This window comes from Vigna unguiculata, chromosome 10 (genome assembly GCF_037176805.1).
Source record: "Vigna unguiculata cultivar grain cowpea cultivar isolate G323 ecotype 2 chromosome 10, ASM3717680v1, whole genome shotgun sequence".
Taxonomy (NCBI): domain Eukaryota; kingdom Viridiplantae; phylum Streptophyta; class Magnoliopsida; order Fabales; family Fabaceae; genus Vigna; species Vigna unguiculata.
In genome coordinates this window covers 10,927,361-11,071,539 of record NC_140801.1, presented here as the reverse complement: position 1 = coordinate 11,071,539, position 144,179 = coordinate 10,927,361, and the positions used below count along the sequence as shown (strand labels likewise).

At 35.4% G+C, this 144,179-nt stretch overlaps 4 protein-coding genes, 1 long non-coding RNA gene and 3 pseudogenes across 6 annotated transcripts; 3 read left to right on the top strand and 5 right to left on the bottom strand.

The window, feature by feature from the left end:
* Nucleotides 1-31,187: 31,187 nt before the first annotated feature.
* On the bottom strand, nucleotides 31,188-32,208 carry LOC146882136 (uncharacterized). Its single transcript, XR_014985122.1, has 2 exons — nucleotides 31,989-32,208; nucleotides 31,188-31,490 (listed from the first exon to the last, which is right to left on the bottom strand). It is a non-coding gene; the product is annotated as an uncharacterized LOC146882136 (long non-coding RNA).
* Nucleotides 32,209-53,383: 21,175 nt separating this feature from the next.
* Nucleotides 53,384-55,446, top strand: LOC114167358 (glyoxal oxidase-related protein). The gene has a single exon (XM_028052432.2). The coding sequence runs from the start codon at nucleotides 53,560-53,562 to the stop codon at nucleotides 55,165-55,167; it is 1,608 nt and encodes a 535-aa protein (XP_027908233.1). The 5' UTR covers nucleotides 53,384-53,559; the 3' UTR covers nucleotides 55,168-55,446.
* Nucleotides 55,447-67,690: 12,244 nt separating this feature from the next.
* Nucleotides 67,691-99,390, top strand: LOC146882135 (CBL-interacting protein kinase 2-like; annotated as a pseudogene).
* A 1,711-nt stretch (nucleotides 99,391-101,101) lies between these two features.
* LOC146882134 (octanoyltransferase LIP2p, chloroplastic-like) lies at nucleotides 101,102-102,961 on the top strand (annotated as a pseudogene). Its single transcript, XR_014984973.1, has 4 exons — nucleotides 101,102-101,457; nucleotides 101,544-101,807; nucleotides 101,900-102,050; nucleotides 102,473-102,961. The product of XR_014984973.1 is annotated as an octanoyltransferase LIP2p, chloroplastic-like (transcript).
* Nucleotides 102,962-110,188: 7,227 nt separating this feature from the next.
* LOC146882133 (uncharacterized) lies at nucleotides 110,189-116,423 on the bottom strand (annotated as a pseudogene).
* Nucleotides 116,424-122,951: 6,528 nt separating this feature from the next.
* Nucleotides 122,952-125,139, bottom strand: LOC146882132 (uncharacterized). Its single transcript, XM_085667291.1, has 2 exons — nucleotides 123,240-125,139; nucleotides 122,952-122,986 (listed from the first exon to the last, which is right to left on the bottom strand). The coding sequence occupies exons 1-2, from the start codon at nucleotides 125,137-125,139 to the stop codon at nucleotides 122,952-122,954; spliced, it is 1,935 nt and encodes a 644-aa protein (XP_085523417.1).
* A 7,523-nt stretch (nucleotides 125,140-132,662) lies between these two features.
* Nucleotides 132,663-133,774, bottom strand: LOC114165234 (uncharacterized). Its single transcript, XM_028049893.1, has 3 exons — nucleotides 133,700-133,774; nucleotides 133,159-133,615; nucleotides 132,663-132,724 (listed from the first exon to the last, which is right to left on the bottom strand). The coding sequence occupies exons 1-3, from the start codon at nucleotides 133,772-133,774 to the stop codon at nucleotides 132,663-132,665; spliced, it is 594 nt and encodes a 197-aa protein (XP_027905694.1).
* A 2,413-nt stretch (nucleotides 133,775-136,187) lies between these two features.
* Nucleotides 136,188-137,486, bottom strand: LOC114165233 (uncharacterized). Its single transcript, XM_028049891.1, has one exon. The coding sequence runs from the start codon at nucleotides 137,484-137,486 to the stop codon at nucleotides 136,188-136,190; it is 1,299 nt and encodes a 432-aa protein (XP_027905692.1).
* Nucleotides 137,487-144,179: the final 6,693 nt, after the last annotated feature.

The following is a 144,179-nucleotide window of genomic DNA, read 5'->3' as shown; positions in this document are numbered from 1 at the left end:
GTGGTAATGAGAGAAAGAGAAAGTGTATAGAATGTTTTTCTTTCTTCCTCCTTCAATATGTTTTTTTTAAAGAGAGATAAAAAAAGAGGTGTGTATGTGGGAGTGGTGATGGGAAAGAAGTAGAGAAGTGTAGAGAATTTTTTTTTACTTTTTTTTTATGACAAAGTGCATATTTATACTCGCATCTTGCAATATCAATACAATCTCAACCTTAATTGTAATGAACAATATACGAAAGGAATTGGTCATGATAGCATCACATTATGGGATCAAATCATAGCAAATCAGAGCACAAAATCAACCAAGATCAGTAAATCAGAGCACAAAAACAAATCCCAATTAGTAATATTGATTCTTACCATTTGAAAGAGATATTACTTCTAATTATTAGAATCATATCACTAAATTCTTTATCAGGAACAAAGGGTACGTTGGGCTATTGGGCTTATGAAAAAGTATGTGATAATTAAAAACAAATTGGGTTCTTCCTTCTTTTTTCCTTTTTTTTTCTTTTTTCCATCTTTTTTTTTTCTAAAATTAAAGTTTGAAAATCTTTTGAAGAAAATTATTTCACCTTTTACCATTAACTAAGAACATTTTTTATTTATTTTTATTTTTATTTTTTTGAAAATAAATTTATTCACCTGGACGAAATTGGGTGTTGACAATGAGATAATGAAATCAAGGGCCAGAGAAGAAAACGTGAAGAATAACCATCATTTGCAAGTGATCAAACTCTAACAATTTTTTTAGGCTTAAATATGTTTTTAGTTCTTAAATTTGGAGGCAAAATTGGAATTTGTTTTTGTTCCAAACTTTGATACATTTTGGTTCCTAAACTTTAAAAATTAATGAATTTATTCCATTTAAGCTAACAACATTAACTTTTTTCAGCATATTAAACGGTCTTTCAGACTAACATTAGAGCTAAAACTTGTCTAAACGATGTAAACAACACAAATGTCATCCTGAAATGCATTTAAATTGTCAAAAACATTTAACCTAGTTTGGTTAGAAGGACAATATTAATTCATTTTTAAAGTTTAGGGACCAAACTATGTCAATATTCGGTAGGAGTGGCATAATGGCTAGCCTCGCCCGTTTTGGCCTCACCCATTTTTGGCTTGTTGAAAACAGGTTGGGTCGGGCCATCCCGTTAACATAACATGGGTTAGAAAATGTAACATGTCTCGTCCCTAGATTGGTTGACGAGCCAAACCATCCTTTTTTTTTGGAAAGTATGTCTCACAAAGGAGCTTTTATTAACTTCTTCTCCTTCATCAACCATCACTCGCATCCTCCTCCTCATAAAATTACGCTCATGCCTTTTCCCAACTTCTTCATCATCTCCATCTTCAACTCACTTCTCCTTCTTCTATCAATCTCTAATTCCAGCAAGTGGTGGGTCTCAATCACTAGTTGTGATAACAAGAGGTGTCGCACGTCTACACACTAGTTATCCTTCATCTATTGCGACCACAAACATCAACTGCCATACCCTTGTCGTATTGGGTATTTGTCGTTCGAGCCTCCACCCAAACCGTCATTGAACTAGTCTCGACAACGACAGTCACTGCACATTTTGTCGTAACCTACAAGCCCTTCATAATAGCTTTTTCGATTTCCAACAAGTAGCGAGCAAAGAGCATGGGTGGTTGCATTCTTCCTCTTGAGTTGGTTTGCGTATTTTTCTTAAGCTTTCTATGTTGCTTATTGTGTGTGAGTGTGATTATTGAAGTGAAACATACAAACAAAACAATTATATAGGCCACATAAGGCAGCCCATTTATACTAATGTTCAACTTCACTTTCCCATGGTGAAATGCATTACGATCCAGCCTGCAGCCAACCCATTTTGCAATCCAACAGGCTGACAGGCCAAATGAACTGGATTGGTACAATTTGACAAGTCGACATGTTTTGCCACCCCTAAAGTTTGGGATATGGATGAATTACAATTTTACCTCAAAGTTTAGAGATTAAAAGCATATTTAACCCATTTTTTCATATGCCCAAAAGCTTTGTAAGAACATCATTTTTGTGCATTTAGCAAAATAGTAGATAATACTTAACCTTGTAAACATTAAGGGATAATACCCCTTTCTAGTGAGGGAAAACTGTAATTTATTGATCACAAAGACATTTAATTTGTCTTAAACAAGGAGCGACTTCTTATTTAAAGAATACATGTATTGAGTCAGGAGTGACTTATTGTTGAAAGAATACTTGATGGGGTTAGATAGGAATGGCTATAATCCAAAAGAATACTTGAAATTTTAAGTCAAAAATGATTAACTATCAAAAAATCCATGACAAAGTTATCCAAGATTAGTTATGACCCAAATAATACTCACACAAGATTAGTCAAGAGTGATTACAATACAAAAAAAAGTAACACTTATTTGTACTTCGCAACAGTAGTATGCACTGTTGCGAAGTACAACATTGAAAACATGTTCTGTGACTATTCTATAGTAATGAAGAGCAAGTGCACCAGATGATTTTGGCAGGAGTATCATATATTTTTACTAAAAATATATTTAAAACTATGAAATTAGTTTTGATTTTCATTTTAAACAAAGTTGAGGTCAAGAGGAATAAAAGGGATATATGCACTGTAGTTCTTTTTCTACACCCAATAATGCGGAACTATTGGTTTTTGCGCCTCAAAACAAATCCTGACATCCAACCATCCAAGGCTCACATCCAAAATACAAAATACATGTTCATATATTTCAACATGACTCGAAATTGCACTACCACACCTCAAATGCATTAATCATATATATACACATTCATTCACCAATCAAGACCATGTTGTAACATCCCGACCGGATATTACAGATTTAAATAATAAAATAAAGAAATAATAACTAAACTTCCTTTATTGAAATCTCATTTCCCAAAAACGCGGGAAATTTGAATCTTTATAACATTATAAAGTATCGCAAAACCTCTATTATAAACTCAATTATAAAATCCATGTTCAATAATCCAAGATTACAAGTCTGTAAATTTCATAAAATAAAATTCTGTATAAAGTTTCCTAGATAGCCCCGCGTTCCGGCTCTATGTCTCACCAGATCCACTTGCAACATCATCTGCTCCCGTGTACAGCTATCAACACTCAATGTCGTCCGGATACAAAATAATTTTGTTTTCAAAAAATAATTAGGAAGAGGATGAAATAAAAGGAAATAAAAAAAACAAAAGAGCAATGAACATTGATTTGAGTATGGATATATTCCTACTTTATTTTCATCTCATTTTAAATTTATTTTAATCTTGTTTTATTTTATTTAATCTTGGTTTCTTTATCTTGTTTATTTTATTTTATTTTTAATTTTTGTTTTATTTTAATTTTTAATTTTGATTTTAATTATATTTTGTTTACTTTTTTATTTTATTTTGTTTTATTCCTTTTTTCAAAAAATATGTATATAAAAAAATGAAATGAAAAAAAGAAGAAGAACAAGAGGTTAACGTAAGGCCTCTGATAGTTAGGGGTGGTAGCTAGCTGGCCATGATCATGATGGCTGAAGAAGGAAGGAGCAGGAAGCAACATCTGCTTTCAGCCTTATCCCATGTCTCGAGGTGGGAAAGGAACAGAGCATAGGCACAACAAATATCATCAGAGTCCATTCATTGAAAGATCCTTCACCTTCTTCACTCATGGGGGCTTTTTCTCATTTTGTTCTCTGAAAAACAAAAAACAATACCTTCATCCTCACCATTCAAATTAAAACACCAGAACCCATTGTTCACCTCCTCCCAATCCCTCCATTATCACTTTAATCTTGAACCTACATAAAACCAACATAACATATTCATATCGTCATCCTTCACCCTCCATTCTGTTCACCATCATCTTCACTATCATTCGCCACTTCTAACAGTTGCCACAATCACACGCGTTCAACACATAACAGTAAAGCAGAGGAGAACGAAAAATTACCAGCAGCGAGTCAGAGTTCGAAAGGGCTAAGTGATGTCGACTTCAATCATAGTTGGGGGCACGACGGTAAGGTTCGGTGGCGTAGCTTCTGAATCTAGTGTGGCTCGCGTGAGAAGAGGTTCGAGAAGCTTGGAGCACCACGAAGGCCGGTGACGCTTTTGGTAGCGATTAGTGTCGTCGCTGGCGGCTTTGACGAACCGGGAAGCAGGCGACGTCATGACCTGGAGGCTACAGTGGTGGCTCGCGCATTGGGGAAGAAGGAAGGACTATAAGTGTTGTCGCCGATGAAACCTCTGATGGTGATCATTATCGTTGTCGGCGTCCCTGGCTCACCGGAATAGGTGCAACGTTGATGATGGTTGGTGTTGTTTTGGTTTGTTCCGCTCATGAAAAGAGAAGAGAGAAGGGTCTACAGTAGATGAAGCGAAGAAGAAGCTGCCAGAAAAAGGGAGTTTTAGTTTTAATTAGGGTTTTAAAAAATTTGGATCTGTTTTCTTCGTGCACCCCCATCTTAATCTATGCATCCCTATTTTCACTTCATACACCTCCACATTTTGATAACTCGCACCCCCTATATCTTTGTTTTTCATTTTTGGGCCTGTGTTTTATGTTTACTTCATGCACCTCACACATTACTCATGCACCCTACTATTGTTTTTTTTTTTTCACTTTTATCCTTTTTTTTGTTATTAATTTTTTTTCTAAAAAGAAGAGAAAACAAAAATATTTTAAGTTATAAAAAATAAAAAAAATAAAAAAATCTAAAAAACAAAAAAATATTCTCTTTTGCTTTATTGTGTTTGTCCGGTTGCTCGCACTGTGTGACACTCATTTTCAGAAAACCAAAAATAATTTTCTTTCTGTTTTAGAGTCTGTTCGATCGCTCGCGTCATATGACACATATTTTTAAGTAATTCAAAAACACCAAAAAAATACAAAATTTTTCAAAATATAAAATATCAACATTTTCAAACAAAGAGTCTTTGTTAAGAACTACGTGATCCTTGATTCTTCACCGTGAGATACGTAGAAGCAAGGTCAGTCCTTGTCAGGTTCACCTCTAAAAAAATCAAATCATTTTCTCAATTGTTTTTCAAATATCTTTTAAAGAACTACGTAACCCTGATTTCTCATTTTTAATGAGAATATTTTTAATCAGAATACGTAGGACCAAGGTCAATCCTTGTCGAGCCCAAAAAATTAAAAAAAAATATTTTTCTTTCTTTTTTAGCATTTTTGTCTTATTATTTTTGGGGGAAATTAACACTTTGAAAACCACATTGACTTTGCATTTTTAATTAAAGGTACCGCCCTCGGGCGAGCGCTGTAGGGTGCTAACACCTTCCCTACGCGTAACCGACTCCCAGATCTAAAATCTGGTTTTTTGCAGACTTGTTTTATTTTTATGGTTTTCTGTAGTTTTCCAGAAATAACTATGGTGGCGACTCCAAATCTCTTTTCAAACTCATTTTCTTTTTTTGGTTCGTCGTCTCGTCGTGATTTCGGTTGCGATAACCGCATACACGATCACCGCCAAACACAAGCAGATAGGGTGAGCTTACAATTACACAAACATATATAATTACATATATATATATATATATATATACATTAGATAAATCATACAAGTACACCAAAGGAATTCCAGCCTTTGATTTCATGTCACATGGCTACCACCATGTTACCCGTGTTCTACGTCTTCTGATGAGTACCTCAAGATGTCTTGCTGTCACACCTACCAGCCAAACCTGGTAGAGCACGTGTGGGAAACCATGCTATGAACCACACTCCGTAACGCCCGATGGAGTTCCCAATACGAATAACATTCATAACGTCCAAAGACTACCAAACTCGTCAACTTAATACTAAGGAGGGAAATCTAACTGCACCCATCTGTACGTGCCACAACACGCACACTCACACCGACAACACTCGCCAACCCGAGCCACAACGTAAGAGTTCCTCGTGTTCATCCGCCATCCCCATCCATAACTCAAAAGATGTCATTTCGAGCCACAACTCAAGGAATGCCACGTGCTTAACCCCTACCCCAAGCCACAACTCAAGGATCACCAGCAAGTCGACCTTCGAGATATCACCAAAGTTTTGTAGATCACGCATATCCAAAGCAAGCAAAAATATACCTTCTGCCTCTGCAATATCGCCTGGTGCTGCTCTTAACCCACCAGGCGAAACACGCTTCCAGACCGCCTGGCGGGGGACACGTACCGCCAGGCACCAAGCGCCTCTGTTGCCACTATTCTGTAGGTATCACCTGGCGAGACGACCCTCACCGCCAGGTGCCACGCGTCCTTGTGACCTTCTAGAAATGCTGCTTTCGCCTAGCGGTTCCAACACTACCACCAAATGCCACACCAGTACTCGAGCTGACCAGTTTTGATAATCCTGAAAGCAGTCTAAGACCCTGAAATCATTACCAACTACCACCCAAGTTACATCTCAGATTATTGGCTATATTCAATCCATGTCAACTCCTCCTGGATAGATCACAACTCCACTCACATTCCAGTATTAGCTTCATATCCAATTTCCATTAACCCCTACCTAAGTGTTTACCAACACTTCATTCATAAATCTGGACCTCCCCCACATAGCTTGCCCAAAACCATAATTTACATTATACCACACTTTAACCTAAGCAAAGTCTCAGAATAACTAATACCACATCAGATTAGGCAGCATTCATTCTCAGTCCTCATTTAACTAACCTCATATATACCTCCCTCGCATCACTTTGCTACTAAATCCAACCAATTCTAAGTTTAAGCCAACTACCTTAATTCATGCATTAGGTTCCTATCATTAACTATTCAAAGATATCACCAATTCCATTCTTCCAGTTCCATTTAGGACTGCAACAGAACCTAGACCCAGTGTTTGCCATTATAGCCACGTAGTGCAAAATCCACTACGTTGGCGCCTGGCGGAGATGCAAGCGCCGCCAGGCGGTGCATGAAAGTCTGGGAAATTTCAGTACTTCACTACACCTGCGAATGCCCAAAAAACCAAACCATCCTACATTGATCTTTTACCCAATTCCAACAGTCAATCATTGCTAGCAAAGGTACCTATTCTCCAACCAGAGTCAAATTTACAGATTATCAATGCAAATCCAGCATCAAACATTAAAAACCCTCAAATCCCCAATTTTCCAAACCCTAAAAGATACTTATATAAGTTCATCCAATTTAAATCTTCTAATCACACGAAATTCAACGATATATGGCATCTAATCATACACAAACAGATAGAACTTCCTTTTCCCCCAATCAGAATCATCCCAAAGACTCTAAAACATTAAAATCAAGCCACATTGTTCGCGTCACCTGGCGAGTGTTCATCACTGCCAGGTAGTTCATCAAGAAAAACCCAGAAGCTGGGTTATGAGATTGCGTCGCCTAGCAGCCTGATCATGCCGCCAGGCGGTTCCTATCAAGAACCCAAAATTTCACAACAAATGGCATGTGTCGCTTGGCGGCTTTGAAGACCCGCCAGGCAGTTTCTGGAAATTTTCAGAAACACAGAACATTCAATGTTGACAACAAGGAATTCAAACATAAACATGTTATACATCATACAATTAAATCCATATTATGAAATTACGAGTTCCAGCTCCCCTAACCTGGAAATCATTTCTTAAACTTAATAGTCTTTGATTCTTCCTTGCTCCCAATGGCTTGCCTTAGTTCTCTCCAATTTAGCCTCTATGCTTTAATAAAAAACACCAATTTCACTCTGAATTCTCTCTCCCTAATGTGCAGAACAATGGCAGCCTCCATCTCTCTCTTTTTCCTCTTAATTGACCAATTACTAAACCATAATGATGGATTAATGACTCAAAACGAAAATTATTTCATTGATGGTGGTAATTACCATTAAAGCACAATTATTAGATGGTTTTCCAGACCCCCTTGGTTACTAGGGTTTCTTTGCCCTTTCACATTCATGCTAAAAGAAATTTTGGCAAAAAGAAAGTTTAGTTTGGATTCACCAAGGTTCAAACCCATAACCATGACAATGTCAAATCAATGCACAACCATTCAACTAATTCATGTTTCCTGATAATTCCTATAATTCTAGGATTATATTATCACTCACCATGATTCAGCACATCATAAAAATAATAATAAATTAAATAGCACATAAATGGCATACATAAGACTTAAACCCAAGTCCTCTCAATATAACCAAGTACTTTCAACCATTTGAGCTAGTACTTTTCCACGTCACACATGTCCGTATTAAATGCCATAAAGGCTCTCACTACCCGCTTTTATTAATTAATTATTTATTTAATTAGTTAAATTTCACAGATCTTACACATGCCAACACTTGGATTTAACAAGGAACTAAACTTGCTCATAAAGAACTTAAAACCAGAAACCAAATATTGCATACAACTCATGCAAAGTCATAACTTACCTCACTAGCCCTTGCAATAATCCTTTTGCCCAATCCCTCATACCATCCCAAGTTTAACACCATCACATGGTCATGCATTCCTACCTTAGGCTCACCACAATACTAATATGCCCATTTTATCACAATACCACATGCACCAAAACAAGGTAACCTCTGACAAAGACCGATAAGTGTCAAGAATAAGTAAATTTTCCATTTAAAATTGACACTTATCATGTATCAAATGGTGCTATTTGTGTACAAAACAAACCTCCTTAGCTTAAGATACAGAATGAGATATTGAGAAATAGAGTTTTATGAAATATAATGATATTTTGTTGTTTTGCAGTAAAAATAAAAGAAAATATCAAGTATGCAGTTGAGCCATAGTACTGGAGTTGAGCCATGGAAGTAGAAAAGATAGGACAACATATTTGGACTTTCTGACTAAGCACAAGAAATGGAGTTGAGCCTTGTGAGGAAATCCTCTTTTAAGGAAACTTGGAGCTCAAATCCATAAGGCTGAGTAACCAAGAAAACCCTTCCAAGAAGGAAAGGTCACGTGCTAAGCACTAGGACAACGGGCTAAGCTAAGAAAGAAACCCATTTCCCCTTAGCACCAAAAGTTGGACTGGCCATCGCTCAAAAATTCCTATAAATAAAGAGATTGGGTCCTCATTTCAAGCATTGAGTAGAGGCTCCACAATGTAGTAGTAGGGTAGAATAGGGTTTGTGAGGCACAAGGGAGGTGCTCTTAGTGTAAATCTTATGTGTAGATGCTGCTAGAATTGTATTGTAATATTCTATGAGTAGTTGAACTCCCTCGTGTCCAAATTTGATGTAATCAATTCTAGTTGTGTGTGTGTTTTCATTGGTTTAATTTTAGTATTAAAATTTCCTATTAATATTTTTAATAGTAATGTTTATCTTTCGCTACAGCTCTAATGCCAACTGATGGTATTAGAGCTAGACAGATATTTGTTTTCGCTATACTTGACTATTATTCTACTGTTTGTCCGATCCTTAAGAAAGATATTTAGTAATTTAGAAAACAAATAGGCTATGGAGAATGTTGGTCAGGCGGGAAAGGTGTTCCAGGCAGAGGCGGACCAACGAAGGGACAGGGGGGAGCCGTGGCCCCCCCAACGTTTTTAATTTATTTTTATTTATGTTATATGATTTTTTTTTTGTTTTTAATTTTTTAAATTATGTATAAGAAATGTAATGTTTTGGAATTTTTTAAATAATAAAAGTATATATTGGGAATCGATAAGAATTAAAATAGGTATCTTTTTATTTATTTTATAAAATATAACATTTAATGCTAATAAATAATAAAGCATAATATTCAATTTAATAAAAAATAAATAAATTTATTAAGATATTTTTTATTTTCTCTCTCACTGTTTTTTTAGTTTCTCACATATTGTATCCACTTTAGACTTTTACTTGTTTTGTTTTCTTTTGTTTATGAAGAAAAAAAGAAAGTTGAACACAAATTCATTATTTTGTGCTCCCATTTTTGTATGCTTTCTTCTATTATTGAAGAGAAAAGTAATTCTTTTTTTCTTAATTGATAGTGAAATATTAGTTTAATAATTAATATTATTTTTTATCTCACGAGCATTTGGTATATTCATTTTTATAAATATCGAAGAAAAAGCAATGCACTAAGTGTTTTTTAATAACTGGTTTTTAATTGTGACTTGATTATCATATATTTTTCTTTTATTAATTACATATCACAATTTTTATTTAGATTATGATAAATTATCTTTTAGTATTTTTTTTAAAACATAAGTATATTGATGAAGAAATAAAAGAATAAATTAATTATTTAAAAGTGATAAAATGGAAGCTACTGTGAAGAAGAAAATAGAAAAAATCAATCTTTGACAAAAATAGGAAGTCAATTACATCTACTTGATTGATTTTTTAATCCGTCACGTCTTATTTTAACTCTTCTTGTTTCTACAACTATATCAGAAAGATAATTTTCTACAATGAAAATTATCAAAATAAGACTGCAAAATAAAACGAAAGATGAATTTTTTTGCTGACGATATGATTATTTACATTAAAAACAAAATATAACTAAAAATTTTAGTATTGATTCAATTATTATTAAGTTAAATAATCTTACGGATCTATAATTAAATATATAAATTAAATATATAAATTTTAAGTATATTTTGGCACCCCATAAATATCGAGTTCCAGGTTGTAAGTCCTTGAGGGTAGGCAATAATACCGTTGGCAAGCCCAGGTGGTCCTGTTTTCCTTAAACTAGAAGTTATGTCTAGATTACTATAAAAATGCTCTAAAAAGGAAAGGAGAAAATGAAAGGAGAGTTGAGTATGGAAGAAAAATAATTAATTATAATTCATCCTGAACTAAGAATCCCATAAATTAAGTCTAGGTTAAACAAATGGACTATTCCTAAATTAGAAATATCATCAATGTATAAAACCAAATTAATTGATTTCTTTAAGGGGAAATATATAATAAAAACAGTTGAAAAAGAAATAGATATTAAAAATATACAAGAATCGTTTCATTTAATATCTAGACAACTAATTACAAAACATATAGAAGAATATAAATATCTTCATATAGGTTCTAAACATGCAGAAAATCCAGCTTTACTTGCTTATCTTGTTCTAGAACCTATCCAAGAACAAGAGGAAAAGCCTCTTACTCCTTTTGAATTGACTTTAGTGAAGAAACTGGATGCTATTTACAACTATCAGAAGGAGGAAGAAGAAACTCACAATTATGTTTTGGACAAGGTTTACAACAAATTGGAAAGGATAAATAGGAAGTAAAAGAAGTTGACAAATCAAGATACAAATAGAGAATCAAGTGAAAATTTTTAAACTGCTACCTTTTTTGTTGTGTTTCCTATTTTACTTAATCTTAAAATTGTAATAATTAGAAAGTTATTAATGAAAAACGTTTTGAGATGTTTGAACGAGTGTTTGAATCCATAAAAGAAAAAATATGACATGAATGAAAAGTAGGTTACTTAATTTTAATTTGCATTGGTTTTTCTTTCTGATATAAATAAGTGGTTGGTAATTGATTATTCTAGTGTTTTACCTTTCTTAGTAGCTAATTTATGGTCCAGGATAATTGATTATAGGGTTAAATATGTGTTTGGTGCCTTAACTTTCAGTTAACTTTGAAATTAATTCATTTCAAAATTTTGGACCAATTTAGTTCTTCATCTTTCGAAATACGTGGATTTAGTCCTTTTAATCAAATTTTGTTAGGTTTATTTGATGTTTTGTACGCATTTCAGTATTGTATTTGAGTTGTTTATACTGTTTGACACATTTTCGCTTTAATGTTAAGTCAAATACTATTATGAAACACGCTTGATATGTCAAATCAACTTGACAAAATTTGATTAAAATGACTAAATTCACATAGTTAGAAGGATGGAGGACTAAATTAGTTCAAAAGTTTTGAAATGGACTAATTTCAAAATTCACTGAAAGTTAAGGGACCAAAAACATATTTAATCCTTGGTTATAAGATAAATAATCGGCTATTCTAGGAATAAATGTTTGAAAATAAAAAGTTTCTATGAATTGTTTGTATTGCTCTTAAAGATGCTCTTCTTTGACTTATTTCTCTTTTTGTAGTGCTCCAATGGGGAGAATTATGAGAATTTATAGAGATTTTGTGTATGATTAATAAAGATTATGTAATTAAGATTTCAACTCTGAGTTAAAAATATTTGTTTCTAAAACAAGGGGAGTTTTCATAGTAAGAGGAAAATTGTTGTACTACTTTGTATTTATGTGAAGATGTCAAAGAAAGCAAGAGTATCAATATTATAAAGAAAAAGTTCAGAATATTCATTAAAGAGAAGAATAGGTGTGGGACATCTGAAAAACGGGGCGATTGTTGATATTGTAGAAAGCCTCCGGTTTTTCAAGAGATAATGGGTTGATTATGTTTGAAGATTTTGACGAAGATTCGAACTTAATTTATTATACCTTTCTTTGTTTTTAGTTTAAGTCTTTCCCAAGATCATTTTGAAACTCTAGATTACACGACCTTTAAAATTGAACTAAAACAAATTAATTTTTTTTAAATCATAAAAGTAGTGAAAAACAAAATTTAGAATTTTTAATCGATTATGTAATTGGAGAAATTGTTCTTCAGATATTATAAGAATAATATAATTAATTATACGGGGAAATAACTGATTAAAATAGAGTGTTTTTCAAGATTTTATGTTTCTGTTACATAGTCGATTAAATTCTTGTTATAATCAATTAAACTGCTTTTTATAATTAGTGAGGAGCGTAAATAAAATAAAAATGATTATCTTTGATAGACGTTGCAAAATATTTTCAATTAGAATAATAAATTATCAGCTAATATAATCAATTATGTATGTTAGTATAAATTTACAAATTGCGTTTTAAAACCCATGAAATAGGAACATCGATATCTATCTTTTAGAAAACAATTTTTAGCAATCAATCAAAGGGAATATACAAGTTTTGCTAAGATCAAAATGCAATCATTAAATGCTCTTAGTTTAAAAAGATTTATCAAAGGTTGCGCTTTGTTGTGAAAGAGTTCAAAATGCTTTTATTGTTGGGAGTTCAAGTATTGTGTTGATTTGTTTGTGATAGAGTTGATAAGGCGATTGTACCGCACCTGCACCTAATCGGTTTAGACGAAAGACAGCAGACACTTATCACTCTTTACCGACATAACTATATCGACAAAGGCTGGGGGACTGGTGTACCGCACCTAGTCGGCCTAAGCCGAATAATAGCAAGCACCATGTATATGCTAAGGTACCCGGACTAAAACCACTAAGAAGTGACATTGATTTAACAAGCCGAAAACAACTATAGCGACCTAAGCCGTTAAAGGGTAACCGGCTCAGGCCGACAACTCGATACAAACAACCAAGGACTTAGTGAAAAACAGAACACTCCAATACAAGTCACCAGTCTCCAACAATTGAACAAAGGGTCTGGGCTAAGGCCCAGGCCCACCTACGGCCCAAGCAAGGGCGCAACCCATGACGTGGCCAGACATAATTAATGATCTATAAATATGCATGGACCCCATGAATTAAAGGTACGCATTCATTACTTCCTTAATCACCTGATTTGACTTTCTGAGAGCTTTCGCTGACTTGAGCTTCGAAGTCCCTTCTACAGGTAACCCCTCCCGGGTCCAAGCAGACATATGCCAACCGGGAAGAGGCCTACTAAGGAGATAGCGAACTATATGGGTAAGATGACACTTGTGCCTAACTTATCTTATTTGTTCTCTACAAGAACAATTGGCGCCCACCGCGGTTCACGAGATAGTACTTTACTACTCGCTTTCTTCGAAGATGGTTTCTACTTGCAGCAAAGCAAGAGTTAACAAGCAAGTTGAAGCTGGCCCCTCAGGACCTACTAACTTCACTCTGGATCTGGCCGCCATCCTAGACGTCAAGCCAAGATGCAACAGGAGCTGGCTGACTTGAAGAAGCGCAGCGCTAATGAGATGGAAGCATTGTGACAGGAAAACTCTCGCCTAAGGCCAAAGATCGAAGCTGATCCCACTCAAAAGGGAAAGGCCAAGGAAGCATATGAAGCTGTAGGGTCCCCGGCTTTCCAGCCCACTGAAGAGGAAAGTGAGTACAATCCTACCCCGCACACCTTCACCACCACCCAACAAACTCCCATCCTCTCAGCCCATCCTACTCACTTCCACTCCACCCTCCCAGGGCATACTGCGGCTCCCACTCCCGCCGCCACCCTCCCCACCACTCATGTCCCCTACAACATGCCCACCACCCTACATACTACTCATATCCCACCCTACAACCCTCACCACCTCCCTACTACCCACATCCCTCCTTATAACTTCACCTCCACTTTTCCCACCTTTGTCCACCATCCCATACCTCATCACCCGCTTCCATCTCACCAACCCAAACGTCGTCAACCTTTCACCGACTTCATCGCCAACACCCCCTCCCCACCCAGTGGGAACCCTTCACACTAGAGCGTTACACTCGTGAAACCGACCCCGACGAACACCTCAAAGTCTACATCACCCACGTCGCCCTTTACACTTCCCATGACGCAGTCTTTTACAAAGCCTTTTCTACCACCCTCAAAGGCCCCGCCCTTGAATGGTTCACCACCCCCCCCACTATACTCTATCGACAGCTTCGACGCCCTCTCACACATATTTACCACTCACTTCGCTGGCAGTCGCCCGCACCAAACCATTACAATATCACTCCTCGGCGTCAGGCAAGAACAACGCGAGACGCTCCGGGCATTTATCGATCGCTTCAGCAAGGCTGCCCTTCGCACCCCACACCTAAATCAAGAGATGATACTCTAATGCATGGCCCTCACCCTTCAACCCGGCCCCTTCGCCAACAACGTCTACCTCCACCCACTTACCTCTATGCACGAGTTGAAGTTGCGTGCCGCGGATTACGTCCATATGGAGGAAATGCAAACCCTCCACACAAAATTTTGCAATGATTACGCACCCTCTACCGCCAACCCCACCCCACAACCCCCCATCCTGATCCACAACCACGAGAACCCCGACAACCTCGCTTCACCAAATACGCTCCCCTAAATGTCCCCAGATCCCGCCTCCTTGATGAGGCCTTACAAGCCGACCTCATCCCACCACCACGCAAGACGACCACTCCCCCCAATGCAGACATGACCAAATATTGTCGCTATCACTGCAACCATGGCCATACTACAGAGGACTGTAAAGCACTCCAACATAAAATCGAAGAACTGGTGCGTGCTGGCCACTTTCGCCGCTTTGTACGCAGAGAAGACCACTCCTCTCGGCCCCATCATCCTCCTCGTTCCGACCATCGACGCCCTCCCCTTGACTCTCGCCACGATAAACAACCAAACCAACCCACGAACCAAGACCCCCAACCGGCTCGCACCGACGTCACCCCCGCCGACCCTCCCCTATGCGGCACTATCAACACCATCTCCAGTGGTTTCGCTAGTGGAGGCTCTACCTCTTCTGCCAGAAAGAGACACATCCGACATATCCAATCAATCAACCATATTACCCATTCCCATCATAGACGCCGCATGCCTCCCATAATCTTCACGGACGACGACTTCCACGGCCTCGACCACCAACAAGACGACCCTATGGTCATCACTGTTGAAATAGAAAATTACGCAGTCAAAAAAGTCCTCATCGACGAGGGCAATTCCGTCGACATCCTTTACTGGGCAACATACTAGAAACTTCAACTCTGAGACACCGCCATGGTCCTATACGATGAACTAATTTATGGCTTTTCTGGGGGAAAAGTTTCCACCCGCGGCTACATTGACCTACATACCATCTTCCGTGACGGAGTCCAAACCAAGACCATTCCTATCCGCTTCCTCATCGTCGACGCACCTACGTCTTATAATGTCCTCCTCGGCCACCCCTCGCTCAATACCCTTGGCGCTGTCGTCTCCACCCCTCATCTGACCATGAAGTTTCCTTCCCCATCTGGAGACATCCTCACCATTCATTGCGATCAACGCCTTGCACGCGAATGCTACATGGCCAGCCTACGCCCACAACTCCCCATCTAGCAAACCAATCACATCGAGCGGCCACCCAGCTCTGAGATCGCTTTGTCGAGTAACAATCTAGACCCCAGAGTGGGTTGAGATGTTCGCCTCGAACCTGTTGAAGACACCACCCCCCTAGAGCTCCCAAATGGCCACTTCATCAAACTTGGCACCGGGCTAGAATCTGAGGAGCGTGACATCATCACATCCATCCTAGTCGGCAACACGGACCTCTTTGCTTGGTCAGCTGCCAACTTACCTGGAGTTGACCCTCAAGTAGCATCTCACAAGTTATCTATCTACAAAGAGGCCCAGTATATCTCCCAGAAAAAATGCAAACTCGGCGAGGAGCGACGCCTAGCGGCCAAGGCCGAGGCTGATAAATTATTGAGCACAGGGTTCATCGAAGAAGCTCACTACACCACTTGGCTCTCTAACGTGGTCCTGGTTAAGAAAGCCAACGGCAAGTGGCGGATGTGTGTTGATTACACGGATCTTAATAAAGCTTGTCCCAAAGATGCCTACCCCTTACCCAATATTGACCGACTTGTTGACGGTGCAGCCGGTAACAAGGTCCATAGCTTTCTTGATGAATACTCCGGTTACAATCAAATCCCCATGGCCGCATCCAACATGAACAAAACTGCTTTAAAAACGCTTATTGCAGAAACCACAGACGACGCCAATTACTTCTACAGGGTCATGCCATTTGGCCTTAAAAACGCTGGAGCGACCTACCAACGATTGATGGACAAAGTCTTCAGTCATTTAATGGGCAAATGCGTTGAAGTATACGTTGATGACATGGTTGTCAAATCCCCAAGCCATCACCAACATGCTCAAGACCTATCAAAAGTCTTCTCCGCATTACGACAATACAACCTTCGCCTCAACCCCGACAAGTGCGTATTCGGTGTCGATCGCGATAAATTCCTTGGATTTATGCTAACCCAGCGCGGTATAGAGGTCAACCCTGAAAAATGCAATGCGATCATTGAAATGTGAAGTCCCACCAGCGTCAAAGAGGTACAACGCCTCATAGGCCGTTTCACAGCCATTTCCCGCTTCCTTCCCAAACTAGCCGAACAAACCCAACACATCATACAACTGCTCAAAAAATCCGCCAAGTTCACATGGAATGATGATTGTGAACAAATATTCCAGAAGCTTAAAACCACCCTCACCTCACCACCTATCCTTCATAAACTGGATACTCATCAACCTTTATTGGTCTATATAACCGCCACCGATCACACCGTCAACGTCGCGCTGGTCCAAGATTTCAGCAGCAACCAACATCCTATTTACTTCGTTAGCAGAACTCTGCAAGACCCCGAAATCAGATACTAGATGGTGGAAAAATTGGCCCTATCCTTGGTACATGCAGCCCGCTGCCTACGTCCATGCTTCCAAAATCATAACATAATCGTCAAAATCGACTACCCAATTCAGAAAATATTGCAGAAACCAGACCTTGCAGGGCGGATGTCATCCTAGGCCATTAAGTTATCCGAATTCAATATCCGCTACGAACCTCACAGCCCCATCAAAGCTCAATGCCTTCTAGACTTTGTCAACGACCTCCAACAAACTCCTGAAGCGGACCAATGAACACTTTATGTTGATGGTTCATCCAACCTAAAGGGAGCAGGTGTTGGCATCATACTAGAAGGCCCCAACGACATCCTCATCAAAAAATCCCTACACTTCGCCTTTAAGACCTCTAACAACCAAGTCGAATATGAAGCCATCCTCACCGACTTATCCCTGGCCCGCGAGGTTGGTATCAAGTCGCTAACATGTAAAACCAACTCTAGGCTCACTGTAGGCCATTTAAAAGACGAGTTCCAGATCAAAGACTCTACCCTCCTACAATATTACTGATGTGACCCCAACAAGCCCAAGCTCAAGTGCATCAACAAGCCCAAGCCCACATCAACGCCCAATCACTAGAAGCATGATGAGAAAGATTCACATGGGCCTCTCACAAGATGATCAAGTCAATCAGGGGCTTTTTACATTATTTACATGGGCTAAAGAAATCTCTAAAATATGAGATGATGCATGAAGGAAGTAGTCTAGATTTAAATTGGGCCATTGTTTAGGCTTTGTTTTCAATAAAAGCTAGAACACTTGTTGGGATCATTTGGGCCGAGCCTAATGTGCTACCTTTGGCCGAGAGTTACTAGAGTGGCTCTCCATTTGGATGCAAGCAAAGCATGAACTAAGCAAGGAGAATGTGATGGAACCATGATGCGTGTGACTTGGGCAAGGAGAGTGTGATACGCCACTTGGCACCATCTAGACTCATCTACTACATCACATGGTCTACAATCAAGCTTCTTCTCCAAGCTACATTTGCATTTCATCTTTGTTGCATTTTCTCTTTATTTGGCTGGCCATGTGCCTATAAATAGAGCCACTCAAATATTGTAATGGTTACTCTTGAATTGCTAATAGATGCTAGTGTTTGAGATCACTCCACACTTCTATTAATTTGAGAGCACACATGGTTAACCTTCTCCTTCATCTCCTCTAGCCACCTTCCATACCATAGCTCCACTTCTACTCTTCATCTTCACCAAATTCTCCATTTTCGAGAGCAACCTTTCTCTAATTCTCCAAATTCCGCTGCACTTCATCTTCTCCTCATCATTCTCCATGGATTTCCTTCCTCTCCTACTCCAAGGATGTCCATCAATTGGTATCTAGAGCCATCCAAGACTTTGGTGCATCCATCCTCTTGGTTTGGGTAAGGTTCTTGGTCCATACTTGTCTCCTCTTTCATTTTCCGTTTTGTCTCTGTTCTCCACTGTTTTCTTCACTTTTGCTGCTGTTTTTTTCATGTTTTTAATGTTCTCCACCGTTTGACATTGAGGCTACATGAATCTCCATTGATTCATCATGTAGTACTCCTTGCTTCATTGGTGCAAATATGTTTTTAGGTTCCATTTTCGTTTTTCCAGCACTTGTTCTTTGGTTCTTGAGTTTTCTGCATTTTTATTCGGTGAATTCAGTCCTTCTTTGCATTTTATCATTCCAGTTATGTTTAAGTCATGTTCTATGCTTTGTTTTGCTTTAATTCATCTTTTCCACCGTTTAATTGCATTGCTTACTGAATTGATTGAGTTTCTGAGCCACATCTCACAGCCAAAACACTATGATCCTTCAAGTAAGTGTGTGGATGTTTAAGGCCTGAATCCTCACTGTTTTTCATCCATTTCACCGATTGGATTGTGCTTTTGTGTGTCTAAGATGTTCTTCTATGATTCATGCTTGATTTCAGTTCATAATCAAGTTCTTTAGCTATGCTTTCCATAGAACATCTCTTACAATTTCAGAGAGCAAATCTGCTCCAGTTTTCTTCTGTTTTCTACCAAATCACTACACGCACAGTCTCTGTTTTTAATTTTTTGTGAGTAACTCAGTGCACCAAAATTCAATCTGATTTTTGCCTCATTTAGTTAACATCCAGTCGAAAAATACAAAAAAAGAATCATTCAAAAATGTTGAGTACAAAAAAAATGAAAAATCACGCAAGTTGAGGCTCATATTTCCGTTTTCTAGCACTGCAGTTTCTGAAAACTCACTGTTCCATTGTTGTTTTGTGCGTGTTTGTGTGTTTTTAGTGCTCGTTTTCACATGAATTTTGGCTTGAGTTTGTACTCTATATTGCTTCATTATTGATTTGCTTTGGAAGTAAATTCATTACTTCATTTGCTACTGTTTTGCAATGAGTACTTCAGCCATATGATTGAGCACTTTTGTTTTGCTGTTTTCATCTATTCTAGTGCCTTTCTAGGTTCCTTTTGTGGTGCTTGATTTTATTTTCCAACCTTTAATTTTTTGCTTGTCACTTTTTGAACCTCTTTCTAGTCATGTTTCATTTCAATTCTCTTTTGGTTTAGCATTTCTAATTAGCTTTTCTTGCTTTCTCCTTTGTTTAGGTTCATCTACTTGTTTCTCGATTTTGGTTGATTAATGATGCTATAGAGTTTAGAATGGTTTATATGATATGGTAGCATCTTAGGTGGTGGATATTGAAGTAGAATTTTAGCTTGTGTGTTTTCTATATGATTGCCTTCTCCTCACCTTTGAGAGTTTGGGAGTTTTGAGCCTATTCATTTGAGAAAGTGTGTGCTAACTAGTTTGCTTGCCATAGTTTGTTTTGTTTCTTTCTTTCAATCTTTTGCAGATTTGGTTGCTCTTGTTGGATGTTGTAGTAGTGTGGTGCTGCAAAGGACACTTTTCCACACTTTGGTGCTTGAATTTGGTCATATACAAAGGCTCCCAAAGCCTCTTTTGCTATCGGGATAGTCCATTTTCCAGCAGCTGTGATCTTTGGAGAGCTTGTTTTGGTGCTGTTTTGGAGTCTTTGGCTGCACATTTTGGACCTCATTTTAGCAACACCTTTTAGTTCTTTAATTGTGTATAATTTGGACACCACTTTTTGGTACAATTGAAGCATTCTAAGGCATTTTATTGGTTCTCCAAAAAGCCTTAAAATCTTGTTTTCTAGCATCCAATTTGCTCTCGGTTTGCTTCACTTTGTACCAAAACTTGCGCATCAATTTATTTTGCTTTGAACATTCCATTGTATCCATGGCCTACTTAGGTGTCTTGGGGAACCAAAGTTGTCCAATCACATCTCCTAAGTATAACCTTTTTCATATTCTAGTGCAACGTTTTAGTAAGTGAGTGTATTGAAAGTTCTAAGTGCTTTCTCACCTTGCTTTTAGGCCGCATAGTTAGACACTTAGTGGTTTAAATTTGTGAGACCAAAGTCTCTAAAATATTTGCCATTTAGGGGTCCGTTTTTAGTGTTAGTCTTTTCTTTTCTTTGAGTCTTGTTTGTGTTTGTTAGTGCTTAATGTCTCAAGTGATTCTATTTACTTAGCCTTAAACAATTGTGTGATCTTTGAAACCTTTTGCAAGTACATCTTGGCAAGGATTGGCCTTGGTACTTAAGAAGTCTTTTAGACTCACCTCGCCTAACCTGGAGGTCTACTTGTGCTTGTTTTCTTCTTTCACTATTTTGTTAAAGTTCTAAGTTCTTTCAATCACCATGAGCACTAGAAGGGCTACTCGTGCTAGTACCCAACATTAACAACATGATGAAAACAACCTCCACACAAGTGGTGATAAGGAGGTTGAGGTTGATCCTAGAGTCCTAAATAATCTCTCTCAAGAGGTTAGGGACCTTAAAATTCAAATGGCTTCCATATAAGCCAATCTTCAATTAATTGCCAATCAACTTACCCCTCCCAACCACAATACCCGTGCCTCTCCTAGGCCTTCTCGTGCCCCTTCAAGGTATGAGTATGATTTTGAAGAGGAGGAAGATGAGCGCATTAACCTTAGACAATCGCCTCGTGTAAGAAGGCAAAGGCGCATACCCCCTCACCCAAAGGAAGTCAAAATTGATTTGCCTCATTTCTATGGGAAGGATAATGTTGAGATTTTTCTTGATTGGGTTGCCAAAGTAGAACAATTGTTTGATAGTCATGTTGTGGAGGAAGAGAGGCGTGTGTCTCTAGCTACTCTTAGCTTTCAAGGGCATGCTCTTAATTGGTGGACTTCCTTAGTCCTCCAAAGAAGGAGAAAAAGGCTACATGATATTAAGTATTGGAATGATCTTAAGGAAGCCCTTCATGCTCGCCATGTTCCCTTCTACTACAAAAGAGAGCTCTTGGACAAGCTCCAAAGGCTCCAACAAAGATCTATATCTATAGAAGAGTATAGACAAAAGATGGAGCTCTACATCATGAGAGCCGGAATTGAAGAAGAAGAGGAACTTACCATTGCTAGGTTCTTAAGTGGACTCAATTACAACATAAGAGATAAAGTTGAGTTGCTCCCCTACCGCAATTTTAATGATCTTGTTCAAATGAGCATCAAGGTGGAGCAACAACTTTTGAGACGTCCTTCTCGCAAGGATTCTCCCTCTTTTTCTAAAAGTGATTTTCCAAAGAAAGATTTTTCAAAAGAAAAAGAGTCCACTCTTAAGAGTCTTACAAAGGTAAGTGATAAGGGTGAATCCTCCACCAACAAAAGAGGTAGTGACATCACCAATGAGATCACCCTCCAACATCATTCAAAAAATTTTGTGTTGCATCCCCTCACTCCTAGCCAAGTTGCTAGTGATCAAGTTCAAATGCGAGCTATAAGAGAGGAAGAGAGTTCCAAGAACTCTAATGCTTCTAAAGATTCTAAGGACAAGACAAAGGTAGAGGAATTTTCTTCTTCTAAGGATGTTGCTCATGAAGTTCTTTTAACTCATAAAACTCTTTTGCACACTCTTCATAATGAGCAACCTCCCTTCCTCTTACTTTGTCAAGCAATCCTTACTTGTCTTGAACATCCTTCTCTTAAGGATCTACCTCCTTCCATTCGTGCTCTCCTTCATGAATTTCAAGATATTTTTCCAAAGGATGGCCCTCATGGTCTCCCACCTTTTAGAGGATTGAGCACCAAATTGATTTTGTCCCAGGGTGATGAAGGATTATCTTGTTCCTTTTTAAATATTATTGAATATGGTGTGGGTTGATTAAGAAAGCTAAGTGAAATCCCCACTGGACATTAAGATAGCAAGCTATCTAGATGTGAAGGTTCCTTTCACAAAGCTCAAGAGAAGAAGATGATGGATTGATTCAAAACAAAAAGGAAATGGAAAGCACATAAACCATAGAAAACCAAGAACAATTAAAAGAAGAAGAAAACATAAAATGGAAAGGAAAGGAATGGTAAAAATGTGAGAAGCACGCCACTACAAGGCTAGGCTAGAAGCCATGGCAACCTTGAAGATGAGTGGATGTGTGCCGCCACTTGCTATGCAAGATAAGGCTTAAAAGTATTCACTCCCAAGGGAGGAAACTCTCACAAATGGTTGAGACACAAGAGTGTTTTTACTTCAAAATCTTCAACCCTTTTACATGTCTAGGAGCACCCCTTATATAGAAGAGTTTAGGGGCCTCTAAGCAAATAAAAGATACCTAAGGATGTCTCTACAAAACCCTAACCCTAGCTTCTAGAAACTAGGTCAAATAAGGTTTCAAAAATGAGAGACAAAAGAGCCAACTATGGTGTGTGCAAGGCTAATTTCGTTCTAGCACAAAAGGAGACAAAGAATGTGTCTCATATGTCTCCAAAAAGTGGCCAAAGTGTGCTAAATTCAAAGGAGACCAAAGGTACATAGGTACACTTGCTTTATGCCTTTTTTCTTTATGCTTTATGCCTTTACTTTACTCTCTCCTCCACATCATTTATGCTCCCCAATCACCATGCGCCACCTAGCATTGCTTTCTTACTCCTAATTAACCTACAAAGTAAATAAACATAGATTAGCATGTTGGCTTAAGTCAAGTCAACTATAGTCAACAAGTCAAACCTAGTCAAAGGTCAACAAGTCAACTAAAGTTTATTCAACTAAGTCAACTTAGGGAATCAAAAATAACAAACACAAATGAAAGGGATGAAGGATTAGTGAACTTCCTTTCTAAACATGCTTAGTCTTCTTAAGCATGTGCCTTCATCCTTGGTTGGGGTCAATCCTTCATCACAGGGGCAAGTCTTCCTAATAGACATGCCTATAGGACAAACCCAATTGAGACCAAGGAGATGGAAACTCAAGTGAATGAGTTGCTAGACAAGGGATGGGTTCAAAAAAGTTTAAGTCCTTGTGATGTGCCTGTGTTGTTGGTGCCCAAGAAAGATGGAAAGTGGCGTATGTGTTGTGATTGTAGGGCTATCAACAACATCACCATAAAATATAGGCATCCAATCCCAAGACTAGATGATATGTTGGATGAATTACATGGAGCACAAATATTTTCAAAAATAGACCTCAAAAGTGGTTATCACCAAATTCGTATTCAAAAAGGTGATGTTTGGAAAACTGCTTTCAAAACAAAATTTGGTCTATATGAATGGTTAGTCATGCCCTTTGGTCTAACCAATGCTCCTAGTACATTCATGCGCCTAACGAATCATGTCTTGCGAGATTGTATAAGCAAGTTTGTTGTTGTCTATTTTGATGACATCTTGGTGTATAGTACAAGCTCTAAACTTCATGTGGGTCATCTTAGAGTTGTGTTATCTCTTCTCCGAGACCACCAACTCTATGCTAACATTGACAAGTGCATTTTCTGTGTAGAGAGTGTCATCTTTTTGGGATTTGTGGTCAATAAGAGTGGGGTGCATGTTGACCCCGCAAAAATCAAGGCCATCCAAGAATGGCCTGTGCCAAAGAATGTTGGGGACATTAGAAGTTTTCATGGATTAGCAAGTTTCTATAGAAGATTTGTCCCCAACTTCTCCACCATTGCTTCACCTCTCAATGAACTTGTTAAGAAAGACATATCTTTTGAGTGGGGTGAAAGACAACAAAAGGCTTTTGATGATATCAAGACTAGGCTCACCCAAGCTCCCATTCTTGCTCTTCCAAATTTTGAGAAAACTTTTGAGCTAGAATGTTATGCTTCTGGGGTGGGAATATGTGCGGTTTTGTTACAAGAAGGCCATCCAATTGCCTATTTTAGTGAAAAACTAAATGGTCCTTCTCGTAACTATCCCACCTATGACAAAGAGCTATATGTTCTTGTGTGAGCTCTTCATACTTGGGAACATTATCTTGTAACAAAAGAGTTTATTATCCATAGTGATCATGAAACTCTCAAATATTTGAAGAGCCAACACAAATTGAATAAAAGGCATGCAAAGTGGGTTGAGTACTTGGAACAATTCCCTTATGTTATCAAGTACAAGAAAGGGAAAGCTAATGTGGTGGTTGATGCACTATCAAGGAGATATACTCTCTTAGCCAAGCTTGGATCCCAAATTCTTGGATTTGACAACATATGTGAATTGTATATTCATGATCCCTTCTTTGCTACCATTTATCATGATTGTCTCACTAAGTCCCAAGGCGGCTTTTATCTCTCAAATGAATATCTTTTCAAAGAAAGCCGCCTATGTATTCCTCTAGGTTCTCATAGAAAACTTTTGATCAAAGAAATGCATGAGGGGGGACTTATGGGTCACTTTGGGGTCGCCAAAACTTTGGCTATGCTTAAAGAGAAATTCTTTTAGCCCCATATGAAAAGGGAAATACAAAACTATTGCGCTAGTTGTTTGAATTGTTTGCATGCTAAGTCTAGCGCAATGCCTGCAGGGATGTATACTCCTTTGCCTGTTGCTTCCACCCCTTGGGAGGATATAAGTATGGATTTTGTCCTAGGGCTTCCAAGGACTTCTAGGGGTGTTGACTCTATATTTGTGGTAGTGGACCATTTTTCTAAAATGGCACATTTTATACCATGTCACAAAGTAGATGATGCTAGCAACATAGCAAGGTTATTCTTTAGAGAAGTGGTTCGCCTCCATGGTTTACCCAAAACAATTGTGTCTGATAGGGATGCTAAATTCCTAAGCCATTTTTGGAGGACCTTGTGGTCTAGGCTAGGAACAAAACTTTCTTTCTCTACCTCTTGTCACCCACAAACTGATGGGCAAACCGAGGTAGTCAATAGATCCTTTTCCACATTGCTTAGGGTTTTGCTTAAGGGGAATCATAAATCTTGGGATGAGTATCTTCCCCACATTGAATTTGCTTACAATAGAGTGGTCCATGGCACCACCAAACTCTCACCTTTGAGGTAGTTTATGGTTTTAACCCTCTCACACCATTGGACTTATTACCTCTTCCAACTTCTTTTGATTTTGTTCATAAAGAAGGGGTTTCTAAGTCCAAGTTCATAAAATATTTTCATGAGAAGGTTAAACACCAAATTCAAGCCCATGTTGAAAAGATTGCTCAGTCTAAAAACAAGGGCAAGAGAGTTCGGTCTTTTAATGAAGGAGATTTAGTTTGGTTGCACTTCAGGAAGGAAAGATTTCCTAATATAAGAAAATCCAAACTTAGTCCCCGAGGTGATGGTCCATTCCAAATCATCAAGAAGATCAATAATAATGCTTATCAATTGGATCTTCCTCCGGAATATGGTGTGCATCCTACTTTCAACATTACTGATTTGGTTCCTTTTGTAGGTATTTTAGATGAAGAGGGTGACCACCAAGATTTGAGGGCAAATCCTCTTCAAGGGGGAGGGGATGATGTGACCCCAACAAGCCCAAGCTCAAGTGCATCAACAAGTCCGAGCCCACATCAAGGCCCAATCACTAGAAGCATGATGAGAAAGATTCACATGGGCCTCTCACAAGATGATCAAGTCAATCATGGGCTTTTTACATTATTTACATGGGCTAAAGAAATCTCTAAAATATGAGATGATGCATGAAGGAAGTAGTCTAGATTTAAATTGGGCCATTGTTTAGGCTTTGCTTTCAATAAAAGCTAGAACACTTGTTGGGATCATTTGGGCCGAGCCCAATGTGCTACCTTTGGTCGAGAGTTACTAGAGTGGCTCTCCATTTGGATGCAAGCAAAGCATGAACTAAGCAAGGAGAATGTGATGGAACCATGGTGCGTGTGACTTGGGCAAGGAGAGTGTGATACGCCACTTGGCACCATCTAGACTCATCTACTACATCACATGGTCTACAATCAAGCTTCTTCTCCAAGCTACATTTGCATTTCATCTTTGTTGCATTTTCTCTTTATTTGGCCGGCCATGTGCCTATAAATAGAGCCACTCAAATATTGTAATGGTTACTCTTGAATTGCTAATAAATGCTAGTGTTTGAGATCACTCCACACTTCTATTAATTTGAGAGCACACATGGCTAACCTTCTCCTTCATCTCCTTAGCCATCTTCCATACCATAGCTCCACTTCTACTCTTCATCTTCACCAAATTCTCCATTTCCGAGAGCAACCTTTCTCTAATTCTCCAAATTCCGCTGCACTCCATCTTCTCCTCATCATTCTCCATGGATTTCCTTCCTCTCCTACTCCAAGGACGTCCATCAATTACCATCTAGTCCAGAAAGTCGTCCAGTCCGCCTTCGAACAAGTCTGCATACAACACATTCCCAGATCCGAAAACGTTAAAGCCGACATATTATCCAAACTGGCCAGCACCAAGTTAAAAAACCGGCATCGATCCCTATTACAGCAAACACTGCCCGCCCCTTCCATCACAAGTACTTGCCATAACCTAACCCAAGACCAAGCCGACAATTGGACAACCCCTTACATCCAGTATCTCAAAACCGGTAACCTTCCACCTAACGCCGACAGAGTTTGGATAACTAAAGTCGCTAGGTATACGATGATAGGCGACGATCTTTACAAACGCGGATACGACCAGCCACTTCTCAAATGCGTCACGGCAGAACAAGCTCAGTACATAATTAAAGAATTACATGAGGGCATATGCGGCTACCATTCCGGCGCATGCACCATGACTACCTGAATCCTTCGCGCCGGTTACTTCTGGCCAACCATGGAGGCCGACTGCCAAGACTTCGTCAGGAAATGCATACCGTGCCAGAAGAATGGCAACCTCATTCACCAAAAACAAGAACAGCTTCATTCTATACTATCCCCGTGACCCTTCGCTAAGTGGGGAATGGACATCCTCGGCCCCTTCTCCCCTAGCAAAGGCCAAGTAAAATTCCTGATAGTAGCCGTCGACTACTTCACCAAGTGGATAGAAGCCAAATCGCTTGCCACCATTACAACCCAACAAGTACAACAATTCGTTTGGAAGGATATCATATGCCGATATGCTGTCCCACATATCATCATCACCGACAATGGCTGGCAATTTATAGATAAAGAACTCGCTAAGTTCTACACCGGTCTGGGCATCAAACACGTAACCAGCTTTGTTGAACACCCACAGACCAACGGACAGGCCGAGGCGACAAACAAGGTTATACTAGTGGAGCTACGCAAGCGGTTAGACAACGCCAAAGGTCGATGGCCAGAAGAACTAGTAGAAGTGTTGTGGGCCTACAGGTGTACCCCTCAATCAGCAACAAACGAGTCTCCGTTCAGCCTAGTATACGGTGCAGATGCCATGATACCCGTTGAAATTGGTGAACCATCCCTAAGCCGAGAACTATATGACTCAGCCCAAAATCATCAAAACATGGCCACCCATCTTGACCTCCTACCCGAGCTAAGAGAAAAAGCTCAAATACGCAACTTAGTTGTCAAACAAAGAGTCGCTAGGAAATATAATGCCAACCTATGCTCGAGATCGTTCGCAAAAGGAGACTTAGTTTGGAGAATGGTTTTAAATAGGATTTATCCAAATAAGGTAAAATGAGCTTTGAATGAAATAGGTTAAAATTAGCTTTTAAAGTCATGTTTGATGAAAGGTTTTCTGGATAGTGGAATAGACGACATAACTAAATGAATCTAATTATAGAGTCTAGTGTTCGGAATTTCTTTAAAGGGTTAATAAATCTTTGTGTTAAGAGATTAATGATATTATATAATTATATAGATTGCTCTTTATCGTTCTAACATGTGTATTACGTAGCCGAAGTTTAATTAAGCTCATAAATTATTTATAGATGATACAATTATGTTTAAATAGGAGGTTTTCCGGGAATTAAGAAAAGCTAAGACGTTAAGCTTAATTAAACTTTAAACGAAAATAGATTATTCAAATACAAAAACAAATTTTAACGTACTCGATGACAGAATTTTGGTCATGACTAGGGATGTCAACGGGACGGTTAGGATACGAGTAGTAGCTTCCTCGTACCCTACCTGCTGGATAAATATTCGCTCTGTATTCGTATTCATATTCGTCGGGTATCCGTTATGCGGGTACCTGCCTATTTTTTTCATATTCGCGGGTATTAACGGGTACCCGCGAGTACTTACAAACATATTTAACCATAATGAGTGCTTAGATCAACAAACTCATTTTCTCCGATTGATTCCTGCAAAACAAACAAATAAAAAATCACTAACAGTAGTTTATTTTTGAATGAAATATTAAAGAAATTATTAACTTCATCAATGTCCACATCTTGCAACATTGTATAAAGTTTCATGTTGTCCAATTTTAATCTAGAAGAGTCAAAAAACATAAGAAGTTCATTAAAATTTCTAACAATCATTTAATTAAAATATCTAAGTAAAAGTGTTAATTTCATTACCTTCCATGTTAGTCCATAACCAGTCTTGGAGACACATCAATGTCTCCACGGTATCTGAAAGTAGTCTACTTTGATGTGGGGTAAGAATCCAACCACCATTACTGAATGAAGACTCAGAATGTTTTTTACTAATATATATATATATATATATATATATATATATATATATATATATATATATATATATATATATATATATATTAGCATATTTTTGTGAATTAAAGTTGAGCTGGTATGGGTATCTACGAATACGGATACTATGATATTTGTACACGTCCTATTAACATGCAGGTATCAAAAATACCCGTATCCGCGGATAGCAGGTATCCATTTTTAATATCTATTTTCTACCCATTGCGAATTTTATTCGCGGATATCCACAAGTACGAATTTTTTTGACATCATAGTCATGAGAAAAGGGAGCAACAACTGCCCATACAGTTTTTTATCTTTTTTATATAAATTCTAAAATTACATTTTCTGAAATGAAAGAAAAAAAAATTTGGTTAAAACATTCACTACTGAAAGCTGTTTTATATAATTAAAAAATTATGTCATTAGATTTTGCTGGAACAGAGGACTACAGAGTCTGGTCAACCATCAAAGTTAGGAATTATTTAACTAACTTGAAACTTATATGTATAAAACAGATTATCCAAGTGTAAAGTACTATTATATTAGTTTTTGAAACTAAAAAAATAAATGAAAAAAGTTTTAAGATATAAATAAGTGTTTAAATTTGATTGTTGTTATTTTAATATTTTAACATACTAATATTAAAATATGTTATATCTTTTTTATTTTATAACTTCAGTAAACGTTGCCAATACTAGTTAAATTCAGAACAAGAGCTTGAAGATATTAATTTCATGTAAATGTTGAATACAAACTGATAACACAATGTGTTATCAAGATAACTTTATATTTTTTTTTATAAAGGTAAATTTTATTTATATATATATATATATATATATATATATATATATATATATATTTGATATAAATTTTACGTTACACTTTTAAATAAAAAAATTTATGTATATAATAATATCACATTTTAAGTAATTGTTCATAAAATTTGGCCTACCAGTGAATATTTATTGATTTTTAGATGATTTTTTGTTTAACTTGCATTGCACAATATTTTAGTACATGATACTATACAATACAAGCAGTTTGACATATGTTAGTGTATTATTTTGGATTTAGGAGAAGACAAGTTTACAACCTATGAAGACTATTTCAACTACTTCAGTTTATTTCATGTTAGATAATTTTTGACATTAATAATAATTTTTTATGGTTATTTTGTGATATGTTAATTAATGAATGATTCTTTTTTTTTTATTATCATGTGTGCTTGAGTAGAGAAATAAAAGAAGGTAATGTTTTTTTTTAATTAGAAAAAATTATTTATATATAAAAAATATAATTTGACACTCCTAAATTTTTTGTCCAAATTCTGTCATTGAATATAGTATAATAAGATTCAAATTCAACTCGGAACTCTATTTTTATAAGAAAAATCTTTGAATAATGACTAATTTTAGTGATAAAAAATAGTTAGTCGCTATACTGAACAATTTAGATATTATTTTATAAACTAAAAATTATTGGTAATTAGAATAGTTTCAGAAATTTATAATTAGTAACTAAAATAGTTTTTATTATGAATTTATCTCTAAATTAGTTACTAACATTAGCTACTGAAGTTTTAACTACAAAACAATTAGTATCTAAATTTGTCTCTAATTAAGAAATTAATCTTTAAATATATTTTTGGTTCTTAAAATTGATGATTATTTAACGGTTTCTTATATTGTATACAATAAAGTTTATAAAAAAAATGACTAATGTTGTATCATATCAAATAATATAAAAGTTATTAAATAATTTTATTTTAACAAATTAATTTTATATTTAATATATAAAAATTTCTCTTCATCACAAATTATCATTATTCAATGTCTTTTCTTTTTTCTTTTTACTTTATTTTACTCTTGGAAGTGATTATAATGATCTCACTTGTAATTATATGTTTGTGAAAATATTTTTACAATATCTTTCTTTTTATTAAATCCAAAATTCAACGCTTATTCTTTATTCCATTATTCTTAACCAGCAGTATCATAGAACACCAGTTAACATGATACTTTATTATAATTCTATTATTAAAGAAGAAAAACAAAAATAAATTCCTATGTTCCACGACAACATTGCTTAGGACACTGATAAGAAGAATCCTTTATTATTATTATGTTATTAAAGAAGTAAAACAAAAACAAATTCCTATGCTTTGCAGCAACATAGGTTTCCTATACAGGAACCACCCCCGGGGTAGGGACGACTTAAGCAAAATTGGTTACAAGCAACGTTGTTTGGACAATTCCCCTCACCAGGCTTTTGGCAATACTTCCAACCAGTTCCATCACTTGTTGCTCCTCCTACAATAAAACGAACATATATATGTCAATTATAAATCAGTATTCTTGATTATTCTTTTCATCAAATTTTAATTTTAATCTGAGTGAACAAAATATATTAGGATAAAATTAAAAGATTAATGCATTTACAATATAAATAGATTAAATATATCTTTTGATCATTATATTTTATTAAAAAATAAACTTTAAATCTAATTTAATCCCATCTAAAATATTTTTAAAATAAAATTTGCACTTCCTTATATATTATAAATTGTATTATCTTTAGTCAATATAAAAGTTTTAATACATTCTCTCGTTATGAGGAATATATATCTCAAACATGAAACTAGACATTAATAGATAATTAATGTCTAATTATAAGAAAATTAGTGAAAAAATTTCTAATTATCGGAGAAAGTAACGATAAAAAATTGGGAATTTGAGAAAAGATCAAGGAATTAGTATGCTGAAACAATTTTGGATTTATTTTTTTGTGCTTGTTGTCAATTTTGTTACCTGAAGCACCCGAAGCCAAAATGAAAACAATGTATATTATTCCCAAAAAAAAGTTTTGATTGATCATCTTAAAAGCCATTATGCAAAGATCTTGTCTTGTTTTTGTTTTTCTCTTGTGAGATGATGGATCAGAAACTGGGCGAGGTTATTTAAAGACGAATACGAAAACTAATTGAATTTGTTGCAATAAATGTTATTGACCAATTATTTCTACGTTTCATTCTCGCTGCAATTCTAATAAATTATCCTATTTAATAAATCCATTCCATCTTATTTATTAGTTTAGGTGGATATGGCAAAACTAGTTTTGTTGAATTGCATCGTATACGGACTTATCACATAACTAAAATCATAAAAAATTAAATTACACAAAAAAATATATTTTTATTCCTTTTTACTTTTAGTGAAAATTGAGATTAATTTATCTTCAAAACTTGATTCAATTTAGTCTTTTAACTTAAATACATAAATTTAGTCATTTTGATCAAATTTTGTTAAGTTTATTATTGTTCTGAAGGCGTTTCATGATAGCATTTAAGGATTTACATCATTTGACGCATTTTCGCTTCAATGTTAGTTTATGATGACTGAGAAACACGTTCGAAATGTCAAATAAACTTAAAAAATTTGGTTAAAATAACTAAATTCACACATTTCTAGAATTGGGGACTGAATTGGGTCAAAGTTTCGAGGGGGACTAATTTCAATTTTCACTGAAAATTAAGGGATCATAAACATATTTAATCCTAAATATAAAGAACATCAAAGAATATATTTATATAAATTTTAATGTATGAATAAATTTTGTATTTTTAAGTAAAAATATATTACTATATGATAATAATTTCACATTTTTTTAAAAAAGAATATATGGTTAAAAATATATTACTATATTAAAAAAAAAATTGGTTAAAATGACTAAATTTATACATTTCTAAAATTGGGGACTGAATTGGGTCAAAGTTTCGAAGAAGACTAATTTCAATTTTCATTGAAAATTAAGGGATCATAAATATATTTAATCCTAAATATAAAGAACATCAAAGAATATATTTATATAAATTTTAATGTATTGATAAATTTTGTATTTTTAAGTAAAATATATTACTATATGATAATAATTTCACATTTTTTTAAAACAATTAAATTTTTATTAAACTTTTTTATATTTTTATTTAGTTTTTAAAAGTTGTGTAAACTTTTAAATTTTATTTTTAGAATTTATTTTATTTAAATGAGTTGATATAGTGAGTATTAATTATAATTATATTTTAGAAATGTTATATTTTTATTTTAAATTTAAAATATTGTTATAATGGGTTTTTTTTTCAATTTTTATTGTGTGCAATTCTTATATTGTATCATGATGATTACTTTAATTTATGATGATAAATATTTTTTAATTTGAATTATATGAAAATTAAAAGAACAACCTCAAATACTAAAATGGCATAATAGTTAATTGTCTGCATAAAATTATTTTAAACTTTTATCAAATATTTATATTTTGGTCAAACTAAGTTATAAACTAATCAAATCAATTAATCGTTTTCCTTAAAAGACATATTTTATAATTTAATATTATAAACACATGTACTGTGGTGCATGTATATACACAATTTAAATATATATAATATTATATTAATAAAAAATGATATTGTAATGATATTATGAGATAATTAACTTAATATACAAAATAAATATATAGTTATTAAGAGCAAAGTGAAATGAATGTAGTAAAAAAAGAGAAAATAACCACTAATAAATGGAGAAAAAATTTGTTAGGATATTTTTATAAAAAATATGTGAAAGTAACTATTATTTTTTTAAAAATAAATAAATAATTTATTATAAAAGTAAAATAAAAATAATAATTTTGGAAAAAAAAATGAAATTCTATATATAATTATAGGTATTTAATAAAAAATAATATATGAATTCAAAGCATTTAATAGAGTTGTTAGTTTCAAATTAATAGAAAGACTTTCAAATAATTACTCAAAAAAGTCACATTCAATATTGATAGAGTTGTCACACTTAAAAAATGTTTTATTAATAATTAATTTTAATGACTAAAAGTTCTTAATTATCATAGTGATCAAATTAGATATATATTAATCTATAAAATAAAAAATTATAGACTACTAAAATAGTCATTAGTATGAATAAAAAATTATAATTAGTTTCTATATTGGTTTATAAAATTTAGCTACCAAAGAAAATTGGTCACAAAAAATTAGTTATCAAAATTTTTCCTACCAAAGAATTGGTTTCTAAATTAGTCTTTAATTAATTAATGACCACTTTAGAGACCAATTATAATTTGTTATTCATAATAGTGGCTATTGTAGTAACTAATATTTTTTTATTTTATAAATTGGTATATAAATTAGTCACTCTAATAACTAACAACGTTTGGTCACTCAATTTTGTTCTTAATGAGACATGTTCTTGTAGTGTATTTACTTAAATATCTATTTACAAACATAATTATTTTTAAAATTAACAATTTAGAAGACTAATTATTTTAAGAAATAATTATTTAGTAGAAAAATATATTTTTTAGACAAATAAATATTTAGACAAGTAATTCTTTAGTTTTTATGTTGAATTAAAATATGTAATATTAATATTGATTTATTTTTAGTTTAAAGACAAAAAATGGCGAAAATTTAGGGATAAATAAAATAAGTAATTAAAGTGTTTAAAATGTAAATAATATTTTAAAAAATAATTAATATAGAAATTGTACCTCATAAATTGATGAAAAATGGATTAAATAATAAAGTTGATTTCTTTTTGTGTATTTTGTAATTATATTCGTAAAATATAGAAATATGGGTAAATAAACTTTGTGTTTAATAAATATGAAGGAATTGTAATATGCTGAAAGTCTTGCAAATGTAAAATATTTAACAATGAAGTTTATTTAATTTGATGTTCAATTAAAATTAATAATATACGTAATGATTTTAATATGATTAAATAAAAATGAAGAAGTAAAAACGATAAATTTGAATTTGAATTAAAATCATTTGCATAAGGAAATGATTTATTGATTTTGTTTTATGTCATTGACATATTAGAAAAATACAACGGGAAAAGTTAAATATGCGAAAAATAGCAAATAAAATAAGGGAATGTTTAATTGTGTTGGTCTAAGTATGTATCGTCAATATATATATATATATATATATATATATATATATATATATATATATATATATATATATATATTATATGATATATCACAAACTTTCATAAGCTAGTTTTAACTTTTCCTCCTTTAGTTAGATAGGTTATATCATGAAATATAAAATATTAGGAAAATATAAGATACTCATTAATTTTATAATGGTTTGTCTCATCTTATAGACTATGTTTAGTTAATGACCAATTAGTTAAGTTTCATTAAGTTGACTAATGTCGTGAAAGTACAATCAATTATTATTTTGACTCTCAAACACTTTTGACGAACTTCGTTCAAGTATTCTTTTACCAAGTTACTTTTGGATTAACCAAATATTTTCTTAACAAACCACTAATGTTTTAACATGAGTATTCTTTTGGCTCCCAATTAGTCTTGACTGACCTCATTCAAGTCATTTTTTTCACAAGTCACTTCTTGTTTAGCTAAGTATTCTTTTAATAAGTCAATCCTAACTCAAGACAAATATAATGTCCGAGTGATCAAAAGATCATAGTTTTTTCTCACTAGAGAGGGTATCATCTTTTGACGTATACAATTATTAAGCTCTCTACTAGTTTTCTATAAGCACAACAATGTTATTTCTCACAACTACAAGGCTATGAAGATATATTTTAAATTAATAATTTATTCTTTTATCTTTTGATTAAGCCAACTAGTATGCAAGTTTGAATTAATTAAACAAGTGTAAATTAATTCACCTAGTTTCATAAGTGTTGTAATTTTATCTTGTATAACAAGAAAAAAAGTGTTTGTTAGAAATGGGCTTTAAGCCTAACTCAACCCATAAAGATAAGCATGTAGTCTACAAAACTAGATTTTAAGTCCGAGAGTCTATTACACATTGGGAAGATGTTAGTACCTTACAATGCCAATATGAAAACCATAAGTGTAATATTGGTATTGGTAGTTCACATGAGATGTTCTATAAAATTGTAATCTTGTAATGATTGCATTTTTTTATCGCAAGTGTAATACCTTTTTATTACTCAAAAAAGGACAATACATGTAACAATAATTTATGTCGTTGTCCCTTTCCAAACAATTGGAAATCATGTTTGTTGCAATCAGAATTGCGATAGGATGGTGAGAAAAAAATTTGATTTAAACAATAGAGGGAGTTGCCACCACAATTTGTTGTAAAAAACTAGGAAAAACCCATAAAGATAAGCATGTAGTCTACGAAACTAGATTTTAAGTCTGAGAGTCTATTACACATAGGGAAGGTGTTAGTACCTTACAATGCTAATATGAAAACCGTAACTTTAATTAAATATGAAAAAGAAATATAACTTTTCTAAATGTTTATTTTCCTTAAAAAAAGAATGTACGAAAGAAACAAAATTATTTTTTTAGAACTTTGGGTATGACAAGGATTGACCTTGTTCTTACGTATTTCCATTCACAATAGAAAATCATGGATTATTTAGCTCAAGAAAACTATTTGATTCTTTTTTTAGGTGAACCCAACGATGACAAACATCATTCTTACGCATTTTCATTCAATATGAAAAATTATAGATCACATAGATGATGCAAACGGATGGATAAACATAAAATAGAGTACTTTAAAAAAATATTTCTTATCATTTTATATTTTTCTTAAAAAAATGATGTATATATAAAATAATGGGGTGTCAAATAGTAAAATGGGAGGAGGTATGAATAGTAAAATAAGTGTTACAAAAAGTAAAATAACATAAGGCCTAGCAAAAAATTTAAATAAAAATAATGGTGCAAGTTAGTAAAGTGATGGATGCAAGGAGATAAAAACAACATAACCCAAAAAGTGAGGGGAGTTAATCAATTAGTAAACGTGGAGGTGCAAACAATAATGTTGTCTAAACAAAATAAGGTGTAGTGAGTAAAGGGCGCGTTGCATATAGTAAAGCCTAGAAAAAGAAAATAAACAAACAAAGGGGTGTAGGTAGTAAAACGTAGGGTTGCAAAGAGTATAAGCACAAAGACAATAACAAGAAAACAAAAGGGAGTGCGAGGATATTAAATAGAAGGGTGCATAAAGCAATCAAAATTAATGTTATATGGTCCTTTACATGTTGATTTGAAGGTTAAAAAAAAGGATGTGGTTTTACACTTTATGTGTTCGTTGTGTGGGAATAATGCTGGATATTTCTCTATTTTTTTTTTCAATGTTTTATTGCTATGTTTTTGTCGGAGTTGTTGAAGGAAGATTTTCAAGATTTGTACTTTTTTTGGATTTGGTTGTCCAATTTATAAAGTGTCTTTGTAATCCCTTGCTTAAAGTGATTAAAGTGACTATTATTACTGTAGTTATTTAAATGATTTATATGATGAGAAACTATAGTAGATTTCTTGCCCTAATATCTTTTAGTTATGCTATTTTTCAAATGAAGGAGTTAGTGCATATGGCTGGAAATAAATCAAAAATTGTCTTTTGTTTTTTAGTGTTAAAATTTTTCAATATTCAAACTACGGAAGGTTGGGTGGTTTCGCTTACAAACGTAATATGACAAGTTCCATATACTAATTGTATTAAGGTGAATACTAATGGTGCAACTATGGGTTCATGTGTTGATATTTTTAGAGAAAATCAAGGAGAATATGTGAGTAGTTTTTCAGCTTTTTTAAGGGTGCAAACTTGTAGTTTATGCAGAGTTTATGAGCCATTTATGCTTTGGAGTATGCTTAGAGGGAGGGATTTGGAGGCTTTGGTTGAAAAGTGATTCCACTTTGGTTTGTCAAGGTTTCTTGGATCAATGAGTGGTTCTTTAGAGTCTTAGAGGGAGATGACATTAGTGCTTGTATTTTTGTAAGCATATAAAGCTAAAAAATTCTCATGTTTTTCATGAGGGAACTCATTATGCTGATAAGTTAGCTTATTTGACTTTTATTCATTGAGAATAATATATGTTGTCTAATGTTTCACTTCTATGTATTCGGTTGTTAGCCGATGTTGAAAAAGTGGTCTAAAACTGAATAGAGAGTGTAAATACAAAATAGCTTGCCCCACAAGCCCATTGTAGAAAGGGGCGTGAAAATAAAATGGGTGGTGTAGGTGTTATAAGGGATGGGGGCTGCTCCCTGCACCTCCAACCACTTCTCTTGTACCTTAAAAAAAATTTTAAAATTCCCACTTTGCACTTGAGTTAAAAGTAACTACTTTTTTCTTCTCTCTCTCACTAATCCACCCCCAATTTTTTTTTCAACGGATGTTGACATCCAGTACCTTATTTTGTACTATGGTTGTCGATACTCGGTACTTTATTTTTTATCAACTTTTACCCGTTACAGATGTCAACATCCGGTGTTATAATTATTTTTATTTACGGATGTCGACAACCGGTATTCAATTTTGTTCTACGGATGTCGATATCTGGTATATATATTTTATTAATTGTAATTATTTTAAAATTTATTTGTATTATAATTTTTTAATTTGTTTAAATTATATTTTAAAAGTAAAATAAAATATTAATCTATATATATATATATATATATATATATATATTTAAAAGTAAATATTAACTTAGATTTATATCGTATATTAAAAAAGTAAATAATATTTAGAAATATATTAATTTAAAAAGGATATTTTTTTAATAAAAGAAATAAAATAAATTTAATAAAAGAAAAAAATTATATATATATATATATATATATATATATATTTTTTAAATTATGCTTTTTTGTGAAAAAATTAATTTTTTAATTTAATTTAATTTAAAATATTATTTATGTCATATATATTATAAAAAAATAAATTAAATATACATTTAAATTTAAATATATATTAATATTTTATTTTATTTTTAAAATATATAGTAAATAAATTAAAAGGTTAAAATAAAAGTCAATTTTAAAATGATTAACAGTAAAAATAAAAGTAAATAAAATAATAAATTAGAAAATAAAATAATAAAATTAAAGAAAAGAAAAAAATGTATATATATATATATATATATATATATATATATATATATATATATATATATATATGATTATACCGACGTCGACATCCGATAAAAAAAAATGAAGTTACGGATGTTGACATCTATAGTATAAAATTGAGTATTGGATGTCGACATCCGGTAAAGAAAAAAAAATGAAGTTACGGATATCGACATCCGTAAAATAAAATTGAATACTAGATGTCGATATTTGTAGATAAAAATAATTTTAACATCGGATGTCGACATCTATGATAGATAAAAATTGAAAGTATTAGATATCGACTTTCCTAAAATAAAATAAAGTATCGAATATCGACATCCGTTAAAAAAATTATGGGTGGATGAGGGAAAGAAAGAAAAAGTAATTACTTTAAACTGAAGCCAAAAGTGGAAATTTTAAAATTTTTGAAGTTACAGGAAAAATGGTTGAAGGTGCAAAGAGAAGCCCTTAAGGGATTGGGGTTTGGTAGCCCGTCCGAAAAATGATGCAAAAAGAAAAAACTAGGTGGTGTTAGCGTAAAAGTTGAATTGGGAGCTTGTTGACCCATTGGAGAAAGAGGTATAAAAATAAAACAGGCTGGTGTGAGTGTAAAGTTCGAAAAAGGCTTCTAAGCCCGTTCATAAAAAAGTGGAAAAAGAAAAAGAGAGAATTCAATTGGAATTATACATATAAAAACAAAATGAAACTTTTCAAATTTCTACCTTTTATATAACATATAAAATTCTTTAATTATACATAATTATTTATCTTATTAATTTGTATCTCTCAATTGAGATTGAACTTGTAAAATCCTAGAAAATAGTATTTTAGAAGTGACATTGGTTTAAAAATAGTGAGACTCGATTATTTTACTATTAAAATGTTTTAGTGTAAATATAATTGTTATAAACGAGTTTCATTATTTTAAAACACATCATCTCTCTAGAAATCACTTTTCTAGAGCTCTCTAACTTCTCTCTAAGAGTTGTGTCTTTCTGGTCGTCTAATCGAAGAATCGAGACCGTAGGATTGATCTTCTCGGTGAGCTCTGCAATTTGGGCCAATCAGTTTCTCCGTTCGCGTAAGTTAAGTTTTCGCTCTCTTTTTTTGTCTTTTCTATTTTTTGTTGCATGTAAGCTCTCTTCCGCTTGCATGCGTCATTTTATTTATCAGTATGAGTCTCCGCGGATCAGTGATCATAATGGTATGTTCTGATCGTTCTTGTGATGTTTCTATGTGTAGATAGAGTATCCTGTGGAGTTATGGACGTTTGATGTTTATAGAGTTGTTTAAGCAGGATATCAGGTAAGGGAGGCTAATTTCTTTGTCTTAATTCATAAACTTGTTAAGAATGCATATTGTATGTTTAATTTGTGAATGATTGATGTATTTGATATGCGATATTTCTTGTGATGTTAAAAACTATGGAGATGTGTGTTTTTCTTGTTAATTGCGAATAACTGGTGGTTTAAATGTGTTTTGCATTCAATTGGTACGAATAATTAGATAGAATTGATATTTGGTAATTGAATATCTCTGCACTAGTTTTGGAGTGGTATAAACTGGTTGAAGATGCATAAAACATGTTAGATCAATTTTTGTATAATTATGTAGTGTTGCACACTCGCTAAACGAGTGAGCTGATGTGCAGAATTATGCAGAACATTGATCTGTAGAGTTATGTAGATTCGCTAACTCGCTAGGCGAGTAATTCTCACTGAGCAAATTCCCAAGTCAGGAACTTCCAGACTTGGGCTAGTGGCTGGGCGAGTGCTACTCGTTGGGCAAGCATGGGTCAATGGTTAGGCGAGTGCTACTCGCTGGACGAGCATAGGCCAGTGGTTGGGCGAGTGCTACTTGTTGGGTGAGTAAGTCAGAACTTGAAACTTGCATTCTTGAGTGATTTGAATGGTAGTTTTGTGGTTATAAAAGTTAATTGGGACAATGATTGATTTAAATATAATTAATATATGCAATGTAATATGAGATTGTTTATATGAGACTAAGAGGTGTTAAAACTAATACAAGGAGAATTAGTTATGAATTGTGGTAATGTATGCATTGAGGTAGGGATTGTCTTGGCAGTTATCCTAACACTCTAATAATCATTCAAATTCTCAACTAGAGAGGAATGAGAGGAGTAGAAGATCCTAGCCTATGGGTTTTTCCTTGACCATAGGTGTTAACGGACTGATCTTGTATGTGGTAGAGTTTTCACTCTTAATATGTCGCTTTGTAGAGCATGAGATGCCACTACAAGTGTAGAACTGACTGGATCTGACCTCAATGCATGTATCCAGATTATTTGAATCGTAGTTTATAAATATATGTATGTGAATATCTGCTTGTATGTAGTTGTTACATATATCAATATTATATGGTTTGAGAAAATTATTTAAAAGTCATTAGCTTACCTTTCTTCTATGTTTTTGTTTTGTGTTATTTGTTTTCCTTTTGAGATGATTATCTATTCGGTGGGAGTATTGGTGGTTGCAGTTTCAGAGGCACTTCTAGAGGTTGATGAATCATCTTTTAGGTCGAAAGAAGGTCTCAGTGAGAAACTGTTGTAAGTGTTTAACTTGTGTTTAAAGTTAGAAATGTTTGATATGTATAATTGATATATTTATATAGTCTGATCATTTGTAAATTGTATTAATATAATTTATATATTTGTTTATTTGTTTTGAACACTAAAGTGAAACATTCTATTTTATTAGTTTTAAGATGATAAAATTAAGATGTTACGTAACTAGTCAGAGAGAATGAAGAATGAATGTATAAATGTGAAAGAAGAACAAATATGAACAATTTTCAAATTTTGACCTTTTAAGTAAAATTTAAAATTATTTAATTGCAAATAATTACACCGATCTTATAAATTTCTATGTCTCAATTGAGCTTGAAGTATTAGGAGAAAATTAAAAGTAAATATATAAATGTGAAAGATGAAAAGATATGAAAACTTTCAAATTTATACCTTTTAATTAAAATTTAAAATTCTTTAATTATAAATAATTAACTTAATCTCTTACGTTTCTAAACTTTTAGAAATATTTTAATATTTTATTCAAACAACATATTCTATACTAAAACATTTTAAATTTTCATTAAAAATAATTTGCATTCTACAATCTAAAGTTTTAGAAGTTTATATTCATACTTAAACCTAGTGGAAAAGAAGTATAATTTTCAGTACAGGGTGTACAAAACTGATGTTTCTTCTGTCTTTAATTTTATGTTAAATATCAATGTGGGTCACGTTACATTATTAGAGAACAAATATGATTACGTAAGCTAATGTTTCTAGTTTCTAGTGACGCATGTCTCAAGGAGAACGCAGAACCAAACATAAAATTGTGATTTTGGGTAATTTGAAAAATGTTTTAAATTTCCTTCTCAATTGTAATCCATGATTAAAAGCAGTATATCGTACGTTATCGAAAATAAGAAATTATCTTAAACAATGGCTTAAACAATATTATTGAATAATGAAAAATCCTATTCCTTTTTCAAGTATCTCATCTTTCTTGCCATAGAGAAAAAGTAAAAAGAAAAAAAAAAAGAAAAAGTAGATATTAAAAGGCGAAGGAGTGGGGAAGAATCTCATTCTTAATGGGGCTTCTTCATGCATTCCATAGTATTCTTTCTACATCTCTAAATTTTTCTAAATGTCAGAAATAGCCTTTGACTTTGACCGGGACAAATATCATATCGGTTTAATCACACGAAAGTCTTTGTTTTCGTTCAAAAATTTTAATTGGGTCTTCAAATTTTAAGTCGTCCTAATTGGATCCTATTTTTGAAAATTTGTTTCAATTTGGTCATTTCCGTTAAGACATCATTGACGACGTTAATTGTGTGCCACGTGTCAACTTGTAGTTTTTTTTTATTTTTTTAAAACTTTTTTTCTTAAAAAAACAACTGACACCTGTCAAATTAGGATTCTGCCACATGTTAACTTATGCTTTTTTATATTTTTTTTATATTTTATATTTTAATTTTAAAAAAAATTGCCACCTCTAAATTTTTAATGTGAAAAATCTAAATTTGGTTCCTATATTTGTTATTTTGCCTCAATTTAGTCATAATTTCTTTTTAAACTAGAGTAATTCCTCCCCTTCCAAATTGAGACCAAGTTTAACTTTTATATAAATATTATAATTACATTTTTATTATAATGGATATTTTTAACTAAATTAAGTTTATTTAAATTTAAATTTTGCATTCAACTTTATTTAAAATTTGTTTTAATAATTTCTACACAACTTGATAAATTAAAATGTGTTATAAAATAAAACTAATAAGAGAGAGAAAATTAGATAATAGAAGGAAGAATAGATAATGAGAGAATATAGAACAACTTTTCTGAGTGTCTTAGTACTGATAGGAAGAGTCCTATTGATACAACATGGTAACCCATAAAAGGATACAAATCAAATAGTTAATACACATATTTACATAAAGAGTAATGAATCATATGAGTATCAATCATATCAATCATATGAGTAATTGTATCAAATCAATGGACGACCATTAATTCATAACACTCTCCCTTGGGTGTCCATTGATAAAAGAATGTGCCTTGTTAAAACCTTACTAGGAAAAACCCTTTTGAAATGAAAACCTAGTGAAGGAAAAAGAGTACATCATTCTATATAATATTGTTCTTTACATCTTCTATTTCTCCCCCTCGTGTAAACTTACATCATTAAGATGACAGAGTCCAATCTTGTGAACCAATTGTTCAAGATTTCTCCTTAGCAAAGACTTTTGTAAATAAATCTGCTAGATTTTTGCATGAACGAATCTTTTGGATTTCTACATCATCCTTTCAACTGAGCAATGCACTATTGTCTTCATATATGGTTGTTGATTCCATTCTTCTCAAGGATAGACCAAAAGTTTGTCGCACATGTTGAATTATATACCTTAATTAATTTATAGCAAATGCAATATCACATCAAGTATAATTAGCAAGATACATTAATGCTCTTATAACACTAAGATATGGTAGTTGTGGACCAAGAAGATCTTCATCATTTTCTTAAGGTCTAAGAAGAGCATTTATCAACATATAACGACCTCACAACTATTATAGTGCATAATGGATGTGACTTTTCCATTAGAACATTTTACGCACCTTAATTATATAAGCCTCTTGATGCATAAAAAACCTATTTGCTTAAATACTCAATTTGTAATCCCAAACAAAAATTTTTTATTTTCAAGATCCTTCATCTCAAATTCTTTCTTTAAGCAATCAATTTCTTTTCTGAACTCATTAAGAGTTCCAACGGTGTTTATGTCATCTACATAAAAAATAATTATGGCAAATTCCTTTTTGGTTCTTTTCATATAAATACAATAACAAATATAATAATTTCTATGTGCTTCTTTTAATAAGTACTCAATAAGACGATTATGACACACACACGTCTTGATTGTTTTAATCAATAAAAGGGCTTATTCAATTTTATTGAATAACCCACTTTAGATTTTGCCTTGTTGGGCAAATAAAATCCTTCAAGGATTTTCATATAAATATTTCTCAAGAGAATCGTACCAATAGGTTGTAACATAATCCATTAGATGTAAATGCAAACCTTGTTCTGCAACTAGGATAATCAAATATTACAATGTTGTTGCATCTAATACCAAAGAATATGTCTCACAAATCAATAAATATTGCAATGTTGTTGCCTCAAATACTAGTGAATATGTCTTTTCACAAATCAATATCAGGTTTTGTGAAAAACCTTGAGCAATTAATTGTGCTTTGTATCTAACAATTTCATCATTCTTAATTTGATTTTTGCACAAAAATCCATATGTACCCAATGAGTTTCACACCTTTAGGTGTACAAAATATAGGTCCAAAAACCTTTCATTTAGCAAGCAAATCTAATTATGCTTCTTTGCATATTTTCATTTTGGCCAATCATTTATTTGTCGACAATATTTAATGATCATTAGTTATTGATTCTTATTGTCCTTCATAGCATTCATCGCTATATTATATGTAAAAGTTTGGTCAATATTGACTTAATTTTGGTTCCATATTATATGTATGATTCATGGCATAATCAAATTGAGATCTCATCATTTTCAACAATTTCAAGTACCTGAGGTTCTTCTAGAACCGAATCATTAATTATGTCAAATGAATCTTTTGGGATTTCGATCTTTTCGATTAACTCATCTTGCATTTTAGCTCAATTTCTCATTCAATAGTTTTTATTTTTGAAACCAATAGGCCTACCACGCTTCAAGCGTTTCCTTGGAACTAACAGGCCAACTACGCCTTAGGAGTGTTATGAATAATTATCAACTATCTTCGGAGCATTAGTAGCTGGTATTAGTTTCCCTTTTTCTGTCAGTAAAACATAAGGTAATTGATTGACTAATTTTGAAAATGAGTTATCCTTTGAACTTCTAGTTCACATTCTTTTGTATGAGGATCAAGACGAGATAATGATAATTCATTCCAACCAATACCTTTTTTCAATTGTTTTCTTTCTCCCCTTAATGTTGGAAAAACTTATTCATCAAAGTGATAGTCGAAAAGTCGAAGTGTAAATAAGTTTCCTATTGGTAGTTCAAGATATTTCATTATTGAGGGAGAATCATATCAAACATATATTCTCAATTGTCTTTGAGGACCCATCATAGTCCTTTATGGTGGGGAAAACATATACATCACACCAAAAAATTCTTACATGAGAATATTAGGTCATTGACAATAAACAAACTACATAATAGAGTATTTGTGATAACTTGTTGATTTGATGCAAATCAATAATGAAACATGCAAAATGGCATATCCCCAAGTAGCCATTGGAAGATTAGCTCTCATAAGTAATGGTCTTGCAACCAATTTAAGACGTTTTATCAATGATTATGCAAGTCCATTTTGAGTTTGAACATGTGCTACTGGATATTCAACTTCAACTCCAATTGACATACAATACTCATGAAAAGCATGAGATGTAATTTCACCAGTATTACCAAAACAAATTTTCTTAATCAGATAATCTAGGAATTGAGCTCTTAAATGTACTAATAACTCTGTAAATACTTGATTTTGTTGATAATAAACAAATATGTGACCATCTAGTTGATGCATAAATTAAAACCATGAAATATCTAAATGATCAACATTGTGGGTGTATTGGGTCACAAATATCACCCTATATTCATTCTGAAAATGAGATTGACTTATTTCTAATTTTTTTGGTGATGGTCTTATTATCAACTTTCCTTTGTGAATGTATAGTACATGAGAACTCATTGTTCTGAAGAAGTTTTTTTGGACTCTTAAGTGGATGTCCACATGAGTTTTAAACTATTTTTTGCATCATGATATATCTAGGATGACTCAACCAATCATGCCAAACAAGAAATTCATGTCTATTTGTAAGCTTCTGGCTTACAATGACATGCGTCTCAATCACATTAATATATTTGTAGTACAAGCCATAAAAGAAGGCTGATAATTTCTCCAATACACATTTTTTTATTCGACTCAATTCGAGTGATATAAATATATTCAATATCTCTTTCATTATTTGTCTCAATATGATATCTATTTAAACGAATACTTGAAACTTAATAAGTTTCTTTTGGACTTAGGAGAATAAAATGCATTTTTAATATGCAATCTTGTACCTCTTGGTAGAAGTACATTAGGTCGTCTAGAGCCTAGAGCCTTTAATTATATTTGTAGTACTAGAAATAGTACTAACATTGACTTCTCGAATTACCAAACAAGAGAAAAATTTATTACTCTTGACAATTGTGTGAATTATTGCACTATCATAAGACACATATCCTCATCATTAATGTCAGTGCCAACATTCATTGTTCATATAAATATAAATATCAATATGAGAAAATCTCATTTTTTTAACACTCTCATCACCAATGAGGTGATCAATGCTTCCATTTGGTTGAGCAAAGAAAATAACAATATCAAGATGAGTAGCATCCATTTGGCCATAATCAAAATCACCATCTTCATAAGCAAAGTGTGTTTCTATGTTCTTCTCATTATTTTTTAAGATGCTTTGATGTACGACAAGTATAACTCAAATGGCATTTACCATCGTAATGATAATATACACTATCATCTTATTTTCCAATATTTTCACATTTTTATTTTCCCATTTTTTCACATTACTGTGCCACTTCTGATGACAAAATGTGTCTTTGAAATTTCCTTTATAACCATGTCCATAATCAATATAACGATCATGAAAATATAAATCAAATGTTGTTGCATTCACTTTTGGGAATAGAGCAGAACCAATTGGATAGGTTTCATGATGATCTATCAAAAGCTCATTGCTTTGTTCAGCCATATAAAGACATGAGATAAATTCATAATATTTATTGCTTCATTCACTTCTAGGAATGGAACAGATTGGACGGATCTCATAATTTTTCATCAAAAACTTCATTGCATTGTTCAGCTATACAAAAACATGAAATAAATTCAAAATATTTGTGAGATCTCTTTATCATAATATTGTTGTCGCATGAGCAAATTAGTTGCTCAGATGCTTTATTTCTTTCTTTAATGATATCACCAATATCCATTGCATATAAATGTATTTCAACATTTAATATCGAATATAAGTAATTCTTCCTTGTAATATCAAGGGTCACAAATTCAAAATTTACAACATTTGATGTGTTTAGAACTAGCACATAAAATAATAATAATAATAATAATAATAATAATAATCACCATCATAATAAAGACGGAGATGAAGATTGATAAAGTCAAACCATTCTTATGACAACAATTATAATATAAGATAAAATTGTAAATGAAGAAAGGAAGAAAGAGCTTAGATTAAGACACGCAAAACATTGTCTTTAAAGAGAAAATGCTTCCACTAGCGCTCATTAATTCATAACAAAAGGTAAAATTTTCGAACAATTTTATAACAATTACAAACATTTAAATTTTACATTTGAATTTTGTAACTGGTATAAAACTATTTTAAAATTTCACATTTGAATTTATAGAGTTGTCTAGAAATTATTAAAACAAATTTTAAATAAAGTTCAATGCAAAATTTAAATTTAAATAAACTTAATTTGGTGAAAAATATCTATTGTAATGAAAATATCATTGGCTTAAATACTTATTTCTTCCTTATTTTTGCAGTATTTATTGTCGATGATCCTTATTGTTTCCAAATATTTAAAATGATCTTCATTTTTGTAATTTGTGTATAATTTGATCATTTTGTGTCACATTGTTTAAATGAGTAACAAAGCATTGTACAAGTGGCACTATTTGTATTACGTTTAATTTTGGTTTATTACGTGTATGACCTGGATAAATTAGGTTCAAACTAGGGATTTGGGAGAAAACGTTGTAGTTGGGGATTTGGGAGAAAACGTTGTAGTTGGGGATTTGGGGTGTAGATTTCGCAATCAGAGATGTTCACCATTGTTGGAGAAGTTCAAGCACTTGGGGTTTCGTGATTGTATTGTGTTTGTTTTGTTTATTTGGTTTAGGGTTTTCGTGATTTTGTTTGGGGATTTGTTCTGGTTCGAATGTTGTAATGTTGTGAACGATATTGTGTTCGAAATTTTCTACCAATATTTTTTGGATTTTTTGCCATCCTCAAAGTTGCCATCTTTCTAGAGTTACAAATGAAGGTTAAATCATTTCTCGTTGAACCATCAACATCGCAGGAAGTGCTACAACACTGTTGCCTCCAATGATTACAACCAAAGGTATAGGAAGAAAATCAGGACCATGGCATACCTAGATAATGAAGGCACCAACACGAATTGAGAATGGAGGAAGGACTACTCTAAAAATTTCTTTTGTCCACCATTTCCTTTTCATAACCTTATCTCACCTATTTATCCCAAACTCTATAATTAATCCAGCTCATTGTACACATAATAAACCAAAATGAAAGGTGTAATACAAACAGTGTCACATTTACAGTGCTCTTTTACTTATTTAAACTACACGACACAAAATGAACAAATTAAACACAAATTGAAAAAATGAGGACCATTTTAAATATTTGGAAAAAATTAGGATCATCGACAACAAACACTACAAAAATGAGGACTAAATAGGTATTTAAGCCAAATATCATTATAATATTTACATAAAAGTTAAATTTGGTCTCAATTTGGAAGGGATGAAATTACTCCAGTTTACAAAGAAAATTAGAACTAAATTGAGACAAAATAACAAATATAAGGACCAAATAGAGATTTTTTACATAAACAATTGACACGTGACAGAACCTTAATTTGACACGTGGCAATTTTTTTAAATTTAAAAGTATTAAAAAATATTAAAAAAAATCACAAGCTAACACATGGCAAAATCCTAATTTGACATGTGTCACTTGTTTTTTTAAGAAAAAAAGTTAAATTAAAAAAAATAAATAAATAAAAAATAAAAAAAAACACGAGCTGACACGTGACATACAATTAACGTTGTCAATGATGTCCTAACAAAAAGATCCAAATTGGAACAAAATTTCAAAAATATGACCCAATTGGGACGACTTAAAACCTGAGGACCCAATTGAGATTTTTGAACGAAAATGGGGACCTTCCGTGTGATTAAACCTATTCTATTTTACTCTCTCCTTACGTTGGAATCACACCTTGACCCACTCTCACACACCATGCACCTCCTCCTTGTTCGTTTCTTCTTGACCCATTCGTTCTACCATGTTCAACCTCTTCTTTCATTGTACCTCATCTCTTTTCATTTGTTCTTCATTTTAGTCATTCCACTACATCTCGTCCTTGTCTTTCTTTTTACCTCCATGTATCTCCTCTCTCAAGGTACGTTCAATTTTCTTTAGCATAATGATACTTTGATTTCGAGAATGGTGATTTGAGCGTGGGTCGGTGAAACGAATTTCGAAATCTGGTGTTGTAGTTAGTGAACTAGTTATGAAATCTAGTTAGTGTGGGTTGGTAGGTGAACCAAATTTTGAAATCTGGTGTAGTGTGTGAGATTTGGTCAGGTTGGAACCAGATTATGAAATTCGATTAAGGGGATGTATCATATTTCAAAATCTGGCTCTATACATCCATATACCGAATTATCTAAGCTATGTCTTTGTCACTAATAATGATTTTAGGAAAACCCTCAAATCTCATAAATAATCCTCTTGTTTGATTATTGTCACATTACACTAATTATTTTCTTTAAGGGTGAGGAGAATGTTTGCATGCTTCACTTGATTATTAGTCATGTCAATAAGCAATGGACATTCATTGGGTTTTAACCTACCAGCATAAAGGTGACCAACTAAAGTCTTTGACAAATCATGATTACAGTATCCATAAGTTACCTTTAATACCCACCCCTCTCCATTACCAATTGGTCTACCTCTCAATTTAAAAGGACAATAACATTTTCTTGTGCCGGTTATACTAGGTTGAACGTTAGATTTATATTTCCTGTACTTTTCACCCTCTTTCACATCCTAACAATACATATGTCTTCCTCATAGGTTGACCATTAACTTTATTAGATCTTATAATCATGACAACAAAACCAAGATGAAAAGAAGTCCCTCAAACCCTCTCAAATAATGCATCATGTGTAGGAAAAATCTCATTAGTTGTAAAATTATCAGCATAATCTCTCTCCCACATTTCACTTTCAAAAATAAAGACATCTACCATGAAGCTATGATTTACTACACGTGATTCCCTAAAACTTAAAGAATAAACTTTTATCTCACTTACCAACACTCCAACCAACTACAACAACACAACAACAAAAAATACCTTATTTCTTCAATAATAATAACTAAAGTGGAGCTAATGTTATGTATTACATGTAGAAAGCTCAACTACAACTCGAGCATCAAAAATTCAACTACAATAAGCCAATGAAGTTAACCGGATTTTAAAATTCGGTTGTTTATGTCAAATGGATTTCAAAACCCACTATTATTTAACCATCGGATTTCAAAATAAATAGTTAATGAATTGTTTTCTAAATAATTAAATAATTTCTCTTTATAAAAGTAGTTATCACATAATTTTTTAACATTATCTTTATAAAATTATATATATATATATATATTATAGATATATTATTTTAATATAATAAAATGTGAATAGTGTAACATCTCAAAATTTTTAAAAGTTGGAATCTCTTATGCCATTACGTGATAGTAAACAGATTTATAATTACAATTTGTTGAACTATTTCTATGTAGAGAAGATAATATGGACATTAAGTTATGTTCATCCTTGTAAAGACTCATTAAGATATTATAAATAAGATTGAGAGATCATATCGACACCTAACTTATGTCCATTGACAAAAAGACTCGTTAAGGTATTATAAATAAGAATACACTCAAAGGTATGAAGTGTTAAAAGATTATGTGTTTATTACTATAATTAAAATCTCCACTAACTTCAATGTTTAATTGTATTCACATACACACTTAACAAGTGGAACCAAAGTTGTGATGAGTGCATGAATACAAAATAAAAAGCTTTTTCTTTTATTGAAAGAAACCATGGAATGATTTATATCACACTCTTTGCATTAACAAAGTTATCCAAGGAATAATTAATGTTTTGCTAATAGTTTTACCCTGGAGTTTCGTCTAACATCGTTCTCCTGCTTCAATTTACAAACCTTTTCAAAGGGTATCACCTACATGTTATGTAAAAACCATTTTATCGAATTCCACGGTGGACGTAAAAATGTTTTGCAAAAATACTTTACGAGGAACTCTCTTTCAAACTCTATCTTTCTTAATTCGAAATTTGATCTTTCTTTATGGGAGTCCCCTTTATTTATAAAAGCGCTTAATGCTCCTGAACTCATACCATTTTGGTAGTTACCTATCCCATGATCAGGTCATTACAATAATTGCCCCCATATCTTGTGACACCAACATAAGGAGTGGCATATATGTGTTGGTTAGCGATACGGTGTGTATCGCCTACAACCTGATATTTTGGCTAGCAATATGGTTTAGTGTCGAGATCCCAGTTATCATGTCTTGCCCCGAGATTGACGCTTAGGACTAGTTTGCTTCATCTTAACAAGACTTTAATATCAGCTTGGAGCCACTAATTTGGCCACACGAGACTTTGGTGTTGGTCCAAAGTCGTTATGCAGACCACAACCTTCCAATCTTAAACTGTCATTAAGGATGAGAGTGAAGAGTCGAGAAAGGTGTTGTCCTTCATGTTGGTCTAGAGCCGCTATATGGACCATAATCCCCTAAACTCAAACTATCATCAAGGATGAGAATGAAGAGTTGAGAAATGCATTATCTTATACGAACCATAATCTCACAAACTCAAATTATTATCAAATATGAGAGTAAATAGTCGAGAAGTGTGTCGACCATCATGTCACCCAGAACCATTATCAAATATATACATACATATATATATATATATATATATATATATATATATATATATATATATATATATATATATATAAGTTGTTCAACTACACGATTAAACACTTTAAAATAAATAACTAAAATATCACATTAAAGTTATTTAATATGTATAATTATATCATTTAAAATAAATAGATAAGACACCACATAAAACTTATTTGGTGTATATAACTAAACCGTTTAAACTACAAGACAAAAAATATAAGGATAATGATATTTTAACCCACTTTTTTTATCCACTTTTAACTCACCACTCTTATTATCCTTAGATCATCATATCACATCACTACACTACACTACACAAAACTAAAATAGATAATCTAAGAATAATGAGTGATGAATTAAAAATGAATCATAAAAAATAAATTAAAGTATCATTATCTACAAAATAATTAAAAAACTTAACTTTTAATTCAATGTAATTGATTAGACATAAAGTCAAAAATATTCTATGGAGTACTAGTCATTCTAATATAATATTTAGAACGACTAAAATCCACCTAGCAACTATAGCATGATGTAATCATTGTTAGTAGAAATTATATTCCTTATCTTTTAATTTTGTTATCTAACACGTCACTCTTGTTATGCAAGCCATTCCTCGTCTCTTGATAGCCTTAACTACTTGTTAACAAAAATTAGTAAGAAAAATGAATAGATTAAAGAAGATATGAAGAGAAATGACTGCTTACAAGTACAGTGAATCCATTCAATTTAACTAACCTCTTCCTACAGTAAGCTCCTACTTTCGACATCACCTCAACTGTCCACAACAACGACCCAATTCTTGTCTCCTTACACATTTTCATCCATTATTCATAACACTAATGTCTAATAATGCACCCAGCAACATCACACAACAACTATGCACGCTAATACGCTGTAACATTGCACTTTTGCATCAAAATTAGCAATTACCACTTCTATTCCTTTTCTCTATAATAATTAGAATGAAAGCTTCACTTCACCTCACTCCACTACACTCCACTGTCTCTCTCTCTCTCTCACCATGAACACTTTCTCTGCTTACCTGTCATGCTTTCTTCTCTTCCTTTTTCTCGCACCCGCACGTGCCGACCTCCCTGGCACGTGGGAGGTTCTCGTCGCCGACGCCGGCATAGCCTCCATGCACACGGCGGTCACGCGCTTCAACACCGCCGTCCTCCTCGACCGGACCAACATCGGCCCCTCAAGAAAACTCCTCCCCAAGGGCCACTGCCGCTACGACCGGAACGATGCCCTCTTAAAGCGCGACTGCTACGCGCACTCCGTCCACCTCGACCTCCAAACAAACCAGGTTCGTCCTTTGAAAATCCTCACCGACACGTGGTGTTCCTCCGGTCAGTTCCTCCCCGACGGCACGCTTTTGCAGACCGGCGGCGACCTAGACGGGTTGAAAAAGATCCGAATGTTCAGCCCGTGTGACGCAACCGGGTTCTGCGACTGGAAAGAGCTAGACGACGTCGAATTGGCGGAAGGCAGATGGTATGCAACCAACCAGATTTTACCCGACGGATCGGTGATTATAATCGGCGGAAGAGGCTCCAACACCGTCGAGTTTTTCCCTCCGCGCAAAAACGGCGCCGTTTCGTTTCCCTTTTTGGCTGAAACGGAAGACAATCAGATGGATAACTTATACCCTTACGTCCACCTTCTCCCTAACGGTCACCTTTTCGTTTTCGCCAACACGCGGTCGGTGATGTATGATTTCACGCGCCACGTCATCGTTAAGGAGTACCCTAAATTGGAGGGCGGTCCGCGGAACTACCCTTCCGCTGGGTCCTCCGCGATGCTGGCTTTACAAGGGGACTACTCAAAAGCGGAGATTGTGGTGTGCGGCGGCGCGCAATACGGTGCGTTTTTGCTGCGGAGTACGGACTCCCCTGCGCACGGTAGCTGTGGGCGCATATTAGCTCTGGGGGAGAAGGAAAATCCGAAATGGGAAATGGAGAACATGCCCTATGGAAGAATAATGGGGGATATGGTGATGCTTCCAAACGGCGACGTTTTGGTTATTAATGGAGCTATGTCTGGAACACAGGGGTTTGAGTCGGCTAGTAATCCTTGTTTGAATCCGGTTTTGTACCGGCCTGATCAACCAGTTGGATTGCGGTTCATGGTTTTGAACCCTGGCACGGTTCCGAGAATGTACCATGCAACGGCGAATTTGTTACCCGATGGGAGGGTTCTCCTTGCTGGGAGTAACCCGCATGTTCTGTACCGGTTCGACGCTGAGTATCCCACCGAATTACGAGTTGAAGCATTTTCGCCCGAGTATTTGTCCCCGGACCGGGCGAATCTTAGACCGGTAATTGAGGAGATCCCCGAAACGGTGCGCTTTGGGGGGAATTTCGATGTGGTTGTTTCGGTTCCTTTGCCTGTGGTGGGAATCGTGGAAGTGAATTTGGCCAGTGCTCCTTTCGCGACGCACTCGTTTTCGCAGGGTCAACGTTTGGTCAAACTGGCGGTTTCCTCTGCCGCGCCAGATGGTAACGGGAAGTACAGGATCGGCGTCACTGCGCCACCAAGTGGGAACGTGGCGCCGCCCGGGTATTACATGGCCTTCGCGGTGAACCAGGGCGTGCCAAGCATTGCAAAGTGGATACACGTGGCGTAGCTGTGAAGTAACGAAGTTTGGTGCTGTTTTCAAAACTAATATTCTATTTAATTTTATTTACTTTTTGTTTTTCGGCAAGTGGAGAACTAAAATTTAAAATTGAAATTATGCAATTGTTAATAGGCATTGGCAGCATAGCCGTTAATTGGAAACAATGATTGATGGGACTTAAGCAAGGAACTATTGATTTAATTAATACCGTACTACTACCATGTGATGTTTAGATACATGGATATGTATGTGGTGGTTACAAACTTAATGAACAAAATTTTTAATTCAGGATTATCCTTTTTAATCAAATGATTTAAACAGCGCTAATATTTTATTTTTTCACGTAATTTAAAAAAACAAGTATTACCTAATATGGTCTATCTGTTAATAATTATTAAACGTATCTATTTAGAATGAACGAACGCTTCATTATTAATTCTTTTTTATAAAATGAAAATTAACAAGTAGAAGTTCCATTCAGTGGTCCTGATTTCAATTGTTTTTTTATATAAAGCAATTGTTACAGGTGTCAAACCGTAACATTAAGTATTAATAAAATGATACTCTTTCAATGGATAATATATATAAAAATATAGATAAAAAAATATCAATTATAGGCGAAGAAATAATAATAAACATTGTTTCAGATATTTAATTTATATATTTTTCTTATAACTGATACATGTTATTTCTTCTATTTCTTTTTCATTTCTATTAACGTCCGAAAACAAAAAATAAAGATATATGTGTCCAAAATATAGCTTGTATATAAATGATATGGCTCACTAAGGATGGTCACGTTTGTATTATCCCAATCCATTTCTATTTTGACAAGAAATTATCATATCTAGAGGAGTGTTAGTTATGATGGGAGAAATCATTATTTTTTAAAATTTTATCATTTTATTTTTATATGTATTTTAAAATTATATTTATATATTTATATATTATTTATATTAAGTTTAGAAAAAAAAAATTCAAAACATGTAGAATCACATGCAATCCCTGTCTCTCTCACCTTCCCATTTCTATCTTAATTCTCACTCTTAATCTGTCATCCTTTCAATATCAACTTACACCACGATAAAAATAAAAAGCTAAGGAACATTTTAGACTGATCAATTTTTTTCTTTTGAGTGAGTTCATTTTCTACCCATTTTTTAAATAATATGTTTTCCTCTTACATGTGGTTCTTCTACGCTTTAGACTGATTTCTACCTACTAGAGATCATAAAATCATGCTCTAATCGTTAATCGAACTCTTATTTTTATTGATAAAACTATTTTAGGCTTTGAAGTTGAATAAGAGAAGAACATTATTAAGAATCTACTTTAAGTTAAGGGAAGATAATCCTTTAGAAGTTGTTAATTTTCTTGAAATATTGAGCCTTGGTTTTGTTATTTAATTTGTGGTGTTGAGAAATTCTCCAATTGCATGAAAAAAAAAAACACATTTGTATATTATGTACCACTTCGGCGGTGATAAATTATCTTTTTCTAGATAGGTGAAAGGTGATAAATTTATATTAGAAAAATTATGATAAACAATAAAAGAACTGATACTTTTTTCAAGAGGAAGGCTTGTGATGAAGATAAAAAAAAATACATCTACGTCAACTAATTGAGAAATTTCGTGAGAATCCAATAATTGAAGAAAATGAAAAACAAATCTCTAAAGTTCCTAAAATTACAATAATAAATTTTGAAAATTCTTTAGAATGTGATTCGAAGAAGCATTCTCAAATTTGGCAATACCCACCAAATCAAATTGATGAGATACAAAAGGCTTATCTAAAATGGGGTCCATATCAAATGCATCTAGAAAATTATTTGTGATTTGATAAAGATGATCATCCAAGATTTCAATACACTTGGCTTGACTTATTTACGTATTGGTTATAGTATTCGCCATTAGAAGATATTACATATTGCTTACCTTGCTATATTTTTGGTAAAATACCAACTAGTCGCCCTGGTTCAGATGGTTTCATTGTTACAAATAATTGAATTTGAATTTGAATTGGCAATGAGTTTATTGTCATCAACATGTTTTAACTTTATTGAATATTTTTTTTATAAGTTTTGAAAGTTGGAGGAAAGTTAATAATGAAAAAATTGTCCTTATGCATGTTATGTTCATTGTTTTGCTAATCGGTTAGAACTTTCCTTGGTTGTTGCATCAAGAGAAGTTATTCCAATTCATTAGTTCTTTACAAAATTTACTTTTATTATCAATATTGTTTACTCTTATAGTAAACATCATGATGAGGTACGAGTTGCTAAGTTAGATGAAAATGCATATTTGTTAGATAGTGATGAGCTTAAAAATGATAAAGGGGTAAATCAAATTTTAAAATTAGCTAGGGATACCTTTTGGAGCTCTTATTTCTCTTCTATTTGTAACTTGATAAATATGTATAATGTAACTTGTTCAATTCCAGAAAAAAATATTGTTGATGGATCTACTTATTGTCAACATGGTGATGTTGATAATGCTTACAAAATTTTGACCTCGTTTGAGTTTATATTATCTTGTATTTGATGAGAGAAATTATGGGGATAACATATGTTCTTTGTCAAATATTACAACAACAATCTTAGGATATAGTTAATGTTATGCATTTAGTTTGTTATACAAAAGCACTTATTCAAAACTTGAGAGAAAATGATTGGGATAAGTTAATAAAAAAATGTAACTTCTTTATGTGAAAAACATGACATTGAGGTGCCTTAGTTTGAGGCTTCTTATGTAGCAAGGCAAGGACTCCCTCATCACAAAAAATATCATATTATAGTGGAGCATTATTTTGAGAATTGAAATATTCTTTATTACAATTGATAAGCAATTATAAGAGTTAAATTGTAGATTTAATAACCAAGCAATGGAGTTATTAATTCTAAGCTCTGCTTTGGTTCCTAAGGATGCTTATAAAGCTTTTAATATTGATAAAATTTTCATTCTGGTAGACAAAAATTATCCTATGGATTTCAATGAGCAAGAGAAAATTAATTTGCATTTTTAACTTTAGCATTTCATTAATGATGCTCATCAAGATTCAAATTTGAAGAATTTATCAATAATGCAAGAGTTGTGTACATGTTTGACAGTAACAAAAATGTTGGAAGTTTACTACTTGATTGATAGATTAATTTGCTTTATCCCGACTCTTCTGTTGACATGTGAAGCCAAGGTGGTTTGCTTCTTAAAGATTTGATGAAGATTGAATGAAGCTCTTTTGAACTATCTTGAAGCCATAAACATTGGAATGAAGTCTACATTGATGAAGGAAAGGAGATTTGACGATATCCATGGTGATCAAGGCTGGAATGTGTGCTCTCCATGTACTTACATCATTAAGAAAGTGTGCTTGTAGTTTGTAATTCATGTTGTAGACCTTAAAGCATTAATTAGATGTAGTTTGGTCTTTGGTGTGTTTTTAATCTATTGAATGGTTTTTCAACAGGTTAAAATGTCTCTTTTAATCTGTTGAATGTCTTTTTAACAGGTTAAAAGGTTGGCTGCAGTAGTCTTAAACTGCAACAAATTCAATCAGTTGATTTAGTTTTTAATCGACTGATTTCACTTAAGTTAAGTGAAATCAACTGATTGATTTGAAAATCAACCTGTTGAATTTCGTAACAGTTTGACTATAAAAGTTGTGATTTTCGAAAGAGAGGTTTGTTGATCATTTTAGAGCACGATTTGGTTCTGGAAACTTGTGGAAACTCTCTCCTTCGTGATCATAGGCGTTGCAGCTGTTGAAGATTGATCTTAGATCAATTCTTGAAGCTTTTGGCTTGGTTTGAAGCTTGGAGAAAGTGGTTTGTGGTAGGCAAGGCTGTGCTACCACTAAGGTTTGATCTTTCTCAAGCTTTGTGTGTGTGCCTGGTGGTTTTCCAGGTCTGCAAGAGGGTTCTTGTTGTGCTGGTGTGATTCTTGTGTGATTCAAGAGTCTTTTGTGGTGTTTTTGCATATTTTGGAAGTGTAAGGGTGGATTCTTTGTAAAACTTTTGAAATAGTGCAAAGTCAAGCTCAGGTTGCCTTGACAAACTGGATGTAGCTCAGGTTTGAGTGAACCAGTATAAAAATTCGTGGTGTCCTCTCTTCTCTAACCTTTCTCTCTTGCATTTTCATTTTAAAGTTTCAAGAACTTGTGCTTTAATCATCTTTTTCATGTTCTTGCATGTTTTCATAGCATCTGAAATAGTGAGCATGTTTGTATAATCATTTGGAACTGATCTTGATCATTCTTGAGCATTGTTTCTGGTTTAAAATTCAAATTCACATTTCTGCATTTTTTCCAGTATTTCAGTCGACTGTTTTTCAGTTTCAATCGATTGATTATACCAGAACAAAATCTGTTTAGTAAAATCAATCTGTTAACTCTGTTTTTGATCGACTGAAAGTGTACAGTTCAGTACTGTTTGCATCCTAACTTGGTGATCTATTTGATTCAATTAAAGGAGGTTTTTAGCTTGCAAAAATAGCCTAAAGTTTTTAACTAGCCAATTCAACCCCCCCTTCTTGGCTTTTCAACCATTTCAAAACTAACATCTTCCAATTTCTACAACTATAATTTAAAGATCTTTCTCTACAATGAAAATAATCAAGAATAGGTTGAGAAATAAGATGGAACCCTGAATTTTTAACAAGTAATATGATAGTCTATATCGAAAGGGATATTACAACAAGCTTTAGTTCTAATTGAATTATTAAAGATTTCAAGTCTTTGAAAGAGTGTAAAGAAGCACTTTGACTAAATGTAACTTTTACTTTTTTATATATATTACTTTGATGATAAACTTTATGTTACACTTTTGTATAATTTAGATATATATAATAATGTCAAATATTTAATTTAAGTAGTTGTTCTTGTTGGTTCTCAAATAAGTATTCACCAAAGTCCCACATCGAGTAATGTTAAGAAGAGAGTAGCAGAAAAATACTATAAAAGTAAAGAGTTGGTTTTGAAGTTGTCACCATAACTCAACAGGTCTCTTGGGTGTATGAGGGGCTTGGGTAGTTGTGTGTCATTTGAAGGTTTGCAATTTTTGCCAGAAAAATTGCACTATGAAGGGTTTGTAGTTTTGGTCCATAAAAACTTGTAAGAAGGTTTGCAAGTTTTGCCCAAAAAATTGCACTTGGGTGATAATACTTCTTGTTGAGTGTTTGTGGATGTAGGCCTTGAGGTGCCGAACCACGTTAAATTTCTCGTGTGTGTTTATTTATATTTTTTTGCTCTTATTTGTGGGTATACTTCTGCTTGAAGAGATTATTTTTAGTGCGTGATTTTCCAACAGTCATATTAGAGCTGAGGTTCTGACCAATGGTTTCTAATCAAGGGAGGAAGAGGAGCAGTTTGACCAGAATCAACTTCCTTTGAAGAGAGTGGAGTTCATATGTGGAGTTCATATTTGACAATGAGTCTGATGTGCAAGGTAGTGAGGGCCATTGGGGAAAGATTGTCATCGTCAAAGTGTTCGTGTAAATCACTAGTAGTAAGAGTAGTTCAAGAAAATTTGTTGACATTGTGTCAAATGTTTGTTTCATAGCATGTGAGACTTTTGGTGAAAGGAGGATATGTTGGTTCTCAAGTGGGTATTCACCAAAGTCCCACATCAAGTAATATGAAGAAGAGAGTAGCAGAAAAATACTATAAAAGTAAAGAGTTGGTTTTGGAGTTGTCACCACAACTCAATAGGTCTCTTGGGTGTATGAAGGGCTTGGGTAGTTGTGTGTCATTGGAAGGTTTGCAATTTTTGCCAGAAAAATTGCATTATGAAGGGTTTGCAATTTTGGTTCACAAAAAATTGCACTATGAAGGGTTTGCAATTTTGGTCCATAAAAAATTGTAAGGTTTGCAATTTTTGCTTGAAAAATTGCACTTGGGTGATAATACTTATTGTTCAGTGTTTGTGGATGTAGGCATTGAGGTGTCAAACCACGTTAAATTTCCTGTGTGTTTTTATTTATATTTTTCTGCTCTTATTTGTGGGTGTGCTTCCACTTGAAGAGATTATTTTTCGTGCGTGATTTCCCAACCGTTCCTGAAATTTGGCCCACCAATGAACAATTATTGACTTTTAGTTGAATTTTTACTTGTCATGCATTGCATAGTTTTTCAGTATGCAAGTGATACTACACAATACAAATAGCTTGGCCTATGTTAGTATGCTATTTTGGATCTAGGAGAAGACAAGTCTACAACTTATCTTTTACATTACTTCAAGTACTTCATGCTAAGTAATCTTTGAGATTTAATTTTATAGTTATTTTGTGATATGGTAGTGAATGATAGTCATATTATTGGGATTCTACTATCATGTGTGATTATTTTGAGTAGAGAAAATGAAGAGAGAAAATGAAAAACAATTAAAAATAATAATTTATTTATAAAAAATCTAATTTGACACCCTTAAATTTTTTGTCCAAGTTTTGCCACTGCCCACATTGACTAGGTATAGGTATGGATATGGATAATACCCGATTTTTCAATTAGGTAATGACATAAACCCTTCATTTACAAGGTAATATAAAAAATAAACTTCTTTATTCTCTTATTCTTAATTTTTGTTTCATTTGAAGAACTCTTTTTGTTTTGGTAAAACAATTTTCATTGTCTCAATAGTTCAACTAGTTTGATATCTGAAAATTTTTTTTAGATCTTTAAGGTATTTTTCATCTTATCATACCTTTAATTATACATTTATTTTCCTTTGTGTGATTTCATTCAATGGTGTATCAAATTATTTCTAAGACACATATTTGACTTCTTTTTAATATGTTTATTTTTTAGTTTATTTTTATCATGTAGAATATTGTTTTGATGTTTTTCATATAATTATTTTTATTTTCTATATCATTTCATAAATGTAATTATATCACTTCAAATGTATAAAAAACATTCATTTACTATAATGTAATAATTTAATGTCATTATCATGAATCTTGTTTATCATCACCGAACATATATCAAAGTTAAAAAGATGAAAGATTTATGCCAAATTTCAATTATTATTAATTTAATCTTTGTTCTTTTGTGATTTCATTCAAATTGTGTATTATAATTTTATTAGTGTATATAAAAAGATATTTCATTAGAATTTAAAGTATGAGAGTAAGGAATAAGGATTACAAATAAACCCACCCTCAAAGGTATTGCCCGAACTCGTCCTCGTTTTTATATGAAATTTCCGCATTGACTGGATATGGGTATGAGTATGGGAAATCACCGACTTTTTTAACTAGGTATGGGAATGTACATATCTACCCCCTCCCCGTCCCCATACTCGTCATAATACTCGTTCCCGCCATATCTCCGTCCTGTTTAAATTATTAAAATATTCACAATTAATTAAGTAATCTTATATATATATATATATATATATATATATATATATATATATATATATATATATATATATATATATATATATATATATATGTATGTATATGTATATTACTACGCACTCTCTATTTTTTATTTCTTTTAATTCTTTGGTTTGTCATGAAATTCATTCGTATCTCCAATATATTTTTCATCTTATTGTAACCTTTATGCAATTATGTTTAAATGATGTATGTCAATTGAATATTTTTTTTGTCTTACATTTGAATATTTCTATTTTTTTTAATATTTTTATTTAGGTTAAAATATCTTTTTGGTCCCAATTTTCGTCAAGTTATTTTAAATAAGTCCTAATTTTAGTTTTGTGTTCAAATAGGTCCCAATTTTCGTCAATTTTGTTCAATTGGGTCATTTTTTGCTAACACCGTTTAAATCATTAACGGTCATGAACAGCGACTGCCACGTGTCACTTCGTTGTTTTTTGAATTTTTTTTATTTTTATTTTTATTTTTTTAATTTTTTTAAATTTTTTTTTAAATGTACACGTATCAACCCAAGAGCATGCCACGTGTCACTTCGTGGTTTTTTTGAATTTTTTTGAATTTTTTTTAAATGTCCACGTGTCAACCCAGTAATGTGCCACGTGTCAAAGTCAATATTTTATATTCAATTTGGTCCCTATATTTGTTATTTTTGTTCAATTAGGTCCCAATTTTTGTTAATATTAACCAATTTTGTCCCTATCGAAGATGTGACCAAATTTAATTTTTATATCAAAGTTATAATGATGTGAATTTTAATATATTATATAAAAATATTTAATAAAAAATGTGAATTTTAATATAAAAATTAAATTTGGTTTTAATTTGGAGAGGGACCAAATTGGTTAATGTTAACAAAAATTGGGACCTAATTGAACAAAAATAACAAATATAGGGACCAAATTGAATTTAGAACATTGACTTTAACACGTGGCACACTACTGAATTGACACGTGGACATTTAAAAAAATTTAAAAAAAAAATAAAAAAAACCACGAAGTGACACGTGGCACACTCCTAGGTTGACACGTGTACATTTAAAAAAAATTAAAAAAAAAGTAAAAAAAAATTCAAAAAAACCACGAAGTGACACATGGCAGTCACTGTTCATGGCCGTTAATGTTTTAAACGGTGTTAGCAAAAAAGGACCCAATTGAACAAAATTGACAAAAATTGGGACCAATTTGAACACAAAACCAAAATTAGGACTTATTTGAAAAAACTTGACGAAAATTGGGACGAAAAATGTATTTTAACCTTTTATTCATTGTATATTTTTCTTTGACATGAGAATGTTTAACTTCTTTACTAGCATAAACCTTTCATATACTAGTTAATATGAATAATTTATCTTCTTTACTCTATTATTATTAATTTTTATTTCATTTAAATAACTCTTTTGTTTTGCTAAAATAATTTTCGTTATTTCTCATCCATTGACTATATTGATATTTGAAAAATTTTCTTAAATCCCTAAAATATTTTTCATCTTATTATAAATGTTAGAGTTGGTTTAAAAATAACAATTTTATAAATTTAAATATAAAATTTTAAAACAATTTTGTAAAATGTTAAAATAAATATATTTAATTTTTTTTTAAAAATGGATTGAAATGTAATAAAAATAACAAATATATGGACCAAATTAAGATTTAGACAATGATTTGACACATGTCACCTTACTGACTTGACACGTGACACAATATTGACATGACACATGGCATGAATAATTTTCAAAAAAAACTAAGAAAATTAAAAAAAATAAAAAAATTCAAAAAAATAAGGAGCTGACACGTGACACATCCTTAACACCGTTAACACCATACTAACGGAATGAACCTAATTGTTACACATTTTCAAAAATATGGACCTAATTGAGACTAAAAAAAATCTTAGGACATATTTGAAATTTTTGAACAAAAACATGGACCAGTGGAGTATTTTAACCTAGTTAATATAATCATTTATAATAAATTTTTTATTATAAAATCCTTAGTTCTTAAAGAAAAAATAAATGTAACGCAAGCTACTATACAACTTGCCTCTCCTCTCCTAAAACCTATTTGTACCGTAGAAAAAAAAATTCATTTTAATTAATAGTAGAATTTGACAACTTTGACGTAATCCAACAAAATGTTTATAATGTTGTTCTTCTTCTTTATGTTAAAACTATACCTGTCTAATTATCTTAACCACGAGGGGATTTGAATTGATTAACAAGCTTTTATCTGGTTTAAGATGAATCTTGAAGAAATCTTTAGGTTTTAAAGCTCAATTAATCAATTTCGTAGTTCTGGGTTAATGGACTGTTTTAACTCAATCAAAAAAGGTTGTGAGAGAAGAGAAAGAAGCAATATACACCAATTTATACTGGTTCGATTCAAGATGAATCTACATCGAGTCTTCTTCTAAGTAACTTACTTAGGAGGATTCCACTAAACAGATAGGATCCAAGAATTACAAACACACCTATATAATTCTAGACCCTAAACCAAGAACTTGATTTACCAATCAAGAACTCCCCCTAGGAGCAATGCATCCACGCAATTGCACCTAGGCTTACACTTCACACACTGAAGCACTGTAATCATAAATACAATAAACAGAATCAAGAAACGAATGCACCTATGTTGTGCAGATTTGACAATATGCTCCTTGATTCAAGCAAGACCCATCATGGTAGAATCAACTATCAATCTTCTTGGATCGGCACTTGAATGATCTTCCAGAATTTTCAATATCTCTGTGACTCTCAGAAGGCTCTCTCTCAGAAGGAAAACTGCGTGATTCGTCAATTTTCTCCAGACCCAAAACAGATTTTAAAATCAGCTTTTATACAGAGTTTTCTGCTGTCATTAATTGATTAGCAATTTTCCTAATCGATTATCGTGAGCATATTTTCACTTACTTAGTGCCATACTCACAGCTAATCCATTAGTTAAACAACTAGCCATTCATGTTTGCACCAGCAAGAGTGTAATGGTCTAATGCAGCACAAAGCAGGCCTAACATACAACTGATAAAGATAAACTACTAGCCTAATACATGACCTAACTAGACCAAGTCTATGTTCTGCTCTAATCCAGCAGACATCATCAAAACCATGCTTCATTCATAGGTGAATTAACTCCCCCTACCAACACTTTATATTTGTTTTTTACCCTTGATTTGTATTTTTAGTGTTTATTCATAACAACTATTTTTTAGAGCAATCATTTGTGTTATTTATAGTATAATAATTAGTTGGACCTTGTGCTTGAAAGTTCCTTTTAAAAGGGGAAAAACAATCATCTTTTCAAAAGTTTCTATAAAAGATGCATAAAAAATCCAATTCATCTATCTTCTTATGTAGTGACTTTGAAAAAAATAGACTTCAAGAAGACAAACATGTTTTTAAAAACTTGAAGGATGAAAATGAAATCCGCTACAAAAATTTAAAACATATTTTCTTTTAAATAAATCACAATCTACACATTTTGGCTTAAATAAGAACAAATTACGTTGCTATCGTTTTTTGTTTGGGAACATTACACTTGCATCCTTTACATTTTTTATTTTATTTTTTCTAAAACACTAAAATCCATAATTTTTGTGACACTTGCAGCTCTGTTTTACGAGAGGACAATTTTTGTAAACATAATACACATAATGTCCCAATCTTATCCTCAAGTGACGCACTACTAGCTAGATCTGAAAGAGTTATATATAAATTAATTAAAAAAAAGAATACTTCAAAATATTCTATCTATACATTTTCTATGTTTAGAATTTTATATAAATAATTAAATATAAAAATGTTTTAAAGAATTTTTATGTATAAATTTTTTATGTTTAGAGTTTTTTAGTTTTTTGAAAGAATTTTGTTATGTGCTTTTGTATGAGTTGGTTTGATTTCTATATTTTTTTTGTTATTGTTATTATTTTAATAAAAAATTTCATAATAAATAATTGATATGTTTTAAAATATCCACTTAACTGAGATGTTATAATATATTGATGTTTTAATGAGTTTAATAAAAAAAAATTCAACAATTCTAATTTTATATTCGTCCAAAGTTATCCTCACAATATGTCATCGTTGCAAGACAATAATAATTCATGCTGCAGTTGAATGTTCGGAAAAGAGCTGCAAATCTAATTTTATTAAAAATTATAAATTTATGACTAAAATACAACAAAAATGGGTATATATTAAATTTTAGAATTAAATACTTATAAGTTTCAATTAATACTAAAATATTATCCAAAGAAGTGCGTTGAAAGGCATTACTAATATTTTTATCCCTATGTTTCCTTCGTTTCTAATGCTGGAGTTCTTTTTTAACTATTTTTCCTTTTTTTTACATGAATACTAAATAATTACAATTATGCAATCTTAAACTTTTTAAATGGATCACAGGTAAATATGAATATATACATATTTTCCTGGGCGTTGTAGTTGTTTTAAATTATGAAGAAATATTTAGTTTATTTAGTACTGTTTTTAAAAATTATATAATTATAATTTTCTATATTATTTAATATTAAAGAAAAAATATGTATTCTTATAAATAACATCCATTTTTTATTTAAAATTATTTAATAAATATTTAAATGAGTACAAACTAGATAGACATATATCTACTATGTAAAAGAGTAGATATTTAATAACTGGCTTTAGAGTGTGTTTGGATAAAGTATTTTAATGAAGCAATTCATTTTTTTTTTGAAGAATTTAAATTTCTTTGTAATGAAATGCTTTGTTTGGATAGAGAAATTAAAAAACATTTCAAATGAAAGCATTTTTTTGAAGGATTTCAATTAACTAAATTAATAGAAATTCAAATACCCTCAAAATAGGTGGAATTTGAAATTCTTCTCACTCAACCTCACATTCTAGACGATCCGGACGAGCACGACGACTCGGACGTACCCGACCACCCGGTCGGGCCCGACGACCTGAACGTGCCTGACGACCCGAACATGCCCGACAACCCGGACGGGCTTGACGACACGGACGAGCCCGACGACCCAGACAAGCCCGACAACCTGGACAGGCTCGACGACCCGGACGGGCCCGACGACGCGGACGGGCTCGACGACCCGGACGGGCCCGACGACCTGGACGGTCACGATGACTTGGACGGGCCGGACAATCCGGACATGCTCGATGACCCAGACGGGCCCGATGACCCAAACGGGCTCAATGACCCAGACAGGTCTGACGACCTAAACGGGCCCGACAACCCAGACAACTCTGATGACCCAAACGGGCCCGACGACCCAAACAGGCTCGATGACCTGGACGAGCCTAATCAAGACGGGCCCGACGACCCGGACGGGCCCGATGACCCTATCGATCCCGACGATCAGGACGGACCTGACGATTTGAATGGGCCCGTACGAGTTGTCGGGCCCGTCTAGGTCGTCGGGCCTATATGGGTCGTCGAACATATCCAAGTCGTTGGGCCCATCCGAGTTGTTGGGCCCGTCTGGATGTACGGGCCCGTCCGAGTCGTTGAACTCGTCCGGGTATTCGGCCCGTCCGGATTGTCGGGCCCGTCCAGCTCGTTGGGCCCATCCAGGTCGTCGGGACCATCTTGGTCGTCGGGCCCGTTTGAGTTGTCGGACCTGTCTAGAGCATTGGACCAATGACCTAGACGGGTTGGACCGGGCCATATTGACGAACTTGACGGTACAATCATGCAGTATGGGCCGCCAGGCCTCTAGATCATCGGGCCACCCAGCCTGTCTTGGCTTCCCAGTCGGTCTAGCTCAGGTGGGTCGTCGGGTCTAACCAATCCGGTTGCGTAGTTGGGTCTGCCCGACCCATCTGGGTTGTCGAGCATGTTTCCAAATTTATCATGAACTCAAAACATAATTAAGCGTAAAATAAATATTGTTAAAATTAAATTTTATCTCACAATAAATTCAATTTTTTTTTCCAAACAAGAAATTGAAATGTTAGGTATTTTAATTTCTTTATCCAAACAAGTTATTTAAAAAATGAATGGAATTTAATTACAAGCAATTCAAATACAAAGCATTTCAATTTCTAAGCATTGTTGAAATGCTCCATCCAAACATAAGGTAAAGGTTTGACGTAAGTTTCACACTTATTAGGTACTAGAAATAAAAATAGATATAAATTTGTACTATTATTAAGATATTCTTAGTTTATTTTGTATTTTCTTTTAAACATTAAGCAATTATAAATTTTTCATTATTCTCTGATACGATTTTTTTTACATGAATTATAGATAATATCGTTTTTTCTTAATTATAATTGTTTCATTATTATTTGATATTAAAAATATAAAATATGTATTTTTTTAGATAACATATTTTCTTTACTTTAATTTTTTTTTTTAAATTATCTAATAAGAATTTTGTTAAGTACCATAAACATCTTCATGTAGATAAAGATATTATTCAAATATCATATCCACTGAGTATGGAAAACAATAAAAATAAATATAAACTTTTACTAATATGATATGTTGAGTATAATTCAAAAGAGTTTGAGATAAATATTATGAACAATGTCCATCAAGTGCAAGTGCAGAAATTAATGCAAAACAATGTGATCTGAATATTATGAATAATTATGAGTAGCATTTATAAGTGTTTCGAAAATGATGGTGAGGCAACACGAAAAGCCGAAAGCTACCATAGAGTGGGATGCAACTCAATTATGTAGACATTATAAAAGGAGTATAATATATATAATTGCCAACAAAAAGTTCTCATGCTAATTTCTTTTGCTTGGTCTATTTTCGAGTGTAAGTTGCTTCGTTTTCAAGTGTCTCAAGTAATACAATAGCTTTCATAATAGGGTGTAATTATTAACTCACTTATTTTACTAGTAATTTGAATGGATGACAAAATAGATTGACTTTTTCATTCATCCGTTAAAAGTTCCATAGGTTGGATTGATTTTTTGTAATTTTTTACCTGTTTGTCAAACATTTGTTGTGTTTGTCTGTACTAGTGTCTTCTGATATATCTTTAAAATATAATAATAGATATCAGAGAAGACAACATATTAGGTTGGATATGAATACTGTATACCCGGCAATTCGACCTATTAAAAAAAAAAAATCCATCAACTATTCCTCGTGTTACTCGTAAGAGTATTTGTTTAAAAAATACTAGCAGTTATTTTAAAACTCGTAAGGTTCTCGTGAATATTCGTAAATATTTAGAAAAATATATTTTATAAATATTTAAAATTAAATTTAAAAAAATATAAAATAAAATTTAAATAAAATCTAAATTTAAATTTAATTTAATCTAATAAAATAAAAATAAAATTTTAATTTTAATTAAAATTAACTTAATAAAACATAAATTTAATTTAATTTTTATTATTTTACGGATAACATGTACCCGCAGGTACGGATAATATAATACCCGCATTCGACCTGTTTATAAGCAGATATTAAAATACTCGCTACCCGCTATCCGCAGGTATTTGTTACCTGCGGGTATCAACTATCTGTCATGAAGTTTATCCGCAGATACTCACAAGTACAAATATTCTTGCCATCCTTATTAGACACTTATTTCGATGGTTTAAAATAGATAAAAAAAATTTTAAAATACTAAAATCAATATATTTTAAAAACACAGTAGAAGACAGTGGCGGAGGATGCAAGGGGCAGACAGGTGTCACGGTCTATACTAAAAATTTTAAAATACTAAAATCAATATATTTTAAAATAATCATTATAATTATATAGTAAATTATTTTATAATAATTAATAATTAGAACTTGTAACGATTGATATTTGTATTTTTAAAAAAGATATGATACAGAAGAAAAAAAAAAGTTAGCGGTCTAGTTCATCTCTCTGTATCTGGTCCGTCACTTTTATTAATACATGTTCAATTGTTTTTATACTTTTAATAAAATTCTATTATTTTGGTTGCTTTTTTTTTCCTATGATAAGTGATCAATGTCTGAGCTAAAGATTCAAAAATAAATTTGGTGTTTCTTAAATAAGAATCACTATACGTACTAACGAAAACTCCTCCTATTCCAATATAGAAGAGATTGATGTTAAATGTTTATTATTTTATAAAATTGCAATAGTAACATCAAATCAGATATTGTTTAAGACCTTAGGAAAATAGTTTAAGATGATTAAATAAGTATTATTTCTATATTATATGAACAAAAGTTATTTACTGTTAAAACACATAATAGATTAATTATTTAGTTTTATATTTTACACTTATTTTTTATTCAAATTAGTTGTGCCATAAAATATCTTAAAGAAAAATAAATAAATCTTTTGAGTACACAATTTACTGTTGATTTAAATTTATTATTTGTATATTGATTTTGTGTTATTTGGATTATTTATTGTTTAAAATTATTGTTTAGTATAACTTTAATTGGCTTATTGAATGCACAAAATTTGTTTTAATAATGTTACAGATTAAGTTGTTGTTGCATGGAGTGAACTTTACTTGTCCATTTGATGTTTAATACAAAAATTATTTACTATCTCTCAGTCACGAAATTTGGATAAAATATATAGGAGTCAAATTATATCTTTTATATATAAATTATTTTACTAATTAAAAAAGTTTTCATTTCTTCAAATCATTTTTTCTCTTCAAAATAAACACACATGATAACAATAATATATATATATATATATATATATATATATATATATATATATATATATATATATATATATATATAAAAGAGTAACATAAAGTTTATTATCGACAATAATATATTAAAGAAAAGCAAAAGTTACATCAAAGTGTTGCTCTACGCTCTTTTAATGACTTAAAATCTTCACTAATTGAACTAGAACTGAAGCTTGTTGCAATATCCCTTTCAATATAAATTATCATAGTGCTTGCTAAAAATTCAACCTCCATCTTATTTCTCAACCTGTTCTTGATTATTTTCATTGCAGAAAAAGATCTTTCAGTTATAGTTGTAGAAACTAGAAGAGTCATTATATGACGAAGTAATCTATCAATCAAGTAGTAAACTTTAGACTTTTTTGTTGTTGCCAAACATGTACACAACTCTTGCATTGTTGATAATTTCTTCAAATTTAAATCTTAACGAACATCAATAATGAAATGTTGAAGTTGAAAAATCAAATTAATCTTCTCTTACTAATTGAAATCTATGGGATAATATTTGTCTACAAGAGTGCAAATTTTATCAATATTAAAAGCTTTATAAGCATCCTTATAATCTATACTCCCTGGCGACCAGACTTCTCCCGACCTACCTATTAGTTTGTTGGGTCGAACTGGAGCCGACCTAGGGGTGTAGTTTGCTGGGCCAGCCTGCGTGCCAGCCCATAAGCTGAGCCGATCTAATGCCAATTATTTTCCCTAAAAAAATTTAACAAAACAGGAAAATATGAAACAAAAAGGAAAACATTTTTGAAAAGTTTTAATTGGGCTTAACAAGGATTGACCTTACTCCTACATATTCTCATTCAAAATGAGAGATCAAGGTTATGTAGTTCATTTTAAAAAAGTTGTTTCGAAAATTATTTGGAAAATTTTTTATATTTTTAATGTGAACCTAACAAGACTGACCTTACAACTACGTATTTTCATTTACAATGAAAAATAAGAAATCACATAGTTCTTAGGAAAACGAGATTTTGGTTGGATGTTGTACCTACTTGGCCCAATAATAAGGTCCAACAAGGCCCATTAAGCCTCAATAACATGGAGATATTCCAAGATATGCCCGCAAGAGCAAATATTCTTATATCAGCGGTAACTATGACAAATCTCAGTAGTCTCATTATGTAAAAATATTCTTTAATACCATATATTTACATAATATTTGGTATAAGAGTTATGTTGACACATTATTATTATTATTAGGGTTAAATATGTTTTTGGTCCCTCAAGTTTCAGCGAAATTTGGAATTAGTCCCTCATCAAAATTTTTGACCAATTTAGTCCTTCATCTTTCAAAATGCGTGAATTTAGTCATTTTAACCAAATTTTGTTAAGTTTATCTGATGTTTCGAGCGCATTTCATGATAGTATTTAAGTTAACATTGAAGCAAAAATGTGTCAAACAGTATAAATAATTTAAATACTATCATGAAATGCGCTTGAAATGTCAGATAAACTTAACAAAATTTGGTTAAAAGGACTAAATTCATGCATTTTGGAAGATGAAGGACTAAATTGGTCAAAAGTTTTGATGAGGGACTAAACCCAAATTTCGCTCAAACTTGAGGGACCAAAAACATATTTAACCCTTATTATTATTATTAGCGTAAACACATGTTACCGTGTAGGGATGACAACGGGTCGGGTCGGGTCGGGCACGGATAGTGCCTACCCGCAACCCGACCCGCCAACCAAAAATCTGCCCGCTACCCGCCCATTTACCCGCCGGGTATTTGCTTAAAAAATACCCGTAGATATTTTTAAAACCCGCGGGTACCCATGGATACCCGAAACCCGCAAATATTTAAAAATTTTATATTTTATAAATTGTTTAATATAAAACTATAAAATAAAATATAAAATTAAATTAAATTAAATTATAATTATAATTAAATTTGATATAATAAAATATATTGCTAATTTTAATTTTAATTAAATTTAACTTAATAAAATATAAATTAAATTTTAATTTTAATTTTTTTGCGGGTAATGGGTACCCGCGGATACAGATAGTATGATACCCGTACCCGACCCGTTTATAAGCGGGTATTTAAATACCCGTTATCCGCTACCCACGGGTGATAAATACTCGCGGGTATTAACTATCCATTACGGATTTTATCCGCGAATATCCGCAAGCACGGGTATTTTTGCCATCCCTATTACCGTGCATGCGTGTTTTAAATATATATGATATTATAATATCACTAAGTTAATATACAAAGTAAATTTATATTTATTAAAAATAAAGTGGAATAAATGTAGAAAATAAGAGAAAATAATTGTCAACTGTTAGAATAGTTTTACACAAAACATATTAAAATAATTGTTAGTCTTTAGGAACTAATTAAATAATTATATTGTAAAAGGTAAATTAGGAATAAGTAAATGTCGACACAAAAGAGGGGATCCTCTTTGGTAATGGTATTGTAATATCACTAATAGGGATGACAACGGGGCGGGGACGAGTTTCACTATCCTATACCCATCCCACAGAAAAAAGTCATATCCATCCCCATACCCAAACCCAATGGGTATCGAACTTTTGTCTCATCCTCATCCCCACTGGGTAACGGGTATAAACTCGTACTCGTATCTGTACTCGCTTTCTTATTGTTTGAATATTAATTAGTTAATTTTTACAAAATAATAAAAAAATACGGTAAATGAAACATAATATTATCAAATATTTAATATCAATATGAACATTGTTTCTTCGCTATCAAATATTTACAAATAAATTATAATGATATACATTTCAAATTAAAATATCAAATAAAATTTCATGAGAACGAAAACATTTATTGAATTTGCAAACATTAATAAAACCTAGTTGATAAAATTTAAAAATATTTTTAAAACAATTATAAAAGGAAAACAAATATTCAAATTAAACGATATTTTAAATGTCTGTTTACTTCAAGTTTTTAAATTCTAATGAATCTCTTTTTTATACACTAATAGAAGTTATAATAAATCACTTGATAAAATCACACAAAGAAGAAAGATTAAACTAATAATAATAATAATAATAATAATAATAATAATAATAATATAATCTTAACATAGATCTTGTATCTTCTCAACACCATTGATCAAAAAAATTCAAGGCAATTACATTAACTTTTCATATTATATTAAATAAAATTTATTTATACAATTATAACAACAAAATTACAGTATGATAATGAGTTATAAAATAAAAATAATTATATAAATATATCAAAATAATATTCTATATGATACGAATAAACAACAAATAAAAATATTAAAAAAATGATCAAGTGTATGTCTTAGAAATAATTTGAGAGACTATTGAATGAAATCACATAAAGAAAAACAAATGTATAATTAAGGGTATGATAAGATGAAAAATATGATAGAGATCTAAGAAAACTTTTCAAATATCAATATAGTCAATGGTTGAGAAATAACGAAAATTGTTTTAGCAAAACAAAAAAATTCTTCAAATAAAATAAAAATTAATAATAATGGAGTAAATAAGGTAAATTTTTTATATTATCTAGTAAATGACATGTTTATGCTATTGAACACTTAAATTGAGAGTGTTAAATATTATCGTGTGAAAGAAAAATACACAATAAATAAAAATATTAAAAAAGAATAAAAATATTCAAATGTGAGACATAAAAAAATATTTAATTGACATACATCATTTGAACATAATTGCATAAAAGGTTATGATAAGGTAAAAAATATATTGGAGATGCGAATGAATTTTATGAAAACTAAACAATTAAAAAATAAAGAATAGAAAGTGTGTAGTAATGTGTGTGTATATATATATATATATATATGTATTATAATATATATATATATATATATATATATATATATATAATTACTTAATTGACTATGAATATTATAATAATTTAAATGGGATGACGATATGGCAGGGACAAGTACTATGGCGGGTATGGGGACGAGGTCAGGGCATATATGTACATCCCCATACCCAATTAAAAAAGTCGGGGATTCTCCATATCCATGTCCGTACCCAATCAATGCGGGGATTTTCCATCAAAACGGGGACGGATTGGAACAATACCCATGGGAGTAGATTTATTTGCCATTCCTAATCACCAAGTTAATATATAAAGTAAATTTATATTTATTAAAAATAAAGTTGAATAAATGAAGAAAATAAAATGAAATAATTGTTAATGAATGAAAGAAAAAGAAAATAACTGTTAGAATAATTTTATAGAAAATATGTAAAAATAACCATTAGTTTTTAAAAAATAAATAAATAATTATTTTATAAAGGGTGAATTAGGAATAAGTAAAGTGGACACAAAAGAGGAATCCTCTTTATATCTAGTTATAGATTATTATTATATTAAAGTAAGTCAGTATTTTTCTAATATTATTCGACATCACATTACCAATTTTACCAATTGGACATCTAGGCCCAAAAACCTATAAATACAACTAATATTCCTTAGGGAAAAGACACACTCTCATACTCATTCTCTCTTACTAAAAAGATCCTATCTCTCTTACTAATTTAAGCTTCGGAGACCATAAATGGTGGATCTTCCCTTGTGCTTCAACCCTTAGGAGCATCATATCAAGGTCTATCAAAACTAGGGATGTCAACGGGGCTAGTACAGGTATTAGATCCCCTGTACCCTATCCGCTGGATAAATATCCGCCCCATATCCGTGCAGATATCCGTTATGTGGGTACCTACATAATTTTTTAATATCCACGAGTACCCACAAATATTTAAAAAAAATAAAATAAATATTTAACAACATATTTTAATCGTAAATTCAAATAAAATACAATACAACATTCATAAATTTCAAACAAAGTCCAAATAACTCATTTAAATAGTGTTGAATGTCAGTTTACAAAGAAATGATTTTTTTTAAAATTAATTGATAAAAAAATAACTTATTCAAAATCAATACCCATACCCGCCCCTTTAACATGCAGCTATAAAAAATACCCGTACTCGTTACCCGCAGTTATCCATTTACAATATCCATTTCCTACCCGTTGTGGGTTTTATCCGTAGATACCCGTGGGTACAGTTTTTTTGACATTCCTAATCAAAACCATCAAGATCTTGCCACTTGTCTAAAGGCTTGCCTCATGTTCTCGGTAAGAATAGATTTTATATTTTTATATTTTTAAAATTTTGAAATTTTAATATTTTTAAATTATCAAGTGAATCCAAAACTCAACATGATAAAAAAAATTAATTACCAAACAAATCCAAATCTTGACATGATAATCAATTATTATATTTTTTTCTAATTTTTAGTTATCAAACAAATTCAAAACTTGACATGATAATTATTTATTATATATATTTTTGAATTTTTAATTATAAAAACTCCAATACTTGAATGATAATTAATGATTTTTTGAAATTATTATAAAAAAAAATAATTTTAATTATGAAGTAAGTCCAAGACTTATCATGATAATTAGTAATCTACAAAGTTATTACAAAAACTTCAATTACCAAGTAAGTCGAAGGGCCTTTTCCAAACCCATGTGTAGTGTAATTCTTGTTGGAGTGTGAATGCTCTTCCAAATGCCCGATACTTTGGATGGAGAGTACTAATGGATAAGATTCCAAAAAAAGAGAATTTAGAAAAAAAAAGGGGTACAACTAGGTAGTAAACTATGTGAGCTATGCAAAGAAAAGGATAAGAACACATCTCACTTATTTTTTTTGTTGTAAAATAACTAGAAGATTGTGGGAGTTGTGCGATAGGTAGGTGGGAGCGATATTTGTGCATTATAACCAAGCTAAACTACATTTCCAACAATTTTTTCGAATGGAATTGATTGGGAAACAAAACAAAATTTGGACCATCTGGAATCATAAGAACAAAATTATTTTTAGGCAAGAAAAGGTAGATGCAGAAGCAATATTTTGTATGGCATAGTTGAATGCATGGTCATGGATGAAACACAAACTAAAAAGTTTAACAATGACATACTCTAATTGATATCGTTGTCCTATCCAAAGCTTAAAATCAATTTAAACCTATAAATAAGTTGGAGACATTATGACATATGGTCCTCATTAGTTATGGAAATCATATAAACCAAAATCTTGTCGTTTTTAGGTATGTCAAGTTTTATTCAAGGTTATACTTTCAACAATTGAAAGCATCACAATAGCAAACACAAAGGAAGCAACTGGTACAATAATTTATGGTTATATGAAAGAACTCACATAACATACCAACTTACAAGGGACAACCAACATGAACTATGGTAAACATAGGCATTAGAGTTGATTCCAAAGAATGTATATGGTAACCATGTGGTCAAGCTAAAAGTGAAGCTGTAAAGGTGGAGAAGCAAGAACAAATTGTGGTTGTTAATGATTATATCTTATATATTGATTAAAAATACTTGTTATATCTGCCAAATTTATGTATGGAAGGACCTATCTGGGTCATCGGACCCGTTTGGGTCGTCAGACCTATCTGGGTCATCGGACCTATCGTTAGGCCCGTTTGGGTCGTCGGACCTATCTGGGTCATCGGACCCGTTTGGGTCGTCAGGCCCGTCCGGGTCGTCTAGAATGTGAGGTTGAGTGAGAAGAATTTCAAATTCCACCTATTTTGAGGGTATTTGAATTTCTACTAATTTAGCTAATTGAAATCCTTCAAAAAAATGCTTGCATTTGAAATGCTTTTTAATTTCTCTATCCAAACGAAGCATTTCATTACAAAGAAATCTAAATTCTTCAAAAAAATGAATTGCTTCATTAAAATACTCTATCCAAATACACTCCAAAGCCAGTTAGTTCAGGGCTCAATGGCGTGTTGAATTGATGAAGAAGAGCTCCTTTGGTGTGTGATGTACTAGGAAGAAGAAGGAGCTGTGTAGGAGATTCAAGGAAATGGGAGAAAAAATAAAATATAAAGGAGAGGAGAAAATTTTGAACAAGGAGGGTCACCGTTGGTCTTGTGAGGAAGAAAGACATATCCGTTAGAGCAGAAAACCCCAAAATTTGGTGTCTAGCGTGTGCAGAAAAACAAATTCTGTTTTGGACGGTGAAAAGTAGGGACACATGTCACTTAATGAATGGAGATGATTGTATTGGTACCCCTGGGTGTGTAGATAGAATACTATTGGGTGAGGAAGTGGGAATCAGATTGGATCAGACCTAGGGGTGGCAAAACGGCCTGACGGGCTAGTTTGTCAGCCTGTGTTAAAAGGAATGGGTTGGGTTAAAAATTTCAATCCATTAGTCCATTCTGGCCTGTCCCGTCCAGCTCGTCAACTTGACGGGCCAAAGTACGGACCAACCCGTCTTGGCCCGTTAAAATAAACAAAATAAAAGTAATTAAAAAGATTTATTTTTTTATATTATATATTTTAAATGTATAAATATATAATAGTATTGTAATTTAAATCATTAACACCTACAAATTAAATTTGAATTATTAGTTATAACTGAATAATTTAAAATGTAAATTTAATAATTATTTAAACTTATCTAATTAAAAGTATTAACTAATGAATTAAAATTTTAAAAAATATTTTATTTGATTAAATATGACTTTAATAATAATTTATATGTATATATAAACAAATTAAAAAATTTAAAAAAAATTTGAAAACAAATTAAAAAACTTTTAAAAAATTAAAAAAAAAAGAAAAAAAACTAGACAGGCTAGTCCGACCCGGCCTGTTAGCCCGTCCTATACTGAACAGGTTGTGATTATTGGCCTGTTTATGTTTGACGGGCCAGTCCAGCCCGACCCAACCCGTTTTTGACGGGCCAAAACGGGACTGACCTGTTTTGCCACCCCTAAATAGACCATGAGAAAACGCTTTTCTATTTTTTATTTTAATTTTTAGAAAATTTGGGCCAAACAAATGGTCTAGACTTTCTTCATTCTCTTTTGTGTTTTCTATTTTTCATTTTATCTTTCATAACAAATTTTTATTTTAAAGAGATTTTTCAAGAGATTTTAATTTTATAATTTTTTTTCTTTTACTATTAAAATTATTATTTTAAAGAGAAATTTTCTAATTTTTTAACTAATTTAATTTTTTGAATTTTAAATAAAAGAAACTAATCAATCTTTTAAACTTGTATGAAAAAAATATATTTCATCTTTCTTTTTCTACTATTTTTAAAGATTAATGAAACACCTATGTTTTATGAAAATAAATTTTATATATCTGGACAAAATTACGTATTAACACCCACACATCAGCCACACATCCGAAACAAATAATTGATTCATAAGAAAATGTTTTTATTTCCTATAAGTGGACCCTAACAAACATTTTTTTTTTCTTATTAGTGTAATATTTTGAAAGGCAGACAAAGTGTAATATCGCAAAAGCTTAAACGATTGACACTTAAGGTTATCGATTTTTGTCTAAATATAATTTATTAGTTTTTTTTTGTCAATTAAATATGTCAATTGTGTTGGATATTAAATTGTAGTGTAACAAACAAATTGGAGAATATGATGCGGATATTATGTAATATAATAGATGACAATGATTGTTTGAGATGATATTGGCAAGGTTAGGATTAGGTGATGATCTAACCAATTCATAATTAAAGAACTTTTGTCTATTTTATGTATTAATTGAAGCTATTATTTTATAGTTTTCTACAACACAATAGGTTATATAATTTGTAAAATTGCTTTAGATATTTTAATTCACAAATGTTTTAAATTTTTCAATCTTGACAATGTTAGAAATAAGATAGGCTTTATTTAAACTAAGGCTTTATTTAAACTTTTTCACTTAAAAACTTAGTTTCACAAATTTATTTTAGGTTCACAAAAACTAGAAGGCCCTTCTACTTGAACCCAATTCATACATGATTAAAAAACAATAAAGATGATAAAGAAAGAAGCAAAACATGAAGACGTTCGAAATGCTATTGTTCAAGTCCCTGTGCCCACTTAGGAGGTTGAGACAGTAGGTAGGTCCTTGAAAAATTTATCCTTTGGCCAATTAGATTAGAAAAAGCAATTGTAAAGGAGATAATTGTCCTTAATTGCTTTAGTTATGCATTTTTTAATTGTGTATACTAATGTTATTTATGTCTTTAAATATGTATAGCAGGTTGGAGCACAAGGGAAGGAAGATGTGAATGAATCACCACCACAACAGCCACAACCGACAATTCTAAAACAACTTGGTGCAATGGTAGCAACTATCTCCATTACCCTTATACACTTAGAAATGGTTGCTGAAGTCATAAACAAGACCTCCAACCTCCCTTTTTTTATATGACAAAAGGATGTTTTTGAAGTTCTTTTTGGCACTGTATGTTATGTATATTAGTAATAAAACTTTGATTGTTGTAAATACACTTTTATTACTTTTATCAGGTTTGAATATTTTCAATACGTTATTCTAGGTATTTACATAGTAGATTCATAGAGAGGAAAAATACACACACACATCAATTTATTGAACTTGTTGCTATTCAATTTTTTGATAATAATGGTGAAGAAGTACATCAATACCTATGGGGCATTTGAAAAATGAAAAAAAAGAATTGTACTCACCACCTTATTTGCAATTATAATTATGTCTTTTATATATTAAACTATATTTTTATAAAACTTAATTGTATCTACTATTATTTGAATTTGTAGGGGTCATTGACAATTGCTAGTAATTCTTCCTCAGAAGTCTCTAGTGGTTCTCTTGTGTTATATAATTTTACTAAGTTTCATACTAGGCAAAATTTCAATGTAAATTTTATAGAGTGGTTAAGGCTTATTCGAGGTTGAAGGGAAGACATACGCCTCTAGAAAGAAGTTACAATTCATTGCACAAACTGTAAGTAGTTAATCTTCAGACTATTGAAATACAATTATCAACTTTATGATGTTCTATGAATTTAACTTGTAGTGTTTCCTTGATGTGAAGCTTCTATATATCACACTTGGTAGATGGTCTCAATTAGGAATGACAAATAAACTTGGCCCCATGGGTTTTGTCCGAACTCATCCTCGTTTTGATGGGAAATCCCTATATTAACTAGGTACAGGTATGGAAATGGGTAACAACCGATTTTATCAATTGGGTATGGAGATGGGATGAATGTGTACATGCCCCGTCGCCATTCCCATACTCGCTTTAATACTCATCTCTTCTCCTTTAAGTTACTAAAGTACCTATGTGTGTGTATGTGTATTTGTTCTTACAGGACCAAGTTGTACTCTGTCAAGTCCTCAAAACTCTTCTAGTACCTATCTTCAAGAAAACCGCCCTTCGACTTCAACAAATCTCGTCCAAAAAGCATAGGAAGGGTACCTACAAAAGACACTCTTGTAACATCCCGGTTGGATATTACTAATTTAAATAATATAAAGATAAAAAAAATATAAAGTCGCATTTATGTCACTATCTTTCCTAAAAAACGGGAAAATTAAAATAAATTTTATTAAACGCATCCAAATAAAACCCTAAAGTTCCAACAATTGCTACAAACTCATAATCCAGTAAAAATACTGTTTATAGAAATTCATGAAAGAAAAATCATAAATCAATAAAACCCCATGAAACTTTCCCAAGCTAGCCCCTCTCCGGCTCTATGTCTCACCAGAACCACCTACAACATCATCTGCTCCTGTGTAACAAATTACACAATCATCACCAAACACAAGCAAATAGGGTGAGCTAACATACATATATATAAAATCACAATTCAAAATAGACATACACATTCATCAGAGAAACTATATCCCCTGATTCCATAAAGCATGGCCACCATCATGTTTATCCACGTTCTACATCTTTAGATGATAATCTTAAGATATCCTTTGCTGCCACCATCTATAAGCCACAACTTGTAGAAACACGTGAGGGAATATCATGTTACGGACCACACTCCGCAACGCCAAGTGGAGTTCCCAATACGAACTACAATTCATACTCTCGACATAGGATTAACACATCACTGGCCACCACTTGTGATTGCTTAATCAAGTGGAGACCCTCCGTACGAGCCACAACTCGCACACTCCCACCGGTAACACTCACCATTCCAAGCCACAACTCAAGGAATGATTGTGTTCATCCTCCATTCCGAGCCAGAACTCAAGGGATGGCATTCCGAGTCACAACCTAAGGAATGCCACGTGTTTACCCTCTATCCCGAGTCACAACTCAAGGGATACCATTCCGAGGCACAAATCAAAGAATGTTTTAGCAAAGTCCATCCTGAAGGTTTCACCTAAAGCCCTATAGACCATGCACATCCATAAGAAGAAACAAGCCACTACCCTTGCGTAATCACTGCCAAGCAAAATCTAGTTGCAGACTGCTTGGCGGAAGTCACAAGTCGCCAGGCGTGACACGCCTTAGATGTCCCTATTTCTGCAGGTATCGCCTGGCGGGACGCACCACATTGCCAAGCACCACTCATTCCATGACCCCTCTGTTTTACAGCTCTCGATTGGTGGTTTAACCTCACCGCCAAGCGCTACACCGATATAGTGAGTTTACCGGTTATTGCTCCATCACAGCTCCATTTTCCAATTCACCCAAGTGCTAGAATATGCTACTCAGTTCCTAGTGCAACATAAAGCATCTTTTACAAGTTGGAGGTCATCCCACACATACCTTACAACAAATTCACATCTCCAAGTATTCACCTAACTAAACCATTTCCAATGCCTAAATTCAATTAGATATAGCCACCATATAAAACTCATAGCATAGTCCTCCAAACGTCCTTATTTTATGTCAGGATCTTAAGAGTCCTTCCTTTCCACAAAATCAGTCATAACACATTATATTATCCTTTAGTACACCGCATGCTCCTCTATTCTCACATAAAATCAAATTACTTACAAATTAAAGTTAGAAATAAAAGCACCCTGCCTAGGATTAGTTATACCTATCACTGCTTCCTTTTTATGATCAAACCACAACCCCAGTTATAGCGCCAACTTACACATAATCCTAGTTCCTCATTTCGTTCCTTAATTCATGATTTCTCTCCAACACCTAAGGTACTCGTAATCTGCCTCTTCTCTAATTATTCCCTTAATATTTTTTCTTAAACCTGGCATAAGCTTCAACCAATGCCCATCACGTCCAGAACGCAACACTGCAACTGTGATCTGCGTTATCGCCTGACGGTAGGTTACATCCCACTAGGTGGTGCATCAATTTATGGGAAAATCCCAGATTCTGTTGCACCTACGAAAATCTCCAAAATTCTCAAAATGCATTCCTCTGTTTATTTCCACCATTTAGCAGGCAAACGTACATCACCCGCTATTTAATATCAATTTAAACGTGAACCTACAAGTCTTCAATTGTAATTTGTACATCAATTATCCCTACTCTCTAAACCCCCAATTTTCCAAACGCTAAAATTGATCCATACCAAATTTCATTCCAATCAATTTCGTTCGCATCGTAATTTAACTCATAATAGCATCTAATATTCTATACTCATGTAAATCTCCCCTCTCCCCCGACCAAAATAGCCCAGAAACCACAAAAACATAAAAAACGAGTCAAATTAGCTCGTGTTGCTTGGAAATTGTTCATCACCGCCACATAGTTCATACTAAAAACCCAGATTTGGTTAACCCTATGGTGTCAAACGACGATCAGCTCGTGCCGCCCAGCGATTTCTGGTAGAAATCGAGAAACCCAGTACAATTCACATGTGTCGCCTAGCAGGTTTTTATTGTCACTAGACAATTTCTAGAAAATTCCAATGAACAAAATTATAGAACTTACAAGGATCAAAGGTTTCACATACAATTCTTACAACACATAATTCAATCACAACAAAAAGTTACGAGGTTCAGCTCCCCTATCTTGGATTTCTTGTTTCCAATTGCAAAGCTTATGATCCTTGATGATAGCAAAAGTCCCACTTCTTGACACCTTCTACTTTCTCCATGTCAAATGGGTTTTCTGCTCCTTCACATTCATGTCAAAAAGGAATTTGGCGAAAAGGAACTTATTTCACATAGGCCAAGGTTCGAACACACAGCCACACAATTACAAGTCAATGCATAACAAACCAACCAATTCATGTTTCGTGATAAGTGATGAGTCATTATTTTCCTCCATTCCACTAGCCTTTGTGTACCCATTTGATAGTTATTCAGTGCTTAATTGTTCATCTTTAGTGTGTTTTCATCTGTTGGGCTTTATTGGGCCACTGTTCCAAATTTGGGTTAATTTCACATTATTTGGCCTAATTTTTGTTTTTAATTATTTTTAGGTATTTGGGTGAAGTAATTTTGGAGCTTGGACATTAATATTCAGTTGAAGAGAGTTGCCACATTATTTCCACGTCATCTAAGTGAATGGGCCAAATTTGAGGCCCGGTAGTGGCATTTTTGTTATTCTGAGTGGCAGAGTGACATTTTTGTAAATACTAGTTGCAGAATTGATTGGACCACAAGAATTACATCTCTTAGCATGTAGCAGCTGCATAGCATGTTCCCCAACCTCCATTTTCATGTTCTCAAGCTTTGGTGGGTGTCCATGGTGGTATTTGGGTGAAGCAATTTTGGAGCTTGGACATTAATATTCAGTTGAAGAGAGTTGCCACATCATTTCCACGTCTTCTGAGTGAATAGGCCAAATTTGAGGCCCAATAGTGGCATTTTTGTAATTCTAAGTGGCAGAGTGACATTTCTGTAAATACTAGTGGCAGAATTGATTGGACCACAAGAATTAGATCTCTTAGTATGCAACAGTCGCATAGCATCTTCCCCAACTTCCATTTTCACGTTCTCAAGCTTTGGTGGGTGTCCATGGTGGTATTTGGGTGAAGCAATTTTAGAGCTTGGACATTAATATTCAGTTGAAGAGAGTTGCCACATCATTGCCACGTCATCTAAGTGAATGGGCCAAATTTGAGGCCCAATAGTGGCATTTTTGTTATTCTGAGTAGCATAGTGACATTTTTGTAAATAGTAGTGGCAGAATTGATTGGACCATGAGAATTAGATCTCTTAGCATGCAGCAGTCGCATAACATCTTCCCCAACCTCCATTTTAACGTTCTCAAGCTTTGGTGGGTGTCCATGGAGGTGCTATTTTCGTTTTTGACGTTTTTGCACTAGTTTTTACCATTTTTATGCATATTTGACAGTACCAAATGTGGGATTTACGTTTTGAATGCATTTGGTAGCTTGGGCATCTCATTTTGTGGATTGTAATAACTTGGAACAACACCCATTGATGGGGTTTTTCGTTTTTTATACCATAGCAGTGTTTTTCGTTCAATTAAAGCTTTAAAATTTGTCTTTTGATGTTGAAATCGCATTGGCAGAATTCGTAAGTTAGGGTTTTTGATTCTGTTTCCGTGATTCCAGTTTTGAAGGGCTTGTGTGCTCCATTTTGAAATCTAGCTAAGCTTTTCGTATTGATTCCTTGAAGAAATTGAATTGAAACCATGAGGTTTTATGTTTTACAGTGCACTTCAATTCCTATTTTCTCTTCATCCTATTCAATTCGTAACTTTTAATGAAATGGGAATTTGTGATGCTTAATCATGGGTCCATGTTTTCTACAATTTCAGAGCCCTTGTTCATGCTTAGTGAGTTTGGGTTCTGCCACAGTTGCTTAATTTGTGCGTGTGTGAAATTGAAAGAAGGATGTGTGCTATGCTTAAAGGCATAATGAAGCTGTGTTAATTTTCGCATAGTTGATTAATTCAGGTTTCATGAGACTAAATTGGATAAGATAATTAATTTAGTAACTTGTGATTGGTGGATTTTCAGTGGAATCAAAGAATTAGTACATTTTGAATTCTGTTTAATTAAGTTTCGCTATTAGAATTTAGCAATTTTGTGTCGAAACTGAATCTACCAAATGTCCTCTGTGTGGAATTGGTAAAAGAACAGACGCATTCTTACAAGAATTCATCGAACAACATCGTAATGAAAATACTATGATAAATCATCTCCTTGCTCAACAACAATCACAACTTGAACAATACACTGATCAAATCATCAAAGGACTTTCTCTGGTAATTAATTATTTCCTAAATATGACTTTTCATTTTTATCTCCAGATAACTGTTTTGTTCTTGAAGATGATATCATGATGATCATAGTTTTCAAAATAATTAATAGAAATATTTTAATGTGCAATATATATATATATATATATATATATATATATATATATATCACTTAATCTAAAGTGTAATTCAAATGATAGCTTTAAAACATATGTGAATATTACAACAATAAAAGTATATTTACTTACTTGAGTCCATTTTATTTAGATTCAAAACAAAAGAACGAAACTTTTGGAAGAAACTAAGAAAGATATTTTTTCCTTATGTGATGTATTGATACTTCTTTTGGTGGATTTTATAGAGCTTGTTACTTGTCGGAACCGATACATCAGTTTTAACTTTGGAATGGACAATGACAAATTTATAAAGAAGGCAACAAATGAAATAAACATTCATGTAGGATCAAATCGTCTTGTAGAAGAATATGTCAAAACTCCCTTATATTCAATGCATTCATACACGGGTGCATCCCGTAACCAACATCATTCATTCAATACCAATTGCAAACTCATTCAATACCAATTGCAAACTTGGTTCATAACATAATATCAAATGATAAAGCAAAAAACATTGCATCAGGAAAAAAAATGGAAAAACTTTTCCAAATGGCAAATTCACGAAACAGGTTTTAAGTTTTCACATCATGTCATTCAATTTTCAAATATACATAAAGACATTGGCTTTCAAAGACATTTCCTGGTTATACATACATTCCTCCAAAACATTCAATACCAATTTATATTAAAGCACAACAGAATGCAATTTTCCAATGGCAGCGGAATCATACGCAAACTTTAAATGCATTCATAAGGGTAGCGGTTTGAACATAAACAAACCCTTGGATTAATGATTAGGGTTCGTAAAAAAGATTGGGATAAATTTAAATTTGGGTTTATAATTTTAGAAAATTCTTAAATTCATAATTATGATTTATCTCATTAAGGAAACATCACGGGAGAAACGTCATATAACAGAGAATCATAAATCCTACCATGTAAAACAACTAATTATCTTTACTATTTAAGATTCTCACACAATAAAACATAATAGAGTACTAACATTAATCCATATGAGATCTTTTGAATATGCATTCTTGAATTTGTGGACTCTCCAATATATATATATGTGTGTGTGTCTTTCTTTCTTCTCTCACACGTTCTTGATAGGATACTGTAAAAGAATCTTATGACCAGATAGAGGACCCAATCCTTTTTATAAATCAATGTCCATCAAGTTAATTTTTATTTTATTTTATTATCACTTCTCATGTGCTCATATTTTATTAAATTGCAATTAGACTCATCATAATAATCACATATAATAACTTACTTAAATGACACGTCACACAATATATAACTTACTTAAATGACACGTCACACAATATATAATACGAGCAAAGATACGGAGTAAAGACTCACTCCTTAACGATATCCAAGAGTTATAAAAGGGAAATCCTGAAGCATACTACGATGCCAATACAAGACAAGGTACAAGGTCTACTGTGACTAGAAATGCAGCACTAATCAATAAAAATGCATGGGTCGCAGCCCTAGCAAAAGACATAAAGAGCGGGGCCTAAGTCCAGTCGACTAAGCAACGGAACCTCCATCACCTTGATGACCACTGGTAGTTCTCGCATCTGCTCACATCAACAAGTTGATGATCATTGCAAAAAGAGAAGAACCGCACGTATAAAACACACAACAAACAAACAGAAGGGTAAGCTAGAGCCAAAAGTAGTTTTGATCATGCAATCAAATATACTGTCACAGTCAAATATACATACATCATCCAAGCATGTTACAACCTTTCAATCAATACACTAAGACTCGACTCGACTCATCCGGATATGTATAATTTAGTCAGATTCAGCAGATGCTTGCACTTGTGGTGGATTCCTCTGCTCACCCCCGAGTTGCTCACCCCTGAGCTAAGTGTTACAAGTGTTACAATGTTTCAATCCCCCCACACAAGGTTAGCCCTTAATGAGTTTCAGGCCTCCTGCTACTCTCACCACAAGAGTCAGTCCGCTCTATGTGAGACTAACTGACTCCTTAGGGCGTCAGGATGCAACCTTACCTTGAATCCTTACCAAATTATATAGATGGCGCACCACCATGAACTCCCACTAACATGGTTCATGGAATTACGTCCCGACCACTGAAGCACCACCATGAGGTCTCACCTAGAGGCTCATGGGATTACGTACTGACCATAGACCAATCATATTCAAACAACCAAGTAATATTTATCATATATATATATATATATATATATATATATATATATATATATATATATATATATATCATGTCAACCTTTATAACCCAAACCTGTTTCATATTCCAGGTCAAACCCATACCAACTCATCATCCTTCATCCATGAGTATAGAATTTTTATCCCATATCAATACCATGTGACCTTAATAACCAACTATTTCATGCTCATTACATGCCAAGGATTGTCCAAGTTCATCATTCACAACTTTTACACCCTCTCACTCATGCATATTCATTCACCCCATGCCATTAAATAATAATCCAATCAAATACATGCCAAGCATCAAAGAATAGAGAAAATATCAAACCAGAACGCACTCTCGCCCAGCCCTTCGCTCAGGCTGAAGGGTCTCGCTCAGGCGAGCTCCTTTCGCCTAAGCGAGAGCTTGACATACAAGCACTCGCTCACTCAGAAACAGAGCTGTTCGCCTGAGTGACCATTCGCGTGAGATAACCTGGGAGAGCCTCTGTTAATCTTGCCTAGGCGAGGCAGGCTCTCTTGGGCGAAAAAACCAGTGCTCACCACTGTCTTCTTGAGTAACAACCACCCACACACACCCAAACAGTTCAATAGGCATTTCCAACCGCTCATATTTCCACACAGTCCATTAAATCATCAAATACTCGTAAAATAAGCAGAGTTCACGGAAAACACAGTAGGGTCTAGCTTCCCTTACCTGGACGATGCTAGACGAAAACCTCGACACCCAAATTGTGGAGCACAGGTAGCTCTAGGAACGGATTCAGAGCTGGAAAACAGTGAGCAAAAGTGGGTTTATTACGGAACCCTAACAATGACTACGAAACTAAACCAGAGGGGGAAAATCTATGAGTTGAAGAGCACTTACGTTACCAGAAACGAGATCGAGCTAAACTGGAATCTGATTAACCTTCGAAACCTTAACAGAGGGATAAACGGCAGCAGCTCTAAGGGGCAGATGGTCTGTTTTACGAAAAAATGAGCAGAATAGTTAGGGTTAGGACAGATTAGGTCTGAATTCTTCTTTTTGGGCCAGCCCTTAGGCCCAATAAATTGGACAACCCTTAAAATAAAAGGACAGAGAAAATAAGATCTTACATAATTCATCAATTAATTCTAGGGATTCTTGCCAATTGATATAATTTCGTTTAGTTTATTAGATATTCCTATATTTGTTTTCCTGGATCATTCCAAAGAATTAATTTTTAATATATTACCTATAATATGAAAAAATTTCCAAATTTTAGGGAAGTTCATGTCTCCACCCATCTTCGTAATGCTCCGTCAGTGATTTATATAACTAAAATGAATAAAACCATATTTGCATTCTGATAAAATATTCTTACTCTCTTTTCAATTGAAAATATATTTCATGGCTATTACAAATTATTAACAATTTTATAAAATATTATATTAAAAACCATACTCAAATAATTACAAAGTAGGTGGAAGACGTGTCGTTCTCACACATTTAGGACCCTGACACATCTCCACCTTCTATTCGTAAATACAAAAGAAAAAAAATGAAACTCCTTCTTTATGTATAACTAGTGTTATACCCGTGCTTTACTGTGTTTTTTCTTTTTTGTTTTTTAATTTTGTATTTTTAAAATAAAAAAATATTAGTTATATTTGGAGTAAATAATTATTTTATATATATTATTATACAATATTATACAGTATTATTGTCTATACAAATAATAATAATAAATACTGGAGTTAGATATTATTAGAATTAGGATGGGTCAATGTTACTTTAACATTTCTCATTATAATTTTTAATGGAGTACTTTAAAATTAGTTATAAATAATTTTATATATTTTGTTACTTGGGATAAAAACATATTATTTTTTAATAAATTACTTTAAAATTGCTTACAAATATTGTTAGATGAAATAACAACTTATTATGTTTTTTAATTGCTTCCCGATAAATGAATTGGTTACAAATAATATTATAGTTATTATTATTATAATATTTATGTATTAAAATGTCATATACTTATTGGTTACTATAATTTTGGAGGAATATATTAATTAAAAGTTTAAATATAAAAGTAAGGAATTTTTTTTAATATTTTGGAATACAAAATTGCAAATATTGGAAGTAATATATGGAAAATGATATTTTAAAAGGGAAAATACTATTTGGTGGATTTGTCTGCATTCAAAGAAAAAGTGTAACCCTAGCTGGAAAAGGGAAAGACAACTTCATGACTGTATCAAGAGAATTGTGCACTAAAATTTCCAAAATTCTTTAACGTGTTTTCATCATGAGAAAATAAGTTTGTTTGTATATAATATGAAAATGCATTGAAGACGACCGTTAATTTAATATTTGTATAATTATTGTTATATTTAAATAAAAAAATATATATTTAAGTATTATAATTATGTATAATTATATATAGTATCTAAATAAATAATTTGATAATATTTATATGTACATTTATTTGCTTTAAATTATAAAATTGATTAGTGATGTGTAGTTAAACTATATAAAAAGTTGAGGTGGAGTTTACACTTTTCAATATAAAACGTAGACATAAGATATTGTAGGGATTCGTAAAAATTAATAATAAAAAGAATAAAAACTACAATAATGATAATTATCATTATTATAATACTAATACAAAATAATAATAATATTATTAATAATAAAAGTAATAATGATACTGAATATTTATTAATACAAATATTAACACTAATACTAATAATAATAATATTATGGATCCTGAAAAAAAAGAATAATAGTATAAAACAATTAAATAATTAATCACAAGTATTCTTAGTAATAAATTAATTAAAAATAAATAATATTTATTTCAGAATAATAATAATAAATTTTTTAGTAATAATGTTAATAATTATACTAATGTAATATAACCTATGATGTACATATACGATATGTGTATCAGATATGTGACGTATTTGATATGTCGATATGTTTATTTTGAAAATAATAGGATATGATACGTGATATATAAATATTGAAAAATGTATAATAATTCTTAAAAACATAATAAATATAAGATTGTTATTATGTTAATCCAAATTAAACCATATGTACTAAAGTCTTCAACAAAAAAAAATATAAATTATTGTCATCATAAAAATACCACTACTACAAGAAAACTTTTAAATAATGATCAATATTAGTAATAAAAATGTAACACCCTATTTAATTAATATCCCAAATTAAAGGAAATGCCACACAGATAATATAAGAGGCAAAGTCTTGGAGTATAGACACTACTCCTTAAAGTTATCCCAAAAGAAACCAAAATGAACTAGGGCACACCACAATGCCATTAAAAACATCTAATAAGGGATTAACAGTGTTTCAAAATAAAGCCCAATAATGAGTTAATACATAGGTCATAGCCCAAAAGGAAAGCCCAATAAGCGAAAACCAGCCTATGCATGCTATGTAGCGGAGTCATCATTCCCTTGTTTACCACGAGGGTTTCTCGTATTTGCCCACGTCAATAAATTGATGATCATCGCAAAAAGAGAAAACCACACAAACAGAACATATAACAAACAAAAGGGTAAGCTAGAGCAGAAAATGGTTTATCATACAGTTGCCCAAGACACGACTCATCCGGATACATATAATTAGTCAGATTCAGCAGATGCTTGCACTTGTGGTGTCCTTTCCTGCTCTACCGAGCTAATTGTTACAGTGTTTCTTTCCCCCACACACAAGGTTAGCCCTTAAAGTGTTTCAAGCCTCCTACAACTCTCACCACTCGAGTCAGTACGCTCTATGTGAGACTAATTGACTCTTTAGAGTGTTAGAATGCAATCCTTACCTTGAATCCTTACTAAATTATATAAATGGGGCACCACCATGAACTCCCACTAACAGGGGTCATGGAATTACGTCCCGACCAACTGTGGCACCATCATGAGGTCTCACCTAGAGGCTCATGGAATTATGCCCTAACCAATGAGGCACCACCACGAAACTATCGTGGAATCACGTCCTAACCACATACAAATCATGTTTCACCAACCCAGAGTGTACTTGTCATGCATACCAATCTCATGCAACATTTATAACCAACCTTCATTCATATTCCATACCAACATCATACCAAACTCATCAATTCCAACTCCATTGTGTCTTATAATAATACTTACCATGCATCATACTCAACCATTTAAAATAGCTAACCAAACCAAGCATTTGAAACACACTTATCAAGTCACCACTATCAATCTCGCTCAGGCTATGGAACTCTCGCTTAGGCGAGGAGAACCCCTCGCTCACGCTGCCAGTTCTCGCTTGGGCGAGATTGCACACCGTGTGCACGTCGAGGTCTCGCTCAAGCTAGCCCCTCTCGCTTAGGCGAGACTACTCTCGCTCAAGCGAGTGGCCTTCGCTTAGGCGAACCCTCAAACAAGAGAGGGGGGTGAGCTACTGCTCTCACTCCGGAAAGAGCTCCTCGCTCAAGCGAGAGCTTTTGTTTTGAGCAACCAATCCGCTCGCCTAGGCGAGTTCAGCAGAGCTCACTACTCTCTCTCACGCAGAAACAGATTCACATCATCATAGCAGTACAATCAACACATTTTCACGCAACCAACAACATATACCAATCACCCAATACGTAAAATCAACCAAAAAGACATATAAATCTTGAAAAACAATAAAGCCCTAGCTTCCCTTACTTGGAAGGAGCTAGCCAAAAGACTCGTATTCCCGAACAGTGAACACCACAACTCCGAGACAACTTAATGAGCTGGAAACAATAGCGAAACAATATGGAGATGAGGTCATTAAGATGAGCCTCAGAGGAAACACGAAATAAGACCAGAGGAGAACTAGTATGCGCTAAGAAGCAACTTATGTGGAGTGGAAAAGCTTAAGCTTGCTTGACCAAGAGTTGGGACCAAACCCTAGCAGAGCACGACTGCTGTTCCAAGAGAGGGTGAGAGCTATTTTCTGAAAAGTGAAGTGAATGAGAAGGTTAGGGCAGTTTAGGGTATGGAGCACACTATGGGCCAGCCCTTAGGCCCAACAGATGGGGCTAGCCCCTTTAAATCTTTAGGGCAGAAAAGAGGGTTTTACAAAAAATATGTTAGAGACCAATTTTCTAATTAGAAACCAATTATTTTAGTAGTGAAAACCTTGGTAGCTAATGTTATTGACCAATTTAAAAACTAATTTATAATAAAAACTATTTTAGTTATCAATTTAGAGACCAATTATAATTTTTTGAACTATTTTAGTTGCCAATAGTGTTTAGTTTATAAATTGGTACATAAATTGATCACTATAGTGAATACTTATTTTTTTTCACTAAAATTGGTTATTCAAAAATTTTCTTATATCTACTATGACTTTGTAAATTAGATACTTAATTGATAAATCGATAAAGTATCCTAAAGTATCGAACACGAATACGTGTCGAACATGGATACGTGTCGGATACGGATACTTGTCGGACACCTCAAATTGAAGTATTGATGCATTATAAAATACAACTAATAATAATAAGTAGTGGTTGGTATTGAGACATATGCATATGGTTGGTAAAGAGAATATGTTCATATGCTCATCAGTTTTGAACTAGTTCAACCAAAGCATAAGCATTCACAGATTCAGAGCAAGACCATACATACATCATATGCAGTAAGTTGTAACATTGGTCGGTCGATACACAAAGGTCCTCACATTGTTTGAATATGTCGATGGGTGATTGTAGCCGAATTTGACTCCCAAGCTACCCTCACCAAGTTGTGTGCATTGTTCATGGAAACTACTGATCGGTCGAGCTAGAGACGCGTCCCAACGATCACTCTCTGGCATTGTCTTGGCCACTATGTATATCCCCTTGGCATCTGTGAATGCCTAATAGTTTAGAACTTCTCCAGACCTGCTGATGCAAAGAACAATAACCTCAACACCTAAATCAGAACACTAGAGTCAATTACTTTTTTTTAAGAAAAGGAAGTAATAGTCTGATAGTACGTTAGATTAAGTTAAAATTGATATGTGGAAATTGCATTTTGATTTGTGAGTTGCAGCAAGATTTTAAAATGCATCGGCAAAAGGAATCTTGTGTGAATCAACATCGACCACATTGCAAGTTTAAATACTTCTAAGTGATCGATAGGGAAGTAGTACTGTTAGAAAATGGTAAAAAGAACACTCATGAGAAAGGGAAATAGAACTTGAAACTGTATGGGAGAAATATGCATGAATATAGCTTAGCTTCAAAGCAATTGTAGAGGATGGCAAGATGGCCAGTGAAATCTCCTTTGTGCAATTTTTCGTATGGTTGTTAAAGAATTAAACCACCACCCGAAAGAATGGAATGATATGAAAGTTGAAGCTATGAATCATCACCAAAGTGGTTAAATCCAAAAATGGGATTACATAAAAACCAAAGACAAAAGAATAAGAAAGAAGGCTTCTTTCTGATAAGAGACAACATTATATTAGGTTGCACAGAACCAACATTAAATGTTGTCTTAAGTTTATTGCACAGAACCATGAGACATCAGTGCAAACAAACAAAAGGATCTTCAGGATAAAAATAAGGGATTTTAGATCATCAAACTTTTGAAAATGAGAACAATCAGCCAATTGAGAGATTTTCACCTCAACAAGTATCAAACCCATTGAGAAAACAGGTTTAAGAGACACATATCTACTACAAAACCATAGAAAGACAACTAAGAGTTTATTCCTACAATTTTGATCTTCATTCCTACAAAACTATAGAAACTTTGACTACAAATATGAGTTTTTTGGGTCAGCCGCTACTACAATTGTAACCATATATATCCAGAATTTCCTACAATATCAAAGATCACAACAAAACTGCAACTGCTACCGCAATTTAAAACCTTGGTATTCTTTTGCCGTATGACAAATTTACTCCACAGGGTCAAACAATTTGAAGGGCTACACGATTAAGATGCTAACAAGTAACCACACCACTGATAACACGCACAAGTAAATTTTCAACCCAGTTAAACAATCGGTGGAAAGTGATATTTACAATAGCAAAAAGCAAACAATTTTCACCAGAAAAGGAATACACCATTCCAGAAACACAATCAAAACGACAAAAATTGAAACAAAACGCATATTAAAGAGAAGGAGTGAGAGGAAAACCTTCAACCACATGATCTTCAGGTCCAAGAGAAGAATCTCCACAAACATAACAAACAACTCTTCCATGGATTTCACCAGTCTAAGCACTCACACCCAAAACAAAAAGCAAAAGAATCAAACCCATCACTGTCTTCTGTGTTTCCATGGTTGAGATTGAGAAAAACAGCAAAAAATGGCTCCTTTCTCAAAGAAATGTTTTTGGGTTTACGGGTAGTTTTCTTTTAACTCTAACACTGCATTGCATTGATATTTCCACCCACACAATAGGTGAAATACTGAATGAATAAGTCCAACGCCCGAGTCGACCGAAGTAGGGACTGAATTGTCATTATGTAAAATGTTTAGGGGCTAAAGTGGGAAATAAAGAAATTATGTCCATTGTTTTGTGTACTATAAATACCAACTAAACTCTTCATATGTACTTGTGTTGTGCCGCTTCTAAGAAGGTGATTGTGGGGACTGGTACGTTACCGATACCCTTTGTCATGATGTATTGTTTGCGTGTTGCATGCTTTGGACAAGACTAACATTGTTATTGATTATTTTTTGTGTTTGTTGTTCGTGTGTATTGTTAGCTAGGAGGTTCGATTTTTCTTTTCTTTTCAATAGGGTTGTTTTAATTAAAGTTTCTGAAGAGTGAAAAATGAATTAGGTTGGGTCTTAAAGGTAGCAACAAATCAAGTCAAGTGAATTGCCACCAACGTTAAAACGATGGCAAATTTTGTGTTACTCTTCTTTCCCTTTTGTTGCTAATTACTCAGTTCTTTGCTTAACTTTGATTGTAGAGCCACTGGCAGAAAAACGATAATTCTCAAACCCCTCATAGACGTGCCTTCCTTAAATGTTTTGTTTTCGGGTGGTTGAAAGCTAAGCTAGTGCCCTTTACCAAAATCAGGGAATGCTAAAAGATATGGTTGAAAGTTAAGAGTTCCCTCTGTGGTGTTAATGAAGTTGTAGCACCAAGTGTTCTAGCCTTATTAATCCTTGATGAGATTGGATATTTAGACCATTGTGAATATCTGTTATATGCTCATTTGCTCGAGGAGGGTGGAAATATGAGCAATTGTATGATGTCAAAACGTGATATTTGTGAGGATGGTTGAGCTTTGAACATCACTAGAATAGTTTACTACTTTCTTATAGTGTAAGCACACCAAGACTCAATAAATACTTGGTATATTATACTATCGAAATTAGCATTGGTCTTATGCAAAAGGTGCTGTAAAAAATGGAACAGAAGGGAGGTGTGCTTCTGCAACAATATGAACTTGGTAGGTTGCTCCAAAAGTGATAAACAAAAAGGGTTATGATGGGACGAAAACCAATATTTGGTCAAGTGGGGTAATCTTGTTTTGTTCTGTTGGCTGGTCATCTTGCATTCCATGATTCAAATCTGATGGAGATGTACAGAAAAATTAGTAAAAGGGTATTCAAATTTCATAAATGTTTTGCACTAGATGTTTGTGATTATTATCCAGAATATTGGATCCAAACCCAAAGACCAGGATATCAATTGCCAAAATTATGAAATGTTCTCGATTTAAAGTGGGGTTGGAGAATCCTGCTATTACTGCAACCGAAAACCAAGAACCAGCTCCACTGAATGATGATTGAATACTTAAAGTGTGCAAGAATGATGATCCACCTATTGCAGAGTCAAAATGAACTGACCACGCCTTGTTAGTTGAATGCTTTTTCTATTATCTCCTTCTCAATTGGGTTTGATTTATCTGGTATGTTTGAGGACATTGTTTCCATGAAAGAGATGTGGTTCATGTGAAATAAGCCTACTTCGAGTATAATCTCTAAGTTGGAAGAAATTTGTAAGAAGCTTTGCTTGAAAGTAAGGAAGAAAGATGGAGGCTTGTTTAAGTTGGAGGGCTCTAAGAGTGTGTTTAAGAGTGTGTTTGGATAGAGTATTTTAATGAAACAATTCATTTTTTTGAAGAATTTAGATTTCTTTGTAATGAAATGCTTTGTTTGGATAGAGAAATTAAAAACCATTTCAAATACAAGTATTTTTTTGAAGGATTTCAATTAGCTAAATTAGTAGAAATTCAAATACCCTCAAAATAGGTGGAATTTGAAATTCTTCTCACTCAACCTCACATTCTAGACGATCCGGACGGGCACGATGACCTAGACGTGACTGACGACCCGACAGACCCGACGACCCGAACGTGCCCGATGACCCGGACGGGCCCGACGACCTAGACGTGCCCGACGACAGGGATGTGCCCGACTACCTGGACGGGCCCGACGAACCGGATGGGCTTGACGACCTAAACAGACCCGATGACCCAAACAGGTCTAATGACCCAAACGAGCCCGACGATCCAGACGAGCCCGATGATCCGAATAGGCCTGACGACCTAGACAAGCCAGATAACTCGAACGAGCCTGACGACCTGGACGGGCCCGATGACCCGGACGGGCCCTTCCAAATCATTGGACCCGTACACCCATGTGGGCCCGAAGACACGGATAGGTCCGACGACTAGGATGGGCTTGATGACCCGGACGGGCCCGATGACTCGGACGGGCCCAACGACTTAGACACGTCTAACGACCCAAACAGGTTCGACGACCCGGACGAGCCCGATGACCTAGACGAGAACAATGACTCGGATGGGCCCGATGACCCAGATGGTCCCGACGATCCAGACGAGCCCGATGACTCGTACGGGCCAGACTATCCGGACGAACCTGACGGTTTGAAAGGGCCCGTACGAGTTGTTGGGCCCGTTTGAGTCTCGGGCCCGTCTAGGTCGTCGGGTCTGTTTGGGTCGTCGGATGTGTCCAAGTTGTCGGGCCCATCCGGGTCCTCGGGCCCATCCTAGTCGTCGGACCCATCCGGATCTTTGGGCTCGTCTAGGTGTACGAGCCCTTCTGGGTCGTCGAACCCGTCTGGTCGGACTCGTCCGGGTATTCGGCCCCGTCCGGATTGTCGGGATCTTTCAACTCGTTGGGCCCGTCCAGGTCGTCGGACCTGTCTGGAGCATTGGGCCAATGACCTAGACGGGTTTGACCGGGCCATATTGACGAACTTGACGGCACAATCGTGCAGTATGGGCCGTCAAGCCTCTAGATCATCGGGCCACCCAGCCTGTCTGGGCTTCCCAGTCAGTCCAGCTCGGGTGGGTCGTCGGGTCTAACCAATTCGGTTGTGTAGTTGGGTCTGCCCGACCCATCTGGGTTGTCGAGCATGTTTCCAAATTTATCATGAACTCAAAACATAATTAAGCATAAAATAAATATTGTTAAAATGAAATTTTATCTCACAATAAATTCAAATTTTTTTTCCAAACAAGAAATTGAAATGTAAGGTATTTTAATTTCCTTATCCAAACAAGTTATTTAAAAAATGAATGAAATTTAATTACAAGCAATTCAAATACAAAGCATTTCAATTTCTAAGTATTGTTGAAATATTCTATCCAAACACAAGGTAAGGAAGGCAGAAAAGGGAATTTAGGTGTTGATGCTAATATTTTTGAGATTACCCCACACCTCCACATGGTGTAACTTCAAAAGTTCAATGTTTATACCATGAAGTATCAGAAGCTTTTTACACAGGATATCAGACCAGCACTTGAAGACATCGTTTGGACATGGCAAGGAGAACAACCACAACAAGAGCAACAACATCATGAAGTAGTTCTGGAAGAGCACCAACCTTCTCATACCGCTTAGTTTCCTCATCAACAGTGAGGGCAATATGCCTTGGGGATATAGGAATATTGACTCTCATAATCAAGCTCAATGTCGATTATACTTTTTCCTTTTTTGTGGGAAGTATAATGTGTTGTGTTAGGGTGACTGACTAATGTTTAATTTAAAATGGGTTAAATATGTTTTTGATCCTTCAAGTTTCAGTGAAATTTGGAATTAGTCTCTCATCGAAACGTTTGACCAATTTAGTCCTTCATCTTTAGAAATGCGTGAATTTAGTCCTTTTAATCAAATTTTGTTAAGTTTATTTAAAATTTCAAACGTGTTTTATGATAATATTTGAGTTAACATTTAAACAAAAATGGTTCAAACAATGTAAACAATTCAAATATTATCATGAAATGCGCTTGAATCGTTAGATAAACTAAACAAAATTTGGTTAAAGGGACTAAATTCATACATTTCTAAAGATAAAGGACTAAATTGGTCAAAAGTTTCAAAGAGGGACCAATTCCAAATTTCACTGATACTTGAGGGACCAAAAACATATTTAACCCATTTAAAATCTATCGAGTTTTCTTTTTTTATATCTTTTGATGGGAAAAGTTTGTTATTTTTTTTTTCAATGTGATGGCTACCATATGATTATTTTCAAGGTTTTAAATTCTAATTAATATTGTAGATTCATTGTGATCTTCAATGTTTCGAAAATTGCAGACCAATGTAGTTACCATTGTAGTTACTGTTACAATTGTAGTTGTGGACCAAAGGACGATATTGTTTTTTGGTTTGGTGCTTTGGACTTGTAGGTGAGGGTTGGGTTGGGGTTTACAAGTGGAGGGAGATGACTTAATCTGTTTTTTATGTTTGGTACTTTGGATTTGTTTTCTTGCTTTCATATATATAAGGCCACATAAGTTGGGTGACATTTATTGCCCTTTATTTTCATGAATGAAATTCCCTATGACGATTTATAATATTGAAAGTAGTGAACTAAATTCCCTTGAGGAGAAATGAAACCTAAGGGACGTTCTTCTACAATTTGTTGAAGTATTGTGTCATGTAGAATCCATTATGAGTCCTAATAGTATGCGTCTAAACAAAATTGCAAAAATTTCCATCGATTCAATTGTCAATTTGTGAAGTATTTTGTGTCATAAGCAGTTTGGTTTCATCTGTGTCACGAAATGTTATAGCATGCATAAGCACGACCCTTAAGATCGCTTTCCTTATTCTTACCATGGAAGCATTTCGAGTCATAGATGTGCAAAATCAACTTACCAATTATGGAGATCTCCCACTAGGGTTTTCCTTGTGGGTCCTCCTCTTCTCCACTTGATTCATATATTAATGAGGCATAGACCCTTTTTGCCATCGAACTTGTTACTTTTATCCTATTACTGTTAATCTTACTGGAAAAGACTTTTTGTCACCTTAACATTCAACAAATAGGATTTCAGCTTCTTTGGTTCTTGATTACTGTCTCAGCTAGAAAGTGGGAACACTTACATCAAGTATTATTACTTTCATTTTTTTTGGTGGCATGTACTTTGGTGGCTTGTACTTTGGTGGCTTGTATCTGCTTTTATTAGGTATGTTTTAGTTGAAAATATAAAAGTTATGTTTGAGGAATCAATTAAATATGTGAGAGGGGAAGTCATTTCTAAACTCAAATTATGAGTCATTGATATTGATGTATTGGACTTGTCCCTTCTAAATATGTTGAGAAATACTATGAAATAATTTTAAAGAGATTGCTAAATTAGTATATTTATCATGTGCAGAAGGGCGTTGAAAAAGATTGTCCCTTTCCCTTTTCATGTTTTGTTTGCAAGCTCATATAATGTGAACTCAGGTGGCAATGTTCACACTTTGGGATTTTGGGTCCATTGATCCCCTCATTCCATCCAATTTCCTTGGATTGCTCCATTTTTTCACACTACACATACAATAGGTATCATTTTAGAGAGTTAGTTATAGGAAATTAGACATGATTTTGTTAGGTACATATTGTTTCAGCATAGTCCCATCAACAACACCAGCATACCCTTCTCTACCTCTAGGGTCCTACTTTGATCTGCATAAGCCACTTCTATATTCCAAACCATCCAAATTCACCTCACTTGTAATCAATGGCCACAGAAGGATGTAGGTTGCATTTTTCTTATCTTTCCTTTCTATTAATATATGTCTTCCTTACTTTTAAAAATCTAACCAAAAAACTAAATTTGCAGTTGTGATCTCTTTGATTTGCGTTAGGAGCAAGTCCCTTATGAAGTGGCATGGTCTTGGCAAAAGGAAATTGTCAAGGACAAGAGGGCACAAATTGAAAAGGAAGGAGATTGTAATGACACCCTTATATTCTACAACACCCTACTATTTATACATTTGGCACTGCTAGTACCTTGGAGAACCTCAAGTTTGACATGAAAAATGCTCCTTTTAATATTTATCGCACCAAGCGTGGTGGAGAGGTTACATACCATGGCCCTGCTCAGGTGCTTGCACTAAATCACTTGCAACAATTTAGATTCCTATTTTTATTTATTTTGTATAGCAGTTCATAACATAATTGTGCTTTGCATCACAGCTAGTTATGTACACAATTATCAACCTCGGAACGCATAAGATGGATCTTCATTGGTACCTTAGGTCTCTTAAAGAGGTTGTCATTCATGTTCTTTCTTCAACATTTTCATTTCAGGCTTCTACGGTGGAAGGATTAACTGGTGTTTGGGTTAGTAAACCTTTAAATCGTATTTACATAACACTTATAATTTCGTATTTTTTGTTTTGCACCACATGCCCTGATTCTAAATTATCTTGGTTATTACACATTAGCAGATAATAATTGTTCTGCCTTGGATTGTATTGTTTAACTCTAAAGTATTTTCACATATGATCCAATAAGACCTTTCTCTCTTAGCTATAATATTTGTGTCCATTTCATGTGACATTCCCTTAGCGATTTTTGAGATGATAAGTTTTAGTATCATCCATAAATTTCAAATTAAATCAAGATTACAAACAATAACATTTCTAGTATTCAGCAAAACGGATGACAGTTGTTGCTATAAAATAAGATTATACAACACATTTGATTATGCTTGTGAGTTTGTGATGATTCAAATTATTTTTCTCTTACCTTAGCAATGCATTACAGGAAATGAGAAACTGGCAGTTGTTGGCATCAGAGTGTCTAGCTGGATAACCTATCATGGCTTGGCACTTAATGTCACAACAGATTTGTCTCCCTTCAAATGGATCATCCCATGTGGAATTCAAGATCGTCAAGTAGGAAGCATTAAGGAGTTGGTGAGAGAGGGTGTTGGTCATGGAATAGCTGATTTGCATCATCTAAATGATGCTAGTCTTATTCATATTACACATAAATCCTTGCTTGAAGAATTCTCACAAGTATTTCAGCTTGAATACAATTACAAAAGAATTTCTTCCACCATGTTGTATGAAAGGAAATGAAGCTCTCTTACCAAATAAACACATCAAGGTTAAATTTGAATGATGGTATAATATCCCTTGTCTCTGAAAAATATCATTTGTTTTGCAGTAGAACACACTTGTACATACTTTCTACGTTTTACCAATTTCTTGAGATGAATAGCTAGATGATAAAAATTATGAAAATTCTCTATCTTTTTTTTAAAAAAAAAAATATTATTCATGTTTGCTTTACTGACCCTTGTTAATTTGATGGTTGCTTCGAAGTTTCAGAAATGTAAATTTCTGGGGTCTATTCCTTTTATCTTCAGTCAACACGGAAAATTAGTAGTGAGTTGGTGTGTAGTATATTATGATAATCAAGATTGTAGTATCTGAGTTTGTAATTTTGCCAATTTCTGTCGGTATTTATATGGAGATTGACGATTTTTGGAACGCAGGAGTATTTGGTTTAAACAAAACGTTATCTTTTTTAGTGGTAATTTATCTGAAATAGATCATTAAAGTGAAAAACTTGTCTCAACATGAAATTTAAGAAATCTATCCTTTTTCAGTTTATGCTTCATTTGGTTCAATGAAATATTTAGATTAAAGATTAAAGCTGAACTAAAGTACTTAACTAAGCAAATACACCAAAGTCAAAAACCTGGAATTATACTATTAACAGAACAAAACTTAGTTAACTAAACCTAAACCAACAAATGTAGTCATATTTGAACTACAATTTTGAATTAGAATAGTATGACTAAAATTAATGCTAACTGCCAAAAACAACGAAACTAAATCAAAACATCAAATATGAACTGGAATCTAACTAAAAACAGTAAGGGACACTAAGTCAGCTACCAAAATACTACTACATTTTGTATCTGAATCTAAATATGCTTCTATAAAACTGAAACAGAACACTAAAATTAACAAAAACAGAACAAAATCAAATAATTCACTAATCAGTAACTTAATCCTAAGTACGTACCTAAACAAAGTTAAATCAACAAGATGGAATTAAAGAATGTATGTTACATAAATCTTTTTTACACACAAATTTTTTACAATCTTTTTTTTACATTGTCTTTGGTGTAGTAAAGAGGGAGTAGAATGTGTGGAGAAAAACTAGTGCACAGTGGTATGGCAGAACTGAATGTGGTTTGTGAGTGGCAAATAAAACTGGAAAACATGAAAAATGAAAGGCTAAACTGTACAGAAGAAAAATAAACTTCAAAGAAACTAAGCTATTTTAAACTAATGAAAAAGGAAAAGCAAACTAGACTACTCCTACAACTACAACAGATTGGTCTGGCTCAAAGTGGCCACAAATCAAAATTGATTCGTTTTAATTTTATGTACTATACCATTCACAGCAGCTGCAACTATATCACACTTATCTTTTAATGGCAATTTATCTGAAATAGATTGCTAAAGGTGTTGTTAAGTAAAGAGAAAAACTTGTCTCGGCATGATATTTAAGAAATCTATCCTTTTTCAATTTATGCTTCTTTGGTTGAATTATAAAGAACTTTTCCATACTCCATTTGGTTTATTATAATATTTAGATTACAGATAAAAATATTTCTAACTCTATACAAATAATATAACTCTCTTAGGGGTGTTATGTAGAAATTATGATTAACAATATGACGTGCTACAAGAAAATGTCTCATTAACAATCAATTTTAGTGACAAAAAATTATTAATGACCAATTTAGATATCAATTTACAAAATAAACTAAAAACTTATTACTAAAAGAATCACTATTATCAATAAAAAATTATAATTGGTCATCAAATTCGTTACCAATTAATTAGAAACTAATTTAAAAACCAATTCATTTGATAACAAAAATCTTTGTAACTAATGTTTAGTGACTAATTTTCTTTAGTAATTAGATTTCAGAAACTAATTTAATGACCAAATATAATTTTTTATTCATAATAGTAATTATTTTAGTAACTAATATTTTTTTTATTTTATAAATTAATATATAAATTAATAACTATAATAACTAACATTTTTTTTCATCAAAATTGACTAACGAGACATTTCTGTTCAATTTTTAGAGAAGAGTTTCTTAAAGAATATGTCGTCTATATTGATATCAAATTCTCTAATTAGGCTGAGTTAATACTTGTCATCCTTACCCCCAACAATTTCTAAAGCTAAAAATTAAACACGTCTAAAAGTTATTCAAGTTGGCTTTCGAAAAATTTCTCCCTAAGAATATAAAAAAAAAGAAATATTAAAATTAGTGAGTTTATAGGTTAAAATTATTTATACTAAAATAAAAAGATAAAAATTCAATGAATTTACAATAAAAATTCTACAGAAAGATATTTATTTTTTTCTTATTTTCCAAACTTTGGGATTTTGTAAAAAAATTCGTCTAAATGAACCAATACACAAAAGTTAATCAATTTCCACATGGAAAACACCCATCTCATACACCAGTTTTGGTCCTGGACAGTGATATAACAGTAGAGTGCATTCTGATTAGGAATAAGCAAAACCATAAACATTCAACCATGCAATCAGTACAGTTACTCAAATTACTACCCATCTTATATATTCTAACAGTATGCAATGAATATGAACATTGTGTAGAGTTTGAGAGGAGAGAGAAAAGAAAAGCATTTATTATGATTATGAAAGATTACATTCAAGGGGAATGCATGCAAGGTTATATAGAGACCTGCAGAGGCACAACAGAAGGAAAACAGATTAACTAAAACATAGTAGTTAGAATAACCACTAACTATGCTAACTAACAGAATCTAACTATGCTAACACGTCCCTCTTAAACTGAGGGTGGAGAGCGTAACGAGAGAACCCGAAGTTTACTACGAAATAGGGAGAAAGAAGACCCAGAAATAGGTTTGGTGAAAACATAAGCTATTTGAAATCTTGCTGGTATGTGATTGACTATCAGTTGGCGTTTTTGAACCAGATCTCAGACAAAGTGAACATCCATGGCAAAGTGTTTAGTTTTGGAATGCATAATTGGATTAGTAGTGAGAAGAACAGATCCAAGATTATCGGAATAGACTACTGGAGTTGAATGTGAGAGTTTTAGCTCACGAAGAAGGGTATTCAGCCAAGAGATTTCTATGGTGATAGAGGCAATACTACGTGATTCAGCTTCAGTGCTGCTCCTGGAGACTGTTTTCTGCTTTTTGGAGGACCACGAAACTATGTTGTCCCCAAGATAGACACAATACCCTGTTGTGGATTTCCTATCATCTATGTCAGCCCCCCAATCAGCATCGGCGAAACCATGAATGGATTGGTTGGTGGAGGAAGTAAAGCGAATACCAAAAGCATGTGTGCCTGCAACGTACCGAAGAAGCCTTTTTACTGCTTTCCAGTGGTGGATTTGAGGATTATGCATGTATTGAGAAACTTTGTTGACAGCGTACGTAATGTCTGGACGGGTGAAAGTTAAATATTGGAGAGCACCAACAATTTGACGATACAAGGTTGGGTCGTGAAAGGCTGTAGAACCATCGACGGTGAGTTTAAGAGACGTCACCATGGGAGTGGGTTGTGGTTTGGCTTCTGTCATGTTGGCTTTGTGTAACAATTGTTGAGCATATTTGTCTTGATGGAGAATAAGCGACCCATCTGAGTTCCACTGCGTTTCAATACCAAGAAAGTAGTGTAGTTTCCCAAGATCTTTCAAGGTGAAGGTATGACTAAGAGTGGAGATCAAAGACCTAATAGCAGTAGAAGAAGACCTTGTAATTAAGATATCATCAACATATATAAGAATAATGACAGAGGTAGTATGAGTGGCATGAACGAAGAGAAAGGGATCAGAAATAGTAGCTTTAAAACCAAGGTTAACAAGTGTGCTACTTAGCTTATGGTGCCAAGCACGTGGTGCTTGTTTTAAGCCATAAATGGCTTTGTTGAGACGACAAACTTTTGTAGATGAGGTAGTGAAATCGTACGGCTGCTACATATAGACCAGCTCTTGAAGATCACCGTTTAAAAAGGCATTATTTACATCAAGTCGGTGCACTGGCCACTTATGAGAAATAGCAAGGGCTAAGACGGTTCGAATAGTAACTAGACGAACCACGGGGCTAAACGTATCAAAGTAGTCTACGCCTTATATTTGATCAAATCCACGAGCTACAAGACGAGCTTTTCGTTGTTGCAGGGAGCCATCAGGATTGTACTTGTTTTTGAATATTCACTTGCAAGTGATGATGTGAGCATCAGAAGGTGGATCTACGAGAGTTCAGGTGTTGTTTTTAATGTGTGCATCATATTCAACATCCATAGCTTTCTTCCATTCAGGATCGTCAATGGCGGTTTTGGGATTGACAGGAACAAAATCACTAACAGTGGTTGTACACCAGACTTGGCTCTTGTTTGCATGGGGTGCATGTTGATGGTTGACGCTGGAGCTGCATTAGAAATATTAGGAGAGGAAATGGTAGGGGAAGATGACATCATAGATTCAGAGGAAGATGCAGTATTGTGTATAGCAGGGGGTGTGACAGTAGGTGATTGAGGTGCATGTGTGATCGTGGGTGAATGAGGTTCAGAAAGTAAAAATAAAGGTTGTGATGATATAGAAGCAGGTATGGAGGAACCATTAGGTTCAAACAAGTTGGATTTTGTTTTATAAGGAAACTCATCTTCTTTAAACAAGACATTACGTGAGACATATATTTTTCCATTAGGATGAAGACAAAAGTAACCTTTTTTATTAACAGCATAACCAAGAAAAAGACATATGTGAGATTTAAAGTCAAACTTGTATTCATTATAAGGTCTAAGCAAAGGAAAACATGCGCAACCAAAAACACGAAGTAAATTGTATGTTGAAGGATTGTTATAAAGAATAGTATGTGGTGTTTGATGATGCAAGATAGATGTTGGGAGATTATTTATAATGAAAACAGCAGCTTTGAAAGCATAACTCCAATATTTTAAAGGTAAGGATGCATGAGCAAGTAAACTTAAACCAGTCTCTACAATATGCCGATGCTTTCGTTCCACAACACCGTTTTGCTGATGTGTGTGAGGACAAGTATATCTGTGATGAATACCAAACAAGGCAAGAGTTTTATCGAAGGAAATAAACTCACGAGCATTATCACTTTGTATGTTTTTGATTTTATGTCCTAATTGGTTTTCAACAAGAAGTTTAAATTTGAGAAAGATATCTAACGCTTGAGACTTAGCATGCATAAGATAGAGCCACGTAAATTTTGAACATGCATCAACAAATGAAATATAATATTGATGACCATCTATAGAGTATTCATGGGCAGGGCCCCAGATATCAATAAAAATCATTTCAAGAGGTTTCATATATTGAGTATTAGACACAGGATATGGTAGTTGATGTATCTTGGCAACAACACATGAGTCACAAAAAAAGGAATTCATTTTTACACCAATATTAAAAGCATAAAGGGCACGTTTTACAGTGTTGAGAGCTACATGCCCCATTCTGGCATGCCAAACATCCAGAGGAACAATTGAAGAAGATCCCGTAGTAGTGTGTTGAATGGTTGGTGGTAAAGACCTTTGCAAAGTCGAAAAAACGTAGTTGCCTTCCTTAAGGATTCCTTGGAGTAGAATCTCCTTGGTTACCTGATTTTTAACAGTGCAATGAGTAGGATAGAATTCAAAAAAAAACATGATTATCTTTTGCAAATTAAGAAACACTAATAAGATTCTTGGTTATGTGAGGAACATGTAGAAGTTTATTCAAAACAAAAGAAGACGAATTTGAAAGAGACGAAAGAGATGTAGAACCAATGTGGGTTATGGATAAACCTGTTCCATTTCCTAATTTGACTTGTTCAGCACCATTATAGTTTAATTTAGAGGTATAATTTGTAGAATCATTCGTAACATGGTGAGAAGCACCACTGTCTGCGTACCATAATGAATCAGGCATGGATGAAATGGTGGAAAATTGATCAGAGATATCAATATTGGAAGATAAAACCTGGGTGTTGTTGGTTTGTACGGATGATTGTATTTCTTGATTGAATCTGTGCCAGCAATCCATAGCAGTATGTTCACCCTTGAAACATATTTGGCATTGAGGCCGATTGTTGGACAACTATTGATACTGAGAGGGAATCGAGTTCGATCTAGACGATTGTCAACCAAAGGGAGGACGTCCACCGCGATTTGAATTTGATCTTAAACGCGCACGACCACGATCATAGGACCTGCCACGATTTGAAGAATTCCAAGAAATGGTGGTGGAATGCAACTGCGATGATGAGTCGACTTGTCGATGCCTTTCCAACCTTTCTTCTTGATCAAGAAGTAAAGCCTCGATCTCTTCGATGGTATAAGGTTCATGGCGCGAGAGAATAGTGGTGACAAAGGGATCATATTCTTTAGACAATCCATCAAGGATATGTTCAATGTGTTCTTCCTCTGAAACAGAGACACCTGTAGCACAAAGAGAGTCAACAATTTTCTTTATCTCGAGAATGTAGACGGAGATGGAGCGTTCTTTCTTGGTGCTCTTGAGTTGAGTTATGAGCTTTTTAATTTTTCCTCGTGATTGACTGGCATAGTAGATCTTGAGTTTCTGCCATACTTCGTAGGATGTGTTTAATCCAACCATTTTCGTGAGTAATGGGGAAGACATTGATGAGAGTAGCCATGCAACAATTAGGCGATCTTGCTGGTGATAATGCACGTATTGAGGATTTATGATATCACTGGCTCGTGACTCTTCGTTGAGATACTTGGGTGGGGCTTCTTTGCCTTCAAGATATTTGAGGAATCTAAGACCATCAATGGTGGCCATAACCTGATGCTGCCAAACCATGAAATTGTGTTCATCGAGTTTGACATTGACGGGAGTGGTGAACAAATGTAGAGTAGGCGTATGAATTGTGGAGGAAGAGGACTGGGAATTCCCAATAGGCGAAGACATTGCGGAAGCGAAAAAAAAAATTATGCTCTGATACCATGTAGAGTTTGAGAGGAGAGAGAAAAGAAAAGTATTTATTATGATTATGAAAGATTACATTCAAGGGGAATGCATGCAAGGTTATATAGAGACCTGCAGAGGCACAACAGAAGGGAAACAGATTAACTAAAACATAGTAGTTAGAATAACCACTAACTATGCTAACTAACAGAATCTAACTATGCTAACATTTTGGAATCTCTAAAATCTTTCATATTCTGCATTCATATATCGTTTTTCTTTTTCAGTCTCAAAACTCAAAAGGATGCTAAATTATGTCTAAATGCATTGACCCTATAATGTTGTGAAATATGTATAGGACCATGTAACAGTGCTAACTAAGACCGTATGGTATCATGTTACACTTTTTTTGCAAAAATTCATGTCATGTAGTTCTGCAAGTATATATAAATGGAAATACATGTTAACAAGTAGTAAGGTTTTGGTTTGATACGCTAATAATTTTTTCAACAGTGACCAAATTTTTCTATCTTTAATTTTCCAATCACTGTCTCCAGTTTTTTGATTTGTGTTCAAGATCTATTACATTAATTCCAGATACACAATTATAGCTTTCACCTTGAGCCCCAAATATCCTTGCTTCTATGCTCCAATTTGCATTTTCAACCTCTTCCTTCAAAATCAATGGTTTAACACTATCTTTTCCAACCAGTTTTGCCTGTGGTGACATCCTTTTAGCATTTTCGTAATCTGCAGTAGAGGCTGAAGAACTCTGATTGGACAAATTTTTACATCTTGTTGGAACATCATGTATATTTTCATTATCTTTGAAACTATCTTGAGCAGAATTTCCAGAAGGAACAATTTTCAAGCATTTAACAAGAAGATCGATCAAAAGGCACATTAGCATCACTGTTCTCTTTCGTTGCACAATATTCTTAGCAAAATCATGTTGATTCGGTAGCACCGATTGCTTCCACCACTTTGCATAACGTGTGGTAACATCTCCCTCAAAAAGCCTAGTAGGAAAATACAACTTTTAAGCCTTGGTGCTCATGACGGCTTCAAAGATACCAACTTTCTTCCACACTGATTCATACCTGTCTCTAAGGTCATCCACCCATTCGACCCATTTCCTGTATGTGGGGCGCTAGCAGGTGAAATGGATCACCAAAGGCCACTCCTTTGGTTCAAAAACCGATGGCAGTGGCATAGTCATAGAAGTTGAAAGTGATGGGGAAAACAACAACACAAACAATATACCAGAGAATGCAGTGGATATAATTTCCCCTAACTTGCAAGAATCTATGAGGAGCAATAATCAAAGAGAAGCAATAATAAATCACCAAAGGCACAAATAAAGGCACCAAGATTTTTAACGTGGAAAACCCTTCAAATTAAGGGTAAAAAACCACGAGTCGTCCAAACCAAAGAAATAGCTCCATTATGATCAACAAGAGTACAAAAGAGTCTCAATCAATAGCACAAATTAGTGCCAACACCCAACCAAATAACAAAGCAACAAAGCTTTCAAAATAGAGAAGAACAAGAGAGGAAAACCTATAATATCATTGCTGCAGTGCGAAACTAATATCTCCCAACTCAGACCTCGTATCAAAGATCCGACCGGTCAGAATGAAGAGCAATGAGTTCCGAACCTAATGTAAAACTTTCAGCCCGATCCAACAGTGAACGAATCCGCAGTGCCGATTCTACTGTGATAGCTCTGTGAAAAACGTGAACATAATTTTCCCTCGACCTCTCCCTCTATGTGTTCGGGCTTTCAGTGTGTTCTGACTCTATTATTCTTCCTCTCTATTTATATTGCAGCCTCCTCTCCACTAGGTTAAGTGAGACATGGGCTTCTCAAGTTTTGGGCCTTTTCTCCACATAGGAAGGGAGCCCAATACCCAACAAATCTCCCCCTCACAACTATGTGGAGATAACCGCCAAATCGGCGATCTCACAACAAACTTCAAACTTCCCTCTTGGAAATGCTTTAGTCATCATATCAGCACCATTATCATCTGTATGAACCTTTTCCAACTCCAACAACTTAGCATCCAAAGCCTCATGTATCCAATGATACCTCACATCAACATGTTTGGATCTAGAATGAAAAGTTGGATTCTTACCAAGATGGATAGCACTTTGGCTATCAACGAACAATGAATAGTTATCTTGCCTAAAACCAAGCTCCTGCAAGAATTTCTTCAACCATAGCAACTCCTTGCATGCTTCAGTAATAGCAATGAACTCTGTCTCTGTAGTAAACAACGTTACACACCTCTGTAGTCTTGATTGCCAAGCCACAGCTCCCCCTGCAAACTTTATCAAATAGCCCAAAGTGGCCTTTCTGGAATCAATGTCTCCAGCCATATCTGAGTCTGAGTAACCCATCAAAGTAGGTTTATCACCTCCAAAACAAAGCTTCATATCAATTGTACCATGAAGATACCTCAAAATCCATTTCACAACATTCCAATGCTCTCTACCTGGGTTTGACAAAAATCGACTAACTGTACCAACAACATGTGCAATATCTGGTCTTGGACACACCATCGCATACATCAAACTGCCCACCGCAGATGCATAAGGAACTCTACTCATATTGGTCTTCTCAACTTCATTTGAAGGACTCTGTTTAACACTCAGTTTAAAATGAGTAGCAAGAGGAGTACTCACAACTTTAGCATTTTCCATTTGGAGTCTCTGCAACACCTTCCTAATGTATTGCTCTTGTCATAGATAAATCTTCTTTTCTCTCCTATCACGTGAGATATGTATGCCAAGAATCCTTTTAGCAGCTCCCAAGTCTTTCATGGCAAAAGACTCGCCAAGTGTCTTCTTTAACCTGTCAATTCTAGAAATATCTTTCCCAACAATAAGCATGTCATCAACATATAATAACAGGATAATAAAGTCATCATTAGAAAAACTTTTAACAAAGACACAATGATCAGAAGTAGTCTTCTTGTAACCTTGCTCACATATAAAAGACTCAAACTTCTTATACCACTGCCTTGGAGCCTGCTTCAAACCGTATAGACTCTTCCTTAGCCTACACACATAATCTTCCTTGGCTTAAACAAGAAAACCATCAGGTTGCTTCATGTATATCTCTTCCTCCAAATTACCATGAAGGAAAGTTGTCTTCACATCCATCTGCTCAACCTCCAAATCAAGAGTAGCAGCTAAACTTAGCACAGTTCTGATGGATGACATTTTCACCACAGGTGAGAAAATCTCATTGAAATCAACACCTTTTTTCTGTCTGAAACCTTTCACCACTAATCTGGCCTTGTACCTTGGAAGTGTAGAATTTGAATCTTGTTTCACCCTGAAAATCCACCTAGTTTCCAATGCCCTTTTGCCCTTAGGCAATTTTACCAAGTCGTAAGTGTGATTGTCATGCAAAGATTTCATCTCATCTTGCATTGCATCCAGCCACTGTTTCTTCTCTTCACCATCCAAAGCCTCTTCAAAACACTCAGGTTCTCCACCGTCAGTCAAGGTTATGTACTCATCACAAGAATACCTTGTAGAAGGTTGTTTCTATCTATTAGACCTCTTGAGTTGGACTTGAGGTGATTCAGGTATATCACCAAGATCATCATCATCATGTTCCTCTTGAGCATCGTCAATCGGAACCTCTACTCCACTTCCAACCTGTTGATCATTAACATCACCATGTTGCTCATTGTCTTGAGCTTTCGTTTCAACATTCTCCAAATTGTGAGCGGGCAACCTCATCGGATTACCATCGGTGAGATTACTATCTTTCTCGGGTGTGGTCTTCTCCACCTTATAAATGTCTTCAATGGTCTGGTCTTCCATGAATTGTACATCATGGCTTCTAACAAGCTTCTTCTCAACAGGATCATAAAACCTATAGCCAAATTCATCCTCACCATAACCAATAAAGATACATTTCCTTGTCTTTTTATCTAACTTGGATCTTTCATCCTTAGGAACATGAACAAATGCCTTGTAACCAAAGACACGCAAATGATCATAGCTAACATTCTTACCAAACCAAATTTTGTCTGGCACCTCAGTATTCAAAGCAATTGCGGGACTGAGATTAATAACATGCACAACTGCAAGCAATGCCTCTCCCCAAAAGTGCTTAGGCAACTTTGCTTCCGAAAGCATACATGTAACCCTTTCAACCAAGGTACTGTTCATCCTCTCCGCTAGACCATTCAACTGAGGAGTTTTAGGAGGAGTCTTCTCGTGTCTAATACCATGCTGCCTGCAATAAACATCAAAAGGTCCACGGTACTCACCACCATTATCACTACGGATGCATTTCAGCTTCTTGCCTGATTGCCTCTCAACCATAGCATGAACTTCCTTGAACTTTTCAAGTACTTGATCTTTCCACTGAAGAGCATAGACCCATAGCTTCCTGGAAAAATCATCAATAAAAGTAGCAAAGTAAAGTGCACCACTAAAAAACTATACCTTTAATGGGCCACAAACATCAGAATACACCAATTCAAGCAATTCTGACTTCCTTGAGGGATGATGCTTCTTAAAAGATACTCTGGTTTGTTTACCAGCCATGCAATGAGAATATTTCTCCAATTCTGCATTCCTCAATCCCATAAGCACATCGTTTTTAGCTAAGCAGTTAAGCCCTTTCTTACTTATATGACCAAGCCTCCGGTGCCACAAAGATGCCTCCATATACATAGCATTCACACTGTATTTAGCAACCAAAGCTTTAGTCCAGTACAATTTAGATTGTTTCTCCCCTTTGGCCATAACCAAGTTACCTTTAGTGAGCTTCCATTTACTAGAACCAAAGTGATTGTCATAACCACAATCATCAAGCAACTGCACATAGATTAAATTAAATCGGACATCCGGAGCATGTTTGACTCCTTTAAGCAACAACTACACTCCCATGTTGGTTTGTAGGCAAACATCACCAACACCAATCGCTTTAGACTCACCATCATTACCCATATTCAACACTCCAAAATCACCAGAAGTGTAAGATGTGAAGAACTCCTTCCTAGGTGTAACATGTAGTGTAGCACCACTATCAATAATCCACATGCTCTCATCACATACAAGATTAACGGACTCAAAGTCACGAAAAAGAACAAGATCACCATCTGTAGCAGTAGTGACACGATCGTCATCATCATGGTCATTCTCTCTTTGCTTGCCCTTCTTGTCTTTGTTCTCCTTTTTCCACTTAAAATAGTATTTCTGAATGTGCCCAATTTTATGACAAAAATGACACTCTAAATTCTTGTATCTTGACTTGGACTTGCTCCTACTCTTCTCTCTACCACCTTTATGTTCCTTTCTTGACTTCTCCCCCTAGCTTCTGTAACAAACATCTCAGACTGAGATGAAGAACCATGTGCATTCCTCCTCATCTCTTCATTAAGAGCACTGCTCTTTGCCATCTGAAAAGAAACAACACCATTGTAGAGTATTAAGCAACCATAATCCCATAACCTCGTCATCAAACTTTATGCCCATTCCTGACAATTGATCTAGGAGCCCTTGAAACTCATTTAAGTGATCAGAAATATAAGAATTCTCCCTGTACCTCAAATTCATCAAGCAATTTAACAAATACAATTTATTATTGCCCGACTTCGAAGCATACAAAGACTCAATCTTCTCCCACAAAGCTCTGGCATGTGTCTCATTAGCAATATGATTATAAACATTATCTTCAACATATTGCCGAATAAAACCACATACCTGTTGGTGCTCAAAGTCCCATTCTTCTTCAGACATAGAATTTGGCTTCTGTGTAGTAAATCTTTCATCTTGCCCTTCCACAAATGATAATTTGTACCATTCAAAGTAACCATCTTTGCATTTGCCTCCATCATTCAAGCAAGTAAATATAGCCCAACCAAGAGCTCTGATGCCACTCTCATGGGGAAACAACAACACAAACAATATACCAAAGAATGCAGCGGATATAATTTCTCCTAACTTGCAAGAATCTATGAGGAGCAATAATCAAAGAGAAGCAATAATAAATCACCAAAGGCACAAATAAAGGCACCAAGATTTTTAACGTGGAAAACCCCTCAAATCAAGGGTAAAAAACCACGAGTCGTCCAGACCAAAGAAATAGTTCCACTATGATCAACAAGAGTACAAAAGAGTCTCAATCAATAGCACAAATTAGTGCCAATACCCAACCAAATAACAAAGCAACAAAGCTTTCAAAATAGAGAAGAACAAGAGAGGAAAACCTATAATATCACTGCTGCAGTGCGAAATTAATATCTCCCAACTCAGACCTCTTATCAAAGATCCGACCGGTCAGAATGAAGAGCAATGAGTTCCGAACCTGCTGTAAAAATGTCAGTTCGATCCAACGGTGAACGAATCCGCAACGCCGATTCTACTGTGACAGCTCTGTGAAAAACGTGAACATAATTTTCCCTCTACCTCTCCCTCTATGTGTTAGGGCTTTCAGTGTGTTCTGACTCTATTGTTATGCCTCTCTATTTATATTGCAGCCCCCTCTCCACTAGGTTAAGTGAGACATGGGCTTCTCAAGTTTTGGGCTTTTTCTCCACATAAGAAGGGAGCCCAATATCCAACAGAAAGGACCTCAGGAACTCGTCCTTCGAGAGATTCTGCTGCAAGGGGTTTCAGAAAATAGACTGCTCTCAGAGTTGGTTTACTGTCACCAACTGGTGAAACCATGAAATCTTCCCTCATCTCCATGATGCTCGACAATGATTCATCCATGTTGAAAATTAAAACCGAAAACTTTAGTTCTATTCTAGTTTGATCAATGGAATGTGAAAATGTAACAAAAGGTGTGGAAGGTTAATGAAATGAACCCAGATAAACAAAAGTGGCTACTGTGTCAATGCATTGCCTAGGCCAATAAAATGGCTCATGAAGTTGCTGTGTGGATCTTGAACCACGAACATTCTGTAAAAAAGAAAGCTGTCTCTTTTTCAGTGAGTCAGAAAGAAGAAAAAAATCCTCAAAAATAAAAATGAATTGTGATTTGACGAGTAATTCCTTTATATTGGTATGATATATTTAAAAAGTAATTTCTAGAATAGTTTCATACAATAATAATAACATTTAAAAATATAAATTAGAATTAAAATAATTTTAAATTAGAATAAAAATTATTTCAAAAATTGAATAAATATAAAAGTTATATTTCAAAATCAAAATAGATTACAATAAATTAATTTACAAAAATATTAAAATTCACAATAATTAGTTTATTTCACTTCTGTAATTAATTTTTTTACTATAACATAAAGTATAACTATTAATAACATTCTAACTTAATTATTTTATTTTATTTTTTATTTTAGTATTTTTATTTTAATTATCTATTTCTATAGTATAAAAACATATACTAAAATATTAAAATTAATTTATTTTATTTCATTTATTATTGACTAATATTGTTTTATTGTAATATAATATTATATTAACAAAATATTAATAATATAATTATAAAAGCTTATAAATGCTTATAATTTATTCTACTATTTAAATTGTGTAAACGTAAATATTAATGAAACATAATCTCTTTATATTTCTTTTGTTTAATTTAAATGTAAGAAAAAAAATTATAGAATGAAAGTGTCATTGTTCTTTTTTCTTCTTGTTGCAACTAAAATCGCGACGGGACGACGAACCAAAAATTAAAATTTGTAAAAATAAAAATTTGGAGTCGTCACCATAGTTATTATAGGAAACTATGAAAAACTATAAAAAAGAGCAAGGTCTGCGAAAAAACCAGATTTTGTGTCCAGCAGTCGGTTACGCGTGGGGTAGGTATTAGCACCCCACAACGTCCGTCCTAAAATGGTACCTTTAATTAAATATGCAAAAGTTATGTGGTTTTTTTCAAAATATTTAATTTTTCCCAAAAATATTAATAAAAGAATGTACAAAAAACAACAAAACTATTTTTTTTATTTTTTGGGCCCGACGAGGATTAATCCTCGCTCCTACGTATCTCCATGTGAATGGAGAATTAGGGTTACGTAGTTCTTTTAGAAAAACTATTTGAAAAAAAATTGAAAAATGATTTAATTTTTTTAATAATTTTGAAAACCTTTTTATTTAAATTTTAGTATTATTTTAATATTGATGTCACGCGACGCGAGCAACCGTATAGACACTGAAAATATTTTTTTTTAATCTTTGATTTGTTTATCTTTTTAATCTTTTATAATTTTTTATATTTTTTTAAAGTTATTTAAAAGTGGATGTGGATGTCATTGCGACGTGAGCAACTAGATAAATATTAAAAAGTAAACAAAGAAAGCTATTTTTTATTCTTAGATTGATATATATTTTTTGGAGAAAAAAAACAAAAGTATGAAATGAGTGTCATGCAATGCGAGCGGTCAAGCAGATACCAAAGAAATAGGAAATATTTTTTTTTTATGATTTAAACAAAATAATGAAAATTAAAAAAAAGAAAAAGAAACTAACAATGACGTACCTTCTGCCTTTTCTTTTTTTCTTGCCTCCTTTTATAATATTTTTGTGTTTTTTTTAAGAAAGATAAAAATGAGATGCGTCTGTGTGGGTGGTAATGAGAGAGAAAAAGAGAGTATAGAGAATCTTCTTCTCTTTTTTTTTTTTTTTACCTCCTTCAATATGTTTTTTAGAGAGATGAAAGAAGAGGTGTGTATGTGGGAGTGGTGATGGGAAAGAATTAGAGAATTGTAGAGAATCTTTTTTTTTCTTTTTTTTTCGCCCTTTTCATATGACAAACTACGTATTTATATTCACATATTGCAATCTCAATGCAATCCTAGCCTTAATCGTAATGAACAATATAAGGAAAGAATTGGTCATGATAGCAACACATTATGAAGATCAAATCACAGCAAATCAGAGCACAAAATCAATCATTATCAGTAACAAATCAAAGCACAAAATCAAACCCAATTAGTAATATTGATTCTTACCATTTGAAGAGATATTGCTTCTAATTATTATTATATAACTAATTTCTCTATCGGAATAGGGATGTCAAAAAAATCCGTACCCGCGGGTATCCGTGGATAAAACCCGTAACGGGTAAGAAACGGATATTAAAAATGGATACCTGCTACCCGCAGGTACGAGTATTTTTGATACCCGTATATTAACGGGGCGGGTACGGGTATCATAGTATCCGTACCCGTGGATACCCGTACCCACTAAACTTTAATTCACAAAAGTACCCTTATATATATATATATATATATATATATATATATATATATATATATATATATATATATATATATATATAGACACACACATTAGTAAAAAACATTCTGGCCTAATTTTTTCTAAGTTGCACATTTTGTCTTCTGTCTTCATTCTTCAAACTTTAAGTATTGGTATGTTGTCTTCTTCCAAGTACACCCCTTGACATTCTTCTCTTTCTTTTATTTGAAATTGGGCATATACATCAAATTCTATATAAACAATGATGTTTATGGGATGCTTGTTGTCAAATGATGGAATCAAAATAAGAATACTTGACATGTGACAATTGAGGTTTATTATTTGTTTATTTTGTTTAATTTTTAGGAATCAATTGGAGAAAGTGGACTTTTTGATCAAAACTAATTGAAAAAATTTCATTATGTTGAACGTCATTTTATATTTACTTTTATAATTATTTGGACTTTGAGTTTATTTGAACTTTATTTAAAATTTATGACAGTGATGTATTTTATTTTATTTTATTTGAATTTATGATTAAATATTTGTTTTTTAAATAATTTTGTAAATACCCGCGGGTACCCGTGGATTCCCGTGGATATGAAAAAAATAGGCGGGTACCCGCATAACGGATACCCGATGGATATGGGTACGGGTACGGGGCAGATATTTATCCAGCGGGTAGGGTCTGTTGACATCCCTAATCATGAATAAAGGTAGAAAATATTTGAGTTATTGGGCTCATGAGAAGGAGTGTGATAATTAATAACAAATTGGGCTCTTCCTCCCTTTTTTTTTTCTAAAATTAAAGTTTGAAAATCTTTGAAGAAAATTTGGTTTCACATTTTTTATTTTCCATTAACTAATTTTTTTTTTTATTATTATTATTATTATTATTATTTTTAAATAAATTTAGTCACCCGGGCGAAATTGGGTGTTGATAGTTGTCCCTCTTTACTTAGATTTTATTAGATAATATGAAATTTTCATTTTTTCATATTATCGTAATAAAAGATAAGTAAAGATAAAAACACTAATTTCGTTCGGGTTTCAAAAGAATACAAATTTGAAGACAAACTTGACCATACCAAGTAGAGGGTTTCGATTTGACACACTAATTCTTTTGTTTTGTTTTTGTTTTTTTACCATTTTTGCTTTTTGAAAGAACCAAATTAGACCAACCCCATGGAGAGGGTCTACTCAAAAGATTCGGTGACCATGGCAAAACACTTTGTTTTATTATTTCCTTTTCTGACCTTTTTTAAAAAAATAGTTGAGACCAATCCCAAGGAGAGGGTCTCCATCTGACACACCAATTTTTTGTTTTTTTTTTTACTTTTTCAAAAAACCAAATTAGACCAATCCTGTGGAAAGGGTTTATTCAAAAGATTCGATGACCATTACCATGTAGAGGGTCACAATATGATAAATCACTTTGTTTTAATATTTTCTTTTCTGACTTTTGAAAAAACAGTTGAGACCAATCCCAAGGAGAGGCTCTATATTAAGAGGAAAGAAATCAATGACCATTGCTTCGCAGAGGGCCTGTAAGACCCGGGAAAAATTAAATAGTAATTAAATAATTATTTAATAAATGTGGGTAAAGAGAATCTTTAAGGTAATAAATGCGGAGTATTATGACGTGGAGAAGTATTAGCTCAAATGGTTGAGAGTACTTGGTTTAAGTGAGAGGACTTGGGTTCGAGTTCTATGTATGTTATTTTTGTGTGTTATTAAATTGGTATTATTTTTATGTATATTAAACGTGTGGTGGAGTTTTATAATTGTTCCTGCAGAGAACAAATAAGAGGTCAGGCACAAGAGTCACCTTTACCATGTAGTCCGCTATCTCCTCAGTTGGCCTCTTCCCATTCGATACATGTCGGCTTGAACCCAGAAGGGGTTACCTGCAGAAGAATCTCCGAAGCTCAAGTAAGTCAAAGCTCTCAGGGAGTCAAATCAGCAATTAATGAATGCGTACCTTTTAGTTCCCTTTTAGTTGGACCAACAATCCTTCGCGTTACAAGGACATGGGAGTGGAGGAGTTGTCGTCTGGAGACAAGGAGGTGGTGGGGATGTTGTTAAGATTTGTGGATAAGTTGCCCACTAAGGGCTTAGTTAGGGTTTATAATTCGGTGCATCCGATAATAGATATTGAAGGTATATGTTTATTACTTAAGCTGTGTTAATGATGCTAAGTTGTTTTGATCCGAGTTGTGATATGTTATTGCAGGGCATATGGCTCAATCTGGTAAGAAGAACTTGGCGCTCTTTCAAGCACTGAGGAAGGAGATGGCCGCCAAGGCCAAAGAGGCTGGGAAAGCTGGTGTTCCCAATCTGCAGGAATCCGTGGTTGAAGTACATGTACATGGCGGCACGAAGAGGAGGGCTGAGCTTCCGCCTCGACCTGGGAAGGGTAAGGATGTAAAGAAGATAAGGGCAGCTATCCTTGGGTCAGGTGATGGAGCGGGATCGGCCAGCGGGGAGAAGTTGCAGGAGGCCGGGCTGATTGAGTTGCCGGAGATATCCGTGAGGAAGGACATCTCAATCAACCTGCCAGATACTGTTGTGAACTCTATCGATAACATGGAGGTTGACCATATTGTGAGAACTATGGCTGAGTTTGGGAGCAAGGCATTAGTCTTGGGTCGACGTGTGGGGTCCCTTTACAGAAGGGAAGTGAAGGAGGTGGGGGAGTTGTAGGGTAAGGTGGACAAGCTTGCGGAGGAGAAGGCGGCGTTGGAGAAGGAGAAGGAAGGGTGGGAAGCTGAGAGGAAGAGGTTGGTGTCGTGGAAGGTTCGTTGTTTAGATTCCGAGGAGAAGTTGAATAAGCGTATAGGGGAGTTAGAAGAAGACTATGAGGACCTGAAGGACAAGTATGACGGGGCTGTCGGTGAGTTGGATGACTTGAAGAACAGCGTTATCCAGGAGCATATAAATGGTTTTGAGAAGGGGTTGCGGCAGGCAGCCTTCTTCTATAAGGATGTGGATGCCCTGGATTCAAGGTTCGATGTGGATAAAGATGTGGTTGGCGGAAAGTTGGTAGGAGATGATGAAGAGGGTGGGGAAGAGGTTGGGAACGAGGCGGCCGAGGCAGAGAAGGATGTGGATGCGACCGTGGAGGGTGATGACAACAAAACAGTTTAGGATGTAGCTTTTATGATGCTCTATTTCGTAATGAATCCTAAGTCTGTAATAACTCGTACAATATTTTAACTTGTTTTTAATGTGATGCATCTTGTGGATATATATGTTTTGTGGTTGTTGACGATAGCATATGTGATAGGAACGTGTTTGTTGGTTAATGATGTTATGTATGTGATATGTTATGTTATATGCGTATTTACCTAGGGGAGCATCGTTGGCGTTTGTATGTTAAACGAAGTAAACACGAGTAAAGGGTGTTCGACCCAGGCCGCTTACCTGTGGTAAGGGTGGGGAACTTAAACGAAGTAAACATGAGTAAAGGGTGTTCGACCTAGGCCGCTTACTTGTGGTAAGGGTGGGGAACTTAAACGAAGTAAACACGAGTAAAGGGTGTTCGACCCAGGCCGCTTACTTGTGGTAAGGGTGGGGAACTTAAACGAAGTAAACACGAGTAAAGGGTGTTCGACCCAGGCCGCTTACTTGTGGTAAGGGTGGGGAACTTAAACGAAGTAAACACGAGTAAAGGGTGTTCGACCCAGGCCGCTTACTTTTGGTAAGGGTGGGGAACTTAAACGAAGTAAACACGAGTAAAGGGTGTTCGACCCAGGCCGCTTACTTGTGGTAAGGGTGGGGAACTTAAACGAAGTAAACACGAGTAAAGGGTGTTCGACCCAGGCCGCTTACTTGTGGTAAGGGTGGGGAACTTAAACGAAGTAAACACGAGTAAAGGGTGTTCGACCCAGGCCGCTTACTTGTGGTAACGGTGGGGAACTTAAACGAAGTAAACACGGGTAAAGTAGTATAGAGTCATAAAGTAGGGAACCACTCATTTTATTTATTCAAATGGGGGTGCCTCGTTAAAACCTCCTTGGCCAAAACCCTCCTTAGGGAAAAAAGACCAAGTGAGGAAAAAGAGTACACCCGTGGTTACAAGTATGGATCCGCTTGTGGTGTATGTTCAACTGAAATAGAACTTGAGATGGGATACATTCCATGTGTTGGGGATTTCTTCCCTAGATAGTTGTTCTAGGCGATAGGCCCCGCCTCCTGTGTCTTCTCGTATGCGGTATGGGCCGTCCCAATTGGCGGAGAACTTGCCATCCTTCTTTCTAGCACTGCTGGCCATTCTCCATACTAGGTCTCCTATGACAAACGATCGCGGGTGTAGGTTTGCGTTATATTTCCTGGCAGCTCGTTGTTTGGCGGCGAGATTGCGTATTTGGGCTTTTTCTCTGAGTTGAGGAAGGAGGTTGAGATGTAAGGCTATGTTTTGGTGGTTGTGAGCTGGGTCGTACAGTTCTCGGCGCAGGGATGGTTCGCCAATTTCTACTGGTATCATGGCGTCTGCGCCGTAGACCAGGCTGAAGGGGGATTCATTTGTTGACGACTGCGGGGTGCATCTGTAGGCCCATAGTACTTCGATTAACTCTTCTGGCCATCGGCCTTTAGCGGTATCCAATCTTTTACGCAGTTCCACGAGGATAACTTTGTTTGCCGCTTCCGCCTGCCCATTGGTCTGTGGGTGTTCTACAGAACTTGTGATATGTTTGATGCCTAAGCCGGTGTAGAATTTTGCTAACTCCTTGTCAATGAATTGTCGGCCGTTATCTGTTATGATGGTATGCGGTATACCATATCTGCATATGATGTCCTTCCACACAAACTGCTGGACTTGCTGGGCCGTGATAGTGGTCAATGGCTTGGCTTCAATCCACTTGGTGAAGTAGTCGACGGCTACGATTAGGAACTTAACTTGTCCCTTGCCGGGTGTGAAGGGGCCTAGGATGTCCATTCCCCATTTAGCGAATGGCCAGGGGGACAATATGTGGTGTAGCTGTTCTTGTTTTTGATGTATAAGGTTGCCGTGCTTCTGACATGGTTTGCACTTTTTGACGTAGTCTTGGCAGTCCGCCTCTATTGTAGGCCAGAAATACCCGGCTCTGAGAATTCTTGTAGCCATGGTGCGCGCGCCTGAATGATAACCGCAGATTCCTTCGTGTAGTTCCTTAATGACGTATTGGGCTTGTTCTGGTGTGACACATTTAAGTAGGGGCTGGCCGTATCCGCGTTTGTAGAGGTCGTCGCCTACCATAGTGTACCTGGCGGCCTTGGCCAACCAAGTTTTGTCCGCGTCAGCGGGGGGGTTGCCAGTTTTGAGGTACTGAATGTAAGGGGTGGTCCAGTTTGGGTTTTGGGTGAAACTGTTTGATGGGGTGTGGGTTAACGTTTGGCAAGTGTGTGTGACGGAGGGTGTGGATAGTGTTTGCTGTAGCAAGGATCGGTTGCGGTTCTTGAGTTTGGTACTGGCTAATTTGGAAAGGATGTCGGCTCTGACGTTGTCGGTTCTGGGTATGTGTTCGACGCGGACCTGTTCAAAGGCGGATTGGATGATTGTGCGGACCAGATGGTAATATTGTTGGAGGATGGGGTCTTTGATCTGGAACTCGTCGTTTAGATGACCTACTGTGAGTTTTGAGTCGGTTTTACATGTTAGCTTTTTGACGCCTACTTCACGGGCTAGAGAGAGCCCGGCCAGGATAGCTTCGTATTCGGCTTGATTATTCGATGTTTTGAAAGCGAAGTGAAGAGATTTCTCAATGAGGATGTCGTTGGGGCCTTCTAGTACGATGCCGGCACCTGCACCCCTTGGGTTCGAGGAGCCATCTACATGAAGCGTCCATTGGTCCTCAGCAGGTGCTTGCTGTAGGTCATTGACGAAGTCCAAGAGACATTGGGCTTTGATGGGGCCGTGTGGTTCATAGCGGATGTTAAATTCGGAGAGCTCCACGGCCCATGATGACATACGCCCGGCTAAATCTGGTTTTTGCAGTATTTTTTGAATTGGGTAATCGGTCTTGACGGTTATGGTGTGCTTTTGGAAATACGGGCGTAAACGGCGCGCGGCGTGGACCAAGGACAGGGCTAGTTTTTCTACCATTTGGTATCTGGTTTCAGGATCTTGGAGTGTCCTGCTTACAAAGTAAACAGGGTGCTGGGTGCCCTCTGCTTCTTGGACAAGGGCAGCGCTGACGGTGTGATCGGTGGCCGTGATGTATACTAGCAGGGGTTGGCTGATGTCGGGTTTGCGAAGGATGGGCTCGTCATATGGTATCATAGCGGTGTCAGGGAGTTGCAATTTTTGATAGGTGGCCCAGTAGAGGATGTCAACTGAGCTGCCTTGATCCACCAGTACTTTTTTAACAGCATAGTTTTCGATTTCAACTGTGATGACCATGGGGTCGTCTTGTTGGTGGTCGAGGCCGTGGAAGTCGTCATCAGTGAATACGATGGGGGGCATACGTCGTCTGTGATGGGATTGGGTGATGTGGTTGATGGATTGTATGTGGCAGAGGTGTTTCTTTCTGGCAGACGAGGTGGAGCCTCCGCTTGCGAAGCCACCAGAGATGGTGTTGATGGTGCCTCGCAAGGGGGGGTCGGAAGGGGTGATGTTGGTGTGGGCGGGCTGTGATTGTTGGTCATTGGGTTGGGTGGGTTGGTTATTGTGGTTGACGCCGCTTGGTTGTCGTCTGTGGTCGTGTCGTGGAGGGTGGTGGGTTTGGGAGGAGGTGTGGTCATCCCTGCGGATGAAGCGGCGAAAGTGGCCGGCGCGTACCAGTTCTTCGATCTTATCCTGGAGCGCTTTGCACTCTTCTGTAGTATGACCGTGATTGCGGTGGTATCGACAATACTTGGTCATGTCAGCGTTAGGGGGGGTGGTTGTTTTGCGTGGTGGGGGGAGAAGGTCAGCCTGGAGGGCTTCGTCTAGGATGCGGGAGCGGGCTACTGTGAGTGGGGCGTATCTGGTGAAACGTGGTTGGCGGGGTTCACGTGGACGGGTATCAGGGCGCGGGTGAGGCTGTGGGGTGGGATTGGGATTGGGGTTGGGATTGGGAGTGGAGGTGTTGGCGGCATAGTCGTTACAAAATTTGGTGTGAAGAGTTTGCATTTCTTCCATGCGAACGTAGTCAGCTGCGCGCAGCTTGAGTTCGTGCATGGAGGTGGGTGGGTGGAGGTAGACATTGTTAGCGAAGGGTCCGGGTTGTAGGGTGAGGGTCATACACTGGAGTATCATTTCCTGGTTAAGGTGTGGTGTACGAAGGGCTGCTTTACTGAAGCGATCGATGAATGTTCTGAGTGGTTCATTGGGCTCTTGTCTGATGCCCAGTAAGGACATAGTGGTGGTTTGGTGTGGGCGGCTGCCGGCGAAATGTGTAGAGAACATGTGGGAAAGGGTGTCAAAGTTATCAATGGAGTAGGGTGGGAGGGTGGTGAACCATTCTAGGGCGGGGCCTTTTAGTGTTGTGGGGAAAGCTTTGCAGAAGACTGCGTCTTGGGATGTATATAAAGCAACGTGTGTGATGTAAACTTTCAGGTGTTCATCGGGGTCGGTTTCGCCAGTGTAGCGATCGAGGTTGAATGGTTCCCATTGGGCTGGGAGAGGGGTGTTAGCGATAAAATCTGTGAACGGGTGGCGGCGTCTGGGCTGGTGAGGGGGGAGAATGTGGGGTGGAGGTGGGTGGTTGATCATGGTAGGGAAGGTGGAGGTGATGTTGTGAGGAGGGATGTGGGTTGTGGGAAGATACGGGGGGTTGTAGGGTAGGATGTATGCGGTGTGGAGAGTATTGGGTATGTTGTGGGGAACGTGGGTGGTTGAGGGTGCTGTAAGTCCTGGGTGACCGGGTGGGAAGTGTTGGGGGTGTGTGGTGGTGAGGGGGGTTTGTTGGGTGGAGGTGAAGGTGTGGGGGGTGGGGTTGTATTCACTTTCTTCCTCTGTAGGTTGGAAAGCCGGAGACTTCACAGCTTCAGAGGTCTCTTTGGCTTTTCCCTTCAGGTTGGCATCTGCCTCGATCCTCCTCCTGAGGCGGGAATTCTCTTGCTTGAGCGCTTCCATCTCTTCAGCGTTGCGCTTTTTCAGGTCTGCGAGTTCCTGTTGCATCTTCACCTGGCCGTCTAAGATGGCGGCCAAGTCAGGGGTGATGCCGGGAGGTCCAGAGGGACCAGCGTCCACTTGCTTGCTAGCTCCAGCTTTGCTGCGGGTAGAAACCATCTTCAGAGAAAAGCGGGTACTAAGGGTGTTCGTCTCGGGCCCCACGGTGGGCGCCAATTGTTCCTGCAGAGAACAAATAAGAGGTCAGGCACAAGAGTCACCTTTACCATGTAGTCCGCTATCTCCTCAGTTGGCCTCTTCCCATTCGATACATGTCGGCTTGAACCCAGAAGGGGTTACCTGCAGAAGAATCTCCGAAGCTCAAGTAAGTAAAAGCTCTCAGGGAGTCAAATCAGCAATTAATGAATGCGTACCTTAAATGATGGGGTCCACGTGTATTTATAGAACATTAATGACGTTTGATTAATGCATGGGCTGGGTTTTGACTTGGGCCCTGGCTTGGGCCATGAGTGGGCCTGGGCCCTAAAACAGGCCCTGGGGGCCTATTGAAGGTGGGGCATCGATTGTTAGTTAACTATCTAGGCAAGTAGTCGGTCTTGACCGGCTACTTGCCTAGATGTCTTGTGCTGGTGGTGGCTGGGTACTAGATGCTAAGCGGTTTTGATGTGTACATTGTTTACTTGGTTAAGTTTGGCTAGGTACGGTACAATAATAATTGAATTATATTGATTAGTACGAAATACGAATTGGTTGAATGGTTTGGTATTGGTTTGGTATGTGCATGGGGGGCAGAGAGGTACCGATATATAGGCAAGAACTACAGAGAAAAAATTAGGAGTGAAAGCCATTTTTGCAGAAGGACCAAAGGAGAAGAGAGTTCGCTTGAAGGACATCTCTTCAATTCGAAATTGGAGCAAGGATATCAGGTTAGGGGAGTTGTTTATTGTATGTTTTGCATATTTTTGAATGGTTATATACTACTATATGAGGATTGCATGATTTTTCCTCTGTTTGACGTCATTCCGCACTGTTCCATTGAGGTTTCTGGATTTTTCCAGAAACCGCCTGGCGGTTCAACCCCTACCGCCAGGCGGCACATCATATATGGTGGTTGTTCTTGATTTGGGCTTGAACCACCTGGCGATGATGAATATCTGTCAGGCGGTGCCACGTTGCTTGCGTAATTTTATTTGTTTTTGATCGATATAGTGATTATTGGACTCCTAAAAGGAGTGTTTATGGTTATTATCGTGTGTTTGATGTGTTGTATATTAGTATTTAAGCGTGTTTTAGGAAGCCACGTATGAACAAGCAAGGTTGGAATTTGGGGGTTCTTGTTTTAGGAATGGAAATAAATTAATGTAATGCTAACAGTGGATATGACACGGAAGGAGACAATATTGAACTAGGTAATTTGGTGAATTCGAGTGAATCATTGAAGGATGGTAAACTGAATTGAGAGTAAAACCAAGAAAATGGGGAACGCGTAGTAGCAATAGGGAAAACCAGGAGGGCGTAGGTACTGTGACACCGCCTGGCGGCATTGTGCTGTCCGCCAGGCGACGTCTGGGACAGGGTCAATGAATTGCTTTGTTTGGGGGACTACGAGGGAAGTGGGTGGTGATGGATTAGGATAAACGATTGGACTCTTTTAAAATAAGGAGAATAGGTGCCAATAAGAGGTAGTGATTAAGGCTTGGGAAGTAGTTGGCGGGAATAAGATAATTGGGTTATGGTAAACCAAGCTAAGTAAGAAATAATTGTATATATTGTAATACATTGGGTTATGGTAATACAAGCTGAGTAACAGGTGTTATGGTAAGTGAGGGGGGATACTACTGTAGACGGTAACTGGTTTCTTTTGAGGAACTATTGGGGTATGTTAAATTACGATAAATTATGGGTTGGATATGAATTGATTGTACTTGGTGTATTCTGGCATGGTGATGTGTACTTCGTTACTAGGATTAATATGTGAAATTAGTATTGGAATTTGGAGGCCTTAAGATCTGTAAACAGTGCCAAAAACCAATAGCTATACGCTACTGGTATGGCGCCTGGCGGCGCGGGGTGGACCGCTAGGCGGTAGAGTTCAAATCAGTGGTAGAGGCCACTGTTAGAAGGAGGCGCCTGGCGGTAGGATTGTGTCCGCCAGGCGGTAACGTAGCTGGATGGCTCTTGTTTGGTTTCAGGCGCCTAGCGGTAGAGTGCTGGCCACCGGGCGATTTTATGCCAGTATCTGCCTAGCGGTGTCTAGGCGGTACTAGGCGGGTTTTGTGGCTGTATAATTGGTTTTAAATTTGATTACTGGACTTGAAGGACTAAGTTCACTTCTTTTATGCTTGGGCTTGACGGACTAAGTCCAATGGGGGTCTGAGATGTGCTTGAATGATTGAACGCATGATGGGCATGGAACTTGATGAGTTCCCGTCGGCTACTATTAGGCGAGGAGTCCTTAGTATGGTGATTGCATGCGTTAGGCGCACGATGGGCAAGGAACTGTGATGTTCCTGTCGGCTACTATTGGGCGAGGAGTCCATAGTATGGTGATTGCGTGCGTGCCAGGGTCCAAGTTGAGTAAGCTTGGATGTGTTACTACAGACGAGGAGTCTGTAGGGTTGGACTATGAGCAGGATTGTCTCGTAGGGTTGGACCACGAAAGGGATAGTTTCGTGGGAGCACCGTAAAAGTCCCAAGACCTAGTTTCATGCATACGACTTATGAAGGAATATGAGATCAAGGGTGGATGATTTGTAATTATCATATATATGAGTAAATTCTTATTGAGATGGGTATCATATTTAATTTGTTTTATATGCATAACTCACCCTATCTGTGTGTGTGTGGCGATGATCGGATGATTTATTATCCGGGAGCAGATGTTTTGACAGGTGAGCCAGGAGACGCTTGAGACTAGAGAGCGGGACCATGTTATGGGCTTTTGAAGATTTGAATTTTTGATGTATTTATGTTTTGGAACATTAGCCACTTTTGGCTTTTATAAGTTGTAATGATTTTGAATTGCGAACCGTTACAATGTTTTGAATTTGCGATTCTAATTTTCCCGCGTTTTGGGAACAAGTATTTATAAATGAGGAATGATTTATATTATCGTATTTATTTTCATTTATTTAATTGTTTATGATATTTTCAAAGTAATATTCCTTAGGGATATCACAGGGCCTTGATGTAAAGAGATCGATGACCATTGCCTCGCAAAGGGTCTCGATGTGACATAAGAAATCAATAACCATTGCCTCGCAGAGGGCCTCGATATGACATAAGAAATCACTAACCATTGCCTCGCAGAGGGTCTTGATGTAAAGAGATCGATGACCATTGCCTCACAGAGGGTCTCGATGTGACATAAGAAATCAATGACCATTGCCTCGTAGAGGGTCTTGATGTAAAGAGATCGATGACCATTGCCTCAAAGAGGGCCTCGATATGACATAAGAAATCTCTGGCCATTGCCTCGTAGAGGGTCTTGATGTAAAGAGATCGATGACCATTGCCTCGCAGAGGACCTCGATGTGACGTAAGAAATTAATGACCATTGCCTCGCAGATGGCCTCGATGTGACAAAAGAAATCAATGACCATTGCCTCGCAGAATGTCTTGATGTAAAGAGATCGATGACCATTACCTCGCATAGGGCCTCGATGTGACAAAGGAATCAATGACCATTGCCTTGCAAAGGGTCTTGATGTACAAAAGGAGAACCTGAATTTTGCTTTTGAATTGTCGACAAACACCTGAATGCCTAACGTTTTTTAGACTTAAACAAAAAATATCATTGCTGACTTTTCTTTTTTTGAAATGATTTTCATTGATTTTGTGAAGTATGATGAATGATTTGATGATGCATGAAATGTTATGATTTTATTTTTGAAACTATATGATATGCTTGCATGGATGCATGAATACATGAGTCAAATTTGCTCTTTTTTTCATTTTTTTCATTTTTTCATAAATCTAAGAAATGTTGGAGGATTTATGCATATGCACACGTTATGAATCATTGATGATGTATGACATGCTATGAGTTTCTTTTTAAACCAAGATGATGATGCATGCATGGATGTGTGGATGCATGGGTGAAATTTATGAGACTCTTATTTGCTTTTTTTCATTTTTCCTTTTTTCATAAATCTAAGAAATGTTGGAGGAGTCATGCATATGCCCACGTTATGAATCATTGATGATGTATGACATGTTATGATTTTCTTTTTAAACCTAGATGATGATGCATGCATGGATGCGTGGATGCATGGGTGGAATTTGCTTTTTTCATTTTTTATTTTAATTTGAGAGCAGAGAAACAAAGCTTAGAGGCTAAAAAAGCTGGGCTTGGGGCCAAACAAAACTTAGTTTGGGGCTAGTGTGGAAACTGGGCTTGGGGACCAGTGAGGAATCTGAGCTTAGGGTATATTGGTCATTCATATAAATGAAGAGGACCATAAATTTGAGAAACATCATATAAACAAATTGTGTATTTTTTTTAATTCTATTCCTTCTAAAATGAAATGATTCAATAACCATTCATATGAGTGAAGAGGGTTTTGATGGAAAGGTGGAAACTATTTTATTCGAAAAGATGAATGACTCATGTATGCATGAATTGGTATGATGTATGAATTTTTTATGTATGAATTTCTTTTGCTTTTTTTTTTGAAAAAAAATTCGAATTGTTCCCCATTTCTTTGTTATTTTGAATTCATGGAATCATTCTACTTTGATATTTTTTTACTTTTTCAAATCATTTCTTTGGTCCAATCAGTTTACTAACAAACACTTTCTTTTTAATCATTTCTTTTGAAACACTATTTGAATGACATCCATGAAAATGCCAAAGGCTTGAAAAGGCTTGGATGATGTGATGAAGATTAACTAGGAAGTTGCCCCGATTTGAATTGGTCTTGGGGCAAAAATGTGTTTGGGCTTTCCTAGTTATTAATGGTATGAAGGAAATGATGGGGACTTCAAAAAAATTGCCCCTAGTGTGAGAGCCTAGGATGGTCGTAGGGTGTCAAGGCATGTTTGATTTTTCCCAGATGAGGAAAAAAAAAAGACGGGATTTTCACAAGTTGTCCCTAAGGTCATCACAACCTTTGATGTAAATAAATGCCCCAATTCAGAATAAATTATGTGAATATATGAATTACAAACAAAGTGACTACCCCAGTTTGGGTTTGGGATTGATAAAGATGGATTATTTTAAGGTTTGTCAAGGTTTAGGCTTAGAGCGAGGTTATTGTTGGAGCAAAGATGGAATTTCATGAAGAATGAATTGAAAGAGGACAACCCAATTTTAACCAAATTGCTTGATTGCCCATGCTGATTTTGGAGCTTTGAAAACATGTCAACCAAAACAGGTCAAAACCCCAATACAACAGCACCAAACCCATAAACCCCAAAATTCATCTCACTCTCAACACGAAATTTATCACATAAAACCAATCCACCCAACATGTACGATCTAAAGCATGTAAATTAGGATTCAGCTCCCCTAACCTGGATTGATTGCTCAACAATTGTGAAGGCAGAACCCCATTGACTCAAAATCCTTTCTTGCTTCAACCCTTGCGCCTCAAAACTTAATTCTCCCTCTCAAACTCGTGCTCCTCTCTCAAGCAAATTCCAGAAATGCCAAAACCCTTCCCTTTACCTAATTTTTGGCTTTTATATGTGCCTTTAAGATAGGTATTAAAAATAAAACGAGTTTCGGGCCTTTAATTTCCTCTTCAATATTACTTATTTGATAAATTCCCAGCCCCCTTGGCTGCCCATTCTACTAGGCTTTTCTTTAACCCTTCACATTCATATCACCACTATTAATTAGCAAAAACAAAACTTTTTATTTGCCCACCAAGGTTTGAACCCATGACCTTCCACTCAAAAAGCCATATCACAACCACTATGCCAAATCACATTTGATGATACTCACAAATCAACAATAGTTTACAATACTAATCACATACTCTTTCATATCCTTAAAAATCAATAACAAAACAAACACACATAATTGGCATACATAGGACTCGAACCCAAGTCCTCTCACACAAACCAAGTACTCTCAACCACATGAGCTAGTACTTTTCCACGTCACATTAAACAACAATTAATGTCATAAAGGCGTCTTCTACCCGCATTTATTAATTAATTAATTATTTAATTAATTAATTTTTCCCGGGTCTTACATTACCCCCACCTTTTAAAGTTTTCGTCCACGAAAATAAGACTTACCAGTAAAGAGATGAGGATAAGACTTCCTCATGAGGTCCTCCATCTCCCACGTCATCTCTTGGGTTGCCTCGTCCCAGAGAACCTTCACAGTTCGAATCTCCTTCCCTCTAAGCTGTTTGACTTGAGAATCTAGAATCCTCACTGGTCCAACTCCAAGAGTCAGGTTCTCACGCACCTGAACATCATCCTGCTCCAACACATGAGTAGGATCCGCCACGTACTTCCTCAACTGTGGTACGTGGAAAACATTGTGCAGGTTTCCCAAGTGAGGTGGCAATGCAATCTCATACGCCACCGGTCCAATTCGTCTCATAATCTGGTACGAACCGATGAATCGAGGGGTCAACTTCCTCGACTTCAATGCCCTCCCAATACCTGCTGTAGGTGTAACTCTGAGAAATATGTGGTCACCAGCCTCAAACTCGAGTGGTCTCCTCCTCTTATATGCGTAGGGTTTCTGTCGACTCTAAGTTGCACGCATCCGTTCCTGTATTACCCTTACCTTCTAAGTGGTCTGTTGTAAGAACTCCGGACCAAGTACCACAGCTTCCCCATCCTGCTGCCAACACAAAGGTGTTCGACACCTTCTGTCATACAAGGCCTCGTACGGTGCCATCCCGATGCTGGAATGGTAGCTGTTATTATAAGTGAACTCCACTAGTGGTAGCACATCACTCCAAGTCCCGAGGTGATCCAGAACACACGTTCTCAATTAGTCCTCCAGAGATTGTATGGTTCTCTCAAACTGGCCATCCGTCTAAGGATGGTATGCCGAGCTCATTCTCAACTGAGTGCCCAACGTGTTCTACAATGACTGCCAGAACCTCGATGTAAACCTCGGATCTCTATCCGATATGATACTCTCCGACACACCATGTAATCTGACTACCTCCCTGACGTACAACTCTGCTAGTTTATCCAGAGACATCTTCTGATTAATAGGTAAAAAGTGAGCACACTTCGTTAATCTGTCCACTATTACCCATATGGAATCATGCCCCTTCACTGACCTCGGTAGGTGAGTAACAAAATCCATGGAAATGCTATCCCATTTCCACTGAGGGATCTCAAGAGGCTCTAATGTACCACCTGGCCTCTGATGCTCTATCTTTGCTTTTTGACACACTAGACAAGATGCCACATAATCTGCCACATCAGTTTTCATACCAGTCCACCAGAAAGTTACCTTCAAATCCTTGTACATCTTAGTCATACCTGGGTGTATGCTAAGACGACTCTTATGCCCTTCATCCAAGAGCATTTTCCTCAGTACTCGACTGCTGGGTATACACACCCTCTCTCTGAATCGCAGGATGCCATCTCTACCCATCCTGAAGTCTTTTCTCTTCTCTGTGCCCAACTCACTAATGATATGATGTAATTCCTGATCCTTACCCTGTTCCACCCGAACCTCATCCAAGAACTCATTAGTGATCCTCAACATGCTGCACCGTATGTGATCTGTCTCCATATCCAATCCCAGATTCATATCTCGCAGCTTCTCGATCAACTCCAACTCCTTAATCATCATGGCCGACACATGAGATTTCTTCTTGCTCAAAGCGTCTGCTACGACGTTAGCCTTACCAGGATGGTATAACAGCTCGAAATCGTAGTCCTTCAAATATTCCATCCACCGTCTCTGTCTCATTCAATTCCTTCTGATCAAACAAGTATTTCAAGCTCTTGTGATCACTGAATACCTGAAACTGTGCCCCATACAAGTAGTGCCTCCATGTTTTGAGAGCAAAAACCACCGCCACCAATTCTAAGTCATGTGTGGGATAATTTTTCTCATGCACCTTCAGCTGACAAGATGCATAGGCAATAGGCCGTTTCTCCTGCATCAACACGCAATCGAGACCCTGGTATGAAGCATCACAGTATACCTCAAACGTCTTGGCGGTGTCAGGAATAACTAATATGGGTGCAGTGGTCAATCTCCTCTTCATATCCTCAAAACAGACCTCACACTCGTCTGTCCATGAGAAAGGCTGGTCCTTCCTAGTGAGTTGAGTCAAGGGACTCACCAGCTTGGAGAATCCCTCCACAAATCGCCTGTAATAACCTACCAGGTCCAAGAAACTCCTCACCTCAGTCACAGTCTGTGGCCTTTCCGACTTCACCACTGTTTCAATCTTCGCTGGATCCACCGATATACCTTGGGCTGAGATTACATGGCCCAAGAATTGTACCTCATCCAACCAAAACTCATACTTTGACAACTTCCCATACAGTTTATGCTCTCTGAGAATTTCTAGCACCACTCTCAGATGATCTGCATGTACCTCCCGACTTTCACAGTATATCAGTATGCCATCAATGAACACGACAACAAACTGATTCAGGTACGGTCGGAATATCCTGTTCATGTAGTCCATAAAGATAGCAGGAGCATTTGTCACCCCGAACGGCATCACTACATACTCGTAATGGCCGTATCGTGACCTGAACGCCGTCTTTTGCACATCCTCCGGTTTGACTAAGATCTGATGGTATCTAGACCTCAAGTCAATCTTAGAGAACACTGCGGCTCCCCTCAGTTGATCCAACAGATCATCTATCCGCGGCAGCGGATACTTATTCTTTATGGTCAGCTTATTCAACTGACGGTAGTCAACACACAACCTCGAACTGCCATCCTTTTTCTTTACTAGGAGTACCGGTGCTCCCCAAGGTGATGCGCTCAGCCGAATGAACTTCTTCTCAAGCAAATCTTCTATTTGCTTCTTCAATTCAGCCAACTCCGCTGGGGCCATCCTATAAGGCGCCATGGACACCAAGCCAGCTCCAGGGATGAGATCGATGGAGAAATCCACATCCCTACTCGGTGGCAACTCGGGTATTTCGTCTGGAAACACATCAGCATACTCCTCCACTACTGGAATCACACCAATCTTCTCAACGACACTCTTCTTTTCTGTATGAGCCACTATCATAAAGCAGGTGGCTCCGGCTTCTACTTCGTTTATCGCCCTCTGCGCCGAGATTAATTCTAGTCCTTCATGCTCTGGGAATACCAAACTGCGTCATCCACAATCAATTATGACGTGATTGTTAGACAGCCAGTGCATCCCCAAGATTACGTCCAGTCCCTCCAAAGGCAAGCACACCAAGTTCACCTTGAATCTGCGACCTGCCACTTCCATAGAACACCCAACGCAGACTGAACTGGTAGCCACTTGACCTGAGGAGGGAGTTGAAACAAGCAACTCACATCCCAAATCGCGTGTCACCAAATCCAATCTCCCCACGCACACATTAGAAATAAAAGAATGGGTTGCCCCGGAATCAAACAACACAAGTACTACATTACCAAACAACACACAAGGTTCAAGGATGAGATTACCCGACTGTGTAGCCTCGGTAGTGGTCAGGGCAAAGACTCTGCCCGCTGCCCTCGCTCGCTCTGTTGGCGATGCGGCTGGTTTCTTCGTGCTAAGGCTTTTCTTCTCTAGACAATTGTTGGCGAAGTGTCCAGGTCTGTCGCATATAAAACACTTGCGGCGGTCGCCTGACCCTCCTACTCCGCTTGCCAACTGAGGGCAGTTCTTCTTCAGATGGGGTCCACCACACTGATAACAAGAGGGACCCTGAGATGTTTGTGGCCGGCTATACGGCTTTTTCATCTGCCTAGCCTCCGCGACATTCTTCTGATGTCGGCTCACAATAGGACCAGGACCCTTTTCTAAGTGTTCGGCGCTCTTGGCCTGTTCCACCAAGACCGGAAATCTCCTCTCTCTCAGAGGCGTCACTACCTTCTTCAATTCATGTTTGAGTCCTCGCTTAAACTTCAAGCACCTCCACTCCTCAGTCATATTCTGGGAGGAGTATCTAGCCAGATGTTCGAACCTGTTGACATACTCCTGTACCGACATATCTCCTTGCTGCAGTGCAAGGAACTCTGCCTCCTGGTCCTGTCTAGCGGTATCGGGGAAATACTTCTCCAGGAAACGAGTCCTGAAGTTCGCCCATGTCGCTAGCTCCTCCCTAGTCTCCATTTGCTGTTGCATACCTGTCCACCAATACTCTGCATCCTCATTCAGCAGATAGGTAGCAAAGAGCAGCTTCTGCTCATCCTCACAGTTCATCACCCTGAAAATCTTCTCACACTTGCGGAGCCATGCATCCGCTTCATCAGGGGAGGCCTTGCCAGTGAACTCTGTTGGCTTGTGGTGTAGGAAATCCTCTATAGTTGGCACCCTAACTGGTGCAATCGCCATCCTAGGCTGTGCCGCTACAGGTGGCTGCATCGCGTCCACCATCCGGTGAATCGCCTCCGCAATGTCATCAACACCACCACTCCTTCTCCTCTTGTTAGCAGCCATAGCCTGAATACGCCACATCACAACTGGAATGAATCAATCACTTAGTCAACAAAAATCACACACTTTTCACATTCAACACACAGCATACCACAAACAACACATCGATAAGCTCACTCATCACTAGCCCCAAAATATTTTAAAAATATTTTCAAAACTTTTGCTCTGATACCAATTGTAACATCCCTAAGGAATATTACTGATATAAAATAATTAAAATCAAAATTTCAATAAAGTCCGCATTTAATATAAACTATTTCCCAAAAACATGGGAAATTTAAAACTTTAAATATACGAGTTATAAAACCAGGAGTCCATAATTCATAAAACTGAAATAAAAGTCAATGGCTACTGCCAAGTTTACATAATCTTCACAAGGATAAAATAATAAACAAAATACATATGTATCTACATAATATCCCATGCTAGCCCTCGCTCCGAGTCTAAGCATCTTTTGACCCACCTGTCACATCATCTGCTCCCGGATAACAAATTACCCGATCATCGCCACACACACACAGAAAGGGTGAGCTATGCACAAAATATATATATATATATAAAGAAACATGAGTATATATATGTTTCCCAACCCAAAATAACATAACTAATTTCATATTTCACAATCACCCCACCATGACCTCATAGTCCTTCCTGAGTCATATGCATGAACTAGGTCTTGGGACTTCCCTGTGCTCCCACGAAACTAACTCTTTCGTGGTCCAACCCTATAAGCCTATCCCGCTCATAGTCCTGCCCTACAGACTCCTCGCCTGTAGTATAAACATCCAAGTCTCATACTTGGACCCTGGCACGCACGCAATCACCATACTATGGACTCCTCGCCCAATAGTAGCCGACGGGAACATCACAATTCCTTGCCCATCGTGCGCCCGACACATGCAATCACCATACTAAGGATTCCTCGCCCAATAGTAGCCGACAGGAACTCAACCAGTTCCATGCCCATCATGTGTCCAACCACCGAGCACATCCCAAACCCCTAATGGACTTAGTCCTTCAAGCCCAACACACCACAACACATGCATATACAATCTAACCATGGTATAACAACCAAACCCACTCATAAGCACATAAAAACATAATAATTATCACAAACTCGCTTAGGCTAGGGGCCCCTCGCCCAAGCTAGACCCTCAATCTCGCTTAGGCTAGTTCGCCTCGCCTGGGCAAGTTTAACTCAGCAACCAAAACACGCCATCTCGCTTAGGCGAGATCCTCTTGCCCGGGCGAGTCACACGTTCGCCCAAACACCCATTCCCACCTCGCTTGGGCTAAAATACACGCGAAGCACCAAACATGACCAAGACATCTCGTTTAGGCGAGGCCATCTCGCCTGAGCGAGACTTTGGTTTGCTCAAAACCCATAAAACCTTGCCTGGATGAGAAGTCGCGCTCAACATGCGCAACTCCAACACCATCTCGCCTAGGCGAGCCTCTCTCACCTGAGCGAGAGTACGTGTCGCCCAAACCCAATCCACGTCGCTTGAGCGAGACGCTCTGTTGGCAACAAGGTTTGCATCCCTGCTAATCTCGCCTAGGCGAGCCTGGCTCGTCTGGGCGAAAATTGCAGGTCCTTACATTGATTATGCACGCAACAACAGCCACCCAATACCAATTTCCATTCCAATTCATATCAGATTAGTTTACACATACTTCAACAATATTTATGCACAATTTAAACCCCATTTGGTACCTAAAACGCCAAGCACACACTGTTACATCATATCCAATGCATAATTCCATGGTATTCATACATTTGGGTCAAAACCCCAATACAGCAGCACCAAACCCATAAACCCCAAAATTCATCTCACTCTCAACACGAAATTTATCACGTAAAACCAATCCACCCAACATGTACGATCTAAAGCATGTAAATTAGGATTCAGCTCCCCTAACCTGGATTGATTGCTCAACAATTGTGAAGGCAGAACCCCCTTGACTCAAAATCCTTTCTTGCTTCAACCCTTGCGCCTCAAAACTCAATTCTCCCTCTCAAACTCGTGCTCCTCTCTCAAGCAAATTCCATTGGCTTTTATATGTGCCTTTAGGATAGGTATTAAAAATAAAACGAGTTTTGGGCCTTTAATTTCCTCTTCAATATTACTTATTTGATAAATTCCCAGCCCCCTTGGCTACCCATTCTGCTAGGCTTTTCTTTAGCCCTTCACATTCATATCACCACTATTAATTAGCAAAAACAAAACTTATTATTTGCCCACCAAGGTTTGAACCCATGACCTTCCACTCATAAAGCCATATCACAACCACTATGCCAAATCACATTTGATGATACTCACAAATCAACAATAGTTTACAATACTAATCACATACTCTTTCATATCCTTAAAAATCAATAACAAAACAAACATACATAATTGGCATACATAGGACTCGAACCCAAGTCCTCTCACACAAACCAAGTACTCTCAACCACATGAGCTAGTACTTTTCCACGTCACATTAAACAAAAATTAAAGTCATAAAGGCATCTTCTACCCGCATTTATTAATTAATTAATTATTTAATTAATTAATTTTTCCCAGGTCTTACACGCCAGGCAAAGTCTGTAGCTCAGTAAATACTAAGGCACGTGGCGCCTAGCGGTAGAGGAAGTTCTACCAGGCGATAGTTGTAGTGGCAGTGAAGACTAAGGCGCTTAGGACTTGCCGCTTGGCGGTACGTGTCCCCCGCCAGGCGATTTTGCTGCAGCAGATTGGTGTTATGCTTGCTATGATGTGCGTGATCTACAAGGCTTCTAGGATAACTTAAAGGTCGGCTTCTTGGTGTTCCTTGAGTTGTGGCTCGGAACGTATCCCTTGATTTGTGGCTCGGGATAGGGGTTAAGCACGTGGTATTCCTTGAGTTGTGGCTCGGAATAGCATCTCTTGAGTTGTGGCTCGGGATGGCGGATGAACACAAGGAACCCTTGAGTTGTGGCTCGGGTTGGCAAGTGTTGTCAGTGTGAGTGTGCTGGTTGTGGTCAGTACGGATGGGTCCAGATAGATTGCCCTCCTCAGTAGTTGGCTGATGAGTTTGATAGTCTTGGGATGATGCGAACTATGTTCGTATATGGGGACTCCACCTGGCGTTACGGTGTATGATCCGTAGCAATGTTTTCCGCACGTGTTCTATCGGTTGTAGCCGAAAGGTATGGCAGCAAGTCATCTTGAAGTAATCACTAGGAGACGTAGAACACGGTTCACATGGTTGTGGCCATGTGATGTGAAATCAAAGGACAAAACTCCTTTGGTGTGATTGTATTATATATAACTGTACTCTATATATATATATATATATATATGTTTATTTTGTTATCTCACCCTATCTGCTTGTGTTTGGCGATGATCGTGTACGCGGTACACGGGAGCAGATGATGTTGCAGGTGGATCTAGTGAGGCATAGAGCCGGAGTGGGGCTAAATTGGGATAAAGAGTTTTCTCAGAGTTTTATTGTTTTATGATTTGGAATAATTTTGTAAACACTTTGTGATACTGATGATTTAATCAAGTTTATGATTTAGATTTAGTTTATTTGACTATGTAATGAAGTTTTTAAATTTTCTCGCGTTTTGGGAAATGAGATTTAATAAATGATGCTGCCGTATTATTTCTATTTTATTTTATTTAAAATCGTAATATTCGAACGATATGTTACATTTGGTATCAGAGCAATGGTTTTCACAAGATTTTTGGGCCTCGGGGAGTGAGCTTGACGCGTTTCGGTTGTAACTTGTGTGTTGTGGTTAAGTTATAATGCTTAACTCTATATGTCTAAGCTTAGTAACATTGTCCTTGTCGTGTTTTATTGAGCAGGCAAGGAAGGTTGCTTGTGAGGCATAGAAAAATGTGATGCTCTTACCGGGTTTTAGTGAACAGGTAAGGGTGGGGCTCTTGTCGGGTTTTTTTTTAACAGACAAGAGTTGTGTTTGTGAGGCTCAAGGAAAACAACACTCTTACCGGGTTTTGGTGAGCAGGTAAGAGGTGGGCTCTTACTGGGTTTTGATGAGCAGTCAAGGGTTGTTGTTTTTGAGTCTTAGGGTAGGCAACGCTCTTACCGGGTTTTGGTGAGCAGGTAAGGGTGATACTCTTGCCAGGTTTTGATGAGTAGGCAAGGGTGGTTTTTGTGATTCTTAGGAAAAGCAACATCCTTACCGGGTTTTGGTGAGCAGGTAAGGGTGATACTCTTGCTGGGTTTTGGTGAGCAGGTAAGAGTTGTTGCTTATGGGTCTTAATGGAAACAACGCTCTTACTGGGTTTTGGTGAGCAGGTAAGGGTGGTACTCTTACTTGGTTTTGGTGAACAGGTAAGGGTTGGACTCTTGTTGGGTTTTGTTGAACAGACAAGAGTCGTGTTTGTGAGGCTTAGGAGAAGCAACGCTCCTACCGAGTTTTGGTGAACAGGTAATGGGTGAGGCTCTTGCTGGGTTTTGATGAACAGGCAAGGGTTGTTGCTAATGGATCTTAATGGAAACAGCGCTCTTACCGGGTTTTGGTGAGTAGGTAAAGGTGGTACTCTTACTGAGTTTTGGTGAACAGGTCAGGGTTGGGCTCTTGTTGGGTTTTGTTAAACAGACAAGAGTCGTGTTGGTGCGGCTCAGGGGAAAACACCCTCTTACCGGGTTTTGGTGAGCATGTAAGGGGTGGACTCTTGCTGGGTTTTGATGAGTAGGCAAGGATTGTTGTTTGTGAGTCTCAGGGTAGGCAACACTCTTACCGAGTTTTGGTGAGCAGGTAAGGGTGATACTTTTGCTAGGTTTTGATGAGCAGGCAAGGGTGGTTGTTGTGATACTTAGGAAAAGCAACATCCTTACCGGGTTTTGGTGAGCAGGTAAGGGTGATACTCTTGCTGGGTTTTGGTGAGCAAGCAAGAGTTGTTGCTTATGGGTCTTAATGGAAACAACACTCTTACCGGGTTTTGGTGAGCAGGTAAGGGTGGTACTCTTACTGGGTTTTGGGGAACAGGTAAGGGTTGGGCTCTTGTTGGGATATGTTGAACAGACAAGAGTCGTGTTTGTGAGGCTTAGGAGAAGCAACGCCCCTATCGGGTTTTGGTGAACAGGTAATGGGTGAGGCTCTTGCCGGGTTTTGATGAATAGGCAAGGGTTGTTGCTAATGGATCTTAATGGAAACAACGCTTTTACCGTGTTTTGGTGAGCAGGTAAGGGTGGTACTCTTACTGAGTTTTGGTGAACAGGTAAGGGTTGGGCTCTTGTTGAGTTTTGTTGAACAGACAAGAGTCATGTTGGTGAGGCTCAGGGGAAACAACCCTCTTACCGGGTTTTGGTGAGCAGGTAAGGGGTGGACTCTTGCTGGGTTTTGATGAGCAGGAAAAGGTTGTTGTTTGTGAGTCTTAGGGTAGGCAACGCTCTTACCGGGTTTTGGTGAGCAGGTAAGGGTGATACCCTTGCCAGGTTTTGATGAGCAGGCAAGGGTGGTTGTTGTGATTCTTAGGAAAAGCAACATCCTTACCGTGTTTTAGTGAGCAGGTAAGGATGATATTCTTGCTGGGATTTGGTGAGTAGGCAAGAGTTGTTGCTTATGGGTCTTAATGGAAACAACGCTCTTACCGAATTTTGGTGAGCAGGGAAGGGTGGTACTCTTACTGGGTTTTGGTGAATAGGTAAGGGTTGGGCTCTTGTTGGGTTTTGTTGAACAGACAAGAGTCGTGTTTGTGAGGCTTAGGAGAAGCAACGCTCCTACCGGGTTTTGGTGAACAGGTAATGGGTGAGGCTCTTGCCGAGTTTTGATGAACAGGCAAGGGTTGTTGCTAATGGATCTTAATGGAAACAGCGCTCTTATCGGGTTTTTGTGAGCAGGTAAGGGTGGTACTCTTACTGAGTTTTGGTGAACAGGTAAGGTTTGGACTCTTGTTGGGTTTTGTTGAACAGACAAGAGTCGTGTTGGTAAGGCTCAGGGGAAACAACCCTCTTACCGTGTTTTAGTGAGCAGGTAAGGGGTGGACTCTTGCTGGGTTTTGATAAGCAGGCAAGGGTTGTTGTTTGTGAGTCTCAGGGTAGGCAACACTCTTACCGGGTTTTGGTGAGCAGGTAAGGGTGATACTCTTGTTGGGTTTTGATGAGCAGGCAAGAGTTGTTGCTTAGGGGTCTTAGTAGAAGCAGCGCTCTTACCGGGTTTTGGTGGGCAGGTAAGAGTGGTACTCTTGTTGGGTTTTGGTGAGCAGGCAAGGGTAGTTGCTTATAAGACCTAAGAAAAGTAATGCTCTTACTGGGTTTTGGCGAGCAGGTAAGGGGTATTACTTGTATTTCCCAATGCGTTGGTGCGCAAGGGGGGAGGTTCTTTCCAAGAAGCGTTGGTGCGCAAGGAAAGGAACTTATGAACTAGAAGTATTAAGAACAGAAAATGTCTTGGTAGAGTGATGAGGGTGCACACTCATGACTATATCTGAGATAGTTTCCTTTCTTAATTCTAAAGGTTTTGGGTAAAAGAGAGAAAAGTGATAGGTTGAGTTTGTCTCATATAACTTTCTTATTAGGTTTGCGTTTGTTTTGTGATATATGTGTGTGTTATCTGTAGTGGCTGACTACAGAATCAAGGTCAAACTTGATCTGTTGTTTTGCAAGGGTTGGGTAGGACCTTTGAGAAATCTCTTGATCGAATATGCGAGTACGCATAAGGATATCTCGGCGGGCAAGGAAAAAAAAAGTTGGTTTGTT

What these genes read in the sequence shown, in the direction of transcription:
- LOC114167358 (XM_028052432.2), top strand. Translation starts at nt 53,560, where the DNA reads ATGAACACTTTCTCTGCTTACCTGTCATGCTTTCTTCTCTTCCTTTTT.
- LOC146882132 (XM_085667291.1), bottom strand. Translation starts at nt 125,139, where the DNA reads ATGATACCATATGACGAGCCCATCCTTCGCAAACCCGACATCAGCCAA. An exon ending in CAGAGAAAAAGCCCAAATAC is followed by an intron (nt 122,987 to 123,239) that starts GCAATCTCGCCG and finishes GTTCTATTTCAG; the next exon opens with TTGAACATACACCACAAGCG.
- LOC114165234 (XM_028049893.1), bottom strand. Translation starts at nt 133,774, where the DNA reads ATGGCACCGTACGAGGCCTTGTATGACAGAAGGTGTCGAACACCTTTG. An exon ending in AGCAGGATGGGGAAGCTGTG is followed by an intron (nt 133,616 to 133,699) that starts GTACTTGGTCCG and finishes TAGAGTCGACAG; the next exon opens with AAACCCTACGCATATAAGAG. An exon ending in TTATCCTCATCTCTTTACTG is followed by an intron (nt 132,725 to 133,158) that starts GTAAGTCTTATT and finishes ATGAATGTGAAG; the next exon opens with GGTTAAAGAAAAGCCTAGTA.
- LOC114165233 (XM_028049891.1), bottom strand. Translation starts at nt 137,486, where the DNA reads ATGGCTGCTAACAAGAGGAGAAGGAGTGGTGGTGTTGATGACATTGCG.